The following is a 144,179-nucleotide window of genomic DNA, read 5'->3' on the forward strand; positions in this document are numbered from 1 at the left end:
GGGAGGGTCTCAGAAAACTGTCCCAGAACGTTGACAGTGTTCCCCTGCCTCTGCTGGACTGGAGTTGCGTCTCTCTCGCCTATACGCCTTGGTTAGGCAACGAACTGTGACCTCTGCCGCTAGCGTGTTTAGATGGGAATTTTTTTAACAGTTTTGCAGCAAGGGCCTTCTGGTACTGCCCCATTTTTGTAGACCTCTCCACCTCAGGAATAAGAGAGTGAAAGTTCTCACCAACCAGTAATGACTGTCACCCAACATTTTGACAACGTGAGGTTCACGGTTAAGGCAGCGTAACATAAAGTCAGCCATGCGTGCCAGACTGGTAAAAGACAAGACTTCCTTGTCCTCACCAAGATGATGACTGACCATGCTCTCCTCCTCCTCCCCCCTGTCCTCAGGCCACCCACGCTGAACCGACGGTATGACAGTTGTACAGATACTACCATCTACAGCGCATGATACCAGCTCCTGTTCTTCCTCCTCCTCCCCTCCCTCATTGTCCCTCAATGCACTTTTGGATGAGATGAGGCTGGGCTGTGTGTAAATGCCCATTACGGCTTCTTGATCCATCTCATCATACTCTGGCTGCAATGCCTCCTCTTTAATTCTCTGCAGAGAGCGTTGCAAAAGACAGACAAGTGGGATGCTGACGCTAATGATGGCGTCATCGCCACTCACCATCTTGGTGGACTCCTCAAAGTTTGTCAGGATGGTACATATGTCGGACATCCTTGTCCACTCCTGAGGTCTTATGTGTGGAGTCTGACCTGAATATCGACGGCCTTGTTGCAGCTGGTACTCCACAACTGCTCTCTTCTGCTCACAAATCCTTTGCTACATGTGGAGGGTAGAGTTCCAACGTGTGGGGAAATCACATACCAGTCGGTGTACCGGAAGCTGCAAACGCTGCTGCAACACAGCAAGGGTGGCGGAAGCTGTAGCCGACTTCCGAAAATGAGCTGACAGGCGGCGTAATTTGACGAGTGGATCTGGCAACTCGGGGTACGATTTAAGAAACCGCTGAACCACGAGGTTAAGCACATGAGCCAGGCATGGTACGTGTGTGATCTCGCCTCGCCTTAGAGCCGCCACCAGGTTACGGCCATTGTCACACACGACCATGCCTGGATGTAGGTTCAGCGGCCTCAGCCACAGATCTGCCTGCTCTTTCACAGCTGTCCACAACTCACAAGCAGTGTGAGGTTTATCACCTAAGCTTATGAGTTCAGCACAGCCTGTTGCCGTTTGGCTGAGGTAGTACTGCAGTGCTTCCAGATTGTAACTGATGTGGTGATATCTGAGATGGAGGCTGAACATGAGGAGGATGATTCGCAGGAGCTGTACACTGTGGGGGCAACTCTGACTGACATAGGGCCCGCAATCCTCGGTGTGGGGAGGATTTGTTCCGTCCCAAGGTCCGACTGGGTCCCGGCTTCCACTATGTTTACCCAGTGTGCCGTCAGGGAGATGTACCCTCCCTAGCCACAAGCATTTGTCCACGTGTCCGTTGTCAGGTGGACTCTCCCAGTAACTGCGTTGTTGAGGGCATGGCAGATGTTTTGGGACACGTGCTTGTGTAGTGCGGGGATGGCACACCGGGCAAAATAGTGTCGGCTGGGGACCGAGTACCGAGGGACGGCCACCGCTATAAGGTTGCAGAAGGATTCCGTCTCCACCAGCCTAAAAAGCAGCATTTCCAACGCAAGCAGTCGTGAAATGTGCGAATTTAGGACTGAGGCCTGTGGGGCATTAGCTGCGAATTTGCGCTTTCGTTCAAAGCTCTGGGATATGGAAAATTGAACGCTGCGGTGGGACGTGGATGTGGACGTTGATGCTGTTTCTTGAGAAACTGCATAACAATTGAAGACTGAGAGGAGGGGGCATCTTTGCATACAGTATGGATAGGGGATTGCCTTGCACGCACAACAGGGGGTTCTCTTACACACACAACAGTGGAAGAAGCAGTGGTGACACCCGCTGATACTGGTCGTGGACCCTGGGGTTCGCCCCACAAAGTCGGGTGCTTTGCTGACATGTGCCTGATCAGGCTGGTGGTGGTCAGGCTGGTAGTTTTGTCACCCCTGCTGATGCTGGCCTGGCAGGTGGTACAAATGGCCTTTTTGGGGTTATCAGCAGAGTCTTTAAAAAAATTCCAGACTCTGGAAGACCTACTGGTTGTACTGGCAATGTCCCTCGTGTTGGTGTTCCGGGGAACGGTTGCCCGCCTTCTGTCTGCGGCCACCACACTGCTTCTCCCTGCCTGTTGGGGTACTCTGCCTCCCTCCCCCTGTGTGCTGCTGGCCTCACTATGCGTGTCCTCCTGCCACGTTGGGTCAGTTACTAGATCATCCACCACCTCCTCCTCTTCCACTTCTGCACCACGGTCCTCCTCCTCACTATGTGGCAATTGTGTCTCGTCATCGTCCACCTCTTGTGACAAATTACCAGCGTCGCCTTCCTGTGGCCGTGGCTGTTCAAATATTTGGTCATCGCTACATGGGATCTCCTCTTCCACCACTTTAAGCGGAGCAGGCGAGGGGCCCAAATATGGAAATGGACAGGTGAACACCTCTTCAGAGTGTTCAACTGCCGGATCAGTTGCTGTCTGACGACACTCGGCATGGTGGGAGGAAGGAGCATTAGGGTGAGGAGGAGTATGCGGTCGAGACTCACGGCTACTAACACTTCACAGTGTGGAAGACAGACCGGAGGTGGTGGTGCCCAGGTGAGTGGAAGTATTATCTGCTGTCCAATTAATAACCTGTTCACACTGATCAGTTCGCAATAGTGGTGTTGTTGTGTGCTTCCCTAGTAATTCGGTCAAGAACTGGGAGCGAGAAGATGTGGCTGTTGGTTGTGGAACATTTTCACCTTGGCCACGGCCCGGTCCTCTGCACGCACCATCACCAGAACGTCCAGTTCCACATCACTTGCCACGCGCCTTGCCCATTGTAAAGGAAGTAAAATAGCTTACACTCGCACTATCAATGGAAAAAGGGTAATATAAAGGAGATTAGAACCGTGGAAGAGGAAAAGCACAGTTCTGTTTCTCTGGCCTACACCAGAATCTTTTAAACAGATATATTTGTGTCTGAACAGTCAGCGAGACACTCAAACTGTTTTTTTCATGTAAAAAAGGCAAAAAGGTGGATTACATCCAGATTTGAACCGTGGAAGAGGAAAACCACAGTTCTATTTCTCTGGCCTACACCAGAATCTTTTAAACAGATATATTCGTGTCTGAACAGTCAGCGAGACATTCAAACTTTTTTTTTTTATGGAAAAAAGGCAAAAAATTGGATAATACAGAGATTTGAACCGTGGAACTGCAAAACCTCAGTTCTAGTTATCTGGCCGAATCCAGACCCTTTTAAACAGATATATTTGTGTCTGAACACTCACAGACACACTCATTTTTTTTTTTGGGGGGGGGGGGGGGGGGAATACCAAAAGGTTAATAAGACGGGTATTTGTACAGTCTGACTGAGGAAAAAAAAAAAGAGGATTTAGATGAAAAAAAACGATTTTTCCTGGCCCCTGAGACCTGGGGCTAAGTCTATCAATTTGAGAAGCAGCACACAAGACTGTAATGCAGTGTTTGTTGGTATAACCGCTGCGTCTCCTATACAGCCTGCTTGCCTGCCTGCCTGATATCTGGGATGGATATTAGTCCTCAGTAGGACTGTTTGTTTGATTTTTCAGGCTTTAGAGACCCTACACTACCTATTTCGCAGTATAAATCTCTCCCTAGCTCAGCAGCACTCCCCCTACACTGTCTGATCCAGAGCGACTGTGTCAAAGATGGCAGCGCCCAGTTTTAAATACTCGAGGTGACGCTGTGCGGCCAGCCAATCACTGTAATGCCCACAACATGGCTGCGGCATTACAGTGACTGGCTGGCAATCCCTGCATGTTCATTGGCTCTGTAAAGAGCGCCAAACATGCAGGGCGGAGACCCGAGCTCCCGCCCGAGTAACCCGAAAATGCTCGGTGCTCGCCGAGCATCCCGAGTAGTGAGATGCTCGGGCGAGTACCGAGCAGTGTCGCGCATGCTCGCTCAACACTAGTAGTGATAAATGAACCCATGAATATTTGGGTTTGTTGGGTTCACCCGAACTGTAGTTCAAAGTTTGGTTCAGCATCCAGACTTGACCCCGATCTTGACCCCAAACCCAATAAAAGTCTATAAGGACCCAAACTTTGATGATATAAAATGGCTGTAAAATGGTCGTAGTAAGGGCTAGGGGGCTTAAAAAGGAAGCAAAATGGAGGTTAGAGCAGGACAATTACCCTGCAAACAAACGTGGATAGGAAAATGATATAAAATAACATGTAATAAAAATAAAAATCTTGAACTCGGAGGTGGAGGTCCAAGTGTAGTAGTGGAGCAGTGTCTTGTGTGTGTAGTTTACTGTAAAATGGTCGTAGTAAGGGCTAGGGGGCTGAAAAAGGAAGCAAAATGGGGGTTAAAGCAGGACAATTACCCTGCAAACAAATGTGGATAGGAAAATGGCGTAAAGTAATAAAAATAAATAAATAATCTTGAACCCGGAGACGGAGGTCCAAGTGGAGTAGTGGAGCAGTGTCTTGTGCGTGTAGTTTACTGTACTTGTTAATAAATAACTAAATGAAAAAAATGATGTGAGGTTCCCCATATTTTTAATAACTTGCCAAAGGAAAGTAGACAGCCGTGATATAGTTTTATTACGCTGGGGAGAGGCCAATATTAATGGACCTTCCCAGCCTGCTAATATCAGCCCCCAGCTGTCTGCTTTGTCTTTGCAAAGTATTAAAAATGGGGGGACCCTAACAAAAATGATGTAGGGTCCCCCCATTTTTAATAACTGGCTTAGCCAAAACAGACAGCTGGGGGCTGGAAGTAATTGGCTGGGAAGGGTCTAATAAGACCCGCCCTCAGCCGCCCCAGAAATAATGCATCCATTAGATGCGCCAATTTTGGCCCTGAGCCTCAGCTCTTGCCCTGGTCTGATGGCAATTGGGGTGATAGGATTGTGGGCTTGATGCCAGCTGCTGGTGCTAACATTAAGCCCACGGGTTAGTAATTGAGAGATGTCTGTCAGACACCCTCATTACTAATCCAGAAATCAAAAGAAATACACAAAAGTTCTTTATTTGAAAAAATCACTCCCCGACAATGTTCTTCTTTCACCTATTTATTAAAAAAATAAAATAATCCAAAGTGGTCCACCTTAATCAAAATGGTAGTCCCACGATGATCCCTGACTTCTTTGCCCAGTGTATGGCACCCCATTCAGAGAACGAAGCTCTATAGCCTTGAGCAGCAGCCACTGCCAGATCTCACACTGCACTCCGCAAGACCCAGCAGCTGTGAACTGAGGTAACGTCATTAAGGTTACCTCATCTGTCGATTCTCGTGGAGTACAGTGTGAGACCTGGAATGATGAGCGGTGACATCACAGCTCATCATTTTGGCTCTCGCACTGCCCTCGTGAGACACAGTGACTGAGAACTGAGGTAACCTTAATGATGTACCTAGCGGCCGGGTCTAGCAAAGTGCATTGTGAGATTCGGCAGCATCTGCTGCTCCAGTCTATGGAGCTTTGTTCTCTGAATGGGGCCTGGTACACTGGATGAGAAGACGGGGGTCATCGTGGGAACTCCATTTGGATTACGGCGGACCAGTCTTGATTTTTTTTTTAATAAATGGTTGAAAGAGGGACACTGTTGGGGAGTGACTTTTTCAAAGAAAGGATTTTTGTGTGTGTGTGTTTATTTCTTTTGACCCGTAGGCTGGGAAGGGGACAATATCCATGGTACTTCCCAGCCTATTTATATCAGCCCCCAGCTGTCTACTTTGCCTTAGCATTTTATTAAAAATAGGGGGAATCCCATGTCATTATTATTAGGGTCCCCCCATTTTTAATAACCAGCTAAGGCAAAGCAGACAACTGGGGGCTGATATTAATAGGCTGGGAAGGTCCATGGATATTGGCTACTTCCCAGCATAATAAGACCAGATCACAGCTGTCTGCTTTCCCTTGGCTGGATTTTAACAATATGGGGGACCGCACATCATTTTTTTACAATTATTTATTTTACACTGTCAGGCTGGATCACGTGGTGCGCCATCCAATCACAGCCATGCCATTACTTGGCATGGCTATGATGGGGCCAATAGTGTCCACAGCCTTAAACAAAAGTTCATTTTAATCAATAAATCATGGAATAATAATAAGTTCCACAATTGGATGTGATTAAATAAAATGTTCCTGTGCTGAGATAATCTTATAAATGTGCCCCTGCTGTGTACTGTGTAATGGCTGTGTCTGACCGTGCAGGGACATGGTCTGATCATACCACAGCTCCTGGGGAGGGGGGAGCAAAAGACAATACAGATATTTCAGCAGCGGATTGCAGATGATTCTTTCTTTGAAGTAAAACATTTTTTTAAAAACAGGCAGTGAAATGTTTTTCCTCACAAAAAGAATTAGCTATGATCCCCTGCTGTAGTGTCTGTATATTCTCTTTTGCTTCCTCCCCTACCCAGGAGATGTGGTATGATCAGACCATGTTCCCATGTCAGACACAGCCATTACACAGTACACAGCAGGGGCACATATATAAGATTATCTCAGCACAGAAACATTTCATTTAAACACATCCAATTGTGGAAGTTATTATTATTCCAAGATCTTTTGATTAAAATGAACTTTGGTTCATGCGAAAACCCCTTTAAAGCTTGTTGATTTGCTGCACTGCAGCCTTTCAACAAGCTTTATTAGGCTGCCAAAACCAAACAGTAACATGGACGTACAGTAAGAAGTCTGTTTTACTGTTAGGGTTCGCTCATTCCTATTCTTTAGCTAACTGCAGCGAACTTTCATGTCAATTTTTTTCAACCCTTCTCATCAGAAGATGCTCCTGTTCAGGTGTTAACTTCCATGGTCAGCCTGGATATGTCTGTGAGTTGCAGTTCCCTCTTTGTTAAATACTTGTATCACTTTGCTGTAGTATTCTAACTGATAAGTTTTGCTGATCTTCTTGTAGCCTTCACCATTCTTGTATAAAGAAATCATTTTTAGTGTTGAGCGAGCACTAAAATGCTCGGGTGCTCGAAGCTCGGGCTGAGCTCGCCGTGATACTCGGGTGCTCGACCCGAGCAACGAGCCCAATGTTAGTCTATGGGAGACCCGAACATTTTTGCGGCGGCTCCCCCGGCAGTCTGTAGAAAGCCTAAAAAGTGCCCAAAACGATAGTGACAGTGCTCAAATGACATGGGGACAGCATGGGGATTGCCCCTGGAAGCATTTCTGACCCCCAGGTCACTGCTGTCAACAACGTGGTCAGAGGTATTAAGCCACTTTTATGGGCTCACAATAAAACGTTCAAAAACGATAGTGAAAGTGCTTTCCTGTGAAATATGTTAACCCCTTAACGACCATGGGTCTTTCTGTTTTTGTGTTTTCCTTTTTTGCTCCCCTTCTTCCCAGAGCCAGAACTTTTTTAATTTTCGTTCTATATGGCCATGTGAGGGCTTATTTTTTGCACGACGTGTTGTACTTTTAAACACCATCACTGGTTTTACCATATCGTGTGTTGGAAAATGGGAAAAAAATTCCAAGTGCAGTGAAACTGCAAAAAAAATGCAATTCCACAGTTGTTTTTTGGGTCCTTTTTTTACCACGTTCACAGATTGCTAAAACAGACCTGCCATCATTATTTTCCAGGTCGTTACGAGTTCATAGACACCAATCATGTATAGGTTCTTTTTTATTTAAGTGGTGAAAAAAAAATCCAAAGCTTGCTAAAAAAACAAAAAAAATGACGCCATTTTCCGAGACCCTTAGCTTCTCCATTTTTCGGGATCTGGGGCCAGGTGAGGGTTTATTTTTTGCGTGCCGGGCTGATGTTTTTATTGATACCATTTTGGGGTAGATCCGATGTTTTGATCGCCCGTTATTGCATTTTATTGCAAAGTTATAGCGACCAAAAAAACTTAATTCTGGCGTTTAAAATTTTTTTCTCGTTACGCCGTTTACTGATTGTATTAATTCTTCTTTTATATTGATAGATCGGGCGATTCTGAACGCGGCGATACCAAATATGTGTATGTGGTTTTTTTTTTATATATATATATTTTATTTTGAATGGGGCGAAAGGGGGATGACTTAAACTTTTATATATTTTTTATTTTTTTTATTTTTTTAAAAACTTTTTTTTTACACTTTCTGCTTGCTTCTATAGTCTCCAGAGGAGACTAGAAGCAGCAGTTGTCTGATTGCTTCTACTGCATACAAGCGATGAGCAGATCGCTTGTATGCAGGAGAAATGCTCACTTGCTATGAGCGCTGACCACTAGGTGGCGCTCATAGCAATTGAGACATGACAACCACAGGCGTCTGCTGCAGACCCTGAGTTGTCATGCCCACCCATTGGTGACCCGCGATCACGTGACGGGGTCACTGATGGGCGGGGCTTAGGACTCCCGGAAGCGTGAGTTAAATGCCACTGTCAGAGATTTAACATGTTAACAGCCGCGGGTGGATTGCGATTCCAATAATCAGCTGACATGTGCTCGCTTCAGTACGGGCTCACCGCCGGAGCCCCCGCTGAACCGGCCTTCCCGACCTGGTGCGTACTATTACTGACCAGGTCGGAAAGGGGTTAAGGAACATCCTTTCCAGGGTAAAGACTTGGGTATAAGGTAAAATAAATAACCAAAAACAAAAATACTCCTCCACACCTTGGGCTATGTTCACAAGTAGCATTTTTTATGCGTTTTTGCACGTTTGTATTGCTTTCAACCGTGACAAATGCATTCACCGGGAAATGTCATTTTAACATTTTACAACCTTATCTGGCCATGTGCTGTGTGACACATGCATACAGTGCTGAAAAGACATGGGAACAGCATGGGGAAGACCCCTGGAAGCATCTCTGACACCCAGGTCACTGCCTAAAAGTGTGCCCATCAGAAGTGATCCTTGCCGCATCAGAAGATGCAGACTTGCAACTATCCCCGTGCAAGTCCTTGTCACAGGGCAGTGTTCAATTGTACCTCCCCCATAACTTGCAATACAAGCGCAAGTATGCAGCCTGCCACCCACCCACCCCCAGGCTGCAATACCATACTGCTAGCTTGCTTGCACTTGAAATTGGACCTTTTAGGCATGTGGAGGTGGAATCTGGCCACCACGTCATGGCTGCGTCGGTAGCCTGGTATTCATACTCAGTCCCCAGCCGCCCGGCGGCCGGGGCGGCCGGGTGCCCACACACAGTCCCCAACCGCGTGGGGGTGGCCAGGTGTCCATAAACAGTCCCCAGCCGCCCCTATTTGTCCCGGTGCGCCTTATACACAAGCACGCATACAAAACATTACCTGTGCCCTCCCCAGTGCATTTAGTGGGAAGGACAGCCTAACCACAAACACGTGGACAAGTGAATGTGGCCATGAATGGTCCATCTCACTGACGCCTTCACACTGGGTTAATATTGTGGAAGCCGGGACACAGTTGGACACTGGGATGCAACACGTCCTCCAGACATAGAGGATTGCGGGTCCTGGGTCAATCAGGCTTCAACACAAAGTTCAGAAGGTAGACAGCAGCAGTGGTCAGCCTCCTACACAACGAATAAATTATTCATGATCATGAGGCCATCCACCTCCTTAGCTTTCTGTTCCTTGGAATGCAAGCGCATGTATGTAGTAGCAGCTAGGCCTGAGGTGGTCAGCGTTTTGGCGCATATTCTACCTCCTTCGAGGATTGCTGGATGTTTTCCTGCTACTATCCCAGTTCTATGACTCCCGTTAAAACAAAGCTTCAGGTGATGAATGATGGATGAGGTGGTGGCAAAGGAGAAAGAGCAGAAGGAACAGGGACCATTCACATCAATATCAGGCCAGCCAACCACACATGTCTTGTAGGATATGTTTCTGTCCCATTATTGGGGAGTGGGTGTCCCATGGTATTTGCTTATGGTTTCCCAGGAAAAGCTGCCAAATATTAGGACGGAGGAACTTGCAATGCTGGCAACCTGGTGGTATAGTGGTGGTGGAGGCTGAGGATAAGGAGAAGAAGATTAAACAGCCGAAACGAGGAAGCGTATACCCATATGTGGGTGTGAAGCGGTGCATGTGAATACACCTCCCGAAATAACACAGTGGATTTGACTTTATGTTACTCTGCTGTCATTTGGTGGTGATGAGAAGTCCGGCCCAATCCAGCCCTTGTTCATTTTGATAAGGGTCAGCTTGTCAGCATTGTCAGTTGACAGGCGAGTGCGCTTATCAGTTATAATTCCCCCAGCGACACTAAAAACACGCTCCGATAACACGCTAGCGGCAGGGCAGGCCAGGACCTCCAAGTCATACAGAGCGAGTTCATTCCAAGTGTCCAGCTTGGATACCCAATAATTAAAAGGCACAGAGGAATCACGGAGGACGCTGGTACGATCGGCAAGGTACTCCCTCACCATCTTTTGAAACTTTCCACTCCTTGTGAGAGTACCCCGCGCCTCAGGGCCTGTAAGCTGGGCGGGTATCAGAAAACTGTCCCAGAACGTTGACATTGTTCCCCTGCCTCTGCTGGATTGGAGTTGCATCTCTCTCGCCTGTATGCCTTGGTTGGGCAACGAACTGTGACCTCTGCCGCTAGCGTGTTCTGATGGGAATTTTTTTAAGAGTTCTGCAGCAAGGGCCTTCTGGTATTGCCCCATTTTTGTAGACCTCTCCACTTCAGGAATAAGAGAGTGAAAGTTCTCCTTGTAGCGGGGGTCTACAAGTGTCACCAACCAGTAATGACTGTCACCCAATATTTTGACAACGCGAGGGTCACGGTTAAGGCAGCGTAACATAAAGTCAGCCATGCGTGCCAGACTGGTAACGGGCAAGATTTCCGTGTCCTCACCAAGATGACGACTTACCATGCTCTCCTCCTCCTCTTCCTCCTCCCCCCTGTCCTCAGGCCACCCACGCTGAACCGATGGTATGACACTTGTACAGGTACTACCGTCTACAACGCATGATAGGAGCTCCTGTTCTTCCTCCTCCTCCTCCTCCTCTCCCTTATTGTCCCCCAATGCATGTTGGGATGAGATGAGGCTGGGCTGTGTGTAATCGCCCTCTACGGCTTCTTGATCCATCTCATCATACTCTGGCTGCAATGCCTCCTCTTTAATTCTCAAGCCATTTTCCCCGTCGCCACCATTTTCTCACTGCTGCAGCTGCGTGTTAGACGGCACCGCTGTTGCTGTGTGCGCTATACCTTGTTAATTTCAAGCCAATTTTCGCACAAATATACAGATAGCTTGGGAGTAGGGAATAGTTGTGATTGCAGTCCTTTTAAGGACTAGGTTACAGCATTTCCTACGACTTTTATCAGGCAGGTCTGTGCTCTTAAATAGATAGGTTGTGGGAGTAAAGACTAATTGTAATTGGAGTCCTTTTCAGGACTAGGTTACATCAGTTCCTATCAGTTTTTGCCAGGCAGGTCTGTGCCAGTGCTGTGCAAGTTTTTTTCACAGCATTTGGCTGAATCTAGCAAAGCTAATCCTTTTTGGCCTATTGCAGAGTGTGTTAGTCAGTGGAGTAGCCTATCTGTGTTGCAAGATATACCACCTGTGTATAGAATACCAATTTTTTTACTGCACCTAGTGAAGTAAAATCTTTTGGGCATAGCATCATTCTATTAGTCCATCTATACTGACCTCCATCAGGTTGCAAACTGAATCTAATTTTTTTCTGCATCTAGCTCTGAAAAAATATTGGGCTTCTAGCTGTGTGTGGGTCTTGTTCTATTAATCCATCTATACTGACCTCCATCAGGTTGCAAACTGAATATAATTTTTTTCTGCATCTAGCTCTGAAAAAATATTGGGCTTCTAGCTGTGTGTGGGTCTTGTTCTATTAATCCATCTATACTGACCTCCATCAGGTTGCAAACTGAATATAATTTTTTTCTGCATCTAGCTCTGAAAAAATATTTGGCCTTCTAGCAGTGTGTGGGACTTGTTCTATTAGTCCACCGATAATGACCTCCATCAGGTTGCAAACTGAATATATTTTTTTCTGCATCTACCTCTGAAAAAATATTGGGCTTCTAGCTGTGTGTGGGACTTGTTGTATTAGTCCATCTATACTGACCTCCATCAGGTTGCAAACTGAATATATTTTTTTCTGCATCTACCTCTGAAAAAATATTGGGCTTCTAGCTGTGTGTGGGTCTTGTTCTATTAATCCATCTATACTGACCTCCATCAGGTTGCAAACTGAATATAATTTTTTTCTGCATCTAGCTCTGAAAAAATATTTGGCCTTCTAGTAATGTGTCGGACTTTCTCTATTAGTCCATCTATACTGACCTCCATCCGGTTGCAAATTAAAAATAATTTTTATCTGCATCTACAGTACCTCTGAAAAAATATTTGGGCTTCTAGCTGTGTGTGGGACTTGTTGTATTAGTCCATCTATACTGACCTCCATCAGGTTGCAAACTGAATATATTTTTTTCTGCATCTACCTCTGAAAAAATATTGGGCTTCTAGCTGTGTGTGGGACTTGTTGTATTAGTCCATCTATACTGACCTCCATCAGGTTGCAAACTGAATATATTTTTTTCTGCATCTACCTCTGAAAAAATATTGGGCTTCTAGCTGTGTGTGGGACTTGTTGTATTAGTCCATGTATACTGACCTCCATCAGGTTGCAAACTGAATATATTTTTTTCTGCATCTACCTCTGAAAAAATATTGGGCTTCTAGCTGTGTGTGGGTCTTGTTCTATTAATCCATCTATACTGACCTCCATCAGGTTGCAAACTGAATATAATTTTTTTCTGCATCTAGCTCTGAAAAAATATTGGGCTTCTAGCTGTGTGTGGGTCTTGTTCTATTAATCCATCTATACTGACCTCCATCAGGTTGCAAACTGAATATAATTTTTTTCTGCATCTAGCTCTGGAAAAATATTGGGCTTCTAGCTGTGTGTGGGTCTTGTTCTATTAATCCATCTATACTGACCTCCATCAGGTTGCAAACTGAATATAATTTTTTTCTGCATCTAGCTCTGAAAAAATATTTGGCCTTCTAGCAGTGTGTGGGACTTGTTCTATTAGTCCACCTATACTGACCTCCATCAGGTTGCAAACTGAATATATTTTTTTCTGCATCTACCTCTGAAAAAATATTGGGCTTCTAGCTGTGTGTGGGACTTGTTGTATTAGTCCATCTATACTGACCTCCATCAGGTTGCAAACTGAATATATTTTTTTCTGCATCTACCTCTGAAAAAATATTGGGTTTCTAGCTGTGTGTGGGACTTGTTGTATTAGTCCATCTATACTGACCTCCATCAGGTTGCAAATTGAATATAATTTTTTTCTGCATCTAACCCAGCCAATAGTTTTGGCCTAATACCACAGTTTGGCCACTCAGCTCTGCTCGGTTACCATCCATTGTTTTTTTGTGCAAACAACTCCAGAGTTGTGAATTAGTTTACCACCAAAATGAGTGGAAAAAGGCCTGCTGCTGGTGGAAAGGGGAATAGGCGTGTTGGGAAGGGGAAAAAAGGTTGTGTCCGTGGGGTAGGTGTTAAAGCAACAGTAACATCTGCAGAAGAAAGACCATCTTCCAGCCAAACTAAAATGTCTACTTCTTTTAGCGGACAATGTGATAAGATCCCTTTCTTACGGCCACACCAATCGCTACAAATTCCAGATGAGGCACAAAAACAGCAGGTGCTTCAACGGATATCAAGTGCTCCTTTAAGTGGGCTCTCCTCCACATCAACTTCAACATCACAAATACTCCAGTCCTCAAAGGTGTCACCCAAATCGCACTTGCTTCCTCACAGCTCCCAAATCTCCAGCTGCCCGTCTGAGTATGAGGTAGAACAGATGGTTGAGTCTGCAGAGCTGTTTACTCATACTATAGCCTGGGAATCAGAGGTCGACTCCAGCGCTTCTGTGAATCCAGACGTGGAAATGATCTGCACTGATGCCCAGAATCTTTATGAGTCGGATCCAGGACCAGACGCAGAAGGTTCTGACCATAATGTAGACCCTCATTCCCAAACTGTAACTCCTGTTGGTGGAGACAATGAGGAAGACGATGATAAGACTCAAATACCTGATTGGAGCGACAACTTTAGTTTTTTGTCTGGGCAGGAACAGGTTGGCTCTGAGGACGACGGGTGTGATAACACACAGGGTGATGATGATGAGGTTGGAGATCCCACTTACTGTCAACCCACAGTCAGCCAAGAGATGAGGTCAGCAGAGGAGGTGGAGGAAGATGCTAGTGACGACGAGGTCAGGTTGCGCCTTCCTGGACAGAGACGTAGTACTGGAAGCACGTCAACAACTGCATCCTCAAACACAACTCTGCCTCTCACCACAAGTCGTGGTGGCTCTTCAGGTCGCATGGGTGCTAATCCTTGCATAGCCTGGGCATTTTTTCAGATCGATAAAGATGACCCAACTCGTGTTATCTGTAACGTTTGTCAGCAAAAGCTAAGTAGAGGCCAAAAAATACATAGTTTGAGTACTTCATGCATGAACCGGCACATGGACATGAAGCATAAGTTGCAGTGGGAAGCTCAGTGTGCTACAATGCGGCCTAGCCGGCCGGGCCGACCACCGTCTGCCATATCTTGTGCATCCGCGGCCTCTTCATCCTCTGTGACTGGGGGGACAGCAGTCACACCTGTTTTGGGGCGCAGACCTGCCACCTCTTTACCCGCAACAGCCAGCGTGATTGGCAGGTCATCATTTTCTTTGGAGGTGGGAACACCAGCTGGTGTTGAGCGCTGTCCGACATCGATAGCACCACCTTTGGATCAAGGCAACCTAACATGTCCGCCTGCATCTTCCTCACAGACCGGCAGTTTGCCGGGGACACCCTTATCAACCCCGTCTAAGCACAATAGCCAGCCCTCGGTCCCTCAGATGTGGACAAGTAAAAGACCATTTCCTCCTAGCCATGAGAAAGCTAAGAGGTTGAATTTCACCATCTGCAAGCTCTTGGCTACAGAAATGCTGCCTTTCCGCCTGATGGACACAGAGGATTTTCGAGACCTTATGTCCGTCGCAGTGCCCCAGTACCAGATGCCCAGTCAGCACTACTTCTCAAAGAAAGGTGTGCCTGCGCTCCACCAGCATGTCGCACACAACATCACCGCTTCTTTGAGAAACTCTGTGTGTGACAGGGTGCATTTCACCACAGACACTTGGACGAGTAGGCATGGACAGGGGCGTTACATGTCACTGACTGGGCACTGGGTAACTATGGTGACAGCAGGACAAGGGGCTGCTGTCCAAGTCTTGCCGTCCCCACGAGTTGTGCGTCAATCCTCTTTATGTCAAAGTTCCTCCACTGCTTCTGCCTCCTCAACCTCCTCTCGGTCTTCCACCTGCACCCAAAGCCTGTCTGGTCATGCCACAAGCTTTCTAACTGCGCAGAAGGGATCCTGCACACCTCCTTACTATGCTGGCAGTAGGGCTCAACGTCATCAGGCGGTTTTTACATTGAAATGTCTGGGAAATGTGAGTCACACAGCTGAGAAGTTGTGGTCAGCTCTGGAGAACCAATTTCATGAATGGTTGTCTCCACTGGACCTGAAACCAGGGAAGGCCGTGTGCGACAATGCTGCAAACCTGGTGTCGGCCCTTCGCCGGGGCAATGTCACACACGTGCCTTGTATGGCTCACGTGTTGAACCTGGTTGTCCAGCAATTTTTAGCCCACTATCCCAGACTAGATGGCCTTCTGCAGAGGGCACGGTCGCTGTGTGCTCACTTCCGCCGTTCGCATCCCGCAGCTCAGCGACTTACATCTCTACAGAAGTCGTTGGGCCTGCACTTCACCGGCTAAAATGCGATGTGCCTACCCAGTGGAATTCAACTCTGCACATGTTGCAGCGACTGTGGCAGCACCGACAAGCCCTGGTGCAATACGTTCTGACGTATAGCCTGGGCCAACGAGATTCAGAGGTGGGGCAAATCACGCTGGAGGAGTGGTCTCAGATCAGGGACCTATGCACCCTTCTGCACAGTTTTGAAATGGCGACGAAGATGTTTAGTGCTGACGATGCCATTATCAGCATGACTATTCCGGTGATTTACATGCTGGAGCACATGTTAAACAGAATTCGGAGTCAGGTGGTGGCACAAGAGGAGGTGGAGGAAGTAGAGGAGGAGGAGTTGTATGCGGAAGGGCTAACATCTGCAAGGTCCAGACGGTCGGCAGCACCAAGGCGGCAGGCATGTGAGGGTGGGGGAGATGGTTTTACCAGTGCGCATGGTAGCAGCCAAACTAGTGAGGAAGGTGCAGGAGCCCAGGAAGAAGTGGAGGACGAACTGATGGAAGACTCATCAGATGAGGGAGACCTTGATCACATTTCTGTTGTGCGAGGTTGGGGGGAGAGGACAGAGGAAGGAAGCATGATTGTTACCTCGCCACCAACACAACAGGGACTTGGTGCTCCTGGATGCGCATCACACATGAGTGCCTTCTTGCTGCACTACCTGCAACATGACCCTCGAATTGTGAGAATTAGAAATAATCCTGACTACTGGGTTGCCACACTGTTAGATCCCCGGTACAAAAGTAAATTTGCAGAAATTATTCCTGCCATAGAAAGGGATGCACGCATGCAGGAGTATCAGCAGAGACTGTTTCAGAATCTTACATGTGCTTTTCCACAAAATACCAGTGGTGCACGTAGTGAATCTCACAGTTCCAACTTGCCAACCGTGGGACCGTCAAGTGTTCAGCACTCAAACCGTAACAGAACCACAGTATCTGCTGGTAACATCAATTTTGCGGAATCATTTCACCACTTTTTTAGCCCATCCTTTGCAAGGCCACAGGAGACAAGAAGTCTGACACATAGTCAACGCCTAGAGACGATGGTACAGGAGTATCTCCAAGTAAACATTGAAGCCACGACTGTGTCACTGGACCCTTGCTCTTTTTGGGCTTCCAATCTGGATAAATGGCCGGAGCTAGCCACTTACGCCTTGGAGATCTTGTCATGCCCCGCAGCCAGCGTTCTGTCTGAACGTGTGTTCAGCGCTGCTGGTGGTGTGCTGACAGATAAGCGCACGCGGCTCTCCACTGATAATGTAGACAGACTCACGTTCATAAAGATGAACAAATCATGGATCCGAAACGACTTTTCTACCCCTGTGTCATCCTGGGGAGAGTAAAAGCTTGATGATTGGTTAAAATCACCCTACCAACCATTTTAAGCTTTCAAATTACTAATCATGTTTATCTGTATCTTGACTGGAAAATAATTTGGGCTTTGTAGCAGTGTGCAGCACTGATCCTATTAGGCCATCTATACTAAAGCTTCACCAGATTTAAAATTAAAAATAATTTTTAGCTGCATCTAGCCCGGAAAATAATTTTGGGGCTCCGAGATGCGCAAGACACATAAGTGCCTTCTTGCTGCACTACCTGCAGCATGACCCTCATATTGTCAGAATTCGAAGTAATCATGACTACTGGGTTGCCACACTCTTAGATCCCCCAAACTTTTCGATCAACCTTTTCATTTTAATAAAGACCAAAAAAATGGTAATTTTTGAAATTATAAGCATTAGCAGGTTGTTAGAAACTGAAATCAAACAGTTTTCAACTCAAAACTTTATTCTAGGTGATGTTACATTTTCACATAGGACCCCTTGTTCGAAAGGAGCTTCTGAACTCTCTCGTCCATTGAATTTGTCAGGTTTTGGATGGTTTCTGCTTCAATTGTTTTGCATGAGGACAGAATACCCTCCCAGAGCTGTTGCTTAGATGTGAACTGCCTCCCGACATCATAGACACTCCTTTTAATGATGCTCCAAAGGTTCTGAATGGGGTAGAGGTCAGGGGAGCATGGGGGTCACACCATAAGTTTGTCCCCTTTTATGCCCATATCAGCCAGAGATGCAGATGTTTTATGTGCAGCATGAGATGGTGCATTATCATGCAGAAAAATGATCTTGCTGTGAAATACACGGTTCTTCTTCTTGAACCATGGCAGGAAGTGCTGTTTGAGAAAATCCACATACATTATGGAGTTCATCTTTAGCGCCTTCAGGGATCCTAAAGGGGCCGACAATCTCTCTCCCCATGATTCCAGCCCAAAACATTACTCCACCTCCTCCTTGTTGGCGCTGTAGCCGTGTTTGCGTGGGGTGTCCATCAACCAGCCATCCTCCACTCCATCCATCTGGACCATCGAGCGCTGCACGGCACTCATCCGTGAACAAAACTGTTTTGAAATCAGTCTTCATGTAATGTTTGGCCCACTGGAGCCGTTTCTGCTTGTGTGAAGTGGATAGAGGAGGTCGACAGGATGGCGTATGCACAGCTGCAAACCTCTGAAGGACCCTGCATCTTGTTGTTCGGGGGACGTTGGAGGCACAAGCAGCTTCAAAAACTTGTCTGCTGCTATGACAAGGCTTTTTTGCCGCTGCTCTTTCAACCTGACGTAATTGCCTGTAGGAAAGAGTCCTCAATTTGCCCTTATCAGCACGCACACGTGTGTACTGTGCATCAGCTACATACTTCTTGATTGCCAAGACACTTCATCCTGATCATCGCACAATGTTGATTGTAGTCATGCCTTGACCTAAACACTCCACAATTTGTTGCTTCTCAGCAGCCGACACGTCCTTTTTCTTTCCCATTTTGGCAGAAAATGTAGGCTGCTTAATAATGTGAGAGAGCCTTCTTAAGTAGTCTTGCCTTTCATTGGACACACCTGCCAAACTAATTAGCACAGGTGTCTGCAATTGCTTACAGTGATATAAAGAGCCCTGACACACATCACCATCAATGAGTTTAACTGACAAACAAACAAATTCTTCCCTTATCACTCCTAAACACTTTTTGCATAATAATTTGGAACGCAGTGTACATGTGCTTTTCCACAAAACACCAGCGGTTCACGTAGTGAATCTTACAGTTCTAACTTGCCAACCGTGGTCTGAATGGAGTTGTTCAATAAAGGGCCCAAAATTAAGATAACATAGATGGGAGAGGTCTCTATGAATAGGAATTCCTAAGTATTTGATACCCTGTGAGGGACAGGCATAGGGAAAGTTGGACTGGATGGAATCCTATATGGATTTGGGGAGGGAGACATCGAGGGCCTCAAACTTCGCTGCATTGATTTTAAAATTTGACCATGTAACAAAGTGATCTATTTCAGCCATAACAGCAGGGATGGATATATGTGATTGAGTGATATATACTAGGACATCATCAGCAAATAGAGAGCACTTGTACTCGGTGCCTCCCACCTCAATCCACCTAATATTGGGGTTATGGCGAATTGATGAGAGCAGGTGCTCCGTCACTAGGATGTATAAGAGAGTGGACAGAGGACATCCCTGCCTTGTCCCATTGGTGATTGTGAAAGGTGATGAAAATGTTCTGACGCACCCCCTGGGCCTTGGGACACCCGGAGCCGGTCCCTTTTTGGTGGATGCTGGTGGTTGTAGTCTTCGTGGTGGCGACCCGGTTCCGTGGCTCAGGGCGGTCAAACCAGTGGCGGAACTATTTATGTGGTTTTGATGTTTAAATGTCCGACTACGCCACCGGTGGATTGCGGTCAGAGTGAACCGCCGCTACAGGGCAGACCGCTGAGGCTGGTGTTGTGGGTGCAGCAGAGCGTAGCATAACTCCCCACGGGAGGAGTATAGCCTCAGGGCAGTGTATGCGGAGGATGGGGGTGATGGTGCAGGGCAGCAGCAGTAACGACACGGAGTCAGTGATGCAGTCCAGGGCCTTTACTCACAGTTCTTATTATCCAGACCACGTCTGCAGGTAACGGCTGCCCACGTCGTACTGTGCTCACCAGGTGAGGGGCTCAGACAACTCCCAGATAACTTTGGAGCACTTCACAGGACCCCCTTTGTGTGTCCTTTGTCTGGCCTTTCTTACCAACACTTCTGTCCGGCTGCCTCGGGCCTCCTCTTGGTAAACTTGGCGCCAGTTTCCCTGACCCTATGTGGTGCCTTCCTAGCGGGTGTAGCGAGGGGCTGCGCCACATAAAATGTCAGAGCCTCCGGTTTCTAGCTGAGGGTCGTTTCCTGCCTCCACTAGTTCGGGGACCAGTCTCCCCCTTTGGCCTGACCCCTCCACGCAGGTGGATTCGGGCGTGCGGTGGCGACTCGCCCGTCCGCACCCCTGGGATCCCTTCATTCCTCGTTCCTGGAGCCTTCTCCGCTCCTCTTCCTTCCTTCTCCCTCTTCCAGGCCTGGGCCTCTGTTACTAGGCCCGCCTACGGAGCAGAGCTCATGCAGAGCCCCTGCTCCCTGCCACTTCTGCTCAGACTTCTCTGCACTGAACTAAGATGGTGCCCACCTTTTATACTCCCTTCTCAATGCACCCAGGAACTGCTTCCTCCCTGCTCCTGCACTACAGGGTTCCCCTTCCTCAGTGTTCCCTCCCCCCACTCCAGCCAGGGACAGGGACTGTCGTGCCCATCTCAGGGGCATATTGGTCGCCCTGCCCCACGGCAATGTGGTGTAATGCATGCAGGTGTCGGGTCCTGATCCACACTCCATCCTTACCTGAGAGTGAGATATCACACCTCTGGGTGAGGTGCAATACGTCTGTAGCAACCGAGCCCTCAGGGTGCTACAGTTCCATTTATCTTCAGCCTAGGTGACGTATTGCGATACAGGGCCGTGATTTTGGCTATAAAAGGGTCCCCTAGACCCCTACCCCAAGCTTTTTAAGAGAATCATATATGGCGTGCCAGGAGACTCTATGGAATGCTTTCTCAGCATCCAACGAGAGTATCTAATTACAAATTTTTAACTGCATCTAGCCCAGGAAATACTTTGTGCCTAGTAGCAGTGTCTGCTAGTCAGCGGATTATCCCGGCTGTTAAGCAAGCTACACCACCTGTAGTTTAGACACTTAATTTTTTCAAAGGAAATGATTCGGGACCATGGGATACTTAGTGAAGAGCATTAGGAGGCACCCCAAGGCATAGGGGCTGGGACTGGCAGTAGGATGCCTTGCGGTGGACAGCCGAGCTCGATCCTTATAAAAGCTTTTTAACTGCAGCAGCTTTAGTGGACGCTACTGGAGCTGGAATTACGCGGCTGCTGGCATGAGACTTGCCCTCCAATAGATCCTTGTAAATGGATTTAAAGTGTATTCATTCAAATTAGAGAGACAATTTAAATTAAAAAGCTTAGAGCTGCCTCCACCACAGGGGGGCTCGCTCGACCCACCAGCGGACAGGCACCAGTATTGGGAGAGGGGGGCTGGCCGTCAGGGTTCACCGTGGCTCTGGCACAATCCCGGCGACACGGAGGTGGCACGGGCAGGAGCGGACTGGCCGTGTCGGCTTCTCACTTTTTGGATTTTAGAAGGGCATGACATGCCTATATCTGTGTCTCCCCCTCCTTTTACTCCTCCACCTCTTTTATTTTCGCATGACTATATGTACTTATCACTTTTCCATGTGTTAGTTATGTCTTCTGAGCAGTTTGTCAGCTTTTGGACACCTTGAAGGTGTTTTCTATGTGTTTCTATGTGTTTTTGTTTGCCTGCCATTGGTTTTAACGGTGTTCGAAGGTGTTCGACGAACAGTTCGACGAACAGTTCGGCGAACACACGGGTGTTCGACGAACCGAACCGAACTCGAACACTACGGGGGTGGCTCAACACTACTTCCTGTGGCCGTGGCTGTTCAAATATTTGGGCATCGCAACATGGGATCTCCTCTTCCACCACTTCAAGCATATCAGGCGAGGGGCCCAAATATGGAAATGGACCAGTGAACAGCTCTTCAGAGTGTCCAAGTGTGGGATCACTTGCTGTCTGACGACACTCGGCATGGTGGGAGGAAGGAGCATCAGGGTGAGGAGGAGTATGCGGTCGAGACTCACGGCTACTAAGAGTTGACCGTGTGGAAGACAGACCGGAGGTGGTGGTGCCCAGGTAACTGGAGGTATTGTCTGCTATCCAATTAATAACCTGTTCACACTGATCAGTTCTCAATACTGGTGTTGTTCTGTGCTTCCCTAGTAATTCGGTCAAGAAGTGGGAGCGAGAAGATGTGGCTGTTGGTTGTGGCACATTTTCACCTTGGCCACGGCCCCGTCCTCTGCACGAACCATCACCAGAACGTCCACTTCCACGTCCCTTGCCACGCGCCTTGCCCATTGTAAATGAAGTAAAATAGCTTGCACTTGCACTATTAATGGAAAAAGGGTAATAAAGAGTAGATTAGAACCGTGGAAGAGGAAAACCACAGTTATTGTTTACTGGGGTATACCACACTTTTTTAAAGAGAGATATTTGCGGCTGAACAGTGAGCGACACACTCAAACTTATTTTTTTTTAGATACCAAAGGCCCAAAACTGGATAGTACAGTGACTTGACCCGTGGAACTGCGAAACCACACTGGGATGTCGGGCCTACACAAGACTATTTTCAACAGATATATTTTTGTGTCACAACAGTCAGGAGACACTACTGTTTTTCTTTACGGAAAAAACTACCAAAAGCTGAATAATAGAGATTTTTTACCGTGGGATGGCAAAACCACAGTTATTGTTTACTGGGGTATACCACACTTTTTTAAATAGAGATATTTGCGGCTGAACAGTGAGCGACACACTCAAACTGCTTTTTTTTTAGATACCAAAGGCCCAAAACTGGATAGTACAGCGATTTGACCCGTGGAACTGCGAAACCACACTGGGATGTCGGGCCTACACAAGACTATTTTCAACAGATATATTTTTGTGTCACAACAGTCAGGAGACACTACTGTTTTTCTTTACGGAAAAAACTACCAAAAGCTGAATTATAGAGACTTTTTACCGTGGGATGGCAAAACCACAGTTATTGTTTACTGGGGTATACCACACTTTTTTAAATAGAGATATTTGTGGCTGAACAGTGAGCGACACACTCAAACTGCTTTTTCTTTAGATACCAAAGGCCCAAACCTGGATAGTACAGCGATTTGACCCGTGGAACTGTGAAACCACACTGGGATGTCGGGCATACACAAGACTATTTTCAACAGATATATTTTTGTGTCACAACAGTCAGGAGACACTACTGTTTTTCTTTACGGAAAAAACTACCAAAAGCTGAATAATAGAGATTTTTTACCGTGGGATGGCAAAACCACAGTTATTGTTTACTGGGGTATACCACACTTTTTTAAATAGAGATATTTGCGGCTGAACAGTGAGTGACACACTCAAACTGCTTTTTTTTTAGATAACAAAGGCCCAAAACTGGATAGTACAGCGATTTGACCCGTGGAACTGCGAAACCACACTGGGATGTCGGGCCTACACAAGACTATTTTCAACAGATATATTTTTGTGTCACAACAGTCAGGAGACACTACTGTTTTTCTTTACGGAAAAAACTACCAAAAGCTGAATAATAGAGATTTTTTACCGTGGGATGGCAAAACCACAGTTATTGTTTACTGGGGTATACCACACTTTTTTAAATAGAGATATCTGTGGCTGAACAGTGAGCGACACACTCAAACTGCTTTTTTTTTAGATACCAAAGGCCCAAAACTGGATAGTACAGCGATTTGACCCGTGGAACTGCGAAACCACACTGGGATGTCGGGCCTACACAAGACTATTTTCAACAGATATATTTTTGTGTCACAACAGTCAGGAGACACTACTGTTTTTCTTTACGGAAAAAACTACCAAAAGCTGAATAATAGAGATTTTTTACCGTGGGATGGCAAAACCACAGTTATTGTTTACTGGGGTATACCACACTTTTTTAAATAGAGATATTTGCGGCTGAACAGTGAGCGACACACTCAAACTGCTTTTTTTTTAGATACCAGAGGCCCAAAACTGGATAGTACAGCGATTTGACCTGTGGAACTGCGAAACCACACTGGGATGTCGGGCCTACACAAGACTATTTTCAACAGATATATTTTTGTGTCACAACAGTCAGGAGACACTACTGTTTTTCTTTACGGAAAAAACTACCAAAAGCTGAATAATAGAGATTTTTTACCGTGGGATGGCAAAACCACAGTTATTGTTTACTGGGGTATATCACACTTTTTTAAAGAGAGATATTTGCGGCTGAACAGTGAGCGACACACTCAAACTGCTTTTTTTTTAGATACCAAAGGCCCAAAACTGGATAGTACAGCGATTTGACCCGTGGAACTGCGAAACCACACTGGGATGTCGGGCCTACACAAGACTATTTTCAACAGATATATTTTTGTGTCACAACAGCCAGGAGACACTACTGTTTTTCTTTACGGAAAAAACTACCAAAAGCTGAATAATAGAGATTTTTTACCGTGGGATGGCAAAACCACAGTTATTGTTTACTGGGATATACCACACTTTTTTAAATAGAGATATTTGCGGCTGAACAGTGAGCGACACACTCAAACTGCTTTTTTTTTAGATAATAAAGGCCCAAAACTGGATAGTACAGCGATTTGACCCGTGGAACTGCGAAACCACACTGGGATGTCGGGCCTACACAAGACTATTTTCAACAGATATATTTTTGTGTCACAACAGTCAGGAGACACTACTGTTTTTCTTTACGGAAAAAACTACCAAAAGCTGAATAATAGAGATTTTTTACCGTGGGATGGCAAAACCACAGTTATTGTTTACTGGGATATACCACACTTTTTTAAATAGAGATATCTGTGGCTGAACAGTGAGCGACACACTCAAACTGCTTTTTTTTTAGATACCAAAGGCCCAAAACTGGATAGTACAGCGATTTGACCCGTGGAACTGCGAAACCACACTGGGATGTCGGGCCTACAAAAGACTATTTTCAACAGATATATTTTTGTGTCACAACAGTCAGGAGACACTACTGTTTTTCTTTACGGAAAAAACTACCAAAAGCTGAATAATAGAGATTTTTTACCATGGGATGGCAAAACCACAGTTATTGTTTACTGGGGTATACCACACTTTTTTAAATAGAGATATTTGCGGCTGAACAGTGAGCGACACACTCAAACTGCTTTTTTTTTAGATGCCAGAGGCCCAAAACTGGATAGTACAGCGATTTGACCTGTGGAACTGCGAAACCACACTGGGATGTCGGGCCTACACAAGACTATTTTCAACAGATATATTTTTGTGTCACAACAGTCAGGAGACACTACTGTTTTTCTTTACGGAAAAAACTACCAAAAGCTGAATAATAGAGATTTTTTACCGTGGGATGGCAAAACCACAGTTATTGTTTACTGGGGTATATCACACTTTTTTAAAGAGAGATATTTGCGGCTGAACAGTGAGCGACACACTCAAACTGCTTTTTTTTTAGATACCAAAGGCCCAAAACTGGATAGTACAGCGATTTGACCCGTGGAACTGCGAAACCACACTGGGATGTCGGGCCTACACAAGACTATTTTCAACAGATATATTTTTGTGTCACAACAGTCAGGAGACACTACTATTTTTCTTTACGGAAAAAACTACCAAAAGCTGAATAATAGAGATTTTTTACCGTGGGATGGCAAAACCACAGTTATTGTTTACTGGGATATACCACACTTTTTTAAATAGAGATATTTGCGGCTGAACAGTGAGCGACACACTCAAACTGCTTTTTTTTTAGATAATAAAGGCCCAAAACTGGATAGTACAGCGATTTGACCCGTGGAACTGCGAAACCACACTGGGATGTCGGGCCTACACAAGACTATTTTCAACAGATATATTTTTGTGTCACAACAGCCAGGAGACACTACTGTTTTTCTTTACGGAAATAACTACCAAAACCTGAATAATAGAGATTTTTTACCGTGGGATGGCAAAACCACAGTTATTGTTTACTGGGGTATACCACACTTTTTTAAATAGAGATATTTGCGGCTGAACAGTGAGCGACACACTCAAACTTTTTTTTTTTAGATACAAATGGCCCAAAATGGATAATACAGAGGTTTGAACCGTGGAAGTGCAAAACAACACTTCTGTTTCTCTAGCCTACACCAGACTATTTTCAACAGTTATATTTGTGTCTGAAAAATCAGAGACACGCTTTTTTTTTGGGGGGGGGGGGACGACACCAAAAGGTTAATAAGACGGGTATTTTTACAGTGTGAAGGAGGTAAAAAAAAGGAGGATTTAGATGGAAAAAAAAGGATTTTTCCTGGCCCCCGACACCTGGTGCTAAGTCCAGCAATTTGAGCAACAGGAGCACACAGGACTGTAATGCAGCGTTTGCTGGTATAACCACTGTTTCTCCTATACAGCCTGCCTGCCTGGTATCTGGGATGGATATTAGTCCTGAAAAGGACTGTTTGTTTGTTCTGGCAGCCTTTACAGACCCTACACTAACTATTTCGCAGTTTATATCTCTCCCTAAATCAGCAACGCTGTCCCTACACTGTCTAATCCGGAGCGACTGTGTCCAAGATGGCGGCGCCCGGTTTTAAATACAATCACTGTAATGCCCACAACCAACATGGCTGCAGCATTACAGTGACTGGCTGGCAATCCCTGCATGTTCATTGGCTCTGTAAAGAGCTCCAAACATGCAGGGCAGAGACCCGAGCTCCCGCCCGAGTAACCCGGAAATGCTCGGTGCTCGCCGAACATCCCGAGTAGCGTGATGCTCGGGCGAGTACCGAGCAGTGTCGAGCATGTTCGCTCAACACTAATCATTTTCTTTCTCAGGTCTTGTGACATTTATCTTCAATGTGGTGCCATTGCTGACAGCATTAAATGGGAAGGGGGTTTTCTTTGTTAAGTAATACCCCTTTATAGTCAACTGTCTGCTGGATTAACAATTTGACTTCAAGTGGTTGAATTATTGTTAATTACAATGTTTAACTTTGCCCCTAAGACTTTGATTGGGGTGTACAAATTTTTGAAAAATGATCTTGAATGAATTTCTTATGAAAATTACTTTTTCAGGTGTGGAAAATAACAAATCTTGCTTACAATCAATGGCACACATTTGTGAAAGTATTTTGTAGTATGGATCCCATAGAAATTGCTGATTATAAAAGGAAACTAAAGGTTTTCTGACAAATCTGTTGGGATGTATTCATTTATATTCAGCATTGTATGTATAGATTATCTTTTAAGTTGCAGGGGGGAGGGGGGGACGCATAGGAAGACATATACTTTGGAACTTTGGCTCCAGATCTTTCTGTACATATTTTTTGTGCCAGCCAGAAATATGACTTTCTGGAATGTTACTTATTCTCAAATCAAAGATACTAGTCATACAGAAATTCCAAGATGCACCTTGAAGCCAAACAAAAAGACCCAAACTATAGAACCAAAACAGAAAACCTTTGGCGCGAATTGGTAAAAATTTTCACTTAATATGACTCAAATGTCTCAGGTCAGGTGAAGTGGAGTGCAAGCCAAGTCTGTATTGTGATTCTATAGATACTATTGATTATGTAGCTGACATGCACCAATTGAACAGACGCCATTTCTATCTAACAAATCGTGCAATTTTTCATTCTTTATAAGATAAGTTTGCCTATTGAAAATGACCATCAGCATCATCTACCTGATTCTCCAGTCATATTTTTGTGAACAGGGAATAATTGTTTTTTAAAAATCCAAAGAAAAGTCACTAAAATCAAGACATTAAACTGTGATTGCCTATCTCACAGTGTGTGTGTCGCACACATTTTTTTTTACATATCTATTTTACATGTGTACATGTCACACCAATGCGTAGTCTTCTAGCTACCCAGCATTTCTTATCACATAGTTTTTGATAATCGGGTTTAATTTTGTTTAAAAAAAGACGAGATAACTGTTTAAAAATGTATACGTTTAACTGTACATGTCTGCTTTTTTAAACTTGTTTTACTAATCCAATTTGACAATCACTCATGCCACACCTATACAGCAGCCTGATGCCACATTTTTCTTTCTGTACATGTACTTTACTACCTAGCATTTTCTGCTACATCCTTTGATGTAGGTTGGATAATTGGGGTTGAAAAAAATTGTTAAAATTAATTATAGTGTTGGACAAAATGTATGGTAAAAGAAATATAGCAATGGCAATGGATGGAGCATCAGTCATCTCAGTAACAGCAGGATGATACCTCTGACAGTGACAATGTCAGTAAATGACAAACGGATTATTTTGGATTTTTTTTTTAATTTTTAAAAAAATGAAAAGCCTGTCAGTGAGCTCTGTTATTAAATGGGCTGCTCGTTACTATCAAGCTACTATCTGTTTCTATTGTGAGGTCATTTTGACATTTCTAATGTTGTGTTTGTGTTAAAGAGCTTGAAGTGGGTTAGATACAGTTGTAAGAGACCCCAAAGTGGTATACATTTCTTTTCAAGGCAATTGGAGGCTTTGTTTTATTGCCATTCGCAGTAAATCAATTCACCACAAATGAAGTTTTTGTTAAAAACTCATCGAACCTGGTGAATTTTAATTAAAAAAAAATCATTCATCTAAACTGCATATGCATTTTGCGTAGCTTGTCTTTTTTAGATGTACTTTTTTTTAGCAACACTAAGTTTAAATACTACAAATCCCAGAATGCTGCGGGTGAATGACTTCCTGTCTGTCCTACAGTGACCTTGGCAAATTATAGTCACCACACTGCCCAACATATCTAATCACAAGCTATAAAGTCTTCCTGCCAGGCACGGCTAGGAAACCAAGACCAAAAATATTCCCACAGACACATGCATCCGATTACCATATGAACCAGAGCCAGCCATGACTATCTGATCTCCCCTAAGCCACAGACAGCTTTGGGCAACATCACTGAACTCTGTGTCTATAGAAGGGCATGTGATATATTCCTGAGCTTCACTTTTACTTTTGCTCATTCCTTAGATCCATCGATTCATGTACGTTACCTTTTACATTTTAATAAACTAATTTGTGTCTGCACTGTATGTTTTATTCATATTTGTTCAAGTCTTTTGTGCAGAATGGGCTATAAAAACAGAACTCTTTTTCTTGCTGAAGGAAACAATACTCACTCTTGTGATCAGCTAACTGTGCACAGAACGGCTGGAAGACGTCTATGTACACTGCAGGGTTCACATGTTCATTAAACAAAATTGAACCCTCAATTTTTGTACCCATAGGCACACATCAAACACCAATGTAGTGGGAGAAGCTTGTGCGAGTTTCTGTGCCAGTACGTATTGTTTTTTTTACTTTACCCCTGCTGGAATCATTGCACTTCTATTTCCGGGGGCTTCTCATAATCTTTTCCTCAACAACCACAGGTGACTGAACACTTGCTTGTTTATTTTTTTTCATCAGCTTCGGATCCTGCATTGCACTACAAACCACATTTACTGCTTTTTGCCAGAGTAAGAGAGGTCCAGAAAATGAGCAACAAACTGGTAAAATAATAGCTGAACTATGAGCGGTTACCATGGGAAGAGAGGACAGTTACAACGAATGAGGCCTGATGAGCATAATTCTGTAAACTACATAAGGCTAAAAGGTTCTGTTTTCCGTGACTAACCCTTAATATTATCCCTTTATTTATTATTCAGTTAGGAAAACTAAGTACTAAGTTATAAACTGGAAAACAAAAGCTAAAAGAGTCATAACGGCCATTTTATGCAGGCCCCTTTCGTGATGATGAGGATAATGGTGTCCGCTACAAGATCGTTTGATTCAGTTTCTCAAAATCTGCCCATCTGGAGAAGGTGAGAAGGTGTCTGTTGAAATAATGATTATTATTGTATATATTGCATTAACTACTATTTACTACTGTTTAATAGTGCATAAGTTTCTGTCTCCTGCAGTAGTGTTATATTGCCAGTAAAGTACTGTTAAAAAAAAAAGAACCAGGAAGTTCCTGTTCATTGTGTGTGTAGCTGGAGCACATTTTTCTTTCACTTTGCAAGCTGAAAGACAAGATGCTAAGATCCTAAGCTATAAGAAATACCAGTTGTAAGCTGTGTTATGTTTGTTCCTGAATAAATATATATTCACTGTTGAAAGACTGGACAGTACAGAGATGAATAAGCTGCCAACAGTACCTGTGCTAGATTGCTGCGGGAGATGGAGATAGTCTTTAACCCAGTGGTCCCCAACCTTTCTTACCTTGAGAGACACATTCAGCTCTGAAAGAGGGTCCCAAGCCACATCCAAAGCTCCCCCCTAATGAATTACACCCATGCTCCTGGTCTCTATCCCCATTACTGGTATAGTGACAGCCAATGTTTTCCCATAGAGATCACACCAAGGCAGTATACCTAAATCTAGGGGTTCACACCTCACCTACCTTTTGATATTCTTGCATTAAGCACTCCCACCACACTATCGCATCGAGCTTCAAGCACCACCTCTGGCAGTATCATCCTAAACCTAGGCAGGTGTATGCTCATTCAGATATGCTCTGCTGTACAGAGCTATGCAGGAAAGTCATCATCTGGAAGCTTAATCTTCAAAGCTGTTTGCTAGACCTGGTACTAATGTACCAAGCTGACGGGCAGCTGTGAGCCACACATCAAGGGCCCATGAGCCACATGTAAGTCCCAAGCCACTGGTTGTGGACCCCTGCTCAAGCCCCAGAGAGAAAGGTGATCAGGAGCTTTGATGCAGAGTCAGTTGGTAGTGACAGTGACATGGTATCAGTCAATCAATGCACAGAAGCCATTGAGAGCACAGGGTCAGGGGTGGGGAATCATGCAGATGCTTCAGTTGAGCTTTGTGCTGCCCTGAAGAACACATAGACTAAAAGTGCCTGTTGGGCACCAGTGGGAGTCTTTTGACATGTGCAGTGTGCAGACTTCCAGTAGGAGCCGGGGCTGGTCTGGAGCTTGACAGACTGTTGCACAAATGGCTAGTCAACAGGTCATAATGCAGGTGGCGTAGATACAGGAAAGCTAAATCAGATAGGCAGCTGGGAGAAACTGCCACACATGAGCACTACTCAAAGTGAGAAAGTGCTCTTCACCGATGCAATGCTGGAAGCTGGAGAGAATGTGCTATGTCTGGGATACTTAGAGGCTGCAAAAGTGAGAGAAAGTGAGCCACAGTGACTGTCCACCAGAGAGTCCCAATGAAACCTACAAAGAGGGTGAAATAATAAGCCAGCCAATGATTAAAGAGTAACTGTCGTTTTAATTTTTATTTCATAAATTAATAGTACGCATGAAAGTAAGCAACTTTGTAATATATCTGGTATGCACGTACCACACTCACACACGGGAAAAGGGAGTAAGGAAGACTTACTATGAAGAGAAGCCACACCTACACCCAACTGGTCCTTGTGCAGACTAGTCAATCCCTAGCCGCGCAATTAAAAAAGCTACTTTGGACCTGACTCTCTAAAAGACTATCGAAGTGTTTTTCATGCCTCCTGAGGAACCAGAGGGGAGGCTGCAACACACTGACAATAATAGGACAGGAAAGTGTGCAGGTTTACATGAAGATCCATGGTGAGAAACTTAAAGTACATTCATAAAAGAGAAGAGAGGAAGGAGAAACAAGAAATAAATGAAACTTGAATAACCTCCCAGAAACCTAACAGTGGTAAAAGGAAAAGGTGTTGGGAAGGTAGACAAACAGACACACAGCAAGAATATAAGCAGTGTAAGTCTAGCAGGGTAAATCCCAATCTCTAAAAGGCTGAAATTCCTTACCACAAATCCACCTTCAAGTATAGCCAGCAAGGAAGTGCAGCGAAGGAATAATATATAAAGCCTCAACCAGAACGTGATAGGGCAGACTAAAATGGGAAAATGGAAAACACCTGGAGAGGAGCAAACCAAGAAGGGAGAATAAAGACAATAGGAACAATCAGCATTTTGACAGGGAAGGAAATAAGCAATAGCTGAACATACAGAAGAACTGACCAAAAGAAACAGGTCACCAGATCGAATCCCTAAACTGACCCATGACAATATTTTATCAGAGAAATTAGCTTCTTTCTTTGCCAAAATTGATCAGTCAAAATTCTCAATTCTGAGGTAAAATCAGTATTCAGTGAAGACCGACTTTCCCATTACTGAAATTGGAGATGAGAGCTGCTACTGATAAGATTCTATTAGACGGGAGGAGGGAGGAGCTACAGACAGAGAGCCATCCTTCTCCTATCTAGATAGAATCTCATCAGTAGCAGCTGCCATCTCTTATCTCAGTAATGGGAAAGTCTGTCATCACTGAATACAGATTTTAGAATTGAGAATTTTGATAGCGACTGATCAATTTTGGCAGAGAAAAAAACGAATTTCTCTGAAAAGATATATTACAAAGGTGCTACTTTTCATGTGTATTACTGATTTATAAAATAAAAATTAAATGACAGTTACTCTTTAATCACACTACAGCAGAGACAGGAAAATCTCCACCAGTGAGCTTGATGACTTTGCACCTGTCTTTTCGAACTAGAGGCTGTTTCACCCCTTTCCACCTCAGGCAGTTTTCTTTTTCGTGTTTTAATTTTTTCTTCCCCTTCTTCCAGGAGCCATAACTTTATATTTATTATTAAATGTTGCCATATGAATGCCTATTTTTTACAAGACAACTTGTAGGTTTGAATGGCACCATATATTGCAAGGCAATTTCACTATAGTTTTTATATTTGTTTTATGGCGTTCATTGTGAGGTTAAAAAATCACCTAGCAATATGATTCTTCAGATCAGTATGATTATGGTTAAACAAACTTGTATAGTTTTATACTTGTATAAAATGTTGTCATAAATTTATAAATACATTTTTACAAATTTGACTTGTGTCGCCATTTTTGTAACTTTTCTATTTTTCCATTGATAGAATTGTATGAGAACTTGATCCTTTAGCACTGAAGCCTTGCAGCACTGGGGTCCTGGGTTCAAATCCCACCAAGGATAACATCTGCAAGGAGTTTTTATGTTCTCCCAGTGTTTGCGTGGGTTTCCTCTGGGTTCTCCGGTTTCCTCCCGCACTCAAAAGGCATACTATAATAATAATAATTGTAATTTTTTATAGCACCAACATATTCCGCAGCACTTTACAGTTTTAGGGGGGGCTTGAACAGACAAAAAGACATTGCAAAATAAGCATAACTACGATATTAAAAGGAGTGAGGGCCCTGCTCAGAAGCTTACAGTCTATGAGGAAATAGGGGAGGGGGACAAAAAAGGTAAATTGTACAAATATTGCATAATACCATCATAATATACTAACTAGGGTAAGTACATAGCACTACATGAACTGATCGCCAGCCAGTATGTGCACAGTACAGACAGAGGCTAATCAGTGCATGGATAGAATGAACTTGATTTTGAAGAAAATTTTGATGTAGGCCAAACTGGGACAGTTATATAAGTGTGTTAAGGCGATAGGCCATTCTGAAGAAATTCGTTTTTAGGGCATGCTTAAAGCTGTGGGTATTGGGAATTAATCGAATTGCTCTGGGTAGTGCATTCCAAAGAATTGGCGCAGCACGTGAGAAATCTTGGGAACGGGAGTGGTAGGTTCGGATTAAGGAGGATTTTAGTTCTAAGTCATTAGTAGAGCGGAGGGCACGGGAAGGGTGGTGGACTAAGATGAGGGAGCAGATGTAGAGTGGTGCTGAATCGTTGAGAGCTTTGTGGGTAAGAGTGATAAGTAGTGTTGAGCGATACCTTCCGATATCAGGAAATATCGTATCGGATTGGATCGGACCGATACTCAAAAAGTATCGGATATCGCCGATTCCGATACCGGAAACCAATGCAAGTCAATGGGACACTAATATCGGAATGAAAATAAACCCTTTCTTTCCTTGTAGGTTGATTCTACATGAAGTAAAACAACTAAGAATAATGTAGAATGTATTATGCGAAAAGCCGGCAATTCATCAGCGCATACACCGGTACCCGACAATTTACAACAGAAAGAATAGAGCTTCACACATAGATTAGATAGATAGAAACATGTCAGTCACATATATATGAAGTACAGTGACAGTGTTGCTTACTGTACTTGTCATTTAGTGTAAAGGATTTATTTAAAAAAATAATAGTGTTTTCATGCACCGTCTCTTTAAAAAAGCCGGCCGGCAATTCAGCATCTGTACCCGACAATTTATCATAGAATCATAGAATCATAGAATCATAGAATGGTAGAGTTGGAAGGGACCTCCTGGGTCATCTGGTCCAACCCCCTGCTCAAAGCAGGATTCACTAAATCATCTCAGACAGATGTCTGTCCAGCCTCTGTTTGAAGACGTCCATTGAAGGGGAACTCACCACCTCTCGTGGCAGCCTGTTCCACTCATTAATCACCCTAACTGTCAAAAAGTTTTTTCTAATATCTAATCTGTGTCTCCTCCCATTTAGTTTCATCCCATTGCTTCTAGTCTTTCCTTGTGCAAATGAGAATAAAGATGATCCTTCTACAATGTGACAGCCCTTGACATATTTGTAGACAGCTATTAAGTCTCCTCTCAGTCTTCTTTTTTGCAAGCTAAACATTCCCAAATCCTGCAACCGTTCCTCATAGGACATGGTTTGCAGACCAGTCACCATTCTGGTCGCTCTTCTCTGAACTTGCTCCAGTTTGTCTATGTCTTTTTTAAAATGTGGTGCCCAAAACTGTACACAGTATTCCAGATGAGGTCTGACCAAAGAGGAGTAAAGACCAATAATGACTTCACGTGATCTAGACTGTATGCTTCTGTTAATACATCCCAGAATTGTATTTGCCTTTTTTGCTGCTGCATCACACTGTTGACTCATGTTCAGTCTATGATCTATTAGTATACCTAAGTCTTTTTCACATGTACTGTTGCTTAGCTCTATTCCTCCCATTCTGTATATGCTTTTTTCATTTTTATTGCCCAGATGTAGTACTTTGCATTTTTCCCTGTTAAAAACCATTCTGTTGGTTGCTGCCCACTGCTCCAGTTTATTTAGGTCTTTTTGAATCCTCTCTCTCTCTTCTCTAGTATTAGCTATCCCTCCTAGCTTTGTGTCATCAGCAAATTTAATCAGTTTACCCTCAATTCCTTCATCTAAATCATTGATAAAAATGTTGAACAATACAGGTCCCAGGACGGAGCCCTGTGGTACCCCACTTGAGACATTCATCCAGCTGGATGTGAAGCCATTTACAATCACCCTTTGAGTCCGATCACTAAGCCAGTTATGAATCCACCTAACAGTTGCCTGGTCCATTGCATACTTGGTCATTTTTTCAATAAGGATGGTGTGAGATACTTTGTCAAATGCTTTGCTGAAGTCAAGATATACTATATCTACAGCATTTCCCTGATCCACCCAGTCAGTGATTCTGTCATAGAAGGAAATTAAGTTAGTCTGACATGACTTGTTAGTTATAAACCCATGCTGACTCTGGTTAATCACTTCATTCTTATCCAGGTACTTACATACATGTTGTTTAATAATTTGTTCAAAGATCTTTCCTGGTATAGAAGTCAGACTCACCGGCCTATAGTTCCCTGGGTCCACCTTCTTCCCCTTTTTGAAGATAGGAACAACATTTGCTCTTCTCCAGTCTTCTGGGACTTCTCCTGTTCTCCAAGAATTTTCAAAGATTATGGAGAGTGGTTCTAAAATTTCTTCTACGATCTCCTTCAGTACTCTGGGGTGTAATTCATCTGGACCTGGAGACTTGAACTCATTTATGTTAGCTAAATATTCCCTCACAATCTTTCTGTTTACAGATAACTTGGATTCTTCTATTCCTTTAAAAGGACAGTGAAGATCAGTTGATGTTACATTTTCTTTCTGAGAGAAAACAGATGCAAAATAGGAATTAAAAAGTTTGGCCTTCTCAACATCCTCTCTTACCATTTCTCCATTTTCATCCTGTAAAAATCCTATAGCATCTTTGACTTTTCTTTTACTTTTGACATACCCCCAAAATCCTTTTTTATTGCTTTTGACATCTCTTGAAAGCCTTAATTCATTGTCAGCTTTAGCTAACCTGATACATGCCCTGCAGGATCTGCAGACTGCATTATAATCTTCTTTAGATATGCCTCCCTCTTTCCATTTAATAAACATTTCTTTCTTTCTTTTCAGCATGTGTTTAAGTTCTGTGTTCATCCATCCTGGTTTCCTTAAATGCTTCCCATTCTTCCTACTTTTTGGGATTGTTAACGATTGTGCTTTGAGAATCTCATTTTTAAAAATTTCCCATCCTTCCTGGACATTTTTGTCCTTAAGGACATCCAGCCATTGGATCCCTCCTATTCTCTTTCTGAGTCTCTTAAAATCTGCCTTTCTAAAATCTAACCTTGAAGTTTGAGTCTTCACATGTCTTCCTCCTCTAGTTATCCAAAATTCTATAATAGCATGATCGCTGCCTCCTAGGGTCCCAGCCACTTTTACCTCCTCAACCATTTCCTCCTTGTTTATAAGGATTAGATCCAAAGTAGCAGATCCCCTTGTTTTCTCCCCTACCTTTTGGAAGATAAAGTTGTCAGCAAGAGAGGATAAGAATTTGCTTGACCTGCTAGTTTTACTTGAGAGAGATTCCCAACAAATGTCTGGATAGTTGAAATCTCCCATGACCACTACGTCATATTTTTTTGAGAACTTGGTCATTTGATACATAAAGAGTTCATCCATATCTTCAGCTTGCCCAGGTGGCCTGTAGTAAATGCCTACAATGGTGTCCTTTCCGTTGTTCTCTCCTTGTATTCTTACCCAAACAGTTTCCACAGAACTCCCAGTCTCTGAAGCTTCAATCTCTGTGCAGATATACGCTTTTCTAACATACAATGCGACACCTCCTCCTCGTTTATCAAGTCTGTTTCTTGCAAATAAGTTGTATCCTTTTAGCCTTTTATTCCAATCATGTGTATCGTCCCACCAAGTTTCAGTGATTCCAATGACATCATATTTCTTTTCCTGCGTTAGTAGTTCTAATTCTCCTTGTTTGTTGCCCATGCTTTGTGCATTTGTATAAAAACATTTTATAACAGACAGAATAGAGCTTCACACATAGATTAGATAGATAGAAACATGCCAGTCACACATATAAGAAGCACAGTGACATTTTATAACAGACAGAATAGAGCTTCACACATAGATTAGATAGATAGAAACATGCCAGTCACACATATAAGAAGCACAGTGACAGTGTTGCTTACTGTACTTGTCATTTAGTGTAAAGGATTTATTTAAAAAAATAATAGTGTTTTCATGCACCGTCTCTTTAAGAAAGCCGGCCGGCAATTCAGCAGCGGTACCCGACAATTTAGAATAGAAAGAATAGAGGATCACACATAGATTAGATAGATAGAAACATGTCAGTCACATATATAATAAGTACAGTGACAGTGTTGATTACTGTACTTGTCATTTAGTGTTAAAATAAAGGATTTATTTAAAAAAAAATTGGCGTGGGGTTCCCCTTAATTTTAGTCTCTAGCGGAGGTTAAGCAGACAGCTGGGGAAGATGTTTGAAGCCTGGGAAGGGGGTAATACCCACGGAGCTTCCCAGGCTACTAATATCAGCCCCCAGCTGAATACCTAGCCTTTACTAGCTATTAAAATAGGGGACCCCCCCAAAAAAATGACGTGGGGTCCCCCCTAATTTAATAGCTAGCAAAGGCTAGGCAGACAGCTGGGGGCTGATATTAATAGCCCAGGAAGGGTGGCATGAATATTGGCCCCCTCCCAGGCTAGAAATACCAGCCATCAGCCGCCCCAGAAATGGCGCATCCATAGGATGCGCCAATTCTGGCACTTAGCCTCGCTCTTCCACGCTGCCCTGGTGCGGTGGCAGGGGGTAATAGGGCTGGGGTTCATGTCAGCGCCAGCTGCCATGAAGCCCAGGTTAGTAATGATGGGCGTCTATAAGACACCCCCATTACTAACCTACAAAGTGTTAAAAAGAAAAAACACACTACACCCAGAAAAAAATAATTTATTTGAAATAAAACACAACATTTTATTAAATTCTTAGTTTACTAAAAAAAAATAGTTACCTGTCCACGTTCCTGCGCTGATCTCCCATGCACAGCTGTCACATCTGGAGATGGTGACAGCTGTGCATGGCTACTGTAAGCTCACACTGCCGGGACCACGTCCGCTCCCGGCAGCGGGAGCCACTGACTGAGGTCACCGGAGTGCATTCAGGCAGCGCAGCTCCGGAGACCTCCTTTACGGCACTGCTGTACCGTGGGAATTTCTCACGATACAGCAGGGCCGTAAAGGAGTTGACCGGAGCAGCGCTGCCTGAACTCCGGCGAACCCGCTTATGCAATGACGGGGCTGCTTTACGGCCCCATCATTCTAGCGGCGGCAGCGGTTCAGAGCGGTCACATTCTATGTGGCTGCTCTGAACTGGAGATCTTCGTGGGACACTCGTGGACTACTACAGAGGGGTAAGGATAAGGTTGTGGTTTATTATTTTATATTTTATTACAGGAGATCGATGGCTTCCGGGAATTAGGTGTCTAGGTGAGTAAAGGTGTAGTTTTTTATTTTTTACTTTATTTTAGGTGGCGATCGGCGGGGACAGGTAATGTATAAACTAATTTATTGTAGGTAACCACTGGCCACCAATGACATGTATTTAACATTTATTGGGGACACAGTAGGGCAATTTAAATAGCAGGATCAGGCTGATGGGAACTACTGCTCCCATCAAGCTGATCCTGCTGGCACGAGTGGACGGGGGACAGACATAGGCCGATGGGAGTAGTAGTGTCACATCGGCCTATGTCTGCCTGCACGCACACACCCGCACACATCGCACAGACACCCCGCACACATCGCACAGACACAGCGCACAGACACAGCGCACACCCGCACACACCCCCAGACATCGCACAGACACCGCGCACACACACCCGCAGACATCGCACCGACATCGCGCACACCCGCACACATCGCACAGACACCCACACACATCAATCATGACGGGTCTGGGAGGTGAGGCTGACCTGTGCGACCGTGGGAAAGTTCATGTGAGTTCATGCAGTCAAGCATGAACTCACATGAACCCTCTGAGGGCACCGCGGCGCCTTCAAATGAACAGCTGATCGGCATCACCTGATACCTCAGCTGTTCATTTGAAATAACCGGCGGGAAAGCGCAGCACAGAACGGGAAAGCCGGCGGTGAAGTCTTTTCACAACCGGCTTCCCCGCCCGGGTCCTTCGCTCCCCGCTCCTTGGTGCTGCGCTCCCCGCCCGGTCCTAACTTACGATCGGGATGGGAGGTGGCGAGGGGAGCGGAGGATCGGGGTGGGAGGCTGCGGGGAAGCAGTATGGGGCTGTGTGATTGTTTAAAAGCCGGCGGCTTTTTACTGCCCGCCGGCTTTTAAACAATCAGGAGAATTCTCCCACGCCGGGATGGCATTCTGATGACAGGCTGGATCTCAGCTGAGCACTGCCATCCAGCTTGTCATACTTCAGAGACCCTGCAGAGCGCAGGCATTATGGGAACTTCCGATTCCGGTATTCGATATTGTAAAAGTATCGGAATTAAGTATCGGAATTCAGATACCGCGAATATCGGCCGATACCCGATATTTCAGTATCGGAATGCTCAACACTAGTGATAAGTTCATATTGAACTCTATATTGGATGAGCAACCAGTGCAATGACTGGCACAGGGAAGAGGCATCCGTGTATCGGTTGGAGAGGAATATGATCCTGGCTACTGCATTCAGGATGGATTGGAGAGGGGAAAGTTTAGAAAGATGGAGACTGATTAGCAAAGAGTTGCAATAGTCCAGAGGAGAATGAATAAGAGCTACAGTTAGAGCTTTTGCCGAGTCAAAAGTAAGAAAAGTTCTGATTCTAGAGATGTTTTTGAGGTGTAGATGACACGAGCGAGCGAGTCATTTGATGTGAGGAGTAAAGGAAAGATCTGAATCAAGTATGGGGGAGTAATAGTGTAGCCACAAATGGGAATGGCAATATCGGGCACAGGTAGGTTAGTGGAGGGAGGAAATACGAGTAGTTCAGTTTTTGACAAATTCAATTTTAGATCGAGGGAGGACATAGTGTTAGAGACAGCGGAAACACAATTACTGGTATATTGCAATAATGCAGGGGTGATGTCTGGAGAAGAGGTGTATAATTGGGTGTCATTGTCATAGAGATGGTACTGAAAACCGAATCTGCTGATTGTTTGTCCAATAGGAGCTGTGTATAAGGAGAAAAGAAGGGGGCCTAGGACTGATCCTTGAGGGACTCCGACAATAAGGGGAAGGAGAGAGGAAGAGGAGCCGGCAAAAGATACAGTGAAGGAGCGGTCAAAGAGGTAAGAGGAGAACCAGCATAGAACAGTGTCCTTGAGGCCAATAGAGCAGAGCATAATGAGGAGGAGCTGCTGATCCACAGTGTCAAATACTGCTGAGAGATCTAGGAGAATCAGCAGGGAGTAGTGATCATTAGATTTGGCTGTTAGTAGATCATTAGCGACTTTAGTGAGTGCAGTTTCAGTAGAATGTGAAGAGAGGAAACCAGATTGTAAAGGGTCAAGAAGAGCATTATCAGAAAGATAGCGGATTGGACGGTAGTGGACCAGGCGTTCCAGGAGTTTAGAGATAAAGGAAAGATTGGAAACAAGTCTGCAGTTAGCAGCACAGTTCTGGTGGAGGGATGGTTTTTTAAGTAATGGATGTATGCTGGCATGTTTAAAAGAGGAGAGAAAGATACCAGATGAGAGGGAGAGGTTGAATATTTTAGTTAGGTGAGTGGTGACAGATGGAGAAAGTGACTTAAGGAGATGTGAGGGAATAGGGTCACTGGTGCAGGTGGTAGGGCGAGAGGAAGCAAGGAGCCTGGTCACTTCTTCTTCCGTGACTGGGTCGATGTCAGAAAGTGAGTAAGATGCACTGTGGGAGGGAGGAGCATGCATAACATTTGGGGATTGGGAGAAAAATTTCTGTTGGATATGGTCAATTTTTTCGTTGAAATAATTGGCTAGATCGTCAGCGCTGAGGTCGGTGGTTGGGGCCTGTGCTGTTTGATTAAGGAGAGAGTGAAAAGTGTCGAAGAGGAGTTTAGGATTATTGGACAGTGAGATGATGAGGCTGTTAAAGTAGGTTTGTTTGGAGAGGTGAAGGGCAGAGTTATAGGTTTTAAGCATAAATTTATAATGGAGGAAATCTTCGGACAGATTAGATTTTCTCCACAGCAGTTCAGCACACCTAGAGCACCGCTGGAGAAAACGTGTATGAAGCGTGTGCCAGGGTAGTCGCCATCTGGGCCAAGTTGTTCTCTGTGTAGGAGGTGCAGCTTCATCCAGAGTACTCTGCAATGTTTCATTATAATGCTTCAGTGCAGAGTCAGGACATGAGTGTGAGGAGATCGAGGCCAATGATGATTGCAACGTTATCATAAATTTCTGGGTGTTACTGGCGCGTATATTTCTATAGATGTGGAAAGTGGGGGTGTCTTGAGCAGGGAGACAGTTCTTGACAGAGAATGAAAGAAGGTTGTGGTCAGAGAGTGGAAGAGGAGAGTTAGTCATGTATTGAACAGAGCCGGGTGAAGATCAGGTCAAAAGTATTTCCATCTTCATGTGTAGGAGAGTTAGTAAGCTGTGAAAGGCCGAAGGAGGAATTTAGCGATAAAAGATGAACTGTAGATGGGGAGAGAGGATTGCCAATTGGGATGTTAAAGTCCCCCATGATGAGAGTGGGTATGTCAGAGGATAGAAAGTTTGGAAGCTAAGTGGCAAAGTGATCCAGAAACTGACGGGAGGGGCCCAGAGGGCGATACACAACCGTCACTCACAGGGAGAAGGGCTGGAAGAGTCTGACTGTGTGGGCCTTAAAAGAAGGGAAAATAAGTGAGGGAACTAGGAAAATAACCTGAAAAGTACATTTTGTTGAAAGGAGCAGACCAACACCTCCACCTGATCTGTTGTTATGTCTCAGGGTATGAGAGAAGTGTAGGCCACCATATGAGAGAGCAGCAGCGGCGGTGGTGTCCGACTGCTGAATCCAGGTTTCAGTGAGAGCGAGAAGGTTAAGGGAATTTGAGAGGAAAAAATCATGGATGTAGGAGAGTTTATTACATGCTGACCGCACGTTCCAAAGGGCACAGTTGAATGAGACAGAAGATATGCAGGGAATATTAATGAGATTGGCAGGGTTTCTGAATGTAGCAGGGAAAGAGTTAGTATTATTACAAGAAGGTCCTGGATTCGGTGTAATATCACCTGCTACTAAGAGAAGGAAGATAGAGAGAGTGAGCAGATGGTTGAGTGATTCGTGAGAGTGTTTCTGGTGTTGTATGGTGGGAGTGAATGGGTCTGTGCGGTATAACATTGTGAAGCATGACAGCTGTACATACTGAGAGGAAATGAAGATTGTGAGCCCCAATGGCCACAGTGATGATAATGTATGTAAAGCGCTGCGGAATATGTTGGCGCTATATAAAAATAAAGATTATTAAATAAAGATTAAAGATTCTTTGAATGGAAAGCTGACATTCTCTATGATGAGTACTATACATACGATGTCTTGAACAATTTTTATTGCATTATTTTATGGATGTGCAGTGACTAATATTCTGCCTCTTAAAGGCAGAGTCAATTTTGAACCTAATGACCAATCCCCATTTTTCAACTCGGTCATGTTTTTGGAGGGAATTAAGTGGAAATATCTGAAATTTTATGAAAACTGAGACAAATTATCAATTTTCAAACTTTGAATCCTTATATATTTAAACCAGACAGTCATATCACACAAAATAGTTAATAAGTAACATTTCCCATATGTCTACTTTATGTCTGCATAATTTTTCAAATGTTATTTTATTTTGTTAGGATATTAGAAAGGTTAAAATTTAACCACAGTTTTACATTTTTTTTAAATGAAATGTACAAATCCAATTTTTCACAGACCTATTGAGTTTTGAAGTGACTTGGGACACCCCAAGAAGTGATGTAATTTTAAAATCTGCACCGATACATACAGGTATGGAACGCGTCTGTGGAAAGCTTTGACTTCACTTAGGGGCACCAAATGTCCCGTGGAATGCATCAATGGAGCGTATATCGCAAAAAATGGGTATTGTAGGGGGACAAAAAGAGGTGTGGTCATATAAAGAGCCAATTTACCAAAGCTTTCCCACCCACATTAATAAAATAATGTCTCCATGGGAACGAAAATGAGAATGACACCAAAGAGAAAACCTTGTGCCGGAGATGCAAATACATGAACGAATAAATAATTAAAAGTCAAATCTTTATTAATACATTTAATAAAACAATATGAATAATGAACTCCAAGTACAGGAAAATGGACTAAAAGTTGCTGGGTAAGCTACTTTAATGTACATTTCTACACAATTACACATAATAATAGATACATAAAGGATTATGTACATCGACATGGGTATATATGCACACATGTAGATACAACTGTAAACTAGTGTGGGTTGATTAATTACTACAAATAAGTTCTTATAAGGTAAATTTAACTAATACTGAAGGAATACATATGGATATAAAATTATTTACTCAATAATTATGAATGGTTAATGAATTCCTTAGGATAGATTCATCCAATGAAAATGTAATATTAAACAAGTAAACAGTTGTAAATACAAAAATGTGCCATGTAATCATAAGGTAAATGTTGTCCACACAAAAGATAGATAATATGAATAGAAATGAGTAAAATGTCACAGTATATCAGTACCAATAAATAATACAGTTAGCTCACCCACCAAACACTCAACGCGTGTCACAGGTGTGTCTGATGTGACAGACAGTTGCCCTGCAGTTGGTTACAGAAGATCTCTTCATTTGGCATTACAGATACCATCTTAGATATGTCTCACTCTAGGACCCAGGGGCTACCTCCCTCCTACTAATTGACACCCAGGCCTGGGTGTTTAAATATTTTCTGTTTGCTACAGGGAAGTGCTGTTGATTCACATGTTCCCTAGTGAAGGCTTGGAGCTATTGCTTTCTGCTCACATCTTCTCAGTAGTTAGGAGGATGTGTGGTGTAATCTCTCTGAAGTCGGCTCAAGATAAGTTACTTTCCCCTGTGTTTGTCTCCCTTGTTGTCTTTAGTTGTTAGTGGGGACTGACTAATGCTCATTCCCCCTTCCCTATCCAGGGCCAAGCCCTAGGGAAATACAGGGTTTAGGTTCCTCTAGAGCAGTGTTTCCTAAACTCCAGTCCTCACGGACCCCACATGTCATCTTTTCAGGATTTCCATAGTATTGCACAGGTGAGAGAATTCCTGATGCCTTGATGATACTTCTATCACCTGTGCAATACTATGGAAATCCTGAACACATGACCTGTGGGGTCCATGAGGACTGGAGTTTGGGAAACACTGCTCTAGAGTTAGGAAAACGTGTGGTATAATCTATCTGAAGTCGGCTCAGGCTAAGTTACTTTCCCCCGTGTTTGTCTCCCTTGTTGTCTTTAGTTGTTAGAGGGGACTAACTAGTGCTCATATCCCCCTTCCCTAACCAGGGCCAAGCTCTAGGTAAATGCAGGGTTTAGGTTCCTGTGCGGCGATTGGTGAGGAACCACTATAGGGACGATAGGGGAGATAGGGTGATATCAAGATCAGCCTAGGAGGTCTCCATTTCCCCTTTCCCTAGTGTCTGGGCTCCCTTTCCCTCTTTCCTTCATGTTGCACTTAGTCTTCCCCACACCTTGCGTGACAACGTGCGTTTCACCGATGGTTCATCAGGGGTAATATTAGGGATACAAATGATGGAAAAACCTGTCCCTATAATAGAACTAAAGACACTTATAGACTATCTAATCCTGGGAGTTGGCACACAAAACCTTATGCAGTGGCACCTCCACTGCATGGCAGCTATTACTCATTAACTGCCCCTAAAGAGGGCCTATTGATTCAAACAAAGCAACTGAAAGAAAGCTGTTTGCAATTCAAATTCCTTAGGATCGGCGATTTTTTCCCAAAATTTGAATTTGCAATAAATAAATTTGCCACAAAATACAGGTAGACCAATTGTCCTGAAATTATGCATCTACTGTATCTGAGAAGTGTGACTGATATAGTCATATAATATGTAAAATGGTGTGGTCCATTTTTAAGCAATTTGCACAAATTGAATTGCACATTGTTCGAAATTTGCCATAACATGTGAATTTCATTAAATTTTACTGAAATTCGATAGCCCACAGGTGTCAAATTTGACTACTAAAACAGGTGTGCAAAAAGAAAAAGTCACAATTACAATACTGTATATGTCTAGACTTTTTGTCTTATTTTTGTTATGTAAGCACTTAACATGAAATCCTAGGTATGTAGGTACAAATGCAAAAAAGCCAAAATGATTTAATAGGAAGCCAGTAAATTAGTCTGTATTTTATTTTTTGGAAGGTGGGATCAAACTAGTGGACGATGAAGAAACCCACACAAACAAAGGGGCAATACACAAAATCCATGTAGATTTTGCCACTGGGTAAATTCAATCTCAGGACTAGTGTTGAGCCACCCCCGTAGTGTTCGAGTTCGGTTCGGTTCGTCGAACACCCGTGTGTTCGCCGAACTGTTCGTCGAACTGTTCGTCGAACACCTTCGAACACCGTTAAAACCAATGGCAGGCAAACAAAAACACATAGAAACACATAGAAAACACCTTCAAAGGTGTCCAAAAGCTGACAAACTGCTCAGAAGACACAACTAACACATGGAAAAGTGACAAGTACATATAGTCATGCGAAAAGAAAAAAGGTGGAGGAGTAAAAGGAGGGGGAGACACAGATATAGGCATGTCATGCCCTTCTAAAATCCAAAAAGTGAGAAGCCGACACGTTCAGTCCACTCCTGCCCGTGCCACCTCCGCGTCGCCGGGTTTGTGCCAGAGCCGCGGTGAACCCTGACGGCCAGCCCCTCTCTCCCAATACTGGTGCCTGTCCGCTGGTGGGTCGAGCGAGCCCCCCTGTGGTGGAGGCAGCTCTAAGCTTTTTAATTTAAATTGTCTCTCTAATTTGAATGAATACACTTTAAATCCATTTACAAGGATCTATTGGAGGGCAAGTCTCATGCCAGCAGCCGCGTAATTCCAGCTCCAGTAGCGTCCACTAAAGCTGCTGCAGTTAAAAAGCTTTTATAAGGATCGAGCTCGGCTGTCCACCGCAAGGCATCCTACTGCCAGTCCCAGCCCCTATGCCTTGGGGTGCCTCCTGATGCTCTTCACTGAGTATCCCGTGGTCCCGAAGCATTTCCTTTGAAAAAATTAAGTGTCCAAACTACAGGTGGTGTAGCTTGCTTAACAGCCGGGATAATCCGCTGACTAGCAGACACTGCTACTAGGCACAAAGTATTTCCTGGGCTAGATGCAGTTAAAAATTTGTAATTAGATACTCTCGTTGGATGCTGAGAAAGCATTCCATAGAGTCTCCTGGCACGCCATATATGATTCTCTTAAAAAGCTTGGGGTAGGGGTCTAGGGGACCCTTTTATAGCCAAAATCACGGCCCTGTATCGCAATACGTCACCTAGGCTGAAGATAAATGGAACTGTAGCACCCTGAGGGCTCGGTTGCTACAGAGGTATTGCACCTCACCCAGAGGTGTGATATCTCACTCTCAGGTAAGGATGTAGTATGGATCAGGACCCGACACCTGCATGCATTACACCACATTGCCGTGGGGCACGGCGACCAATATGCCCCTGAGATGGGCACGACAGTCCCTGTCCCTGGCTGGAGTGGGGGGAGGGAACACTGAGGAAGGGCAACCCTGTAGTGCAGGAGCAGGGAGGAAGCAGTTCCTGGGTGCATTGAGAAGGGAGTATAAAAGGTGGGCACCATCTTAGTTCAGTGCAGAGAAGTCTGAGCAGAAGTGGCAAGGAGCAGGGGCTCTGCATGAGCTCTGCTCCGGAGGCGGGCCTAGTAACAGAGGCCCAGGCCTGGAAGAGGGAGAAGGAAGGAAGAGGAGCGGAGAAGGCTCCAGGAACGAGGAACGAAGGGATCCCAGGGGTGCGGACGGGCGAGTCGCCACCGCACGCCCGAATCCACCTGCGTGGAGGGGTCAGGCCAAAGGGGGAGACCGGTCCCCGAAACTAGTGGAGGCAGGAAACGACCCTCAGCTAGAAACAGGAGGCTGTGACATTTTATGTGGCGCAGCCCCTCGCTACACCCGCTAGGAAGGCACCACATAGGGTCAGGGAAACTGGCGCCAAGTTTACCAAGAGGAGGCCCGAGGCAGCCGGACAGAAGGGTTGGTAAGAAAGGCCAGACAAAGGACACACAAAGGGGGTCCTGTGAAGCGCTCCAAAGTTATCTGGGAGTTGTCTGAGCCCCTCACCTGGTGAGCACAGCACGACGTGGGCAGCCGTTACCTGCAGACGTGGTCTGGATAATAAGAACTGTGAGTAAAGGCCCTGGACTGCATCACTGACTCCGTGTCGTTACTGCTGCTGCCCTGCACCATCACCCCCATCCTCCGCATACACTGCCCTGAGGCTATACTCCTCCCGTGGGGAGTTATGCTACGCTCTGCTGCACCCACAACACCAGCCTCAGCGGTCTGCCCTGGAGCGGCGGTTCACTCTGACCGCAATCCACGGGTGGCGTAGTCGGACATTTAAACATCAAAACCACATAAATAGTTCCGCCACTGGTTTGACCGCCCTGAGCCATGGAACCGGGTCGCCGCCACGGAGACTACAACCACCAGCATCCACCAAAAAGGGTCCGGCTCCGGGTGTCCCAAGGCCCAGGGGGCGCGTCAGAACATTTTCATCACCTTTCACAATCACCAATGGGACAAGGCAGGGATGTTCTCTGTCCCCTCTCTTATACATCCTAGTGACGGAGCACCTGCTCTCATCAATTCGCCATAACCCCAATATTAGGTGGATTGAGGTGGGAGGCACCGAGTACAAGTGCTCTCTATTTGCTGATGATGTCCTAGTATATATCACTCAATCACATATATCCATCCATGCTGTTATGGCTGAAATAGATCACTTTGTTACATGGTCAAATTTTAAAATCAATGCAGCGAAGTCTGAGGCCCTCGATGTCTCCCTCCCCAAATCCATATAGGATTCCATCCAGTCCAACTTTCCCTTTGCCTGGCCCTCACAGGGTATCAAATACTTAGGAATTCCTATTCATAGAGACCTCTTCCATCTATGTTATCTTAATTTTGGGCCCTTTATTGAACAACTCCATACAGACCACGGTTGGCAAGTTAGAACTGTAAGATTCACTACGTGAACCACTGGTGTTTTGTGGAAAAGCACATGTACACTGTGTTCCAAATTATTATGCAAAAAGTGTTTAGGAGTGATAAGGGAAGAATTTGTTTGTTTGTCAGTTAAACTCATTGATGGTGATGTGTGTCAGGGCTCTTTATATCACTGTAAGCAATTGCAGACACCTGTGCTAATTAGTTTGGCAGGTGTGTCCAATGAAAGGCAAGACTACTTAAGAAGGCTGTCTCACATTATTAAGCAGCCTACATTTTCTGCCAAAATGGGAAAGAAAAAGGATGTGTCGGCTGCTGAGAAGCAACAAATTGTGGAGTGTTTAGGTCAAGGCATGACTACAATCAACATTGTGCGATGATCAGGATGAAGTGTCTTGGCAATCAAGAAGTATGTAGCTGATTCACAGTACACACTTGTGCGTGCTGATGAGGGCAAATTGAGGACTCTTTCCTACAGGCAATTACGTCAGGTTGAAAGAGCAGCGGCAAAAAAGCCTTGTCATAGCAGCAGACAAGTTTTTGAAGCTGCTGGTGCCTCCAACGTCCCCCGAACAACAAGATGCAGGGTCCTTCAGAGGTTTGCAGCTGTGCATACGCCATCCTGTCGACCTCCTCTATCCAATTCACACAAGCAGAAACGGCTCCAGTGGGCCAAACATTACATGAAGACTGATTTCAAAACTGTTTTGTTCACGGATGAGTGCCGTGCAGCGCTCGATGGTCCAGATGGATGGAGTGGAGGATGGCTGGTGGATGGACACCCCACGCAAACACGGCTACAGCGCCAACAAGGAGGAGGTGGAGTAATGTTTTGGGCTGGAATCATGGGGAGAGAGATTGTCGGCCACTTTAGGATCCCTGAAGGCGCTAAAGATGAACTCCATAATGTATGTGGATTTTCTCAAACAGCACTTCCTGCCATGGTTCAAGAAGAAGAACCGTGTATTTCACAGCAAGATCATTTTTTTGCATGATAATGCACCATCTCATGCTGCACATAAAACATCTGCATCTCTGGCTGATATGGGCATAAAAGGGGACAAACTTATGGTGTGACCCCCATGCTCCCCTGACCTCTACCCCATTCAGAACCTTTGGAGCATCATTAAAAGGAGTGTCTATGATGGCGGGAGGCAGTTCACATCTAAGCAACAGCTCTGGGAGGGTATTCTGTCCTCATGCAAAACAATTGAAGCAGAAACCATCCAAAACCTGACAAATTCAATGGGCGAGAGAGTTCAGAAGCTCCTTTCGAACAAGGGGTCCTATGTGAAAATGTAACATCACCTAGAATAAAGTTTTGAGTTGAAAACTGTTTGATTTCAGTTTCTAACAACCTGCTAATGCTTATAATTTCAAAAATGACCATTTTTTTGGTCTTTATTAAAATGAAAAGGTTGATCGAAAAGTTTGGGGGATCTAAGAGTGTGGCAACCCAGTAGTCATGATTACTTCGAATTCTGACAATATGAGGGTCATGCTGCAGGTAGTGCAGCAAGAAGGCACTTATGTGTCTTGCGCATCTCGGAGCCCCAAAATTATTTTCCGGGCTAGATGCAGCTAAAAATTATTATTAATTTTAAATCTGGTGAAGCTTTAGTATAGATGGCCTAATAGGATCAGTGCTGCACACTGCTACAAAGCCCAAATTATTTTCCAGTCAAGATACAGATAAACATGATTAGTAATTTTAAATCTGGTGGAGCTTATTATAGATGGCCTAATAGAATCAGTGCTGCACACTGCTACAAAGCCCAAATTATTTTCCAGCCAAGATACAGATAAACATGATTAGTAATTTGAAAGCTTAAAATGGTTGGTAGGGTGATTTTAACCAATCATCAAGCTTTTACTCTCCCCAGGATGACACAGGGGTAGAAAAGTCGTTTCGGATCCATGATTTGTTCATCTTTATGAACGTGAGTCTGTCTACATTATCAGTGGAGAGCCGCGTGTGCTTATCTGTCAGCACACCACCAGCAGCGCTGAACACACGTTCAGACAGAACGCTGGCTGCGGGGCATGACAAGATCTCCAATGCGTAAGTGGCTAGCTCCGGCCATTTATCCAGATTGGAAGCCCAAAAAGAGCAAGGGTCCAGTGACACAGTCATGGCTTCAGTGTTTACTTGGAGATACTCCTGTACCATCGTCTCTAGGCGTTGACTATGTGTCAGACTTCTTGTCTCCTGTGGCCTTGCAAAGGATGGGCTAAAAAAGTGGTGAAATGATTCCGCAAAATTGATGTTACCAGCAGATACTGTGGTTCTGTTACGGTTTGAGTGCTGAACACTTGACGGTCCCACGGTTGGCAAGTTGGAACTGTGAGATTCACTACGTGCACCACTGGTATTTTGTGGAAAAGCACATGTAAGATTCTGCAACAGTCTCTGCTGATACTCCTGCATGCGTGCATCCCTTTCTATGGCAGGAATAATTTCTGCAAATTTACTTTTGTACCGGGGATCTAACAGTGTGGCAACCCAGTAGTCAGGATTATTTCTAATTCTCACAATTCGAGGATCATGTTGCAGGTAGTGCAGCAAGAAGGCACTCATGTGTGTTGCGCATCCAGGAGCACCAAGTCCCTGTTGTGTTGGTGGCGAGGTAACAATCATGCTTCCTTCCTCTGTCCTCTCCCCCCAACCTCGCACAACAGAAATGTGATCAAGGTCTCCCTCATCTGATGAGTCTTCCATCAGTTCGTCCTCCACTTCTTCCTGGGCTCCTGCACCTTCCTCACTAGTTTGGCTGCTACCATGCGCCCTGGTAAAACCATCTCCCCCACCCTCACATGCCTGCCGTCTTGGTGCTGCCGACCGTCTGGACCTTGCAGATGTTAGCCCTTCCGCATACAACTCCTCCTCCTCTACTTCCTCCACCTCCTCTTGTGCCACCACCTGACTCCGAATTCTGTTTAACATGTGCTCCAGCATGTAAATCACCGGAATAGTCATGCTGATAATGGCATCGTCAGCACTAAACATCTTCGTCGCCATTTCAAAACTGTGCAGAAGGGTGCATAGGTCCCTGATCTGAGACCACTCCTCCAGCGTGATTTGCCCCACCTCTGGATCTCGTTGGCCCAGGCTATACGTCAGAACGTATTGCACCAGGGCTTGTCGGTGCTGCCACAGTCGCTGCAACATGTGCAGAGTTGAATTACACCGGGTAGGCACATCGCATTTTAGCCGGTGAAGTGGCAGGCCCAACGACTTCTGTAGAGATGTAAGTCGCTGAGCTGCGGGATGCGAACGGCGGAATTGAGCACACAGCGACCGTGCCCTCTGCAGAAGGCCATCTAGTCTGGGATAGTGGGCTAAAAATTGCTGGACAACCAGGTTCAACACGTGAGCCATACAAGGCACGTGTGTGACATTGCCCCGGCGAAGGGCCGCACCCAGGTTTGCAGCATTGTCGCACACGGCCTTCCCTGGTTTCAGGTCCAGTGGAGACAACCATTCATGAAATTGGTTCTCCAGAGCTGACCACAACTCCTCAGCTGTGTGACTCACATTTCCCAGACATTTCAATGTAAAAACCGCCTGATGACGTTGAGACCTACTGCCAGCATAGTAAGGAGGTGTGCAGGATCCCTTCTGCGTAGTTAGAAAGCTTGTGGCATGACCAGACAGGCTTTGGGTGCAGGTGGAAGACCGAGAGGAGGTTGAGGAGGCAGAAGCAGTGGAGGAACTTTGACATAAAGAGGATTGACGCACAACTCGTGGGGACGGCAAGACTTGGACAGCAGCCCCTTGTCCTGCTGTCACCATAGTTACCCAGTGCCCAGTCAGCGACATGTAACGCCCCTGTCCATGCCTACTCGTCCAAGTGTCTGTGGTGAAATGCACCCTGTCACACACAGAGTTTCTCAAAGAAGCGGTGATGTTGTGTGCGACATGCTGGTGGAGCGCAGGCACACCTTTCTTTGAGAAGTAGTGCCGACTGGGCATCTGGTACTAGGGCACTGCGACGGACATAAGGTCTCGAAAATCCTCTGTGTCCACCAGGCGGAAAGGCAGCATTTCTGTAGCCAAGAGCGTGCAGATGGTGAAATTCAACCTCTTAGCTTTCTCATGGCTAGGAGGAAATGGTCTTTTACTTGTCCACATCTGAGGGACCGAGGGCTGGCTATTGTGCTTAGACGGGGTTGATAAGGGTGTCCCCGGCAAACTGCCGGTCTGTGAGGAAGATGCAGGCGGACATGTTAGGTTGCCTTGATTCAAAGGTGGTGCTATCGATGTCGGACAGCGCTCAACACCAGCTGGTGTTACCACCTCCAAAGAAAATGATGACCTGCCAATCACGCTGGCTGTTGCGGGTAAAGAGGTGGCAGGTCTGCGCCCCAAAACAGGTGTGACTGCTGTCCCCCCAGTCACAGAGGATGAAGAGGCCGCGGATGCACAAGATATGGCAGACGGTGGCTGGCCCGGCCGGCTAGGCCGCATTGTAGCACACTGAGCTTCCCACTGCAACTTATGCTTCATGTCCATGTGCCGGTTCATGCATGAAGTACTCAAACTATGTATTTTTTGGCCTCTACTTAGCTTTTGCTGACAAATGTTACAGATAACACGAGTTGGGTCATCTTTATCGATCTGAAAAAATGCCCAGGCTATGCAAGGCTTAGCACCCATGCGACCTGAAGAGCCACCATGACTTGTGGTGAGAGGCAGAGTTGTGTTTGAGGATGCAGTTGTTGCCGTGCTTCCAGTACTACGTCTCTGTCCAGGAAGGCGCAACCTGACCTCGTCGTCACTAGCATCTTCCTCCACCTCCTCTGCTGACCTCATCTCTTGGCTGACTGTGGGTTGACAGTAAGTGGGATCTCCAACCTCATCATCATCACCCTGTGCGTTATCACACCCGTCGTCCTCAGAGCCAACCTGTTCCTGCCCTGACAAAAAACTAAAGTTGTCGCTCCAATCAGGTATTTGAGTCTTATCATCGTCTTCCTCATTGTCTCCACCAACAGGAGTTACAGTTTGGGAATGAGGGTCTACATTATGGTCAGAACCTTCTGCATCTGGTCCTGGATCCGACTCATAAAGATTCTGGGCATCAGTGCAGATCATTTCCTCGTCTGGATTCACAGAAGTGCTGGAGTCGACCTCTGATTCCCAGGCTATAGTATGAGTAAACAGCTCTGCAGACTCAACCATCTGTTCTACCTCATACTCAGACGGGCAGCTGGAGATTTGGGAGCTGTGAGGAAGCAAGTGCGATTGGGGTGACACCTTTGAGGACTGGAGTATTTGTGATGTTGAAGTTGATGTGGAGGAGAGCCCACTTAAAGGAGCACTTGATATCCGTTGAAGCACCTGCTGTTTTTGTGCCTCATCTGGAATTTGTAGCGATTGGCGTGGCCGTAAGAAAGGGATCTTATCACATTGTCCGCTAAAAGAAGTAGACATTTTAGTTTGGCTGAAAGATGGTCTTTCTTCTGCAGATGTTACTGTTGCTTTAACACCTACCCCACGGACACAACCTTTTTTCCCCTTCCCAACACGCCTATTCCCCTTTCCACCAGCAGCAGGCCTTTTTCCACTCATTTTGGTGGTTAACTAATTCACAACTCTGGAGTTGTTTGCACAAAAAAACAATGGATGGGAACCGAGCAGAGCTGAGTGGCCAAACTGTGGTATTAGGCCAAAACTATTGGCTGGGTTAGATGCAGAAAAAAATTATATTCAATTTGCAACCTGATGTAGGTCAGTATAGATGGACTAATAGAACAAGTCCCACACACAGCTAGAAGCCCAAATATTTTTTCAGAGGTAGATGCAGAAAAATTTTTTATTCAGTTTGCAACCTGATGGAGGTCTGTATAGATGGATTAATAGAACAAGTCCCACACACAGCTACAAGCCCAATAATTTTTCAGAGGTAGATGCAGAAAAAAAATATATTCAGTTTGCAACCTGATGGAGGTCAGTATAGATGGACTAATAGAGAAAGTCCCACACACTGTTAGAAGGCCAAATATTTTTTCAGAGCTAGATGCAGACAAAAAATTATTTTGAATTTGCAACCTGATGGAGGTCAGTATAGGTGGACTAATAGAACAAGTCCCACACACTGCTGGAAGGCCAAATATTTTTTCAGAGCTAGATGCAGCAAAAAATTATATTCAGTTTGCAACCTGATGGAGGTCTGTATAGATGGATTAATAGAACAAGTCCCACACACAGCTAGAAGCCCAAATATTTTTTCAGAGGTAGATGCAGATAAAAATTATTTTTAATTTGCAACCTGATGGAGGTCAGTATAGATGGACTAATAGAGAAAGTCCCACACACTGCTAGAAGGCCAAATATTTTTTCAGAGCTAGATGCAGATAAAAATTATATTCAATTTGCAACCTGATGGAGGTCAGTATAGATGGACTAATAGAGAAAGTCCCACACACTGCTAGAAGGCCAAATATTTTTTCAGAGCTAGATGCAGACAAAAAATTATTTTGAATTTGCAACCTGATGGAGGTCAGTATAGGTGGACTAATAGAACAAGTCCCACACACTGCTAGAAGGCCAAATATTTTTTCAGAGCTAGATGTAGAAAAAAATTATATTCAGTTTGCAACCTGATGGAGGTCTGTATAGATGGATTAATAGAACAAGTCCCACACACAGCTAGAAGCCCAAATATTTTTTCAGAGGTAGATGCAGATAAAAATTATTTTTAATTTGCAACCTGATGGAGGTCAGTATAGATGGACTAATAGAGAAAGTCCCACACACTGCTAGAAGGCCAAATATTTTTTCAGAGCTAGATGCAGATAAAAATTATATTCAATTTGCAACCTGATGGAGGTCAGTATAGATGGACTAATAGAACAAGTCCCACACAAAGCTAGAAGCCCAAATATTTTTTCAGAGGTACTGTAGATGCAGATAAAAATTATTTTTAATTTGCAACCTGATGGAGGTCAGTATAGATGGACTAATAGAGAAAGTCCCACACACTGCTAGAAGGCCAAATATTTTTTCAGAGCTAGATGCAGATAAAAATTATTTTTAATTTGCAACCTGATGGAGGTCAGTATAGATGGACTAATAGAGAAAGTCCCACACACTGCTAGAAGGCCAAATATTTTTTCAGAGCTAGATGCAGATAAAAATTATATTCAATTTGCAACCTGATGGAGGTCAGTATAGATGGACTAATAGAACAAGTCCCACACACAGCTAGAAGCCCAAATATTTTTTCAGAGGTACTGTAGATGCAGATAAAAATTATTTTTAATTTGCAACCTGATGGAGGTCAGTATAGATGGACTAATACAACAAGTCCCACACACAGCTAGAAGCCCAATATTTTTTCAGAGGTAGATGCAGAAAAAAATATATTCAGTTTGCAACCTGATGGAGGTCAGTATAGATGGAGTAATAGAACAAGTCCCACTCACAGCTAGAAGCCCAAATATTTTTTCAGAGGTAGATGCAGATAAAATTATTTTTAATTTGCAACCTGATGGAGGTCAGTATAGATGGACTAATAGAGAAAGTCCCACACACTGCTAGAAGGCCAAATATTTTTTCAGAGCTAGATGCAGATAAAAATTATATTCAATTTGCAACCTGATGGAGGTCAGTATAGATGGACTAATAGAGAAAGTCCCACACACTGCTAGAAGGCAAAATATTTTTTCAGAGCTAGATGCAGATAAAAATTATATTCAATTTGCAACCTGATGGAGGTCAGTATAGATGGACTAATAGGACAAGTCCCACACACAGCTAGAAGCCCAAATATTTTTTCAGAGGTACTGTAGATGCAGGTAAAAATTATTTTTAATTTGCAACCTGATGGAGGTCAGTATAGATGGACTAATAGAGAAAGTCTCACACACTGCTAGAAGGCCAAATGTTTTTTCAGAGCTAGATGCAGATAAAAATTATATTCAATTTGCAACCTGATGGAGGTCAGTATAGATGGACTAATAGAGAAAGTCCCACACACTGCTAGAAGGCCAAATATTTTTTCAGAGCTAGATGCAGACAAAAAATTATTTTGAATTTGCAACCTGATGGAGGTCAGTATAGATGGACTAATAGAACAAGTCCCACACACTGCTAGAAGGCCAAATATTTTTTCAGAGCTAGATGTAGAAAAAAATTATATTCAGTTTGCAACCTGATGGAGGTCTGTATAGATGGATTAATAGAACAAGTCCCACACACTGCTAGAAGGCCAAATATTTTTTCAGAGCTAGATGCAGATAAAAATTATATTCAATTTGCAACCTGATGGAGGTCAGTATAGATGGACTAATAGAACAAGTCCCACACACAGCTAGAAGCCCAAATATTTTTTCAGAGGTACTGTAGATGCAGGTAAAAATTATTTTTAATTTGCAACCTGATGGAGGTCAGTATAGATGGACTAATAGAGAAAGTCCCACACACTGCTAGAAGGCCAAATATTTTTTCAGAGCTAGATGCAGCAAAAAATTATATTCAGTTTGCAACCTGATGGAGGTCTGTATAGATGGATTAATAGAACAAGTCCCACACACAGCTAGAAGCCCAAATATTTTTTCAGAGGTAGATGCAGATAAAAATTATTTTTAATTTGCAACCTGATGGAGTTCAGTATAGATGGACTAATAGAGAAAGTCCCACACACAGCTAGAAGCCCAAATATTTTTTCAGAGGTAGATGCAGATAAAAATAATTTTTAATTTGCAACCTGATGGAGGTCAGTATAGATGGACTAATAGAGAAAGTCCCACACACTGCTAGAAGGCCAAATATTTTTTCAGAGCTAGATGCAGATAAAAATTATATTCAATTTGCAACCTGATGGAGGTCAGTATAGATGGACTAATAGAGAAAGTCCCACACACTGCTAGAAGGCCAAATATTTTTTCAGAGCTAGATGCAGACAAAAAATTAGTTTGAATTTGCAACCTGATGGAGGTCAGTATAGGTGGACTAATAGAACAAGTCCCACACACTGCTAGAAGGCCAAATATTTTTTCAGAGCTAGATGTAGAAAAAAATTATATTCAGTTTGCAACCTGATGGAGGTCTGTATAGATGGATTAATAGAACAAGTCCCACACACAGCTAGAAGCCCAAATATTTTTTCAGAGGTAGATGCAGATAAAAATTATTTTTAATTTGCAACCTGATGGAGGTCAGTATAGATGGACTAATAGAGAAAGTCCCACACACTGCTAGAAGGCCAAATATTTTTTCAGAGCTAGATGCAGATAAAAATTATATTCAATTTGCAACCTGATGGAGGTCAGTATAGATGGACTAATAGAACAAGTCCCACACAAAGCTAGAAGCCCAAATATTTTTTCAGAGGTACTGTAGATGCAGATAAAAATTATTTTTAATTTGCAACCTGATGGAGGTCAGTATAGATGGACTAATAGAGAAAGTCCCACACACTGCTAGAAGGCCAAATATTTTTTCAGAGCTAGATGCAGATAAAAATTATTTTTAATTTGCAACCTGATGGAGGTCAGTATAGATGGACTAATAGAGAAAGTCCCACACACTGCTAGAAGGCCAAATATTTTTTCAGAGCTAGATGCAGATAAAAATTATATTCAATTTGCAACCTGATGGAGGTCAGTATAGATGGACTAATAGAACAAGTCCCACACACAGCTAGAAGCCCAAATATTTTTTCAGAGGTACTGTAGATGCAGATAAAAATTATTTTTAATTTGCAACCTGATGGAGGTCAGTATAGATGGACTAATACAACAAGTCCCACACACAGCTAGAAGCCCAATATTTTTTCAGAGGTAGATGCAGAAAAAAATATATTCAGTTTGCAACCTGATGGAGGTCAGTATAGATGGAGTAATAGAACAAGTCCCACACACAGCTAGAAGCCCAAATATTTTTTCAGAGGTAGATGCAGATAAAATTATTTTTAATTTGCAACCTGATGGAGGTCAGTATAGATGGACTAATAGAGAAAGTCCCACACACTGCTAGAAGGCCAAATATTTTTTCAGAGCTAGATGCAGATAAAAATTATATTCAATTTGCAACCTGATGGAGGTCAGTATAGATGGACTAATAGAGAAAGTCCCACACACTGCTAGAAGGCCAAATATTTTTTCAGAGCTAGATGCAGATAAAAATTATATTCAATTTGCAACCTGATGGAGGTCAGTATAGATGGACTAATAGAACAAGTCCCACACACAGCTAGAAGCCCAAATATTTTTTCAGAGGTACTGTAGATGCAGGTAAAAATTATTTTTAATTTGCAACCTGATGGAGGTCAGTATAGATGGACTAATAGAGAAAGTCCCACACACTGCTAGAAGGCCAAATATTTTTTCAGAGGTAGATGCAGAAAAAAATTATATTCAGTTTGCAACCTGATGGAGGTCAGTATAGATGGACTAATAGAGAAAGTCCCACACACTGCTAGAAGGCCACATATTTTTTCAGAGGTAGATGCAGAAAAAAATATATTCAGTTTGCAACCTGATGGAGGTCAGTATAGATGGACTAATACAACAAGTCCCACACACAGCTAGAAGCCCAATATTTTTTCAGAGGTAGATGCAGAAAAAAATATATTCAGTTTACAACCTGATGGAGGTCTGTATAGATGGATTAATAGAACAAGTCCCACACACAGCTAGAAGCCCAATATTTTTTCAGAGGTAGATGCAGAAAAAAATATATTCAGTTTGCAACCTGATGGAGGTCAGTATAGATGGACTAATACAACAAGTCCCACACACAGCTAGAAGCCCAATATTTTTTCAGAGGTAGATGCAGAAAAAAATATATTCAGTTTGCAACCTGATGGAGGTCTGTATAGATGGATTAATAGAACAAGTCCCACACACAGCTAGAAGCCCAATGTTTTTTCAGAGGTAGATGCAAAAAAAAATATATTCAGTTTGCAACCTGATGGAGGTCAGTATAGATGGACTAATACAACAAGTCCCACACACAGCTAGAAGCCCAATATTTTTTCAGAGCTAGATGCAGAAAAAAATTATATTCAATTTGCAACCTGATGGAGGTCAGTATAGATGGACTAATAGAATGATGCTATGCCCAAAAGATTTTACTTCACTAGGTGCAGTAAAAAAATTGGTATTCTATACACAGGTGGTATATCTTGCAACACAGATAGGCTACTCCACTGACTAACACACTCTGCAATAGGCCAAAAAGGATTAGCTTTGCTAGATTCAGCCAAATGCTGTGAAAAAAACTTGCACAGCACTGGCACAGACCTGCCTGGCAAAAACTGATAGGAACTGATGTAACCTAGTCCTGAAAAGGACTCCAATTACAATTAGTCTTTACTCCCACAATCTATCTATTTAAGAGCACAGACCTGCCTGATAAAAGTCGTAGGAAATGCTGTAACCTAGTCCTTAAAAGGACTGCAATCACAACTATTCCCTACTCCCAAGCTATCTGTAGATTTGTGCGAAAATTGGCTTGAAATTAACAAGGTATAGCGCACACAGCAACAGCGGTGCCGTCTAACACGCAGCTGCAGCAGTGAGAAAATGGTGGCGACGGGGAAAATGGCTTGGTCTTATAGGGCAAGGACATGTGACATACACTGCCAATGACACATGCCCTTGCTTGTGTGAAAAAAAGCACTTCGCTCCGTGTGTGCACTGCTGATAGGCTGACAGATTGCACCTCCCCACTGTAAATGCGGGAAAGAGAAAAAAAAAATGGAGATCTTCATTGTTCCTGCAGAGATCCATCCCCTGCCCCTCCCCCCACCCCGCTGTACACTCAAACTGCGTATTAACATTAATTTTCATCATTACTGAGAAAAAATCCAGTTATGATTTTGGTGCACGAACAGTTATCGAACATAACCTCGAACAGCCGAATTTTTCTCAAATTGTTCGTGTTCGCCGAACGGCTCGAACACCGCCCAAAACAGCTCGAATTTGAGATTGGCGAACAGTTCGAGTAGAACAACTCTCATCTCTACTCAGGACTCCAATCCTGCAAAGCAACTTGTGCTAGCTATTCTCCGTAAAACATAGAAAAATCAGAGTTCAAACATATCTGGCAAAGAAAATCTTAGCAAATACAGCTGATTACACTCAGCAATCAATATCAAGTTTAATTTATTATTTAGTTTTGAAATGAGTATTAAATCAAACTAGTGTTTTCCTTTTTAAAGAAGAGGAAAATTCCCTGGCATTGAGTCAAAAGTCAAAAGGAGAATTATGATACTGTTGTAAGATGCATGAAGTGAAATGCTGAAGGAAGTGGATCAAGACACTCCAATTTTATCCAAGTGGACAAGACAACTTTAAGTTCAGTTCTCTAAGGGCTGGTGCACGCAAGCGTATAAATCGGAAAACTGCAATTCATTTTTTTTATCCGGTAGCACACCGGCCCTTGTTATTCAATGGTGCAGTGCAGATGGCAGATTTTTTTCACTGACAGAATCTGAAAATTGCAGCGTGGAAGGATGAGACTCACCCATTCAAGTCTATGGGTCCAAGAAAAAAATCGGATGCCACAGTATTTTTAAGGATACATTGCAATACTGTGACAGGAAACTGTAAATGGTTCTGTAAATGATTAATAGCTGCTGCTGTAAAAGAATGGATTGCACACGGATGACAAGTGAGAAAAAAATTGTTCCACTTTTCTGGATGAAACTCGGAATGAATTTTTATACAGTGGTGTGACGCTAGCCTAAGGCCAACTCATTACTGGCATCATGGTTGGATTGGAACTGACATTCAGCCCTGGCATTTGAAATTACAGAGGACAGTGCTGCTCTACCACACCAAGCTACCAAGATTAAGTTCTCCATTACAAATATGACTTAGGGTGACATTTGCTGGCAAATCCATATTAACAATATTACCGCTTACTATAGTTAATAATACTGCCAGGCTATAACCACATAATACCATCACATAGTGAAGGAATAATCCCATCAACATGATTGTACCAAGTCCAATATAACCATCAATGGTGCAATACAGCAGACAAATAATCCCACTAGACCATAACCACATATTACCAACATTTACATTAGTGATAATACCACCATATTAATCAATAAAGCGCACCCGTCAGCAGGATTGTGCTCAGTAAACTACATACACTGTCAGGTGGGCAACATTACACTGATTAAAATGATACTTTGGTTGATGAAATCCGTCCTGTGGTTCTTGTGTAATCTTTACTTTCAGTTTGGAGATAATGATATGCTCATGCTCCGGGGCGGCCTGTGGGGGGGCGCTCTATCTGGTGCTCTGCTTACATATTCATCTGTATGCTCTTATGACAGGTCACTGATCCTTCACTGACCTGCCTTCTATTTTACATAATGCATCTAGTAGTGTGGGGCTAGGTAAAATAGGAGGCAGGTCATTGAAGGCACAGTGAGCTGTCATAGGAGCATACAGATGAATATGTAAGCAGAGCACCAGATAGAGCGCCACCCACAGGCCGCCCTGGAGTATGAGCATATCATTATCTTCAAATTGAAGGTAAAGATTACACAATAACCACAGGACGAATTTCATCAACCAAGGTATCATTTCAATCAGTGTAATGTCGCCCACCTGACACTGTTTGTAGTTTACTGAGCACAATCCTGCTGACAGGTGCACTTTAACCAAATGCTCTCTACAACACAGCAAAGCCAGGTGCAGACATACCATTGAATGCAGTAAGTTGGTGTCCAAAACTTGTAAATATAAGTGGGGTTTAAGATGGAAAATATTCAGTACAATAGGGATCTGGTAGTTTAGCAAGCCCTGAAACTATATTAGGGATAGAACTTGATACAGAGCATATTTTTTCCTTTAGAATTAATAATTGCTTGAATTTGTTTGAGCTCTACTGCCCGTATAATGTGGATTGGTTAAGTACTGTAAAAATGCTTAGAATGAAAGTATGCAAATGGTTGTGTTTGAAATACAATAGATAAGGTAACTACCAGGAAAAAATGGAAACATTGTGAAAACTACGTTTTTAATAGATTTGGACTTGAGTTAGAACAACCACCATATAACTCAATAAAAGTTAAAATTGCATTCTTTCATTTTATTTTTTGGTTTGTTTTTCTTTGACACTCTGCATGTGGGTAGGTAGTGGATAATGATTAACATACTTTAAATGTGCATTGCATTTCTATTATATATAGAGACTTTTCAAAAGAAAGAGAGAAAACATCTTATTGCCCTAAATAATCATCTGGCTTTTAAAGTTCTGAAATGGTTAAAAAAAATCTTCCATTTGGCTTCAATTTTTTGTAGTACTTTCCTTTCCCAGCAGTTATTTGGTCACATTGATTGTGATCTTGATTTAAAGTGACCAGGTTACCATTTTAATTAGTTTCATAGAAAATTCTACAGAATGACTTATGTTTCTTTAATATATAGCGGATTACGATTGTGATTGCATCACTTCCATAATAAACACCCATATATTTTGTTAGACAGCAGTTGAGTGCAGGGATCTTGGCACAGGATGGGTTATTTCTAGGTTTCTTCTTTAGCCTGGGAATTTTACTAGCTTTATTTATTATTTGTTTGTTATGATATTTTTTCCTGTTTAATTTTGACCACTATGTCTGCAATTAGCTAACGGGAGCACTCTAAATATTTCATAATTTATCACAGCTGCTTCTAAATGTTTCATGATCTCAAATTCAGGCATGAATGTTTTAACAAGATGTTATCACTGAGGCATGGGTCTGAACCCTCCTTCCATCTAGCTTCCTCTGCATGTGGGGTCTGAGTCGGCTTTCCTTTATTTTCAGAGGTTACCCCAATAAGTAACAGAGAAGTACATTGCTTTAATGAATTATAGGTCCTCATGGTATTAGATTAACTACTGTTTTCCCACAAGGCTGTGAGAACACATTAGCTTAACATACAGAGTCTGGCACAGTGGGACTGTTCAACAGGAAAGGAAGCTCAGATCTCATGAGTTGGCTGACCAGGAGCTTGGTGAACTTATCTCTACATTGGTGGCCAGGATAGAGCTTAGATGAAAAGTCATTGAGTCATTGTACACAATTTTGTTCTTAGTTAATTGTCAGTTAGCCATCTGAAAACCAAGTCCAAGCAACATTAGTACAATCTTCTGATATTTGAAGCCTTTCAGGATGCACACAGACATGTAATGTAAACAGTGTCCTACAAAGTTCCAATATGTATCAAGACATATGTTTGCCTGTTCTTAAGCGACACTTCATTTTTACCTATCTTTGTACAGCTTACGTATGTTCTAGAATCGCATACTCTTTATTCTGCTCACCACTGTGGCAGGCTACTTTTTCACCATCTCTCCTGTATGAATATGATTTCCTTCATCTTTGTATGCACTAGGTTAGGGGTACACTTCCAAGACTCCCATTATTGGGAGAAATACATTTCCATCTCCTCCATCAGCACTCTATAAATAAAGCATGCTTGTGGCTCTTTACTAAAAATTATGAGCATTGTAGCTTCAGCTCAACAAGTCACAATTTCCATAAACTACAATGGACAGAGATGGAGGCACTTATGACTAGGGATGCGCGAACCTTAACTGTAAAGTTTGAGGTCCATACCAAACACCTAGTTTCCGTGCATGAACCCAAAACACGGACTTCTCCAGTTAGTCCGTGCTACTGTTCAAAATAAAGTTTTCTGAAAGGTTGCAGCGCAGCCAACCAATAAGCTTTGCCTGTTTGGGCACTTCCGGCTCAATCACAGCCATGACAAGTATTGGTATGACTGTGATTGGTAGGGACACACTGTATAAAAAAAATGACATAGGGCCCCCTCTATTTTTGCTAACCAGCGCAAGTAAAGCTGACAGCTGCGGGCTGCAGCCCCCAGCTGTCAGATTTAGACTGGTTATGAAAAATAGAGGGGTCCCAAGCCGTTTTTTTTAATTATTTATAAGGAGTTGCTGTTCTTCCTCCATCCCCCTTTTGCATCCTTGTGACTGTTTTTTCCATGATAAATTTGAGGGGGGTGACATTGTTGTTTCTGAAGTTGTCCCTACGGACACATTTAGTAGATTCTTTTCAGTAAGTAGGCAACACATGTCCCTCATCAGCTGCCAATGGTGGATTTCAAAATAACCTAAGCTTCAGTTTGCCTGCTGCATGATATAAGCTAACACAAGTTCATGCTGCTCATAGATATGCTCTAACATATGCATTTTTGAATTTCAGTACATTGCAAATCAGGCGGCGCTCAGGAAAGCCAGTAGGGTCGTCTGTGTCGTGTAAGAATGGTTGAAATGAGCAGCCAGGTCATAGCAGGTATAATTCTTTAAGAAAGTTTGTACAATTCAGTTGTTCAAGATATTGTCAATTATGAAAATGATGAGTTGCAGTGCACTGGGAGCCATCCAGTATGAGATTTGCTGCTTGATTCAGTGGAGCAACACGATTGCTGTATGTTTTTGCCGCTCATGCTTACCAGCTGTAAACCTGCTGAGCAGCACTTTAATTTACATAAACAAAATGAATGAGTGCAGTGGGTGATGCAATGCTGTGCTTTGTTGCTGTTGGTGTCATATCTGTTGCAAAGGTTACACTGGAGGAGTACATGGAGCCAGATAACTACCACCTAGTGCTGAAACCAGACGTAGATCCCAGCCATGGAGATTCTACCACTTGTCCTGGTTGTGCATCATTGCTAATTAAAATATTTATCCAGTGGACGTATAAAGACATGTACTGTCTTCCTCCATAGTTACTGTTCCATGTGTCCATGGTACAGCGCATTTTGTAATTCAAAGACAGGTTGAGAAAGTGACCCATGTTCTCCAGCACGTGAAAACACACAGTGGGCAAATATTTCTGAGAGAAATATTGGTGGGTGAGTATCTTCAAGTAGAGAGTGCATGTCATAATTTCTCAATAGATGGTGAACTTCACTAAGTAGTACAGCAGCAACTGAACCACAAGCAGCTTGATCAATTTGGAATTGAGTTGACACACAAATGGACTGGTCAGCAGTGTCATTGCAAGCAGTGGCGGTGGTACTTCTAGTGCTAGTGCCTTCCACATTCTTAACAGTGGAATTTATTTTTTTCTTTCATGATACTGTTTGTTGTTAATGCCACTTTTCCTTTTACCATACATTTTATACACAAGTATAACAGTTGGAAAAATGTTCAACCACACTTATCCAACACTTGATAAAAAATAATAAAGAAGAAATGCTATGTAGGGTAAACATAACACCCAAAAAGCTTAAAGCGCACAGTCCTCTTATATTATTGCTGTGTCTTGTACACATCTTCAATTTGATTACTTAAGGAATAACTCCCATGATTTTTTTTTACTAAATCTGTACAGTTTGGTATACGCCCAGAAAGCAAAATTCAGCAAAAGCCCACAGTATTGTTGTGGCATGTATGGTTGTCAAGTTGGAGTAGTAAAACAGGTATGCCAACAGTTAAATATGTATTTTTCTTTCTATTTTATTAACACTATTCTTCCCCTTAACAAAAAGACTGTAACCAAAAATGCGATGTTGGTAGCTAGGTACAAGCCTAGAAAGTAAAATTTAGTAATCTTGCAATTTATTCATTGGCCAATGGGGTTATGCAGGTTCATGCTTTCTGTTCTTTAAGAAAGGGTATTCAGCAAGGTACTATTATTTTTACAGGTAACACGTCTATACACAGCTAATAATAAAGAATCCACCATTCACAATAGATAATGTCACACCTGACTTTGTTCTCTTTCCTTTCACAATGATATTTTCACAGGCTCATTAAATACATGTCATAGCTTTGTTTGGTGGTTCGATCCAGTGAACTGTTGCTGTGTGGTTAGTTTCTCTGTCCGCTGAGTTATTGCCCTTTCTTCCCTGTCCAAGAGCTGATGGTGTCTATTGTCTTTGTTTTCCTTTCTTGATTTGCTTCTCTCCAGATGTTTCTCATTTTCCCATTTTGGTTTGCCCTTTCACATTCTGAGTTGTGTTTTATATGTTCACCCTTCATTGCACTTCTTTGCTGGCTATACCTCTTGGTGGATTTGTGCTCATTAGTTCCAGCCCTTCAGCTAAGGGGTTTACCTTGCTTGGTAAACTTCAGTTGTATTCTTGTAGTGAGTCTATTTGCTTTCCCTCCCAGCACCTACAACTGCTAGGTTTCTGGGAGGTTATACCTGTCCTTTTATTTTTGGTTCTTAGCTTTCCCTCTCTACCCTATATTAATGCGTTTTAGTTTCTCACTCTTGATTTTTGTATCTTACGTCACACTTTCCTTTTCCTTGGTTGGTAGTGCATTGCGGCCTCTCCTCTTTTTCCTCAGAAGGTACGAGAAGGTACGAGAAACCCCTCAATGGCCTTTTAGGGAGTTAGGTCCGAGGTGGTGCTTTTAGTTGTGTGGCTAGGGCCTTTGTAGACTGTACAGGGACCAGTTGAGTGTAGGTGCGGCATGTACATGTTCATTGCAATATTTCAATACAAAAGAGAGTATCAGGGTCTGATCATTGTAGCTACATATTGTACATGTGTTGTTTCCTGAAACAACAGGAAGTTAGTGTCTAAGAAAGTCCTAGTGGCCAGTATAAATTTTTTAAATTTTGAATACAGACTGTGATATGTAAAAAAGGCCAAAAGGCATTTAACATGAAAAAAAATATTTAAACAATAGGTAATTTTCTGATGATAGCTTCCTTTTAAACGTGTACATTTAAAAAATAAAATAAAATTTTTTTAAACACTATTCCCTCAACCACTTGATAAAAAGTCAGTAACTAAAAATGCTCCATTGGTACGTACACACCCAGAAAGCAAAATGCGGGAAGGGAACAGACTGCAGTATTGTCATGGCACATACAATTTTCAAGCTAGACTGGTAAAATTGTGTGCAAAAAGTAAAATGTGTAATTTTGGTTTTTACGTTTTGTAGCAAAATTCACCTCCAGATTTCCCATAAAGATATACCTAGATTGTAAGGTATGTATGTGGCTCCCCTGAGAGTTCGGTCGCCACAGAGGTACTGCATCTCACCCAGAGGTGTGGTATCTCACTCTCAGGTAAGGAAGGAGTACAGCTCGGGACCCTAACACCTGCATCCAACACATACCAACAGTGGGGGCCGGGCGAGATTGCTCCTAAGGGAGAGCACAGTCCCGGGTCCCTAGCTGATGGGAGGAGCTATGTAGTGGGTGTGGGTGGAGGAAGTAGCTTAGGGGAGCACATGAAAGGAGAGTATAAATAGAGAAGCCATCTTGTTCAGAGAGAGTAGTGAGAAGTGAGAAGAGTCTACAGTGAGAGCAGTTGGGAGCAGGAGCTCTGTAGGAGCTCTGCTCAGGCAGAGGGCCTAGTGAGAGGCCCAGGACTGAAGGAGAAGGAGAGAGGAGCAGGAAGGGCTCCAGGAACGAGGAAGGGACCCCAGGGGTACGGGCAGTGCTGGAGTCCACCCGTACGCCCGAATCCACCAGGAGGTGGAGGGGTCAGGCCACACAAAGGGGACCGGTCCCTCAACTAGCGGAAGACAGTATGTCTCAACTAGAAACCGGAGGCTGCAGTATTTCAAGTCCTGCAGCCAACAGTCCATACCAGTCTCACCGAGAAGGTAGCTATAGAGGACCCAGGGGACGGAACAGACGTCGCCCGACAAGGCCCGCGGGTACCGGATTGGGACACTAGGTATGAGGTGCAGGGAGACGGCCAGAGAGAGAACACACAGAAGGGAGTCCCGCTAAGTACTCCGGAGATATCTGAGGGTTGACTGAACCCCTCCTTTGAGTAAGCGCAGCACGACAAGAGAAAATACACTGGTACCTGTAACTTGGACTGCAACAACCGTGAGTAAAGACCCTGAGGACTGCACCCCACTGTCTCTGTGAATATTATCTGCGCCATCAACCCCTGCACTACAACGCCCAGCATCACCTATAACATCTACACTGCCCTGGGGCTAAGCTCTACCTGTGGAGAGCCACACCTGCTTTGCTACACTAACATCAGCTCCAGAGGACCTGCTCCGCAGTGACGGCTCCCTTTAGCCACATACCACAGGTGGCGTCACGAACTTTGTACATAAAAACTATAAAATCCCCTTTTTACTGACCGCCCTGGGTCACGGACCGGGTCACCGCCACTGTGACATCACCCCTAGCAACGACCAGCCCGGCACCGAGTACCCCACGGCCCAGGGGGCGCGTCATGTACATGTGCCAAGAGACATTGCATGCAAAAGGGCACTGTATTGGTGCATCATGTGTGGATGTAAAATTTGACTAATAAAACAGGTGTGCATAAAAAAAAGTTTGTGACACACATGCTTTGGGATGCAGACAGTTGAAGTCAAATGTCTCGATTTTGAGGCATTTTCTTTTGTTTCTTTAAAAAACAATTATTGACCCCCTTCTCAAAAATGATTGTGTAAGAAATGCAAAAACTCACTACAGTCTCTCGCGATAAGCAGCACACTGACACAGCTTTCTGCCTTTTTTCTCTGTAAAAAATATATACCTAAGTGGTTTCCTGCTTTCAGTTCTTTCTAGGGCTTCCTGCTCTACAATGATAAAGAAATGTGTAAATCAAATGCTGCAAGACAGATACCAGCTACATTATATCAATGATCATTGGCATTGCTGCTGCTGTCAACTTTACTATCTCTCCTGCTATCAATTGAACCTTTGTATTATTCATAGACTGACTACTAAACTCATCATCTTCAATGCTGTAGTTGCACAACAGAATCTGTCTGGAGTATTGATCCAATGCTTTAGAGCTTTCTATTCCCATTTCTAATGCTAAGCTATGTGATCCGAGGTCCTTTCTCTAGGCTGAAAAACCCTAAAAATGACAGCTACATTCCCTGCTTCAGCTTTTAAATTGGCTCTAATGGTACCTCCTGATTGGCTGCATTATACCATGTGATTTGATATCTGCGAGGCATTCTAAGGAAACCTATGTAGCTGCGTCATGCTGAGGTCATGTGAGCCTTCTCTGGATGATACAATCTCCTGCACTGTGTGAAATGGTGCTGGGAAGCTTTTTGTTGATTTATGTGAACTGTGTCACAAATTGTTTGAATTTGCTGGGACAAGTAAATCTCATTAAATTCAACACAATATATTGATATGCATTGAATTAATTTGATCATCTCTAGTCTCTGCCTTTGAAGAGAGCAGTAGCTGATAGCAAACTCATCTCAACTTCCGGGCTCTACAGCAACCAAAATGACAGACGATGAGCATAAATAAAGACAGTATTGAATATGTGCAATGCATTGGATTACTATAAGGTTAGGTTTAGGGTTTAGGTTAGGCTTAGGGTTAGGTTAGGTTGAGGAATAGACTTAGAGCAAGGGTTAAAGATATGTCTGAGGTAAAAAAAAGTAAAAAAATGTAATAAAAATAAACAAAGGGTAGGGTTAGTAATATGGCTAGGGTAATAAAGTTGTTACTTAAAAAAAGTAATAATAAAATAAATATAGCAAGCTATAACATTATTTTTACAATGTTAGCAAACAGCAGAAAAAATAAGAGGTAAAAACAGTAATTCCATCAGTGTTTTCCTTAAATTGCAATACAAGTGCTCCGGGGATAAAGGGTTCAATCTGGAGTGGTACAAATGGTTCAAGAGCTATCAGATGCAAAATTCTTGCCTTGCCGCAGGCGCTTGCAACCTACGCTACGCCACTTCTCCTTTTGTTAGACAACTCCCAGCATCCAGGATGACTACAAACACCTTGTAATGTTTGATTTTCCCACTGGTTAAAGCAAGAATAGTCTTTGGTTTAGGAGATATATAGATAGATATATAGATATATATCCCCATCTATAAAACAGTCTTTATTCAACATAAATAAACATTTTAAACAAATAAGAATAAAAATGCAAAGTCCAGGTTGGCATGTGTGAAAAATTACATCGATAAGTTCGATTTTGTAATTTTGCCATTACTTAGTCTTTCAGTCATTTTGGTCAGCATCGCAGTGCACTGCAGATTCTCCGATAGGATTGTCTGCTTTATGTCATTAAGTTGCTAAGCAACATATTTATCTAAGCCAATCTATTGTACTTTTCCCTGCAGAATGAGAAGTTATATGTCTATGAAGACTATATTAAAGTATGCATATGATTTATATTCCCTGTTCGGATTTTACAAAATAGAAAAAAAAAGTAAGGGCACGGCACCATTTGCTCATTCAGTTGCATGTATTCTCCATAGTAAACTTGAATACAAGACGAGTTTGTATACCAAACTATAAAGCATACATACTTTGAACCCATCTCCAGGCAATCTGGATTAGTGAAGTGCTTCTCTGAAGGTAATGTCACGGAGACCCTAGCTGAGGCACAGGTGTGCCCGGTGTGAGGTCACACTCACAATATTTTAGACCTATTCATTTGGTGTTGGTGTTGTGGATGGCCCTTGCGGCTGTGATGCTTTCCCTATGGAGTGGGGTGGCCTGGAGCCATGGGGGCTTTGCCTTGCAGTATGGGTACCATGGGGCACCAGGTCGCTCTACCTGCTGGTGTGTTGTCGTCACGGCTGTGGTCAGCGCATGGTGCCACACCTTTTAGGCTAGGGACCTTTTGAAAGGTTCACCATGACGTGGCAATGGGCTTCATACAGTCTGATCAGAATGTTAAACTAAGAACCTCATGTTCAGTTTTGTAAATTTTTGTATGATTTTTGGATGTGCGATCCACATCTTTTTTCTACAGTTCTTTTCTCTACAGTTATGGCATATATGAAGCTTTTATTGTGAAATCGAGAGACAGAAACCCTTTAAGGAGACAAGGCTTTCATGGACTACGATGTTCAATGCATATATCATCGTTTTTAAGTCAACTTCAGTCAGTGATGACTAGTGTTGAGCATTCCGATACTGAAATATCGGGTATCGGCCGATATTCGCGGTATCGGAATTCCGATACTTAATTCCGATACTTTTAGAATATCGAATACCGGAATCGGAAGTTCCCATAATGCCTGCGCTCTGCAGTGTCTCTGAAGGATGACAAGCTGGATGGCAGCGCTCAGCTGCGATCCAGCCTGTCATCAGAATGCCATCCCAGCGTGAGAGAATTCTCCTGATTGTTTAAAAGCCGGAGGGCGGTAAAAAGCCGCCGGCTTTTAAACAATCACACAGCCCCATACTGCTTCCCCGCAGCCTACCACCCCGATCCTCCGCTCCCCCCATCCTGATCGTAAGTTAGGACCGGGCGGGGAGCGCAGCACCAAGGAGCGGGGAGCGAAGGACCCGGGCGGGGAATCTGGCAGTGAAAAGACTTCACCGCCGGCTTTTCCGTTCTGTGCTGCGCTTTCCCGCCGGTTATTTCAAATGAACAGCTGAGGTATCAGGTGATGCTGATCAGCTGTTCATTTGAAGTAGCCGCGGTGCCCTCAGAGGGTGCATGTGAGTTCATGCTTGACTGCATGAACTCACATGAACTTTCCCACGGCCGCACAGGTCAGCCTCACCTTCCAGACCATCAGACCCATCATGATTAGTGTGTGCGCGGTGTCTGTGCGATGTCTGCGGGGTGTCTGTGCGATGTCTGAGGGTGTGTGCGGTGTCTGTGCGATGTCTGCGGGTGTGTGCGGTGTCTGTGCGATGTCTGCGTGTGTGCGCGCTGTCTGTGCGATGTCTGCGGGTGTCTGCATGCAGGCAGACATAGGCCGATGTGACACTACTACTCCCATCGGCCTATGTCTGTCCCCCGTCCACTCGTGCCAGCAGGATCAGCTCGATGGGAGCAGTAGTTCCCATCAGCCTGATCCTGCTATTTAAACTGCCCCATATGTTATTTTTGCCCCTATACATCTTTTATTCTTTTAGGCCCCCATATATATTTGTTTTTGGTCCCCAATAAATTTTAAATACATGTCATTGGTGGCCAGTTGTTACCTAAAATAAATTAGTTTATACATTACCTGTCTCCGCCGATCGCCACCTAAAATAAAGTAAAAATAAAAAACTACACCTAAACTCACCTAGACACCTAATTCCCCGAAGCCATCGATCTCCTGTAATAAAATGTAAAATAATAAACCACAACCTTATCCTTACCCCTCCATAGTAGTCCACGAGTGTCCCACGATGATCTCCAGTTCAGAGCAGCCACATAGAATGTGACCGCTCTGAACCGCTGCCACCGGTAGAATGATGGGGCCGTAAAGCAGCCCCGTCATTGCATAAGCGGGTTCGCCGGAGTTCAGGCAGCACTGCTCCGGTTAGCTCCTTTACGGCCCTGCTGTACTGTGAGAAATTCCCACGGTACAGCAGTGCCGTAAAGGAGGTCTCCGGAGCTGCGCTGACTGAATGCACTCCGGTGACCTCAGTCAGTGGCTCCCGCTGCCGGGAGCGGACGTGTTCCCGGCAGCGTGAGCTTACAGCAGCCATGCACAGCTGTCACCATCTCCAGATGTGACAGCTGTGCATGGGAGATCAGCGCAGGAACGTGGACAGGTAACTATTTTTTTTTAGTAAACTAAGAATTAAATAAAATGGTGTGTTTTATTTCAAATAAATTATTTTTTTCTCGGTGTAGTGTGTTTTTTCTTTTTAACACTTTGTAGGTTAGTAATGGGGGTGTCTTATAGACGCCCATCATTACTAACCTGGGCTTCATGGCAGCTGGCGCTGACATGAACCCCACCACTATTACCCCCTGCCACCGCACCAGGGCAGCGTGGAAGAGCGAGGCTAAGTGCCAGAATTGACCATCCTATGGATGCGCCATTTCTGGGGCGGCTGACGGCTGGTGTTTCTAGCCTGGGAGGGGGCCAATATTCATGGCACCCTTCCTGGGCTATTAATATCAGCCCACAGCTGTCTGCCTAGCCTTTGCAAGCTATTAAAATAGGGGGGACTCCCTTTTTAATAGCTAGTAAAGGCTAGGTATTCAGCTGGGGGCTGATATTAGTAGCCTGGGAAGCTCCGTGGGTATTACCCCCTTCCCAGGCTTCAAACATCTGCCCCAGCCGTCTGCTTAACCTCCGCTAGAGACTAAAATTACGGGGAACCCCACGCCAATTTTTTTTTTAAATAGATCCTTTATTTTAGCACTAAATGACAAGTACAGTAATCAAAACTATCACTGAACTTCTTATATATGTGACTGACATGTTTCTATCTATCTAATCTATGTGTGATACTCTATTCTTTCTGTTATAAATTGTCGGGTACCGCTGCTGAATTGCCGGCCGGCTTTTTTAAAGAGACGGTGCATGAAAACACTAATATTTTTTTAAATAAATCTTTTACACTTAATGACAAGTACAGTAAGCAACACTGTCACTGTGCTTATTATATATGTGACTGACATGTTTCTATCTATCTAATCTATGTGTGATTCTCTATTCTTTCTATTCTAAATTGTCGGGCACCGCTGCTGAATTGCCGACAGGCTTTTTTAAAGAGACGGTGCATGAAAACACTGTTATTTTTTTTAATAAATCCTTTACACTTAATGACAAGTACAGTAAGCAACACTGTCACTGTACTTCATATATATGTGACTGACATGTTTCTATCTATCTAATCTATGTGTGATGCTCTATTCTTTCTGTTCTAAATTGTCGGGTACCGGTGTATGCCGCTGCTGAATTGCCGGCTTTTCATGTTTCACTGTGAGCACTGTTCCCATCAATTTGGGCAATCACCTCCCCCAATACATTCTACATTATTGTTAGTTGTTTTCCTTCATGTAGAATTAACCTACAAGGAAAGAAAGGGTTTATTTTCATACCGATATTTGTGTCCCATTGACTTGCATTGGTTTCCGGTATCGGAATCGGCTATGTTGTTAAATAGTCCAATCTGACTTGTTTTGTCAGTAGTGGATGCATAGAAAAACAGTGTTTCTGTGAATGGAAGTTACACTCTCGACTACCCCTAGGCATTGTTTATCCATGCAATTATGTGTGATGCCTTAAACTAAGCTTTCAAATGAAAGTCTATCAGGGCTATGCACAATATTACCAACATCTACTGATGTAGTAGGCAGCTGTCGCTGGACTAAATTAAGTTTTGTTTAGAATTAGAACATTTCCACAGGTTTGCCACAAGCCAACCTGCCAAAAACTTCATAGAGAATCATGTGATGAAACTTGGACTAATGCCACGGATTGGCCATTGGGTCGACATATGGATTATGTTTTTTTATTTTACTCACTTATATAGCGCCATTAATTCCACAATACTGTATTTATAATTCTACATGTATTTTTTTGAGAATGTAAATGACGTATAAAATAATTTAATCACAAGTACTGCCAGAAAAATGTCAGAGGATAGAATCAGGATTAGATACAGAACCCGGATAGAAACTTCAAACTGTAAATTTGACATTCCAGAAGACCACTAATTTGGGTCATGTATGAACTCCCTAACTGGGTAATTTAACCAAAAATCAATGATCACTTTTCCACTGGACAGGTGACAAATATTACATTGGTGGTGTTAAGGGGACAGTTGCAAACAACTTTATTAAATAATGGAAAGCAACCGAACCCGGGGTCCTGGAGGACTGCGGCCGAACACCTTCCGCGTAAGAAGGTAAAACAACCAACTGAAATAACAATCCCTTCCGTGTTACTGCACACTGGAACGGGAATAGGGATTCGCACTATCTCCGTTAACTGCACGAGAGATGTGCGATAAATAATGTATCTGTAGCCATGTTTACAGCACAGGGACTACACAGCAGGCACTAGGATGTGTGTGTGATACACGCTGGCGTATAAGTGCCACCAGCCGGCGTGCTACCGGACTGAGGAGTATCTCTCCACGTGGCTTACAGGCGGTGCTGGGAATACGGCGTCTGCAGAATGCTCGGGGTGTATGGCGACCCCTTTGTCGGAGCCAGACTGTCAGACGAAGCTACCTACCTCCATCTAAGGCTGCCTATCCCCCGCTAAACCTGCCTGACAGAAGCTAAAGCACACGTGGAGCCCAAACGACCAAGCATCCACACAACAACACCATCACAGCTCAATGATCAGAGCGCGCCGCCATGTTTGTGGGCGGGCTATTTAAAGATTAAGCCCTACCCACCGTCACACTATTGGTGACATCAGCCGCGACCAATCAGGCAGTGCCAGGTCACCGGATCAGCTGACTCCCAAACCACCAATCACGGTCCGCCATGTCATGGGCATGCTCAGTGCAGTGAATCCTGGACTTAGGCTGCAGCAGCCCTGTTTCCCTCCGCAACCTATGCTTCATGTTGCTAGGAACAAAGACCTGAGCGACAACTTGTACATCTCGTGCACCAGCTAGGCGTTGGGACTGATGATGATACTGAGCTGCATCAGCCCTGGCAGGACTGGAATGGTAGGCCACAGAATCCACTGATGGTTCTGAACCCATTTCAAATCCAGCAAATGTCTGACACCTAACAGGTAACCATCCAAATCTAGGAGTGGAGAGTGTATCATGTGACCTCAAGCTCCAAAGTTCTCTACGTAAAAAAAAGTTTTCTTCTGTTGAATACACACATATTATGACAAACAACTCAATATGAGATCAGAATTGTAAGCCCCATACTGTGCATGTACTATTACAGCTCTGTACAAAGAAAAGTCATAACTTAGGCATGTTAATAAGTGACGAGCAAGCACTAAAATGCTCGGGTACTCGTTACTCGGGTCGAGCAAATTGGAAATCGGTCCGAGTAACAAGCCCAAGGTAAGTCTATGGGAAGCTTGAGCATTTTTCCATCGCTCCTGCCGGTCTGCAGAGGGCCTAAAAATTGCCCAAATCGATGGGAACAGTGCTCAAATGACATGGGATCAGCATGGGGAAGACCCCTGGAAGCATTTCTGACTCTCAGGTCACTGCTGTCAACAACGTTGTCAGAAGTATTACACCACTTATACGGACTCACAAATAAACATACTAAAACGAAACCAAAATGGATTTTCCAGGGAAAAATGTTAAGGAACATCCTTTCCAGGGCAATGACTTGTATATAAGGCAAAATAAATATAGAAAAACAAAAATGCTCCTCCACACCTTGGGCTGTGTTCACACGTAGCGTTTTTGATGCGTTTTTGCACTTTTGCATTGCTTTCAACGGTGAAAAATACATTCACCAGGAAATGTCATTTTAACATTTTACTACCTTATCTTGCCATGTGGTGTGTGAGATATGATCAGACATCCTGTTTCATTTATGAAGGAGGGACTCTAAAAGTCACAAAGACTATTTATATAGGGCCATCAGGCGTCCCTTACTATTCTTAAAGGGCCAGCAGTCAGCTATGCTTTGTTGTTCCCATAATTAAAGAGTGGGTCTCCTATACTGTTATTGAGTATGCAGTCACTGCAAGGGCTGTCAAAAATTAGGACGCACCCCAATACTCCTTTGAAAAGAACATAGAATAGGGCCTCAGTAAAAAAATGTTCTCATTAAAAGAGAGTGGGTCTCCTATAGTGATAATGCCCATGCAGTTACAGCAAGGGCTGCCAAAATTTGGGAAAACACCAATAACTATTTAAAGACACAAAGCTAGGCCTCAGTACTGATATGTTCCCATTAGAAAGGAGCGGGTCTGCTATACAGTTATTGGGTATGCAGTGAGTCCAACGGCTGCCAAAATTTAGGAAATACCCCAATAACAATTTAAAGACACATAGAGTTGGGCCACAGTAACTACATGCTTCCATTATTAGGAAGTGGGATTCCCATACTGTTTGCCTATGCAGTGAATGCAACGACTGCCAAAAATTTGGAGGAACTCCAATGCCCCTTGCAAGAGATGCAAAACCTACAAAAGACAAAAAAAATATCTCATACCCTACCATCATTATATATAAATGTAAAGCAAAGTTGCATATGAAATATAGGGTACTTAGTGAACTATTTTTGATCAAAAAAAGTATACAAGCCGTCCCACCAGCGACAAGGTGACCCTAAATTGGGACGGTCCTACACTGTCTATATTAAAAACCTTACTGTATATCAAAGTTGAAGTAATGCATATAAAAGGGTAGACAAATAGAACCGGGTCCCAATATCAGACCACCTAAGCCCGTGGTAAGCTACATATATACTAACCAGCTCAACAAGGGGCATGCCACACCCCTAATTTGCACAGAATGCAAACAAGACAAAAAACCAAGCAATGAGAACTGAGGTCTAAGATGGTACACATGCAAGAAATAGGAGCATGTTCACACTAGCAAAAAGATGCAAAACCTACAAAAGACAAAAAATATATCTCATACCCTACCATCATTATATATAAATGTAAAGCAAAGTTGCATATGAAATATAGGGTACTTAGTGAACTATTTTTGATCAAAAAAAGTATACAAGCCGTCCCACCAGCGACAAGGTGACCCTAAATTGGGACGGTCCTACGCTGTCTATATTAAAAACCTTACTGTATATCAAAGTTGAAGTAATGCATATAAAAGGGTAGACAAATAGAACTGGGTCCCCTTGCAAGAGATGTAGAGGTTGAACGACCTCCTGAAAACAATGTTCCCATTATTAGAAAGTGGGTCTCCCATACTGTTTGCCTATGCAGTGAATGCAATGGCTGCCAAAAATTTGAAGGGACTTCAAAGCCCCTTGCAAGAGACGTAGAGGTCGGAGGTCCTCCTGAAAACAATGTTCCCATTATTAGGAAGTGGGTCTCCCATACTGTTTTCCTATGCAGTCAATGCCACAGCTGCCAAGAATGTTTAGGAACGCCAATGCCCCTTGCAAGAGACATAGAGGTTGGAGAGCCTCCTGAAAACAATGTTCCCATTATTAGGAAGTGGGTCTCCCATACTGTTTGCCTATGCAGTGAATGCAATGGCTGCCAATAATTTAGAGGAAATCCAATGCCCCTTGCAAGAGACGTAGAGGTTTGAGAGCCTCCTGAAAACTATGTTCCAATTATTAGGAAGTGGGTCTCCCATACTGTTTGCCTATGCAGTGAATGCCACGGATGACAAAAATTTGGAGGAACTCCAATGCCCCTTGCAAGAGACGTAGATATGGTGATATGGTAGATATTGTGGTGATACGGTGGTGGAGGATGAGGAGGAGGAGGACAAGAGCAAATAGACAAAATCAGGAAGCATATACCTATGTCTGGGTGTGAAGACAGAGGTGCATGGGAATAGAGTTAAACCTCCCCCAAAAAAGACACTATATTTGAGTTTATGTTACGCTGCTATCATTCGGTGGTGTTGAGAAGTCTGGCCCAATCCAGCCTTTGTTCATTTTTATAAGAGTCAGCCTGTCAGCATTTTCAGTTGACAGGCGGATGCGCCTATCAGTTATAATTCCACCAGCCGCTCTGACAAAACTCTAGCGGCAGGTCAGGCCAGGACACACAAGGCACAGAGAGCCAGTTCATGCTATGTGTCCAGCTTGGTAACCAATAATTATAAGGCACAGAGGAATCATGGAGGATGTTGGTATGGTCAGAAAGGTACTCCCTCAGTATCTTCCGAAACTTTTCCCTCCTTGTAAAAGTACCCTGTGCCTCAAGGCCTGTGCGATGGGAGGGTCTGAGAAAACTGTCCCAGAACTTTGACAGTGTTCAACTGCCTCTGCTGGATTGCATTTGTGTCTCTCTCGTCTGTACTTCTTGGTTGTCCAACGAACTGTGACCTCTGCTGCCAGCGTTTTCAGATGGCAATTTTTTTAATAATTCCGCAACAAGAGCATTCTGATACTGCCCATTTTATTAGGCCTGTCCAGTGTGGTAATAAGAGACGGGAATTTCTCCTTGTAGTGTGGGTCCAGAAGTGTCACCAACCAGTATAGACGATCACCCAAAATTTGGACAACGCGAGGGTCACGGGAAAAGCAGCGTAACATAAACTCAGCCATGTGTTCAGATTGCTAAAAGGCAAGACTTCCGTGTGCTCACCAAGAGGACGACTGACCATGCTCTCCTCCTCCTCCCTGTCCTCAGGCCATCCACTCTGAACAGACGGTATGACAGTTGTGCAGGTAGTACCATCTATATTGCAGGAAACTAGCTCCTGTTCTTCCTCCTCCTCCTCTTCCTCATTGTCACCCAATTCATGTTGGGATGAGATGAGGCTGGGCTGTATGGAATCACCCTGTATAGTTCCTTGCTTCACCTCATTGTGCTCCGCCTACAATGCATCTTCTTTAATTGTGAGCAGAGAGCGTTTCAGAAGACAGAGAAGCGGGATGTTGATGCTAATTATGGCGTCATCGCCGCTCACCATCTTGGTGGAGTCCTCAAAGTTTTGGAGAATGGTACAGATGTCTGACATCCATGTCCACTCCTGAGGTTTTATGTGTGGAGTCTGACCTGAATTCCCCTGGCCTTGTTGATGCTGGTAGTCAACAACTGCCCTCTTCTGCTCACAAATCCTTCCCAACATCTGCAATGTAGAGTTCCAATGCGTGGGGACACCACACACCAGTCAGTGAAATGGAAGCTGCAAACGCTGCTGAAGCAAGGCAAGGGCGGCGTAAGCTGCAGCTGACTTTCTAAAATGGGCACACATCCGGCTTACTTTGACAAGCTGATCCGGCAGATCCAGGTAGGTTTTGAGAAATTGCTGAACCACGAGGTTAAGCACATGGGCTAGGCATGGTACGTGTGTGAGCTTGCCTCGCCTCAGAGCCGCCACCAGGTTACGGCCATTGTCACACACAACCATGCATAGCTATAGGGTCAGAAGTGTCAACCATAGATCTGCCTGCTCTTTCAGAGCTGTCCACAACTCTTGACTGACACTCTGCCACAAAATGGAAATGTAAGGCAGAAATGGGTGATTTTGGAATTCTGTTATATGTGATACGTCTGACGGAGAACCTCGGTTTTAAATAGCAGGCATGTAGTTTACTAATACCATTCTTCATAGAGACCTAGTGTCAATAGCTTGACCGACACACTTCAAGGAAATGGAAATGGAAGGCAGAAATGGCTGTTTTCTCTGTTATATGTGATACGTCTGACAGAGAGCCACGGTTTTAAATAGCAGGCCTGTAATTTACTGATACTATTCTTCACAGAGAAAAACCAAAGACAAGCAAAATACTCAAATAACTGGAAGTAAATGGATAAATCGCACAGTGCATAAAAATAATGATAAATAATAAAGGGTATTTAGTTAACATAATTTTGATCAAAATAATGTAAAAGCCATCCCGCACGTCACGGCAACCCTTATGGGACAGTCTTAACTCTAATATTAAAACCTTACAATTTGTCAAGTGACATACATATGGATAAGGGCAGAGAGACTGAACCCCTAGTAGAAGCATAGACCTGAGAGGCAGAATGAATCTTTCAGCTCAGACAAAGGGCGGCCACACCTTTATATGCACTAAAGCACACTAAACTACAAAGAAAAAACCTGGGAGTCTGAACTGAAACGTAAATTGATGTGCATGCAAAATGTAAATGCATGTTCACATAAGGCCACTAGACAGAGAAAAACCAAAGACAAGCAAAATACCTAAATAACTGGAAGTAAATGGATAAATCGCACAGTGCATAAAAATAATGATAAATAATAAAGGGTATTTAGTTAACATAATTTTGATCAAAATAATGTAAAAGCCATCCCGCAACGTCACAATAACCCTTATGCGACAGTGCTAACTCTAATATTAAAACCTTACCATTTGTCAAGTGACATACAGTGGTGGCCAAAAGTATTGGCACTAGTGTTGAGCGAGCACTAAAATGCTCGGGTGCTCGAAGCTCGGGCCGAGCTCACTGTGATACTCGGGTGCTCGACCCGAGCAACGAGCCCAATGTTAGTCTATGGGAGACCCGAACATTTTTGCGGCGGCTCCCCCGGCAGTCTGTAGAAAGCCTAAAAAGTGCCCAAAATGATAGTGAGAGTGCTCAAATGATATGGGGACAGCATGGGGATCGCCCCTGGAAGCATTTCTGACCCCAGGTCACTGCTGTCAACAACGTGGTCAGAGGTATTAAGCCACTTTTACAGGCTCACAATAAAACGTTCAAAAATGAAAGTGAAAGTGCTTTCCTGTGAAATATGTTAACCCCTTAACGACCATGGGTCTTTCTGTTTTTGTGTTTTCCTTTTTTGCTCCCCTTCTTCCCAGAGCCAGAAATTTTTTAATTTTCGTTCAATATGGCCATGTGAGGGCTTATTTTTTGTGGGACGAGTTGTACTTTTAAACACCATCACTGGTTTTACCATATCGTGTGCTGGAAAATGGGAAAAAAATTCCAAGTGCAGTGAAACTGCAAAAAAAATGCAATTCAACAGTTGTTTTTTGGGTCCTTTTTTTACCACGTTCACAGATTGCTAAAACTGACCTGCCATCATTATTTTCCAGGTCGTTAGGAGTTCATAGACACCAAACATGTATAGGTTCTTTTTTATTTAAGTGGTGAAAAAAAAATCCAAAGCTTGCTAAAAAAAACAAAACAAATGACGCCATTTTCCGAGACCCTTAGCTTCTCCATTTTTCGGATCTGGGGCCAGGTGAGGGCTTATTTTTTGCGTGCCCGGCTGACGTTTTTATTGATACCATTTTGGGGTAGATCCGATGTTTTGATCGCCCGTTATTGCATTTTATTGCAAAGTTGTAGCGACCAAAAAAACTTAATTCTGGCGTTTAAATTTTTTTTCTCGTTACGCCGTTTACTGATTGTATTAATTCTTCTTTTATATTGATAGATCGGGCGATTCTGAACGCGGCGATACCAAATATGTGTATGTGGTTTTTTTTTTTTTGAATTTTATTTTGAATGGGGCGAAAGGGGGGTGACTTAAACTTTTATATATTTTTTATTTTTTTTATTTTTTTAAAAACTTTTTTTTTACACTTTCTGCTTGCTTCTATAGTCTCCAGAGGAGACTAGAAGCAGCAGTTGTCTGATTACTTCTACTGCATACAAGCGATGAGCAGATCGCTTGTATGCAGGAGAAATGCTCACTTGCTATGAGCGCTGACCACTAGGTGGCGCTCATAGCAATTGAGACATGACAACCACAGGAGTCTGCTGCAGACCCTGAGTTGTCATGCCCACCCATTGGTGACCCGCGATCATGTGACGGGGTCACTGATGGGCGGGGCTTAGGACTCCCGGAAGCGCGAGTTAAATGCCACTGTCAGAGATTTAACATGTTAACAGCCGCGGGTGGATTGCGATTCCAATAATCAGCTGACATGTGCTCGCTTCAGTGCGGGCTCACCGCCGGAGCCCCCGCTGAACCGGCCTTCCCGACCTGGTGCGTACTATTACTGACCAGGTCGGAAAGGGGTTAAGGAACATCCTTTCCAGGGTAAAGACTTGTGTATAAGGTAAAATAAATAACCAAAAACAAAAATACTCCTCCACACCTTGGGCTATGTTCACAAGTAGCATTTTTTATGCGTTTTTGCACGTTTGTATTGCTTTCAACCGTGACAAATGCATTCACTGGGAAATGTCATTTTAACATTTTACAACCTTATCTGGCCATGTGCTGTGTGACACATGCATACAGTGCTAAAAAGACATGGGAACAGCATGGGGAAGACCCCTGGAAGCATCTCTGACACCCAGGTCACTGCCTAAAAGTGTGCCCATCAGAAGTGATCATTGCTGCATCAGAAGATGCAGACTTGCAACTATCCCTGTGCAAGTCCTTGTCCAAGGACTGTATTCAATTGTACCTCCCCCATAACTTGCAGTACAAGCGCAAGTATGCAGCCTGCCACCCGCCCACCCCCAGGCTGCAATACCATACTGCTAGCTTGCTTGCACTTGAAATTGGGCCTTTTAGGCATGTGGAGGTGGAATCTGGCCACCACGTCATGGCTGCGTCGGTAGCCTGGTATTCATACTCAGTCCCCAGCCGCCCGGCGGCCGGGTGCCCACACACAGTCCCCAGCCGCGTGGGGGTGACCGGGTGTCCATAAACGGTCCCCAGCCGCCCCTATTTGTCCCGGTGCGCCTTATACACAAGTGCGCATACCAAAACATTACCTGTGCCCTCCCCAGTGCATTTAGTGGGATGGACAGCCTAACCACAAACACGTGGACAAGTGAATGTGGCCAGGAATGGTCCATCTCACTGACGCCTTCACACTGGGTTAATATTGTGGAAGCCGGGACACAGTTGGACACTGGGATGCAAAACGTCCTCCAGACATAGAGGATTGCGGGTCCTGGGTCAATCAGGCTTCAACACAAAGTTCAGAAGGTAGACAGCAGCAGTGGTCGGCCTCCTACACAACGAGTAAATTATTCATGATCATGAGGCCATCCACCTCCTTAGCTTTCTGTTCCTTGGAATGCAAGCGCATGTATGTAGTAGCAGCTAGGCCTGAGATGGTCAGCGTTTTGGCGCATATTCTACCTCCTTCGAGGATTGCTGGATGTTTTCCTGCTACTATCCCAGTTCTATGACTCCCGTTAAAACAAAGCTTCAGGTGATGAATGATGGATGAGGTGGTGGCAAAGGAGAAAGAGCAGGAGGAACAGGGACCATTCACATCAATATCAGGCCAGCCAACCACACATGTCTTGTAGGATATGTTTCTGTACCAAAAGGAGCGGTTCAGCTACACAGTTATAAGGCATACAGTGAATGCAATGCCTACCAAAAATTTCGAGGCACTCCTATGCCCCTTGGAAGTGACATGGAGGTCAGAGGGCCTTAACTAAACCGTTTTTTCCATTAATAGCAACTGGCTCTCCTGTACACTGTTGGCCTAAGCAGTGAATGGAAGGTTTTCCAAAAATTATTAGGCACTGCAATGCGCCTTGAAACAGACGTGGATTACAGCGTATTAAAAACCTTCTACCCATTATTGGGGAGTGGGTCTCCCTTAGTATTCGCCTATGCATTGAAAGGCAAAAGCTGACAAAAATTAGGAGGAAATGTAATGCCCGTTGCAAGAGTCGTGGAGGTAATTAAAAACAACATGTCAATGCCCCTTGGAAGAGCTGTGGAGTTCAGAGTGGTTTAACAAGACGGTTTTAATGCCCCTTAGAAGAGACGTGGAGTTCAGAGTGGTTTAACAAGACAGTTTTAACGCCCCTTGGAGGAGATGTGGAGGTCACAGTAACTTAACAAGATGGTTTTAATGCCCCTTGGAAGAGACGTGGAGTTCAGAGTGGTTTAGCAAGACAGTTTTAATGCCCCTTGGAAGAGTGGTGGAGGTTACAGTGGAATAAAAAGACAATATCAATGCCCAGTGGAAGAGACGTGGAGGTCACAGTAGCTTAACAAGACGGTTTTAATGCCCCTTGGAAGAGTGGTGGAGGTCGCAGTGGAATAAAAAGACAATATTAACGACCCTTGGAAGAGACGTGGAGGTCACAGTAGCTTAACAAGACGATTTTAATGCCCCTTACAAGAGCCATGCAGTACAGCATATTAAAAACATTATTCCCATTATTGGGGAGTTGGTCTCCCATAGTCTTTGCCTATGCCTTCCAAGCAAAAGCTGCCAAAAATTAGGAAGGGGGAACTTGCAATGTCCCTTACAAGAGCCATGCAGTACAGCATATTAAAAACATTATTCCCATTATTGGGGAGTGGGTCTCCCATAGTCTTTGCCTATGCCTTCCAAGCAAAAGCTGCCAAAAATTAGGACAGAGGAACTTGCAATGCTGGCAACATGGACCACGGTCACCCTGGTGGTATAGTGGTCGTGGAGGCTGAGGATAAGGAGAAGAGCAAAAATCAGCCGAAATGAGGAAGCGTATACCCATGTGTGGGTGTGAAGCGATGCATGGGAATACACCTCCCGAAATAACACAGTGGATTTAACTTTATGTTACTCTGCTATCATTTGGTGGTGATGAGAAGTCTGGCCCAATCCAGCCCTTGTTCATTTTGATAAGGGTCAGCTTGTCAGCATTGTCAGTTGACAGGCGAGTGCGCTTATCAGTTATAATTCCCCCAGCGGCACTAAAAACACGCTCCGATAACACGCTAGCAGCAGGGCAGGCCAGGACCTCCAAGGCATACAGAGTGAGTTCATTCCAAGTGTCCAGCTTGGATACCCAATAATTAAAAGGCACAGAGGAATCACGGAGGACGCTGTTACTCCCTCACCATCTTTTGAAACTTTCCACTCCTTGTGAGAGTACCCTGCGCCTCAGGGCCTGTAAGCTGGGCAGGTCTCAGAAAACTGTCCTAGAACATTGACAGTGTTCCCCTGCCTCTGCTGGATTGGAGTTGCGTCTCTCTCGCCTGTATGCCTTAGTTGGGCAGCGAACTGTGACCTCTGCCGCTACCGTGTTCAGATGGGAATTTTTTTAATAGTTCTGCAGCAAGGGCCTTCTGGTACTGCCCCATTTTTGTAGACCTCTCCAACTCAGGAATAAGAGAGTGAAAGTTCTCCTTGTAGAGGGGGTCTAAAAGTGTCATAAGCCAGTAATGACTGTCACCCAACATTTTGACAATGCGAGGGTCACGGTTAAGGCAGCGTAACATAAAGTCAGCCATGGGTGCCAGACTGGTAACGGGCAAGACTTCCATGTCCTCACCAAGATGACGACTGATAGTGTTGAGCGATCACTAAAATGCTCGCGTGCTCGAAGCTCGGGCCGAGCTTACTGTGATACTCGGGTGCTCGACCCGAGCAACGAGCCCAATGTTAGTCTATGAGAGACCCAAGCATTTTTGCGGCAGCACCCCCGGCAGTCTGTAGAAAGCTTAAAAAGTGCCCAAGACGATAGTCACAGTGCTCAAAAGACATGGGGGCAGCATGGGGATCGGCCCTGGAAGCATTTATGACTATAGATGAGCGTTGTTCTACTCGAACTGTTCGCCAATCTCAAATTCGAGCTGTTTTGGGCGGTGTTCGAGCCGGTCGGCGAACACGAACAATTTGAGAAAAATTCGGCTGTTCGAGGTTATGTTCGATAACTGTTCGTGCACCAAAATCATAACTGGATTTTTTCTCAGTAATGATGAAAATTAATGTTAATACGCAGTTTGAGTGTACAGCGGGGCGGGGGAAGGGGCAGGGGATGGATCTCTGAAGGAACAATGAAGATCTCCATTTTTTTTTCTCTTTCCCACATTTGCAGTGGGGAGGTGCAATCTGTCAGCCTATCAGCAGCGCACACACGGAGCGAAGTGCTTTTTTTCACACAAGCAAGGGCATGTGTGATTGGCAGTGTATGTCACATGTCCTTGCCCTATAAGACCAAGCCATTTTCCTCGTCGCCACCATTTTCTCACTGCTGCAGCTGCGTGTTAGACGGCACCGCTGTTGCTGTGTGCGCTATGCCTTGTTAATTTCAAGCCAATTTTCGCACAAATATACAGATAGCTTGGGAGTAGGGAATAGTTGTGATTGCAGTCCTTTTAAGGACTAGGTTACAGCATTTCCTACGACTTTTATCAGGCAGGTCTGTGCTCTTAAATAGATAGATTGTGGGAGTAAAGACTAATTGTAATTGGAGTCCTTTTCAGGACTAGGTTACATCAGTTCCTATCAGTTTTTGCCAGGCAGGTCTGTGCCAGTGCTGTGCAAGTTTTTTTCACAGCATTTGGCTGAATCTAGCAAAGCTAATCCTTTTTGGCCTATTGCAGAGTGTGTTAGTCAGTGGAGTAGCCTATCTGTGTTGCAAGATATACCACCTGTGTATAGAATACCAATTTTTTTACTGCACCTAGTGAAGTAAAATCTTTTGGGCATAGCATCATTCTATTAGTCCATCTATACTGACCTCCATCAGGTTGCAAACTGAATATAATTTTTTTCTGCATCTAGCTCTGAAAAAATATTTGGGCTTCTAGCAGTGTGTGGGACTTGGTCTATTAGTCCATCTATACTGACCTCCATCAGGTTGCAAATTAAAAATAATTTTTTTCTTCATTTAGCTCTGAAAAAATATTTGGGCTTCTAGCAGTGTGTGGGACTTGTTCTATTAGTCCTTCTATACTGACCTCCATCAGGTTGCAAATTGAATATAATTTTTTTCTGCATCTAGCTCTGAAAAAATATTTGGGCTTCTAGCGGTGTGTGGGACTTGGTCTATTAGTCCATCTATACTGACCTCCATCAGGTTGCAAATTAAAAATATTTTTTTTCTGCATCTAGCTCTGAAAAAATATTTGGGCTTCTAGCAGTGTGTGGGACTTGGTCTATTAGTCCATCTATACTGACCTCCATCAGGTTGCAAATTAAAAATAATTTTTTTCTTCATTTATCTCTGAAAAAATATTTGGGCTTCTAGCAGCGTGTGGGACTTGTTCTATTAGTCCATCTATACTGACCTCCATCAGGTTGCAAATTAAAAATATTTTTTTTCTGCATCTAGCTCTGAAAAAATATTTGGGCTTCTAGCAGTGTGTGGGACTTGGTCTATTAGTCCATCTATACTGACCTCCATCAGGTTGCAAATTAAAAATAATTTTTTTCTGCATCTAGCTCTGAAAAAATATTTGGGCTTCTAGCAGTGTGTGGGACTTGGTCTATTAGTCCATCTATACTGACCTCCATCAGGTTGCAAATTGAATAAAAAAAATTTCTGCATCTAGCTCTGAAAAAATATTTGGGCTTCTAGCGGTGTGTGGGACTTGGTCTATTAGTCCATCTATACTGACCTCCATCAGGTTGCAAATTAAAAATAATTTTTTTCTGCATCTAACCCAGCCAATAGTTTTGGCCTAATACCACAGTTTGGCCACTCAGCTCTGCTCGGTTACCATCCATTGTTTTTTTGTGCAAACAACTCCAGAGTTGTGAATTAGTTAACCACCAAAATGAGTGGAAAAAGGCCTGCTGCTGGTGGAAAGGGGAATAGGCGTGTTGGGAAGGGGAAAAAAGGTTGTGTCCGTGGGGTAGGTGCAGAAGAAAGACCATCTTCCAGCCAAACTAAAATGTCTACTTCTTTTAGCGGACAATGTGATAAGATCCCTTTCTTACGGCCACGCCAATCGCTACAAATTCCAGATGAGGCACAAAAACAGCAGGTGCTTCAACGGATATCAAGTGCTCCTTTAAGTGGGCTCTCCTCCACATCAACTTCAACATCACAAATACTCCAGTCCTCAAAGGTGTCACCCAAATCGCACTTGCTTCCTCACAGCTCCCAAATCTCCAGCTGCCCGTCTGAGTATGAGGTAGAACAGATGGTTGAGTCTGCAGAGCTGTTTACTCATACTATAGCCTGGGAATCAGAGGTCGACTCCAGCGCTTCTGTGAATCCAGACGAGGAAATGATCTGCACTGATGCCCAGAATCTTTATGAGTCGGATCCAGGACCAGACGCAGAAGGTTCTGACCATAATGTAGACCCTCATTCCCAAACTGTAACTCCTGTTGGTGGAGACAATGAGGAAGACGATGATAAGACTCAAATACCTGATTGGAGCGACAACTTTAGTTTTTTGTCAGGGCAGGAACAGGTTGGCTCTGAGGACGACGGGTGTGATAACGCACAGGGTGATGATGATGAGGTCGGAGATCCCACTTACTGTCAACCCACAGTCAGCCAAGAGATGAGGTCAGCAGAGGAGGTGGAGGAAGATGCTAGTGACGACGAGGTCAGGTTGCGCCTTCCTGGACAGAGACGTAGTACTGGAAGCACGTCAACAACTGCATCCTCAAACACAACTCTGCCTCTCACCACAAGTCGTGGTGGCTCTTCAGGTCGCATGGGTGCTAAGCCTTGCATAGCCTGGGCATTTTTTCAGATCGATAAAGATGACCCAACTCGTGTTATCTGTAACATTTGTCAGCAAAAGCTAAGTAGAGGCCAAAAAATACATAGTTTGAGTACTTCATGCATGAACCGGCACATGGACATGAAGCATAAGTTGCAGTGGGAAGCTCAGTGTGCTACAATGCGGTCTAGCCGGCCGGGCCAACCACCGTCTGCCATATCTTGTGCATCCGCGGCCTCTTCATCCTCTGTGACTGGGGGGACAGCAGTCACACCTGTTTTGGGGCGCAGACCTGCCACCTCTTTACCCGCAACAGCCAGCGTGATTGGCAGGTCATCATTTTCTTTGGAGGTGGTAACACCAGCTGGTCTTGAGCGCTGTCCGACATCGATAGCACCACCTTTGGATCAAGGCAACCTAACATGTCCGCCTGCATCTTCCTCACAGACCGGCAGTTTGCCGGGGACACCCTTATCAACCCCGTCTAAGCACAATAGCCAGCCCTCGGTCCCTCAGATGTGGACAAGTAAAAGACCATTTCCTCCTAGCCATGAGAAAGCTAAGAGGTTGAATTTCACCATCTGCAAGCTCTTGGCTACAGAAATGCTGCCTTTCCGCCTGGTGGACACAGAGGATTTTCGAGACCTTATGTCCGTCGCAGTGCCCCAGTACCAGATGCCCAGTCGGCACTACTTCTCAAAGAAAGGTGTGCCTGCGCTCCACCAGCATGTCGCACACAACATCACCGCTTCTTTGAGAAACTCTGTGTGTGACAGGGTGCATTTCACCACAGACACTTGGACGAGTAGGCATGGACAGGGGCGTTACATGTCGCTGACTGGGCACTGGGTAACTATGGTGACAGCAGGACAAGGGGCTGCTGTCCAAGTCTTGCCGTCCCCACGAGTTGTGCGTCAATCCTCTTTATGTCATTTTTCCTCCACTGCTTCTGCCTCCTCAACCTCCTCTCGGTCTTCCACCTGCACCCAAAGCCTGTCTGGTCATGCCACAAGCTTTCTAACTGCGCAGAAGGGATCCTGCACACCTCCTTACTATGCTGGCAGTAGGGCTCAACGTCATCAGGCGGTTTTTACATTGAAATGTCTGGGAAATGTGAGTCACACAGCTGAGGAGTTGTGGTCAGCTCTGGAGAACCAATTTCATGAATGGTTGTCTCCACTGGACCTGAAACCAGGGAAGGCCGTGTGCGACAATGCTGCAAACCTGGGTGCGGCCCTTCGCCGGGGCAATGTCACACACGTGCCTTGTATGGCTCACGTGTTGAACCTGGTTGTCCAGCAATTTTTAGCCCACTATCCCAGACTAGATGGCCTTCTGCAGAGGGCACGGTCGCTGTGTGCTCACTTCCGCCGTTCGCATCCCGCAGCTCAGCGACTTACATCTCTACAGAAGTCGTTGGGCCTGCCACTTCACCGGCTAAAATGCAATGTGCCTACCCGGTGGAATTCAACTCTGCACATGTTGCAGCGACTGTGGCAGCACCGACAAGCCCTGGTGCAATACGTTGTGACGTATAGCCTGGGCCAACGAGATTCAGAGGTGGGGCAAATCACGCTGGAGGAGTGGTCTCAGATCAGGGACCTATGCACCCTTCTGCACAGTTTTGAAATGGCGACGAAGATGTTTAGTGCTGACGATGCCATTATCAGCATGACTATTCCGGTGATTTACATGCTGGAGCACATGTTAAACAGAATTCGGAGTCAGGTGGTGGCACAAGAGGAGGTGGAGGAAGTAGAGGAGGAGGAGTTGTATGCGGAAGGGCTAACATCTGCAAGGTCCAGACGGTCGGCAGCACCAGGGCGGCAGGCATGTGAGGGTGGGGGAGATGATTTTACCAGGGCGCATGGTAGCAGCCAAACTAGTGAGGAAGGTGCAGGAGCCCAGGAAGAAGTGGAGGACGAACTGATGGAAGACTCATCAGATGAGGGAGACCTTGATCACATTTCTGTTGTGCGAGGTTGGGGGGAGAGGACAGAGGAAGGAAGCATGATTGTTACCTCGCCACCAACACAACAGGGACTTGGTGCTCCTGGATGCGCAACACACATGAGTGCCTTCTTGCTGCACTACCTGCAACATGACCCTCGAATTGTGAGAATTAGAAATAATCCTGACTACTGGGTTGCCACACTGTTAGATCCCCGGTACAAAAGTAAATTTGCAGAAATTATTCCTGCCATAGAAAGGGATGCACGCATGCAGGAGTATCAGCAGAGACTGTTGCAGAATCTTACATGTGCTTTTCCACAAAATACCAGTGGTGCACGTAGTGAATCTCACAGTTCCAACTTGCCAACCGTGGTCTGTATGGAATTGTTCAATAAAGGGCCCAAAATTAAGATAACATAGATGGGAGAGGTCTCTATGAATAGGAATTCCTAAGTATTTGATACCCTGTGAGGGCCAGGCAAAGGGAAAGTTGGACTGGATGGAATCCTATATGGATTTAGGGAGGGAGACATCGAGGGCCTCAGACTTTGCTGCATTGATTTTAAAATTTTACCATGTAACAAAGTGATCTATTTCAGCCATAACAGCAGGGATGGATATATGTGATTGAGTGATATATACTAGGACATCATCAGCAAATAGAGAGCACTTGTACTCGGTGCCTCCCACCTCAATCCACCTAATATTGGGGTTATGGCGAATTGATGAGAGCAGGTGCTCCGTCACTAGGATGTATAAGAGAGGGGACAGAGGACATCCCTGCCTTGTCCCATTGGTGATTGTGAAAGGTGATGAAAATGTTCTGACGCACCCCCTGGGCCTTGGGACACCCGGAGCCGGACCCTTTTTGGTGGATGCTGGTGGTTGTAGTCTTCGTGGCGGCGATCCGGTTCCGTGGCTCAGGGCGGTCAAACCAGTGGCGGAACTATTTATGTGGTTTTGATGTTTAAATGTCCGACTACGCCACCCGTGGATTGCGGTCAGAGTGAACTGCCGCTACAGGGCAGACCGCTAAGGCTGGTGTTGTGGGTGCAGCAGAGCGTAGCATAACTCCCCACGGGAGGAGTATAGCCTCAGGGCAGTGTATGCGGAGGATGGGGGTGATGGTGCAGGGCAGCAGCAGTAACGACACGGAGTCAGTGATGCAGTTCAGGGCCTTTACTCACAGTTCTTATTATCCAGACCACGTCTGCAGGTAACGGCTGCCCACGTCGTACTGTGCTCACCAGGTGAGGGGCTCAGACAACTCCCAGATAACTTTGGAGCGCTTCACAGGACCCCCTTTGTGTGTCCTTTGTCTGGCCTTTCTTACCAACACTTCTGTCCGGCTGCCTCGGGCCTCCTCTTGGTAAACTTGGCGCCAGTTTCCCTGACCCTATGTGGTGCCTTCCTAGCGGGTGGAGCAAGGGGCTGCGCCACATAAAATGTCAGAGCCTCCGGTTTCTAGCTGAGGGTCGTTTCCTGCCTCCACTAGTTCGGGGACCGGTCTCCCCCTTTGGCCTGACCCCTCCACGCAGGTGGATTCAGGCGTGCGGTGGCGACTCGCCCGTCCGCACCCCTGGGATCCCTTCATTCCTCGTTCCTGGAGCCTTCTCCGCTCCTCTTCCTTCCTTCTCCCTCTTGCAGGCCTGGGCCTCTGTTACTAGGCCCGCCTCCGGAGCAGAGCTCATGCAGAGCCCCTGCTCCCTGCCACTTCTGCTCAGACTTCTCTGCACTGAACTAAGATGGTGCCCACCTTTTATACTCCCTTCTCAATGCACCCAGGAACTGCTTCCTCCCTGCTCCTGCACTGCAGGGTTCCCCTTCCTCAGTGTTCCCTCCCCCCACTCCAGCCAGGGACAGGGACTGTCGTGTCCATCTCAGGGGCATATTGGTCGCCCTGCCCCACGGCAATGTGGTGTAATGCATGCAGGTGTCGGGTCCTGATCCACACTCCATCCTTATCTGAGAGTGAGATATCACACCTCTGGGTGAGGTGCAATACGTCTGTAGCAACCGAGCCCTCGGTGCTACAGTTCCATTTATCTTCAGCCTAGGTGACGTATTGTGATACAGGGCCGTGATTTTGGCTATAAAAGGGTCCCCTAGACCCCTACCCCAAGCTTTTTAAGAGAATCATATATGGCGTGCCAGGAGACTCTATGGAATGCTTTCTCAGCATCCAACGAGAGTATCTACTTACAAATTTTTAACTGCATCTAGCCCAGGAAATACTTTGTGCCTAGTAGCAGTGTCTGCTAGTCAGCGGATTATCCCGGCTGTTAAGCAAGCTACACCACCTGTAGTTTGGACACTTAATTTTTTCAAAGGAAATGCTTCGGGACCACGGGATACTTAGTGAAGAGCATCAGGAGGCACCCCAAGGCATAGGGGCTGGGACTGGCACTAGGATGCCTTGCGGTGGACAGCCGAGCTCGATCCTTATAAAAGCTTTTTAACTGCAGCAGCTTTAGTGGACGCTACTGGAGCTGGAATTACGCGGCTGCTGGCATGAGACTTGCCCTCCAATAGATCCTTGTAAATGGATTTAAAGTGTATTCATTCAAATTAGAGGGACAATTTAAATTAAAAAGCTTAGAGCTGCCTCCACCACAGGGGGGCTCTCTCGACCCACCAGCGGACAGGCACCAGTATTGGGAGAGGGGGGCTGGCCGTCAGGGTTCACCGCGGCTCTGGCACAAACCCGGCGACACGGAGGTGGCACGGGCAGGAGCGGACTGGCCGTCTCGGCTTCTCACTTTTTGGATTTTAGAAGGGCATGACATGCCTATATCTGTGTCTCCCCCTCCTTTTACTCCTCCACCTCTTTTCTTTTCGCATGACTATATGTACTTGCCACTTTTCTATGTGTTAGTTGTGTCTTCTGAGCAGTTTGTCAGCTTTTGGACACCTTTGAAGGTGTTTTCTATGTGTTTCTATGTGTTTTTGTTTGCCTGCCATTGCTTTTAACGGTGTTCGAAGGTGTTCGACGAACAGTTCGACGAACAGTTCGGCGAACACACGGGTGTTCGACGAACCGAACCGAACTCGAACACTACGGGGGTGGCTCAACACTATTTATGACCCTCAGGTCACTGCTGTCAACAACGTGGTCAGAGGTATTAAGCCACTTTTGCGGGCTCACAATAAAACGTTCAAAAACTAAACTGAAACGGTTTTCCTGTGAAATATGTTAAGGAATTTCCATTCCAGGGTAAAGACTTGTGTATAAGGTAAAATAAATAATCAAAAACAAAAATACTCCTTCACACCTTGGGCTATGTTCACAAGTAGCATTTTTCATGCGTTTTTGCACTTTTGTATTGCTTTCAACCGTGACAAATGCGTTCACCGGGAAATGTCATTTTAACATTTTACAACCTTATCTGGCCATGTGCTGTGTGACACATGCATACAGTGCTGAAAAGACAAGGGATCAGCATGGGGAAGACCCCTGGAAGCATCTCTGACCCCAAGGTCACTGTCTAAAAGTGTGCCCATCAGAAGTGATCCTTGCCGCATCAGAAGATGCAGACTTGCAACTATCCCCGTGCAAGTCCTTGTCCCAGGGCAGTGTTCAATTGTACCTCCCCCATTCCTTGCAATGCAAGCGAAAATATGCAGCCAACCACCCACCTACCCGCAGGCTGCAATACCATACTGCTAGCTTTCACTTGAAATGGAGCCTTTTAGTTTGGAGGAGGCCGAAGCTGGCCACTACCTCATGGCCGCTTCGGCAGCGAGGTATCCATACTCTGTCCCCAGCCGCCCGGCGGCCTGGTGTCCACGCTCGGTCCCCAGCCGCCAGGTGTCGACCAGGTGTCCATACTCGGTCCCCAGCCGCCCTGATTTCTCCTGTCACCTTCCCCCACACTTTTCTTAGCCTGGCCTGCTTTAGGGCAGCATTGGACGAGGCCACCAGAGAACCAGACTCCTCCGGTGGGCCCTGGCTTCTCCATCAGGGGAGTTGAGAGTGCCTAGGTGAGGAGCATGATGATGATGATAGAAGTTAGCATCTGCTTTGTTTTCTTGGAATGCAAGCGCATGTATGTAGTAGTGTTATGCACACGCCCGGACTGACTGGCGTGTGCGGGAGAAGTGGTTCCACTGGACCATGAACTGGAGAGTGCCTGGAAGGGCGTGACTAAGTATCTGGCCGATCCGACCAAGATGGCACGACGGCATACGACGCCAGTGCACCAGGGAGAAACCGGGCAGAGGGACCAGGTGCTACTCCAGGTCAAACTCCGGACACGGGGGTTGACCCACACAGGGATTACTGGAACAGGCAGGTTAGGCTGGCACAGACTGGTGGATATAAGCGAACACGGCAGGTATGCAGACGGGTGGATACAGGCGAATATGTAGGCAGGGAGGTACTGGCCGAAAGGACGGGCTGGAGCACAGAGAGGACAAGACCCAGTACAGACTGGGTCACAGAAACAGAACCGCAGATGCGGTAGCCAAACACAGCAGAGAGGGAACGCCCGAAGCGGTGGGCAAGAGCAGAGCAGGACGGGACTGCCGGAGCAGCGAGCACAAGCAGAGCAGGACAGGACTGCCGGAGCAGCGAGCACAAGCAGAGCAGGACAGGACTGCCGGAGCAGCGAGCAGATGCAGAGCAGGACGGGGCTGCCGGAGCAGCGAGCAGAAGCAGAGCAGGACAGGACTGCCGGAGCAGCGAGCAGATGCAGAGCAGAAACCGCAGGAGCGGCAAGCAAGGCAAGAGCAGAGTGGAAACCGCAAGAGCGGTAAACAAGGCAGGAGCAGAGCGGAAACCGCAGAGCAGCTAAGAAGGCCGCAGCAGAGCGGAAACCGCAGAGCGGCAAACAAGGCAGGAGCAGAGCGGAAACCGCAGAGCGTTAAACAAGGCCGGAGCAGAGCGGAAACCGCAGAGCGGCTAAGAAGGCCGCAGCAGAGCGGAAACCGCAGAGCGGCAAACAAGGCAGGAGCAGAGCAGAAACCGCAGAGCGGTAAACAAGGCAGGAGCAGAGCGGAAACCACAGAGCGGTAAACAAGGCAGGAGCAGAGCGGAAACCGCAGAGCGGTAAACAAGGCAGGAGCAGAGCGGAAACCGCAGAGCGGTAAACAAGGCAGGAGCAGAGCGGAAACCGCAGAGCGGTAAACAAGGCAGGAGCAGAGCGGAAACCGCAGAGCGGTAAACAAGGCAGGAGCAGAGCGGAAACCGCAGAGCGGTAAACAAGGTAGGAGCAGAGCGGAAACCGCAGAGCGGTAAACAAGGCAGGAGCAGAGCGGAAACCGCAGAGCGGTAAACAAGGCAGGAGCAGAGCGGAAACCGCAGGAGCGGCAAGCAAGGCAAGAGCAGAGCAGAAACCGCAAGAGCGGCAAGCTAAGCAGGAGCAGAGCGGAAACCGCAGAGCGGCTAAGAAGGCAGGAGCAGAGCGGAAACCGCAGAGCGGCAAACAAGGCAGGAGCAGAGCGGAAACCGCAGAGCAGCAGACAAGGCAGGAGCAGAGCGGAAACCGCAGAGCGGCAGACAAGGCAGGGGGATAGGACTCTGTTCACAAAGAACAGACGGAGAAGGAAAGGCAGAACCAGAAGCACACACAGTACTTACAAAGAAGTAGCGAGCGTACACTAAATTCACAACAGAGGTACAAAGACGACGAGAAGGAATTTAGGAGCAAGTTCAGACTCTGCAGAAGACGCAGAAAACAGACAAAGAGGGAAAAGGGAGAAAAGGCAAAAGTAGAAACGAGGCACAGACAACTAGGAACCGAGGAACGGGAACAAATACAGCAAGGCTGGGACACAAACAGGACTCTGTTCAGACGGGAACAGATACCGCAAGGCACAGATAGGCAGATCTAGGAATACAGCCCCTAGAAGGCGAAAGAACAGGCTAGAAGCGTGTTCACAAGAACAGACCACAGTTCAGACACAGAACTGGAGAACAGGCAGGAAAACAGGATAGGACCTGGCACGTCAGAGACAAAAAGCCGACTGACAGGACACAATGCTCAGGCGCCATCTTGAGGAAGAAAGTGGTATAAATACCCAAAGATGGACAGCAATAGGCTGAAGGTGCAACAGGGGCATGTCCGCAGCAGGTACAAGAAACAGGAAGTTCAGCGGGCGTCGCCCTATGCAGCCAAAACAGACAAACAGACAGCAAGGAGGGAAGCCAGAGAGACATTCTGGACTGGAGATCAAGTGCGCGCTCTTGCACAGTGGGAGATGGACCACCATGCAAGGACGCCGCCAGGTATGTTACAGTACCCCCCCCCTTACGCCCCCTCTTCTTCAGGCCTGCCAGAATCTTCTGCAGGGAATTCGAGGACCAGTCGTTCACTTCAAGGAGATCACTTCCACTGTCCACAGGAAAAATTGATCTCATCTGGTTAGCTAGGATGCTACCTCCTATCCAGCCATCCTTAGCAACAGACGAAACGGGTGGAGTACCAGGAACAGCACACAAGGAAGTCTCTCTCCACATATTTTCAGGTGGCACCCCAGAGGGTACAGGAGACAACTGGAAGTCCTTCACCGGGTTGGAGGGGGACAGAGACTTGGGGGTAATCTCTGCTTCAAGGTACATCTTGTCAAGCTCACAGGAAGAAATAGACGGGTTATCAGGTACATAATGAGGAAAAGTCACTGTCTCTTTGTTATCTGGTGGTACCCCGGAAAATTCAGGAAACAACTGGAGGTCCTCCGCCGGGTCAGAAGAGTGCAGAGGCTCAGAGAAAACATCTGCTTCAGAGTACACTAGGTTGGACTCACTGGAGGAAGCAGGCGAGGTATCGGGTACCGAGTATAGGAAAGTCTCTGCCCATTCACCACCAGGTGGCACCCCGAAGGGTTCTGGAGACAACTGGAGGTCCTCCGCCTGGTCAGAGGGGTGTAGAGACTCAAGGGTAACCTCTGCTTCAGAGTACACAAGGTCGGACTCACTGGACGAAGCAAGCGAGGTATCAGATCCAGGATATAGGAAAGTCTCTGTCCATTCACCACCAGGTGGCACCCCGAAGGGTTCTGGAGACAACTGGAGGTCCTACGCCTGGTCGGAGGGGTGTAGAGACTCGGGAGTAACCTCTGCTTCGGAGTACACTAGGTTGGACTCACTGGACGAAGCGAGCGAGGTATCAGGTACAGAGTATAGGAGAGTCTCTGTCCTTTCGCTACCAGGTAGCACCCCGTAGGGTTCTGGAGACAACTGGAGGTCCTCCGCCTGGTCGGAGGGGTGTAGAGACTCGGGAGTAACCTCTGCTTCGGAGTACACTAGGTTGGACTCACTGGACGAAGCGAGCGAGGTATCAGGTACAGAGTATAGGAGAGTCTCTGTCCTTTCGCTACCAGGTAGCACCCCGAAGGGTTCTGGAGACAACTGGAGGTCCTCCGCCTGGTCGGAGGGGTGTAGAGACTCGGGAGTAACTACCACTTTGGGGTACCCATTGTCAGGCTCACAGGATGAAGCAGACAAAGTATCGAGTACCGAGTGTAGAGAAGTCTCTCTCCATTTGACATCGAGTGGTATCCCGGAGGATTCAGGAGGCAACAGGGGGTCCTCCACCAGGTAGTAGAGGTGCACAGACTCAGAGGTAACCACAGCTTTGGAGCATCCTTGGACATGCACACCGGTTAAAGTGGGTGAAGCATCTGATGCCGGGTGCAGGAAGTTCTCCTGTGTGGAGTCTGGATGGGCAGAAGTCTCTTCGGGCAGGAGAACCGGATCACTACCCACGCACATTACCCGTTGGGGCTTCTCCGGGATACAGGGAGATGAAGCTTCAGTAGGGACTTCAAGGTTGGGGTCAGGAGGTCTCAGGGAGGACAGACCCTGGCGTGACGGCTTGCCTCTACGTCTAGCACGTCTGGACTGCCTCTTGAGGTTGGGAGAAGTATTCCGGAAAGCGTAGTCACCCTGTGAGGATTCTGGGTGGGCAGTAGTCTCATTGGGCTGGAGGACTATTGCGCTACCCACACACATTACCCATCGCGGCTGCTCCGGGATATTGGGAGGTGAAGCTTCAGCAGGAGCCTCCGGGTTAGGATCATCGAAGACCATTAGAAAGGCCACCAGGAAGGCCATTAGGTCCAGGAGAATCGGATCCTGTGTTTCATATAGGGGGTTGATCCATTCCAAGGCATCACCCGCCAGGTAAGACATAATGAATGCCACCTTAACCCGATCGGTGGGAAAACATAGAGGGTAGAACTTGAAGTGTAGCATGCATTGCTCCACAAATGCACGACTTTGTCTTGGATCCCCATAGTAACGTGGCGGATCCGCAGGAACGAGAGCAGATAGATCCATCTGGACGGGTGCGTAATTCGCCTGGAACTCAGCTGAGAAAAAAAAAAATTATTTATTTATTTTTAATGCATGTATTCGCTGGAAAACTTCTCAGAGAGCGAAGGCCGTGGGGCTCAACGGGAACCATGGCCTGAGCATGCTGTTATGCACACGCCCGGACTGACTGGCGTGTGCGGGAGAAGTGATTCCACTGGACCATGAACCGGAGAGTGCCTGGAGGGGCGTGACTAAGTATCTGGCCGATCCGACCAAGATGGCACGACGGCATACGACGCCAGTGCACCAGGGAGAAACCGGGCAGAGGGACCAGGTGCTACTCCAGGTCAAACTCCGGACACGGTGGTTGACCCACACAGGGATTACTGGAACAGGCAGGTTAGGCTGGCACAGACTGGTGGATATAAGCGAACACGGCAGGTATGCAGACGGGTGGATACAGGCGAATATGCAGGCAGGGAGGTACTGGCCGAAAGGACGGGCTGGAGCACAGAGAGGACAAGACCCAGTACAGACTGGGTCACAGAAACAGAACCGCAGATGCGGTAGCCAAACACAGCAGAGAGGGAACGCCCGAAGCGGTGGGCAAGAGCAGAGCAGGACGGGACTGCCGGAGCAGCGAGCACAAGCAGAGCAGGACAGGACTGCCGGAGCAGCGAGCAGATGCAGAGCAGGACGGGGCTACCGGAGCAGCGAGCAGAAGCAGAGCGGAAACCGCAGAGCGGCTAAGAAGGCCGCAGCAGAGCGGAAACCGCAGAGCGGCAAACAAGGCAGGAGCAGAGCGGAAACCGCAGAGCGGTAAACAAGGCCGGAGCAGAGCGGAAACCGCAGAGCGGCTAAGAAGGCCGCAGCAGAGCGGAAACCGCAGAGCGGCAAACAAGGCAGGAGCAGAGCGGAAACCGCAGAGCGGTAAACAAGGCAGGAGCAGAGCGGAAACCGCAGAGCGGTAAACAAGGCAGGAGCAGAGCGGAAACCGCAGAGCGGTAAACAAGGCAGGAGCAGAGCGGAAACCGCAGAGCGGTAAACAAGGCAGGAGCAGAGCGGAAACCGCAGAGCGGTAAACAAGGCAGGAGCAGAGCGGAAACCGCAGAGCGGTAAACAAGGCAGGAGCAGAGCGGAAACCGCAGAGCGGCAGACAAGGCAGGGGGATAGGACTCTGTTCACAAAGAACAGACGGAGAAGGAAAGGCAGAACCAGAAGCACACACAGTACTTACAAAGAAGTAGCGAGCGTACACTAAATTCACAACAGAGGTACAGAGACGACGAGAAGGAATTTAGGAGCAAGTTCAGACTCTGCAGAAGACGCAGAAAACAGACAAAGAGGGAAAAGGGAGAAAAGGCAAAAGTAGAAACGAGGCACAGACAACTAGGAACCGAGGAACGGGAACAAATACAGCAAGGCTGGGACACAAACAGGACTCTGTTCAGACGGGAACAGATACCGCAAGGCACAGACAGGCAGATCTAGGAATACAGCCCCTAGAAGGCAAAAGAACAGGCTAGAAGCGTGTTCACAAGAACAGACCACAGTTCAGACACAGAACTGGAGAACAGGCAGGAAAACAGGATAGGACCTGGCACGTCAGAGACAAAAAGCCGACTGACAGGACACAATGCTCAGGCGCCATCTTGAGGAAGAAGGTGGTATAAATACCCAAAGATGGACAGCAATAGGCTGAAGGTGCAACAGGGGCGTGTCCGCAGCAGGTACAAGAAACAGGAAGTTCAGCGGGCGTCGCCCTATGCAGCCAAAACAGACAAACAGACAGCAAGGAGGGAAGCCAGAGAGACATTCTGGACTGGAGATCAAGTGCGTGCTCTTGCACAGTGGGAGATGGACCACCATGCAAGGACGCCGCCAGGTATGTTACAAGTAGCGGCTAGGCCTGAGGTGATCCGCGTTTTGGCGCATATCCTACCTCCTCCGAGGATTGCTGGATGTTTTCCTGCTACTATCCCAGTTCTATGACTCCCGTAAAGACAAAGCTTCAGGTGATAAATGATGGATGAGGTGGTGGCAAAGGAGAAAGAGCAGGAGGAACAGGAACCATTCACATCAATATCAGGCCAGTCAACCAGATATGTCTTGTAGGATATGTTTCTGTAACAAAAGGAGCTGTTCGGCTACACAGTTATAGGGCATACAGTGAGTGCAATGCCTACCAAAAATTTCGAGCCTCTCCAATGCCCCTTGGAAATGACATGGAGGTCAGAGGGCGTTAACTAAACCTTTTTTTCGATTTATAGCAACTGGGTCTCCCGTGCACTGTTGGCCTAAGCAGTGAATGGAAGGCTTTCCAAAAATTATGAGGAACTGCAATGCCCCTTGCAAGAGCCATGTGTGGCACCCCAGGGGTCTGGTCACCACAGTAATAGAGATATTACGTCGGAGAGCAAGTGGGAGGTTTCCTGGTCAGGATCCCTTAAACATGCAACATCCTCCTGCCCCAGTCCTGGGAGGGGAGAATTCTGCCCTTATAAACTGGATCTGGGGCGGGGTTGAGTGAGTCAGAGAACAGTCAGAGTCAGAGTGAGAGCAAGGGAAAGTAACAGCAAGGAGCTCTGTAGGAGCTAGGAGCTAAAGACCAGGGGCTGGAATCTGAGCAGAGCTCTCCCTGGCAGAAGACAATAGGAACCGGACACAGGAGTCCGAAGCTGTGAGGACTTATATATCCAGCAGCAGAAACCAGCCGGCAGGGGATTTCAGGTCATCTGGCCATAGAAGCCCGGAGGCTCAGTCACAAGCAAGGGACCAGCACCACCGTCATGGAGCGGAGGCTAACAGAAGGCCCCAAGTCACCAGCCATACGGGTGAGCACTACACGGTACACTCAGGGACGTGGGCTACTTCTACCCGCTTACAGCAAGGTAGCCAGGAAGAGTGCAGACAGACGGGGAGGCCTACAACTCCACCTGGCCAGGGGAACTCCTGCTTGCTCACAGACTGACCAGGCCTCTTATGCTAGCCAGTACTCCCGGGAGGGTCTACCTTATAATCATCAGTAAATACCCTGAACTGCACTGCAAAGACTCTGAGTCGTTCCTGCTGCGCTCGTGCACCATCACCCCCATCATCCACACTCACTGCCCTGAGGCTATACTCCTCCCGAGGGGAGTTATCCCATTCTGTGCTGCGCACACAACACCAGCCTCAGCTGTCTACCTCGCAGCGGTGGAACTCCCTGACCGCAATCCACGGGTGGCGCAGTCGGACAATAAACCTCAAAATCTAAGAAAGACTGCCACTGGTTTGACCAGCCTGAGCCACGGGACCGGGTCACCGCCACGGAGACTACAGACCCCAGAGACCCGGCACCTGGTTTCACACACGCGTTTACACACGGCCCAGGGGGCGCGTCACATGCATTACAGCATATTACAAATATAAGTCCCATTATTGGGGAGTGGGTGTCCCATAGTATTTGCTTATGCCTTGCAAGCAAAAGCTGCCAAAAATTAGGACGGAGCAACTTGCAATGCCCCTTACAAGAGCCATGCAGTACAGCATATTACAAACATAAGTCCCATTATTGGGGAGTGGGTGTCCCATGGTATTTGCTTATGCTTTCCCAGCAAACGCTGCCAAAAATTAGGACGGAGGAACTAGCAATGCTGGCACCCTGGTGGTATAGTGGTGGTGGAGGCTGAGGATAAGGAGAAGAAGATTAAACAGCCGAAACGAGGAAGCGTATACCCATGTGTGGGTGTGAAGCGGTGCATGTGAATACACCTCCCGAAATAATACAGTGGATTTGACTTTATGTTACTCTGCTGTCATTTGGTGGTGATGAGAATTCTGGCGCAATCCAGCCCTTGTTCATTTTGATAAGAGTCAGCTTGTCAGCATTGTCAGTTGACAGGCGAGTGCGCTTATCAGTTATAATTCCCCCAGCGGCACTAAAAACACGCTCCGATAACACCCTAGCGGCAGGGCAGGCCAGGACCTCCAAGGCGTACAGAGCGAGTTCATTCCAAGTGTCCAGCTTGGATACCCAATAATTAAAAGGCACAGAGGAATCACGGAGGATGCTGGTACGATCGGCAAGGTACTCCCTCACCATCTTTTGAAACTTTCCACTCCTTGTGAGAGTACCCCGCGCCTCAGGGCCTGTAAGCTGGGCGGGTGTCAGAAAACTGTCCCAGAACGTTAACAGTGTTCCCCTGCCTCTGTTGGATTGGAGTTTCATCTCTCTCGCCTGTACGCCTTGGTTGGGCAACGAACTGTGACCTCTGCCGCTAGCGTGTTCAGATGGTAATTTTTTTAAGAGTTCTGCAGCAAGGGCCTTCTGGTATTGCCCCATTTTTGTAGACCTCTCCACCTCAGGAATAAGAGAGTGAAAGTTCTCCTTGTAGCGGGGGTCTACAAGTGTCACCAACCAGTAATGACTGTCACCCAACATTTTGACAACGCGAGGGTCACGGTTAAGGCAGCGTAACATAAAGTCAGCCATGCGTGCCAGACTGGTAACGGGCAAGATTTCCGTGTCCTCACCAAGATGACGACTGACCATGCTCTCCTCCTCCTCCTCCTCCTCTTCCTCCTCCCCCCTGTCCTCAGGCCACCCACGCTGAACCGACGGTATGACACTTGTACAGGTACTACCGTCTACAACGCATGATAGCAGCTCCTGTTCTTCCTCCTCCTCCTCCTCCTCTCCCTCATTGTCAACCAATGCACGTTGGGATGAGATGAGGCTGGGCTGTGTGTAATCGCCCGCTACGGCTTCTTGATCCATCTCATCATACTCTGGCTGCAATGCCTCCTCTTTAATTCTCTGCAGAGAGCGTTGCAAAAGACAGATAAGTGGGATGCTGACACTAATGATGGCGTCATCGCCACTCACCATCTTGGTGGCCTCCTCAAAGTTTGTCAGAATGGTACATATGTCAGACATCCAGGTCCACTCCTGAGGTCTTATGTGTGGAGTAGAGATGAGCGTTGTTCTACTCGAACTGTTCGCCAATCTCAAATTCGAGCTGTTTTGGGCGGTGTTCGAGCCGGTCGGCGAACACGAACAATTTGAGAAAAATTCGGCTGTTCGAGGTTATGTTCGATAACTGTTCGTGCACCAAAATCATAACTGGATTTTTTCTCAGTAATGATGAAAATTAATGTTAATACGCAGTTTGAGTGTACAGCGGGGCGGGGGGAGGGGCAGGGGATGGATCTCTGCAGGAACAATGAAGATCTCCATTTTTTTTTCTCTTTCCCGCATTTGCAGTGGGGAGGTGCAATCTGTCAGCCTATCAGCAGCGCACACACGGAGCGAAGTGCTTTTTTTCACACAAGCAAGGGCATGTGTGATTGGCAGTGTATGTCACATGTCCTTGCCCTATAAGACCAAGCCATTTTCCCCGTCGCCACCATTTTCTCACTGCTGCAGCTGCGTGTTAGACGGCACCGCTGTTGCTGTGTGTGCTATACCTTGTTAATTTCAAGCCAAATTTCACACAAATCTACAGATAGCTTGGGAGTAGGGAAGAGTTGTGATTGCAGTCCTTTTAAGGACTAGGTTACAGCATTTCCTACGACTTTTATCAGGCAGGTCTGTGCTCTTAAATAGATAGATTGTGGGAGTAAAGACTAATTGTAATTGAAGTCCTTTTCAGGACTAGGTTACATGAGTTCCTATCAGTTTTTGCCAGGCAGGTCTGTGCCAGTGCTGTGCAAGTTTTTTTCACAGCATTTGGCTGAATCTAGCAAAGCTATTCCTTTTTGGCCTATTGCAGAGTGTGTTAGTCAGTGGAGTAGCCTATCTGTGTTGCAAGATATACCACCTGTGTATAGAATACCAATTTTTTTACTGCACCTAGTGAAGTAAAATCTTTTGGGCATAGCATCATTCTATTAGTCCATCTATACTGACCTCCATCAGGTTGCAAACTGAATATAATTTTTTTCTGCATCTAGCTCTGAAAAAATATTTGGGCTTCTAGCAGTGTGTGGGACTTGGTCTATTAGTCCATCTATACTGACCTCCATCAGGTTGCAAATTAAAAATAATTTTTTTCATTTAGCTTTGAAAAAATATTTGGGCTTCTAGCAGTGTGTGGGACTTGTTCTATTAGTCCTTCTATACTGACCTCCAGCAGGTTGCAAATTGAATATAATTTTTTTCTGCATCTAGCTCTGAAAAAATATTTGGGCTTCTAGCGGTGTGTGGGACTTGGTCTATTAGTCCATCTATACTGACCTCCATCAGGTTGCAAATTAAAAATAATTTTTTTCTGCATCTAGCTCTGAAAAAATATTTGGGCTTCTAGCAGTGTGTGGGACTTGGTCTATTAGTCCATCTATACTGACCTCCATCAGGTTGCAAATTGAATAAAAAAAATTTCTGCATCTAGCTCTGAAAAAATATTTGGGCTTCTAGCGGTGTGTGGGACTTGGTCTATTAGTCCATCTATACTGACCTCCATCAGGTTGCAAATTGAATAAAAAAAATTTCTGCATCTAGCTCTGAAAAAATATTTGGGCTTCTAGCAGTGTGTGGGACTTGGTCTATTAGTCCATCTATACTGACCTCCATCAGGTTGCAAATTAAAAATAATTTTTTTCTTCATTTAGCTCTGAAAAAATATTTGGGCTTCTAGCAGTGTGTGGGACTTGTTCTATTAGTCCTTCTATACTGACCTCCAGCAGGTTGCAAATTGAATATAATTTTTTTCTGCATCTAGTTCTGAAAAAATATTTGGGCTTCTAGCGGTGTGTGGGACTTGGTCTATTAGTCCATCTATACTGAACTCCATCAGGTTGCAAATTAAAAATAATTTTTTTCTGCATCTAGCTCTGAAAAAATATTTGGGCTTCTAGCGGTGTGTGGGACTTGGTCTAGTAGTCCATCTATACTGACCTCAATCAGGTTGCAAATTAAAAATATTTTTTTCTGCATCTAGCTCTGAAAAAATATTTGGGCTTCTAGCAGTGTGTGGGACTTGGTCTATTAGTCCATCTATACTGACCTCCATCAGGTTGCAAATTGAATAAAAAAATTTTCTGCATCTAGCTCTGAAAAAATATTTGGGCTTCTAGCGGTGTGTGGGACTTGGTCTATTAGTCCATCTATACTGACCTCCATCAGGTTGCAAATTAAAAATAATTTTTTTCTGCATCTAACCCAGCCAATAGTTTTGGCCTAATACCACAGTTTGGCCACTCAGCTCTGCTCGGTTACCATCCATTGTTTTTTGTGCAAACAACTCCAGAGTTGTGAATTAGTTAACCACCAAAATGAGTGGAAAAAGGCCTGCTGCTGGTGGAAAGGGGAATAGGCGTGTTGGGAAGGGGAAAAAAGGTTGTGTCCGTGGGGTAGGTGCAGAAGAAAGACCATCTTCCAGCCAAACTAAAATGTCTACTTCTTTTAGCGGACAATGTGATAAGATCCCTTTCTTACGGCCACGCCAATCGCTACAAATTCCAGATGAGGCACAAAAACAGCAGGTGCTTCAACGGATATCAAGTGCTCCTTTAAGTGGGCTCTCCTCCACATCAACTTCAACATCACAAATACTCCAGTCCTCAAAGGTGTCACCCAAATCGCACTTGCTTCCTCACAGCTCCCAAATCTCCAGCTGCCCGTCTGAGTATGAGGTAGAACAGATGGTTGAGTCTGCAGAGCTGTTTACTCATACTATAGCCTGGGAATCAGAGGTCGACTCCAGCGCTTCTGTGAATCCAGACGAGGAAATGATCTGCACTGATGCCCAGAATCTTTATGAGTCGGATCCAGGACCAGACGCAGAAGGTTCTGACCATAATGTAGACCCTCATTCCCAAACTGTAACTCCTGTTGGTGGAGACAATGAGGAAGACGATGATAAGACTCAAATACCTGATTGGAGCGACAACTTTAGTTTTTTGTCAGGGCAGGAACAGGTTGGCTCTGAGGACGACGGGTGTGATAACGCACAGGGTGATGATGATGAGGTCGGAGATCCCACTTACTGTCAACCCACAGTCAGCCAAGAGATGAGGTCAGCAGAGGAGGTGGAGGAAGATGCTAGTGACGACGAGGTCAGGTTGCGCCTTCCTGGACAGAGACGTAGTACTGGAAGCACGTCAACAACTGCATCCTCAAACACAACTCTGCCTCTCACCACAAGTCGTGGTGGCTATTCAGGTCGCATGGGTGCTAAGCCTTGCATAGCCTGGGCATTTTTTCAGATCGATAAAGATGACCCAACTCGTGTTATCTGTAACATTTGTCAGCAAAAGCTAAGTAGAGGCCAAAAAATACATAGTTTGAGTACTTCATGCATGAACCGGCACATGGACATGAAGCATAAGTTGCAGTGGGAAGCTCAGTGTGCTACAATGCGGTCTAGCCGGCCGGGCCAACCACCGTCTGCCATATCTTGTGCATCCGCGGCCTCTTCATCCTCTGTGACTGGGGGGACAGCAGTCACACCTGTTTTGGGGCGCAGACCTGCCACCTCATTACCCGCAACAGCCAGCGTGATTGGCAGGTCATCATTTTCTTTGGAGGTGGTAACACCAGCTGGTCTTGAGCGCTGTCCGACATCGATAGCACCCCCTTTGGATCAAGGCAACCTAACATGTCCGCCTGAATCTTCCTCACAGACCGGCAGTTTGCCGGGGACACCCTTATCAACCCCGTCTAAGCACAATAGCCAGCCCTCGGTCCCTCAGATGTGGACAAGTAAAAGACCATTTCCTCCTAGCCATGAGAAAGCTAAGAGGTTGAATTTCACCATCTGCAAGCTCTTGGCTACAGAAATGCTGCCTTTCCGCCTGGTGGACACAGAGGATTTTCGAGACCTTATGTCCGTCGCAGTGCCCCAGTACCAGATGCCCAGTCGGCACTACTTCTCAAAGAAAGGTGTGCCTGCGCTCCACCAGCATGTCGCACACAACATCACCGCTTCTTTGAGAAACTCTGTGTGTGACAGGGTGCATTTCACCACAGACACTTGGACGAGTAGGCATGGACAGGGGCGTTACATGTCGTTGACTGGGCACTGGGTAACTATGGTGACAGCAGGACAAGGGGCTGCTGTCCAAGTCTTGCCGTCCCCACGAGTTGTGCGTCAATCCTCTTTATGTCATTTTTCCTCCACTGCTTCTGCCTCCTCAACCTCCTCTCGGTCTTCCACCTGCACCCAAAGCCTGTCTGGTCATGCCACAAGCTTTCTAACTGCGCAGAAGGGATCCTGCACACCTCCTTACTATGCTGGCAGTAGGGCTCAACGTCATCAGGCGGTTTTTACATTGAAATGTCTGGGAAATGTGAGTCACACAGCTGAGGAGTTGTGGTCAGCTCTGGAGAACCAATTTCATGAATGGTTGTCTCCACTGGACCTGAAACCAGGGAAGGCCGTGTGCGACAATGCTGCAAACCTGGGTGCGGCCCTTCGCCGGGGCAATGTCACACACGTGCCTTGTATGGCTCACGTGTTGAACCTGGTTGTCCAGCAATTTTTAGCCCACTATCCCAGACTAGATGGCCTTCTGCAGAGGGCACGGTCGCTGTGTGCTCACTTCCGCCGTTCGCATCCCGCAGCTCAGCGACTTACATCTCTACAGAAGTCGTTGGGCCTGCCACTTCACCGGCTAAAATGCGATGTGCCTACCCGGTGGAATTCAACTCTGCACATGTTGCAGCAACTGTGGCAGCACCGACAAGCCCTGGTGCAATACGTTCTGACGTATAGCCTGGGCCAACGAGATTCAGAGGTGGGGCAAATCACGCTGGAGGAGTGGTCTCAGATCAGGGACCTATGCACCCTTCTGCACAGTTTTGAAATGGCGACGAAGATGTTTAGTGCTGACGATGCCATTATCAGCATGACTATTCCGGTGATTTACATGCTGGAGCACATGTTAAACAGAATTCGGAGTCAGGTGGTGGCACAAGAGGAGGTGGAGGAAGTAGAGGAGGAGGAGTTGTATGCGGAAGGGCTAACATCTGCAAGGTCCAGACGGTCGGCAGCACCAGGGCGGCAGGCATGTGAGGGTGGGGGAGATGATTTTACCAGGGCGCATGGTAGCAGCCAAACTAGTGAGGAAGGTGCAGGAGCCCAGGAAGAAGTGGAGGACGAACTGATGGAAGACTCATCAGATGAGGGAGACCTTGATCACATTTCTGTTGTGCGAGGTTGGGGGGAGAGGACAGAGGAAGGAAGCATGATTGTTACCTCGCCACCAACACAACAGGGACTTGGTGCTCCTGGATGCGCAACACACATGAGTGCCTTCTTGCTGCACTACCTGCAACATGACCCTCGAATTGTGAGAATTAGAAATAATCCTGACTACTGGGTTGCCACACTGTTAGATCCCCGGTACAAAAGTAAATTTGCAGAAATTATTCCTGCCATAGAAAGGGATGAACGCATGCAGGAGTATCAGCAGAGACTGTTGCAGAATCTTACATGTGCTTTTCCACAAAATACCAGTGGTGCACGTAGTGAATCTCACAGTTCCAACTTGCCAACCGTGGTCTGTATGGAATTGTTCAATAAAGGGCCCAAAATTAAGATAACATAGATGGGAGAGGTCTCTATGAATAGGAATTCCTAAGTATTTGATACCCTGTGAGGGCCAGGCAAAGGGAAAGTTGGACTGGATGGAATCCTATATGGATTTAGGGAGGGAGACATCGAGGGCCTCAGACTTCGCTGCATTGATTTTAAAATTTTACCATGTAACAAAGTGATCTATTTCAGCCATAACAGCAGGGATGGATATATGTGATTGAGTGATATATACTAGGACATCATCAGCAAATAGAGAGCACTTGTACTCGGTGCCTCCCACCTCAATCCACCTAATATTGGGGTTATGGCGAATTGATGAGAGCAGGTGCTCCGTCACTAGGATGTATAAGAGTGGGGACAGAGGACATCCCTGCCTTGTCCCATTGGTGATTGTGAAAGGTGATGAAAATGTTCTGACGCACCCCCTGGGCCTTGGGACACCCGGAGCCGGACCCTTTTTGGTGGATGCTGGTGGTTGTAGTCTTCGTGGCGGCGATCCGGTTCCGTGGCTCAGGGCGGTCAAACCAGTGGCGGAACTATTTATGTGGTTTTGATGTTTAAATGTCCGACTACGCCACCCGTGGATTGCGGTCAGAGTGAAAAGCCGCTACAGGGCAGACCGCTAAGGCTGGTGTTGTGGGTGCAGCAGAGCGTAGCATAACTCCCCACGGGAGGAGTATAGCCTCAGGTCAGTGTATGCGGAGGATGGGGGTGATGGTGCAGGGCAGCAGCAGTAACGACACGGAGTCAGTGATGCAGTTCAGGGCCTTTACTCACAGTTCTTATTATCCAGACCACGTCTGCAGGTAACGGCTGCCCACGTCGTACTGTGCTCACCAGGTGAGGGGCTCAGACAACTCCCAGATAACTTTGGAGCGCTTCACAGGACCCCCTTTGTGTGTCCTTTGTCTGGCCTTTCTTACCAACACTTCTGTCCGGCTGCCTCGGGCCTCCTCTTGGTAAACTTGGCGCCAGTTTCCCTGACCCTATGTGGTGCCTTCCTAGCGGGTGGAGCAAGGGGCTGCGCCACATAAAATGTCAGAGCCTCCGGTTTCTAGCTGAGGGTCGTTTCCTGCCTCCACTAGTTCGGGGACCGGTCTCCCCCTTTGGCCTGACCCCTCCACGCAGGTGGATTCGGGCGTGCGGTGGCGACTCGCCCGTCCGCACCCCTGGGATCCCTTCATTCCTCGTTACTGGAGCCTTCTCCGCTCCTCTTCCTTCCTTCTCCCTCTTGCAGGCCTGGGCCTCTGTTACTAGGCCCGCCTCCGGAGCAGAGCTCATGCAGAGCCCCTGCTCCCTGCCACTTCTGCTCAGACTTCTCTGCACTGAACTAAGATGGTGCCCACCTTTTATACTCCCTTCTCAATGCACCCAGGAACTGCTTCCTCCCTGCTCCTGCACTGCAGGGTTCCCCTTCCTCAGTGTTCCCTCCCCCCACTCCAGCCAGGGACAGGGACTGTCGTGCCCATCTCAGGGGCATATTGGTCGCCCTGCCCCACGGCAATGTGGTGTAATGCATGCAGGTGTCGGGTCCTGATCCACACTCCATCCTTATCTGAGAGTGAGATATCACACCTCTGGGTGAGGTGCAATACGTCTGTAGCAACCGAGCCCTCGGTGCTACAGTTCCATTTATCTTCAGCCTAGGTGACGTATTGTGATACAGGGCCGTGATTTTGGCTATAAAAGGGTCCCCTAGACCCCTACCCCAAGCTTTTTAAGAGAATCATATATGGCGTGCCAGGAGACCTTATGGAATGCTTTCTCAGCATCCAACGAGAGTATCTACTTACAAATTTTTAACTGCATCTAGCCCAGGAAATACTTTGTGCCTAGTAGCAGTGTCTGCTAGTCAGCGGATTATCCCGGCTGTTAAGCAAGCTACACCACCTGTAGTTTGGACACTTAATTTTTTCAAAGGAAATGCTTCGGGACCACGGGATACTCAGTGAAGAGCATCAGGAGGCACCCCAAGGCATAGGGGCTGGGACTGGCACTAGGATGCCTTGCGGTGGACAGCCGAGCTCGATCCTTATAAAAGCTTTTTAACTGCAGCAGCTTTAGTGGACGCTACTGGAGCTGGAATTACGCGGCTGCTGGCATGAGACTTGCCCTCCAATAGATCCTTGTAAATGGATTTAAAGTGTATTCATTCAAATTAGAGGGACAATTTAAATTAAAAAGCTTAGAGCTGCCTCCACCACAGGGGGGCTCTCTCGACCCACCAGCGGACAGGCACCAGTATTGGGAGAGGGGGGCTGGCCGTCAGGGTTCACCGCGGCTCTGGCACAAACCCGGCGACACGGAGGTGGCACGGGCAGGAGCGGACTGGCCGTCTCGGCTTCTCACTTTTTGGATTTTAGAAGGGCATGACATGCCTATATCTGTGTCTCCCCCTCCTTTTACTCCTCCACCTCTTTTCTTTTCGCATGACTATATGTACTTGTCACTTTTCCATGTGTTAGTTGTGTCTTCTGAGCAGTTTGTCAGCTTTTGGACACCTTTGAAGGTGTTTTCTATGTGTTTCTATGTGTTTTTGTTTGCCTGCCATTGGTTTTAACGGTGTTCGAAGGTGTTCGACGAACAGTTCGACGAACAGTTCGGCGAACACACGGGTGTTCGACGAACCGAACTCGAACACTACGGGGGTGGCTCAACACTAGTGTGGAGTCTGACCTGCATATCGACGGCCTTGTTGCAGCTGGTACTCCACAACTGCTCTCTTCTGCTCACAAATCCTTTGCAACATGTGGAGGGTAGAGTTCCAACGTGTGGGGACATCACACACCAGTCGGTGTGCCGGAAGCTGCAAACGCTGCTGCAACACAGCAAGGGCGGCGGAAGCTGTAGCCGACTTGCGAAAATGAGCTGACAGGCGGCGTACTTTCACGAGCAGATCTGGCAACTCGCGGTACGATTTAAGAGACCGCTGAACCACGAGGTTAAGTACATGAGCCAGGCATGGTACGTGTGTGATCTCACCTCGCCTCAGAGCCGCCACCAGGTTACGACCATTGTCACACACGACCATGCCGGGATGTAGGTTCAGCAGTCTTAGCCACAGATCTGCCTGCTCTTTCACAGCTGTCCACAACTCACCAGCAGTGTGAGGTTTATCACCTAAGCTTATGAGTGTCAGCACAGCCTGTTGCCGCTTGGCGGAGGCAGTACTGCAATGCTTCCAGCTTGTAACTGATGTGGTGATATCTGAGATGGAGGCTGAACATGAGGAGGAGGAGGAGGAGGAGGATGCGCAGGAGCTGTACACTGTGGGGGCAACTCTGACTGACATAGGGCCCGCAATCCTCGGTGTGGGGAGGATGTGTTCCGTCCCAAGGTCCGACTGGGTCCCGGCTTCCACTATGTTTACCCAGTGTGCCGTCAGAGAGATGTACCGTCCCTGGCCACAAGCACTTGTCCACGTGGCCGTTGTCAGGTGGACTCTCCCAGTAACTGCGCTGTTGAGGGCACGGCAGATGCTTTGGGACACGTGCTTGTGTAGCGCGGGGATGGCACACCGGGCAAAATAGTGTCGGCTGGGGACCGAGTACCGAGGGACGGCCACCGCCATAAGATTGCGGAAGGATTCCGTCTCCACCAGCCTAAAAGGCAGCATTTCCAATGCAAGCAGTCGTGAAATGTGCGAATTTAGGACTGTGGCCTGTGGGGCGTTAGCTGCGAATTTCCGCTTTCGTTCAAAGGTCTGGGATATGGACAATTGAACGCTGCGGTGGGACGTGGACGTGGACTTTGATGCTGTTTCTTGAGAAACTGCCATAACAAGTGAAGACTGAGAGGAGGGGGCATCTTTACATGCAGTATGGACAGGGGATTGCCTTGCACACACAACAGGGGGTTCTATTGCATGCACAACAGTCGAAGAAGCAGTGGTGACACCCGCTGACACTGGTCGTGGACCCTAGGTTTCGAACCACAAAGTCGGGTGCTTTGCTGCCATGTGCCTGATCATGCCGGTGGTGGTCAGGCTGGTAGTTTTGTCATCCCTGCTGATGCTGGCATGGCAGGTGGAACATATGGCCTTTTTGGGGTTATCAGCAGAGTCTTTAAAAAAATTCCTGACTCTGGAAGACCTACCGCTTGTACTGGCAACGTCCCTCGTGTTGGTGTTACGGGGAACGGTTGCCTGCCTTCTGTCTGCGGCCACCTCACTGCTTCTTCCTGCCTGTTGGGGTACTCTGCCTCCCTCCCCCTGTGTGCTGCTGGCCTCACTCTGCATGTCCTCCTTCCACGTTGGGTCAGTTACTAGATCATCCACCACCTCCTCCTCTTCCACTTGCACACCACGATCCTCCTCCTCACTTCCTGGCAGTTGTGTCTCGTCATCGTCCACCTCTTGTGACAGATTGCCAACGTCGACTTCCTGTGGCCGTGGCTGTTCAAATATTTGGGCATCGCAACATGGGATCTCCTCTTCCACCACTTCAAGCGTATCAGGCGAGGGGCCCAAATATGGAAATGGACCAGTGAACAGCTCTTCAGAGTGTCCACGTGTGGGATCACTTGCTGTCTGACGACACTCGGCATGGTGGGAGGAAGGAGCATCAGGGTGAGGAGGAGTATGCGGTCGAGACTCACGGCTACTCAGAGTTGACCGTGTGGAAGACAGACCGGAGGTGGTGGTGCCCAGGTAACTGGAAGTATTGTCTGCTATCCAATTAATAACCTGTTCACACTGATCAGTTCTCAATACTGGTGTTGTTCTGTGCTTCCCTAGTAATTCGGTCAAGAAGTGGGCGCGAGAAGATGTGGCTGTTGGTTGTGGCACATTTTCACCTTGGCCACGGCCCCGTCCTCTGCACGAACCATCACCAGAACGTCCACTTCCACGTCCCTTGCCACGCGCCTTGCCCATTGTAAATGAAGTAAAATAGCTTACACTTGCACTATCAATGGAAAAAGGGTAATATAGAGTAGATTAGAACCGTGGAAGAGGAAAACCACAGTTATTGTTTACTGGGGTATACCACACTTTTTTAAATAGAGGTATTTGCGGCTGAACAGTGAGCGACACACTCAAACTGCTTTTTTTTTTAGATACCAAAGGCCCAAAACTGGATAGTACAGCGATTTGACCCGTGGAACTGCGAAACCACACTGGGATGTCGGGCCTACACAAGACTATTTTCAACAGATATATTTTTGTGTCACAACAGTCAGGAGACACTACTGTTTTTCTTTACGGAAAAAACGACCAAAACCTGAATAATAGAGATTTTTTACCGTGGGATGGCAAAACCACAGTTATTGTTTACTGGGGTATACCACACTTTTTTAAATAGAGATATTTGCGGCTGAACAGTGAGCGACACACTCAAACTGCTTTTTTTTTTAGATACCAAAGGCCCAAAACTGGATAGTACAGCGATTTGACCCGTGGAACTGTGAAACCACACTGGGATGTCGGACATATACAAGACTATTTTCAACAGATATATTTTTGTGTCACAACAGTCAGGAGACACTACTGTTTTTCTTTACGGAAAAAACTACCAAAACCTGAATAATAGAGATTTTTTACCGTGGGATGGCAAAACCACAGTTATTGTTTACTGGGGTATACCACACTTTTTTAAATAGAGATATTTGCGGCTGAACAGTGAGCGACACACTCAAACTGTTTTTTTTAGATACAAATGGCCCAAAAGTGGATAATACAGAGGTTTGAACCGTGAAACTGCAAAGCCACACTTGTATTTCTCGGGCCTACACCAGACTATTTTCAACATATATATTTGTGTCTGAACAATCAGGAGACACTATTTATTTTTTACGGCAAAAAATGCCAAAAGCAGGATAATAGAGATGTTTTACCGTGGAATAGCAAGACCACAGTTATAATTTACTGGTGTAAACCAGACTTTTTCGAATATATATATATTTGCGGCTGAACAGTGAGCGACACACTCAAACTGTTTTTTTTAGATACAAATGGCCCAAAAGTGGATAATACAGAGGTTTGAACCGTGGACTGCAAAACCACACTTGTATTTCTCGGGCCTACACCAGACTATTTTCAACAGATATATTTGTGTCTGAACAATCAGGAGACACTATTTATTTTTTACGGCAAAAAATGCCGAAAGCAGGATAATAAAGATTTTTTACTGTGGAACAGCAAAACCACAGTTATAATTTACTGGTGTATACCAGGCTTTTTAAAATATATATATATTTGCGGCTGAACAGTGAGCGACACACTCAAACTGTTTTTTTTAGATACAAATGGCCCAAAAGTGGATAATACAGAGGTTTGTACCGTGGAACTGCAAAACCACACTTGTATTTCTCGGGCCTACACCAGACTATTTTCAACAGATATATTTGTGTCTGAAAAATCAGGGAGACACTATTATTTTTTTTTTTACAGCAAAAAATGCAAAAAGCAGGATAATAGAGATTTTTTACCGTGGAACAGCAAAAGCACACTTCTGTCTCTCTGGCCTACACCAGACTATTTTCAACAGATATATTTGTGTCTGAAAAATCAGGGAGACACTATTATTATTTTTCTACAGCAAAAAATGCCAAAAACAGGATAATAGAGATGTTTTACCGTGGAACATCAAAACCACAGTAATAATTTACTGGTGTATACCAGACTTTTTTAAATATATATATTTGCGGCTGAACAGTGAGCGACACACTCAAACTGTTTTTTTTAGATACAAATGGCCCATAGAACTGCAAAACCACACTTCTATTTCTCTGGCCTACACCAGACTATTTTCAATAGATATATTTGTGTCTGAAAAATCAGAGGCACACTTTTTTTTTGGGGGGGGGGTGGGACACCGAAAGGTTAATAAGATGGGTATTTGTACATTGTGAAGGAGGAAAAAAAAAAGAGGATTTAGATTAAAAAAAAAGGATTTTTCCTGGCCCCCGGGACCTGGAGCTAAATCCAGCAATTTCAGCAACAGGAGCAGCACGCAGGACTGTAATGCCGCGTTTGCTGGTATAACCACTGCGTCTCCTATACTGCCTGTCTGCCTGCCTGATATACCTGGGATGGATATTAGTCCTGAGAAGGACTGTTTGTTTGATCTGGCAGCCTTTACAGACCCTACACTAACTATTTTGCAGGATATATCTCTCCCTAAATCAGCAGCGCTGTCCCTACACTGTCTGATCCAGAGCGACTGTGTCCAAGATGGCGGCGCCCGGTTTTAAATACTCGAGGTGACGCTGTGCGGCCAGCTAATCACTGTAATACCCACAAACAACATGGCTGCGGCATTACAGTGACTGGCTGGCAATCCCTGCATGTTCATTGGCTCTGTAAAGAGCGCCAAACATGCAGGGCGGAGACCCGAGCTCCCGCCCGAGTAACCCGGAAATGCTCGGTGCTCGCCGAACATCCCGAGTAGCGTGATGCTCGGGCGAGTACCGAGCAGTGTCGAGCATGTTCGCTCAACACTAATTGGCACCCTTGCAATTCTGTCAGATAATACTCAGTTTCTTCCTGAAAATGATTGCAATCACAAATTCTTTGGTCTTATTATCTTCATTTAATTTGCTTTCAAGGAAAAAACACAAAAGAGAATGAAGCAAAAATCAAATCATTGATCATTTCACACAAAACTCCAAAAATGAGCCAGACAAAAGTATTGGCACCCTCAGCCTAATACTTGGTTGCACAACCTTTAGCCAAAATAACTGTGAATAACCGCTTCCGGTAACCATCAATGAGTTTCTTACAATGCTCTGCTGGAATTGTAGACCATTCTTCTTTGGCAAACTGCTCCAGGTCCCTGATATTTGAAGGGTGCCTTCTCCAAACTGCCATTTTGAGATCTCTCCACAGGTGTTCTATGGGATTCAGGTCTGGACTCATTGCTGGCCACCTTAGAAGTCTCCAGTGCTTTCTCTCAAACCATTTTATAGTGCTTTTGGAAGTGTGTTTTGGGTCATTGTCCTGCTGGAAGACCCATGACCTCTGAGGGAGACCCAGCTTTCTCACACTGGGCCATACATTATGCTGCAAAATTTGTTAGTAGTCTTCAGACTTCATAATGCCATGCACACGGTCAAGCAGTCCAGTGCCAGAGGCAGCAAAGCAACCCCAAAACATCAGGGAACCTCCGCCATGTTTGACTGTAGGGACCATGTTCTTTTCTTTGAATGCCTCTTTTTTTTCCTGTACACTCTATGTTGATGATTTTTCCCAAAAAGCTCTACTTTTGTTTCATCTGACCAGAGAACATTCTTCCAAAACGTTTTAGGCTTTCTCAGGTAAGTTTTGGCAAACTCCAGCCTGGCTTTTTTATGTCTCAGGGTAAGAAGTGGGGTCTTCCTGGGTATCCTACCATACAGTCCCTTTTCATTCAGACGCCGACGGATAGTACGGGTTGACACTGTTGTACCCTCGAACTGCAGGGCAGCTTGAACTTGTTTGGATGTTAGTCGAGGTTCTTTATCCACCATCCGCACAATCTTGCGTTGAAATCTCTCATCAATTTTTCTTTTCTGTCCACATCTAGGGAGGTTAGCCACAGTGCCATGGGCTTTAAACTTCTTGATGACACTGCGCATGGAAGACACAGGAACATTCAGGTCTTTGGAGATGGACTTGTAGCCTTGAGATTGCTCATGCTTCCTCACAATTTGGTTTCTCAAGTCCTCAGACAGTTCTTTGGTCTTCTTTCTTTTCTCCATGCCCAATGTGGTACACACAAGGACACAGGACAGAGGTTGAGTCAACTTTAATCCATGTTAACTGGCTGCAAGTGTGATTTAGTTATTGCCAACACCTGTTAGGTGCCACAGGTAAGTTACAGGTGCTGTTAATCACACGAATTAGAGAAGCATCACATGATTTTTCAAACAGTGCCAATACTTTTGTCCACCCCCTTTTTTAGGTTTCATGTGGAATTATATCCAATTTGGCTTTAGGACAATTCTTTTTGTGTTTTTTCATTGAAGACAAATTAAATGAAGATAATAATACCAAAGAATTTGTGATTGCAATCATTTTCAGGAAGAAACTGAGTATTATCTGACAGAATTGCAGGGGTGCCAATACTTTTGGCCACCACTGTACATATGGATAAGGGCAGAGAGACTGAACCCCTAGTAGAAGCATAGACCTGAGAGGCAGAATGAACCTTTCAGCTCAGACAAAGGGCGGCCACACCCTTATATGCACTAAAGCACACTAAACTACAAAGAAAAAACCTGGGAGTCTGAACTGAAACGTAAATTGATGTGCATGCAAAATGTAAATGCATGTTCACATAAGGCCACTAGACAGAGAAAAACCAAAGACAAGCAAAATACCCAAATAACTGGAAGTAAATGGATAAACCGCACAGTGCATAAAAATAATGATAAATAATAAAGGGTATTTAGTTAACATAATTTTGATCAAAATAATGTAAAAGCCATCCCGTCACGTCACGGCAACCCTTATGGGACAGTCCTAACTCTAATATTAAAACCTTACCATTTGTCAAGTGACATATATATGGATAAGGGCAGAGAAACTGAACCCCTAGTAGAAGCATAGACCTGAGAGGTAGAATGAACCTTTCAGCTCAGACAAAGGGCAGCCACACCCTTATATGCACTAAAGCACACTAAACTACAAAGAAAAAAACGGGGAGTCTGAACTGAAAAGTAAATTGATGTGCATGCAAAATGTAAATGCATGTTCACATAAGGCCACTAGACAAAGAAAAACCAAAGACAAGCAAAATACCCAAATAACTGGAAGTAAATGGATAAATCGCACAGTGCATAAAAATAATGATAAATAATAAAGGGTATTTAGTTAACATAATTTTGATCACAGAGACCTAGTGTAAATAGATTGAAGACACACTGCAAAAAATGGAAATGGAAGACAGAAATGGCTGATTTTGGAACACTGTTATATGGATACGTCTGACAGAGAACCATGGTTTAAAATAACAGGCCTATAGTTTACTAATATTATTCTTCACAGCGTATCTTCTTCAGCGTATCTGCCTCCTGCCCGGCAGAGACGCCGATCCCCTCACCACCGCGGTCCCGGTCTGGCGTCCTTCGGCTCCCCTGTTGCGTCTGCTCAGGGGGCGCGCACCGTGTGCAGTTCCCCGGGCACTGTACTTAGGGCTTTCACGCATGCACTCCCTTCCTCTTAAAGGGGCCACGCGCGCTATCCTAAAGAGTCTCCGGCCAATGGCCAGAGGACTGCCCTTATATAAGGCACCTCCTCCAAAATGGAGGTGTCTGTGCAAGGTTGTTGTTTGTGTGCTAACACTCTCCTTAGCCCTCAGGTTCCAATGCCCGCGAGCTTGTCTATCAGTCATGCCCGCCAGCCTGTCTTTCAGCAGTGCCCACCTGCCTATTAGCCGTGCCCGCCTGCCTGTCTATCAGCCGTGCCCGCCTGTCTATCAGCCGTGCCCACCTGCCTGTCTATCAGCCGTGCCCTCTTGCCTGCCTATAAGCCGTGACCACCTGCCTGCCTTTCAGCTGTGCCCACCTGCCTGTCTATCTGCCGTGCCCGACTACTTGTCTACCCGCATCACCTGCCTGTCTACCAGCTGTGCTCATCTGCTGTGCCTGTCGGCCTTGGCCATCAGTCCCGTGGGAGTCGCCTGCTCTCACACAAGGTCGGTCCCAGAGTGGCACCTGGTTCACCTTTCCGGTCCCTCCTTGGTTCACGGAGTCGACTAAGCCGCTATGTGGCCAGGGTCGGTCCGGGTAGGCACTTAGTTACGCCCCTCTGGTCCCTCCTTGTATCACAGCACAGAGGTTCCACCACCCGGATCCGTAATAAATAACTTGACTGTCACTCTGCAACGAAATAAAAATGGAAGGCAGTAATGGCTGATTTTGGAATGCTGTTATATGTGATACGTCTGACAGAGAACCACGGTTTTAAATAGCTTACTAGTTTACTAATACTGTTCTTCACAGAGACCTAGTGTGAATAGATTGACCGACACACTGCAACAAAATGGAAATGGAAGGCAGAAATGGCGGATTTCGCTGTTATATGTGATACGTCTGACAGAGAACCACGGGTTTAAATAGCAGGCCTGTAGTTTACTCCTACTATTCTTCACAGAGACCTAGTGTGAATAGCTTTACCGACACACTGCAAAAAATGGAAATGGAAGACAGAAATGGCTGATTTTGGAATGCTGTTATATGTGATACGTCTGACAGAGAACCACAGTTTTAAATAGTAGGCCTGTAGTTTACTGATACTATTCTTCACAGAGACCTAGTGTAAATAGATTGACCGACACACTGCAAAAAATGGAAATGGAAGCCAGAAATGGCTGATTTTGGAACACTTTTATATGTGATATGTCTGACAGAGAACCACGGTTTTAAATAGCTTACTAGTTTACTAATACTATTCTTCACAGAGACCTTGTGTGAATAGCTTGACCGACAAGCTGCAACAAAATAGAAAAGGAGGCCAATATTTTCCATGTTCAGTTCAAATTTCTGAATTTTTATCGCTGTAATATAGAAAAGATCTGGCTGTATTCTGCAGTGCTAACAAGCAAATGGAGCACAAAAATGGTGTACTCTGGATTGTTTTTTAAGCAAATAACCAGGATTAAGATAAAAAAAAATTGCCCTGGCCCAATACCTGGAGCTATGTCTACAAATATCTGTAAGAACAGCAGCAGCAGGAACGTGCTATGGACCCTCTTGCACTATATGCACTGCAGTCTGCCACATACACTGCCTGCCTGCCTGCCTAACTCCTGCTATCACCACTGAATATATGCAGCTGGATTAGTCCTCAGAAGGACTGTTAGTTCAGTTGGATATATATATATATATATGTTGTGGAATACCTATACTAACTATAAACAAGCAAATCTTTCCCTGACTCAGCAGCACCTCTCCCTACTCTGCCTGTTTCCGGGGTAGACTGTGATGAACATGGCGGCCCCCGGTCTTATATAGGCCTGATGACGCTGTGTGGCCAGCCAATCACTGTAATGGCCACAACCAATATCGCTACGGCATTACAGTGCGTGGCAAGCAATCCTTGCATGTTCATTGGCTCTCTAAAGAGCACCAAACATGCAGGGAGGGGACCCAAGTTCCTGCCCGAGCAACCCAAAAGAGTTGCCGAGCTTGTCGAGCACCATGATGCTCGGGTGAGTACCGAGCAGTGGCGAGCACGTTAGCTCATCACTAATGTTAATGAGTCCAAAGAGTGTTCTTTTATTTTACTCACTTACATAGTGCCATTAATTCCATAGCCCCAGTGGGGCTCACAGTCTAAATTTTCTATCAGTATGTCTTTGGAATGTGGGAGGAAAGTAGAAAACCCAGAGGAAACCCACACAAACACATGGAGATCATACAAACTCCTTGCAGATGTTGTCCTTGGTGGGATTTGAACCCAAGACCCCAGCGCTGCAAAGCAACAGTGCTAACCATTGAGCAGCCCATGAATGTTATTTCCAATCTTCTGTTTTATCTGACATGGTTGAGGATAATTATTATCCGTAAAGAATTGTTATTAAACTTGAGGACCCAGGACAATAGAATCTATCCAAATATGTGCTACTGTCTGCTCAAAGAGAACTTAATTTCACAAGATGTTCTATCATTCACACTGTGTCATTGTACCTATCCCCTGCTGAATCTGTACAAACCATGTAATTATTCCATCTGGCCATTAATCCAGGTGTTTGTCTGCTTATCAAGGTGGCCATCTGTGCAAGGTTACCCTTCTACCATTGTGTGACCATTGGACGTGTGACCACCTGTGATGTCCCCTTATGGATGAAACTTTATTTTCCATTGATAAACATAATTCTGATGGTAAAATATGAGGCACATGATGATCCTGTAAATGAAATGACAAGTGGTAATTCTTGCATCTTCTCGCTCATCATTATAATATTGTGATACACCAATTGATTTCCCTGTGATAGTTTTGATTAAAGGATTATAAACCATTTTTGACAGGAAAGTTGGAATATTTAGTCAATCCAATCTCATAAGGATTTTGTTACAGAATAACTATAGAATGAATCATTTCAGCTTTAGTCTATAATCCGAACCAGTATAAAGCATACAGTATAAATACTCTAAATTAAAGTTGACAAACTAACATTTCAATATAATTTGTGTGGACATTTGGATGCAAAGCTAAAGCTCATAGTCCTATGCATCATATTGCTTTCAAATAACCAATAACATATTCCCCATTCATATTACCCCTAAAGACCCAGATCATTTGCATTTCAGGATCCAAAGATTTTTTTATTTTATTTATGCCATCCCACATTTTAGTCGCCATAACTTTTTAGTTTTTACTCTGATATTGCTTGCCTTCTATGAGAGAATATTTATCATCACCATCATTTTATATAATGTTATAAATGTATTATGCAGATTGTTGCAGTTAATCGGTGTCTTCCAAAATATATTTACTAGATATTTTCTTTTCTGTTCTACATTTTTTACATTCCATAACATTACATTAGTAGAAGCAAGTTTTAAAGAAAGTTAGCTCACCCGTAGTAACAATCACAATAGTCAGGCACGACATGTGCACGAAAAAATTGTAGTAAAAGATTAGTATGTGAGAAAATTGAGAACCAGCAGTCAGAACCATGCCTTGATAAAATGCATCTTCTTTATTCTAAATCCATAAAACAATTCAGAAAAAGCCTATAGTAGTCAAAAATCACAAACGTGTTTCAGAACTCCATCGCTAATCATTGCAGTAAGTAAGGACGGAGTACTGGAACGCGTTTGCGATTTTTAACTTTTGTATGATTTTCCTGAATTGTTTTATGGATTTACAATAAAGAAGATTCATTTTATCACGGAATGGTTTCGACTGCTGGATCCCATCTTTCTCACAATTATAGAAATATGATTTTTTTCTCTTCCCTGTACTGCAGTCAGCTTTCACTATGGAATAGAGGTGGTTACAAACTTCTGAGCAAAAGTGTCACCGATTCCCACAATTAGAACAGAAGTCTTCTATGATTGGCAGCGTCTGCTTCTGACCACATGAGCAAAGTTCAGGTTTTCTATTATAGCAGTCATAACAGATGATTTGCAGTTCTGCAGTTGTGGACAGGTAAGTGAGACTCCTAAAGCAAGCTTTCTTTGTGGCTATTACCTGTTGTTACTTTAGTAGAAAGCAGAGAGGAAAGAAACTACTATACCGAAAATGGCTGAAAAGATCTCTTATCAACTTTTCAGTCAAATACCTATATCTTAAGTTAGATGGAAATTATATGGTTCAAAATGAGAAGATGCATTTATCGAAAAGTTTCATTTTCGCAATGACAGGTGGCAAGGAAGAATAGGTGTTGTAGAGCTTTTCTAGCATGTAATATTCTCGTCTAGTAATTATTGCACATTCATCTGCTTTCTCGGTCAACCACTAATTTTTATTATTTACATAGATTGGGTGATGCAATTAATAGGTAAGTGTAATTATGTAATTTGTGATTTATCCAAGTACTGTGAATCACTAGTCCATTAGGGTACAGTTAACAATGTTACCACTCGACCAACTGTGTTATGTCAGCTCATTGCTATGTCGCAGCAGTGAGCTGACATGACACTAGACAACTAGAAGTGAGCGACCCTGACTTTGAAAGTTCGGCATTCGTGCCAGTGTCCGGTGCTAAACGTCGTATACGAACTTCTCCCAGAAGTCTGTTTAAATGTTCGGAGTTCCAGGAGAAAAGAGAGAGAGATTTTTTTCCAGCAGAAAAGTTTGGGTCCTCGTGGTTTTCAATGGGGTTCAGGTTCTGGTTCAGGTTCTGGTTGAAGTTCGGGTACAGTTCTGGTACCCGAATCGAGCTTTGAAATAAAGTTTGGGTCATGTACCAGAGCCCGAACTTCCACAGGTCCGCTCATCCCTACTTACAACACACTGATGTATCTGGTGTCCACTCTTTTTGACAGTCAAAAACAGAAGAAAAAAAAACAGCATCGCATGGAGACCCCATAAAACAATATTATTTTAGTTAAGCCATATTAAGAAGTTCATATGATGAATAGACAGCCTTATCGGCTACCGGTAGAGAAAGTTTGTCAAAGCCTGAAAGAATCAGAAACTATTTTATGTGAACATGGCATCTTATAAACCCAGTTGTACCCGCATAGTTTTTGAAGAAGGCACTTTAAGAAAAGAGCAGGCTTGTTTTGGCTGAAACATGTGTTGTCTTTTTAGTAGATTTTGCAGCAGGTTTGCCGCTGGAGTCTTTTTTATAATTTAACAGATAAAGTATTGGCAGCTTCCAAGCAGAAGTCTCCAGTAGAATGGTCAGGCCACTTCTTTTAGCTGCTTCACGGCTTTCGAAGCCTCCGGCAGTTAAAAGAAGTGCCAAAAACTGAACATATCCATAGCAAGTCATTAGGCCATTGTAGTGCTTATGCTACTCCTTTTTTTAAAAAATTAGCGCTTATGGCACCCAGAACCCATCTGAAAAAAACACTATGTGCACATACTCTTTACTACCTAACAAAAAAGGACTAGGAGGGTTTTTTTACCAATGAACTTCCAGATTCTAAGAAAAGACAATTTTCCTATTGGTGTTGCTTATCAGTAGAGATGAGTGGATCAGGCAAAATTCGAATCACACTGTTTGTGCGAATTTTCCTGGGAAATTTGATTCACAGAGAAGTTATTATGCATCAACTCAATCAACACCCTTATTAACCTCTAGTTGTCTCTCCAGACCCCATAGCATAATAAACATAAGATGTAAAAAATAAAAAAATCTTCATACTAATCTTACCGTTCACCTCTCCAGCCCACCAGCGACTCATCGTCATCTGTCTGGTCCTTGTCACATCTTCTTGTCATTTCCGCGAGCACTAAATTCATGATGTGTGCCAAGTGCTTGTGCACATATGCTCAGAACCCTCCCAGGCCTGATCAGAGCCGGAAGTCCAAACCTAGCATGAGAGATCGGGGGATTTCAGCACTCGCACCAGTGATCAGGAGATGTGCCAAGTAGTGTTGAGCCACCCCCGTAGTGTTCGAGTTCGGTTCGGTTCGTCGAACACCCGTGTGTTCGCCGAACTGTTCGTCGAACTGTTCGTCGAACACCTTCGAACACCGTTAAAACCAATGGCAGGCAAACAAAAACACATAGAAACACATAGAAAACACCTTCAAAGGTGTCCAAAAGCTGACAAACTGCTCAGAAGACACAACTAACACATGGAAAAGTGACAAGTACATATAGTCATGCGAAAAGAAAAGAGGTGGAGGAGTAAAAGGAGGGGGAGACACAGATATAGGCATGTCATGCCCTTCTAAAATCCAAAAAGTGAGAAGCCGACACGTTCAGTCCGCTCCTGCCCGTGCCACCTCCGTGTCGCCAGGTTTGTGCCAGAGCCGCGGTGAACCCTGACGGCCAGCCCCCCTCTCCCAATATGGGGCCTGTCCGCTGGTGGGTCGAGCGAGCCCCCCTGTGGTGGAGGCAGCTCTAAGCTTTTTAATTTAAATTGTCTCTCTAATTTGAATGAATACACTTTAAATCCATTTACAAGGATCTATTGGAGGGCAAGTCTCATGCCAGCAGCCGCGTAATTCCAGCTCCAGTAGTGTCCACTAAAGCTGCTGCAGTTAAAAAGCTTTTATAAGGATCGAGCTCGGCTGTCCACCGCAAGGCATCCTACTGCCAGTCCCAGCCCCTATGCCTTGGGGTGCCTCCTGATGCTCTTCACTGAGTATCCTGTGGTCCAGAAGCATTTCCTTTGAAAAAATTAAGTGTCCAAACTACAGGTGGTGTAGCTTGCTTAACAGCCGGGATAATCCGCTGACTAGCAGACACTGCTACTAGGCACAAAGTATTTCCTGGGCTAGATGCAGTTAAAAATTTGTAATTAGATACTCTCGTTGGATGCTGAGAAAGCATTCCATAGAGGCTCCTGGCACGCCATATGTGATTCTCTTAAAAAGCTTGGGGTAGGGGTCTAGGGGACCCTTTTATAGCCAAAATCACGGCCCTGTATCACAATACGTCACCTAGGCTGAAGATAAATGGAACTGTAGCACCCTGAGTGCTCGGTTGCTACAGAGGTATTACACCTCACCCACAGGTGTGATATCTCACTCTCAGTTAAGGATGGAGTGTGGATCAGGACCCGACACCTGCATGCATTACACCACATTGCCGTGGGGCAGGGCGACCAATATGCCTCTGAGATGGGCACGACAGTACACTGTCCCTGGCTGGAGTGGGGGGAGGGAACACTGAGGAAGGGGAACCCTGTAGTGCAGGAGCAGGGAGGAAGCAGTTCCTGGGTGCATTGAGAAGGGAGTATAAAAGGTGGGCACCATCTTAGTTCAGTGCAGAGAAGTCTGAGCAGAAGTGGCAGGGAGCAGGGGCTCTGCATGAGCTCTGCTCCGGAGGCGGGCCTAGTAACAGAGGCCCAGGCCTGGAAGAGGGAGAAGGAAGGAAGAGGAGCGGAGAAGGCTCCAGAAACGAGGAATGAAGGGATCCCAGGGGTGCGGACGGGCGAGTCGCCACCGCACGCCCGAATCCACCTGCGTGGAGGGGTCAGGGGGGGAGACCGGTCCCCGAAACTAGTGGAGGCAGGAAACGACCCTCAGCTAGAAACCGGAGGCTGTGACATTTTATGTGGCGCAGCCCCTCGCTACACCCGCTAGGAAGGCACCACATAGGGTCAGGGAAACTGGCGCCAAGATTACCAAGAGGAGGCCCGGGGCAGCCGGAGAGAAGGGTTGGTAAGAAAGGCCAGACAAAGGACACACAAAGGGGGTCCTGTGAAGCGCTCCAAAGTTATCTGGGAGTTGTCTGAGCCCCTCACCTGGTGAGCACAGTACGACGTGGGCAGCCGTTACCTGCAGACGTGGTCTGGATAATAAGAACTGTGAGTAAAGGCCCTGGACTGCATCACTGACTCCGTGTCGTTACTGCTGCTGCCCTGCACCATCACCCCCATCCTCCGCATACACTGCCCTGAGGCTATACTCCTCCCGTGGGGAGTTATGCTACGCTCTGCTGCACCCACAACACCAGCCTCAGCAGTCTGCCCTGCAGCGGCGGTTCACTCTGACCGCAATCCACGGGTGGCGTAGTCGGACATTTAAACATCAAAACCACATAAATAGTTCCGCCACTGGTTTGACCACCCTGAGCCACGGAACCGGGTCGCCGCCACGAAGACTACAACCACCAGCATCCACCTAAAAGGGTCCGGCTCCGGGTGTCCCAAGGCCCAGGGGGTGCATCAGAACATTTTCATCACCTTTCACAATCACCAATGGGACAAGGCAGGGATGTCCTCTGTCCCCTCTCTTATACATCCTAGTGACGGAGCACCTGCTCTCATCAATTCGCCATAACCCCAATATTAGGTGGATTGAGGTGGGAGGCACCGAGTACAAGTGCTCTCTATTTGCTGACGATGTCCTAGTGTATATCACTCAATCACATATATCCATCCATGCTGTTATGGCTGAAATAGATCACTTTCTTACATGGTCAAATTTTAAAATCAATGCAGCGAAGTCTGAGGCCCTCGAAGTCTCCCTCCCCAAATCCATATAGGATTCCATCCAGTCCAACTTTCCCTTTGCCTGGCCCTCACAGGGTATCAAATACTTAGGAATTCCTATTCATAGAGACCTCTCCCATCTATGTTATCTTAATTTTGGGCCCTTTATTGAACAACTCCATACAGACCACGGTTGGCAAGTTAGAACTGTAAGATTCACTACGTGAACCACTGGTGTTTTGTGGAAAAGCACATGTACACTGTGTTCCAAATTATTATGCAAAAAGTGTTTAGGAGTGATAAGGGAAGAATTTGTTTGTCAGTTAAACTCATTGATGGTGATGTGTGTCAGGGCTCTTTATATCACTGTAAGCAATTGCAGACACCTGTGCTAATTAGTTTGGCAGGTGTGTCCAATGAAAGGCAAGACTACTTAAGAAGGCTGTCTCACATTATTAAGCAGCCTACATTTTCTGCCAAAATGGGAAAGAAAAAGGATGTGTCGGCTGCTGAGAAGCAACAAATTGTGGAGTGTTTAGGTCAAGGCATGACTACAATCAACATTGTGCGATGATCAGGATGAAGTGTCTTGGCAATCAAGAAGTATGTAGCTGATTCACAGTACACACGTGTGCGTGCTGATAAGGGCAAATTGAGGACTCTTTCCTACAGGCAATTACGTCAGGTTAAAAGAGCAGCGGCAAAAAAGCCTTGTCATAGCAGCAGACAAGTTTTTGAAGCTGCTGGTGCCTCCAACGTCCCCCGAACAACAAGATGCAGGGTCCTTCAGAGGTTTGCAGCTGTGCATACGCCATCCTGTCGACCTCCTCTATCCACTTCACACAAGCAGAAACGGCTCCAGTGGGCCAAACATTACATGAAGACTGATTTCAAAACTGTTTTGTTCACGGATGAGTGCCGTGCAGCGCTCGATGGTCCAGATGGATGGAGTGGAGGATGGCTGGTTGATGGACACCCCACGCAAACACGGCTACAGCGCCAACAAGGAGGAGGTGGAGTAATGTTTTGGGCTGGAATCATGGGGAGAGAGATTGTCGGCCCCTTTAGGATCCCTGAAGGCGCTAAAGATGAACTCCATAATGTATGTGGATTTTCTCAAACAGCACTTCCTGCCATGGTTCAAGAAGAAGAACACAGCAAGATCATTTTTTTGCATGATAATGCACCATCTCATGCTGCACATAAAACATCTGCATCTCTGGCTGATATGGGCATAAAAGGGGACAAACTTATGGTGTGACCCCCATGCTCCCCTGACCTCTACCCCATTCAGAACCTCTGGAGCATCATCAAAAGGAGTGTCTATGATGGCGGGAGGCAGTTCACATCTAAGCAACAGCTCTGGGAGCGTATTCTGTCCTCATGCAAAACAATTGAAGCAGAAACCATCCAAAACCTGACAAATTCAATGGACGAGAGAGTTCAGAAGCTCCTTTCGAACAAGGGGTCCTATGTGAAAATGTAACATCACCTAGAATAAAGTTTTGAGTTGAAAACTGTTTGATTTCAGTTTCTAATAACCTGCTAATGCTTATAATTTCAAAAATGACCATTTTTTTGGTCTTTATTAAAATGTAAAGGTTGATCGAAAAGTTTGGGGGATCTAAGAGTGTGGCAACCCAGTAGTCATGATTACTTCGAATTCTGACAATATGAGGGTCATGTTGCAGGTAGTGCAGCAAGAAGACACTTATGTGTCTTGCGCATCTCGGAGCCCCAAAATTATTTTCCGGGCTAGATGCAGCTAAAAATTATTTTTAATTTTAAATCTGGTGGAGCTTATTATAGATGGCCTAATAGAATCAGTGCTGCACACTGCTACAAAGCCCAAATAATTTTCCAGCCATGATACAGATAAACATGATTAGTAATTTGAAAGCTTAAAACGGTTGGTAGGGTGATTTTAACCAATCATCAAGCTTTTACTCTCCCCAGGATGACACAGGGGTAGAAAAGTCGTTTCGGATCCATGATTTGTTCATCTTTATGAACGTGAGTCTGTCTACATTATCAGTGGAGAGTCGCGTGCGCTTATCTGTCAGCACACCACCAGCAGCGCTGAACACACGTTCAGACAGAACGCTGGCTGCGGGGCATGACAAGATCTCCAAGGCGTAAGTGGCTAGCTCCGGCCATTTATCCAGATTGGAAGCCCAAAAAGAGCAAGAGTCCAGTGACACAGTCATGGCTTCAATGTTTACTTGGAGATACTCCTGTACCATCGTCTCTAGGCATTGACTATGTGTCAGACTTCTTGTCTCCTGTGGCCTTGCAAAGGATGGGCTAAAAAAGTGGTGAAATGATTCCCCAAAATTGATGTTACCAGCAGATACTGTGGTTCTGTTACGGTTTGAGTGCTGAACACTTGACGGTCCCACGGTTGGCAAGTTGGAACTGTGAGATTCACTACGTGCACCACTGGTGTTTTGTGGAAAAGCACATGTAAGATTCTGCAACAGTCTCTGCTGATACTCCTGCATGCGTGCATCCCTTTCTATGGCAGGAATAATTTCTGCAAATTTACTTTTGTACCGGGGATCTAACAGTGTGGCAACCCAGTAGTCAGGATTATTTCTAATTCTCACAATTCGAGGGTCATGTTGCAGGTAGTGCAGCAAGAAGGCACTCATGTGTGTTGCGCATCCAGGAGCACCAAGTCCCTGTTGTGTTGGTGGCGAGGTAACAATCATGCTTCCTTCCTCTGTCCTCTCCCCCCAACCTCGCACAACAGAAATGTGATCAAGGTCTCCCTCATCTGATGAGTCTTCCATCAGTTCATCCTCCACTTCTTCCTGGGCTCCTGCACCTTCCTCACTAGTTTGGCTGCTACCATGCGCCCTGGTAAAACCATCTCCCCCACCCTCACATGCCTGCCGCCTTGGTGCTGCCGACCGTCTGGACCTTGCAGATGTTAGCCCTTCCGCATACAACTCATCCTCCTCTACTTCCTCCACCTCCTCTTGTGCCACCACCTGACTCCGAATTCTGTTTAACATGTGCTCCAGCATGTAAATCACCGGAATAGTCATGCTGATAATGGCATCGTCAGCACTAAACATCTTCGTCGCCATTTCAAAACTGTGCAGAAGGGTGCATAGGTCCATGATCTGAGACCACTCCTCCAGCGTGATTTTCCCCACCTCTGGATCTCGTTGGCCCAGGCTATACGTAAGAACGTATTGCACCAGGGCTTGTTGGTGCTGCCACAGTCGCTGCAACAGGTGCAGAGTTGAATTCAACCGGGTAGGCACATCACATTTTAGCCGGTGAAGTGGCAGGCCCAACGACTTCTGTAGAGATGTAAGTCGCTGAGCTGCGGGATGCGAACGGCGGAAGTGAGCACACAGCGACCGTGCCCTCTGCAGAAGGCCATCTAGTCTGGGATAGTGGGCTAAAAATTGCTGGACAACCAGGTTCAACACGTGAGCCATACAAGGCACGTGTGTGACATTGCCCCGGCGAAGGGACGCACCCAGGTTTGCAGCATTGTCGCACACGGCCTTCCCTGGTTTCAGGTCCAGTGGAGACAACCATTCATGAAATTGGTTCTCCAGAGCTGACCACAACTCCTCAGCTGTGTGACTCACATTTCCCAGACATTTCAAAGTAAAAACCGCCTGATGACGTTGAGCCCTACTGCCAGCATAGTAAGGAGGTGTGCAGGATCCCTTCTGCGCAGTTAGAAAGCTTGTGGCATGACCAGACAGGCTTTGGGTGCAGGTGGAAGACCGAGAGGAGGTTGAGGAGGCAGAAGCAGTGGAGGAACTTTGACATAAAGAGGATTGACGCACAACTCGTGGGGACGGCAAGACTTGGACAGCAGCCCCTTGTCCTGCTGACACCATAGTTACCCAGTGCCCAGTCAGCGACATGTAACGCCCCTGTCCATGCCTACTCGTCCAAGTGTCTGTGGTGAAATGCACCCTGTCACACACAGAGTTTCTCAAAGAAGCGATGATATTGTGTGCGACATGCTGGTGGAGCGCAGGCACACCTTTCTTTGAGAAGTAGTGCCGACTGGGCATCTGGTACTGGGGCACTGCGACGGACATAAGGTCTCGAAAATCCTCTGTGTCTACCAGGCGGAAAGGCAGCATTTCTGTAGCCAAGAGCTTGCAGATGGTGAAATTGAACCTCTTAGCTTTCTCATGGCTAGGAGGAAATGGTCTTTTACTTGTCCACATCTGAGGGACCGAGGGCTGGCTATTGATAAGGGTGTCCCCGGCAAACTGCCGGTCTGTGAGGAAGATGCAGGCGGACATGTTAGGTTGCCATGATCCAAAGGTGGTGCTATCGATGTCGGACAGCGCTCAACACCAGCTGGTGTTACCACCTCCAAAGAAAATGATGACCTGCCAATCACGCTGGCTGTTGCGGGTAAAGAGGTGGCAGGTCTGCGCCCCAAAACAGGTGTGACTGCTGTCCCCCCAGTCACAGAGGATGAAGAGGCCGCGGATGCACAAGATATGGCAGACGGTGGTTGGCCCGGCCGGCTAGGCTGCATTGTAGCACACTGAGCTTCCCACTGCAACTTATGCTTCATGTCCATGTGCCGGTTCATGCATGAAGTACTCAAACTATGTATTTTTTGGCCTCTTCTTAGCTTTTGCTGACAAATGTTACAGATAACACGAGTTGGGTCATCTTTATCGATCTGAAAAAATGCCCAGGCTATGCAAGGCTTAGCACCCATGCGACCTGAAGAGCCACCACGACTTGTGGTCAGAGGCAGAGTTGTGTTTGAGGATGCAGTTGTTGACGTGCTTCCAGTACTACGTCTCTGTCCAGGAAGGCGCAACCTGACCTCGTCGTCACTAGCATCTTCCTCCACCTCCTCTGCTGACCTCATCTCTTGGCTGACTGTGGGTTGACAGTAAGTGGGATCTCCAACCTCATCATCATCACCCTGTGCGTTATCACACCCGTCGTCCTCAGAGCCAACCTGTTCCTGCCCTGACAAAAAACTAAAGTTGTCGCTCCAATCAGGTATTTGAGTCTCATCATCGTCTTCCTCATTGTTTCCACCAACAGGAGTTACAGTTTGGGAATGAGGGTCTACATTATGGTCAGAACCTTCTGCGTCTGGTCCTGGATCCGACTCATAAAGTTTCTGGGCATCAGTGCAGATCATTTCCTCGTCTGGATTCACAGAAGCGCTGGAGTCGACCTCTGATTCCCAGGCTATAGTATGAGTAAACAGCTCTGCAGACTCAACCATCTGTTCTACCTCATACTCAGACGGGCAGCTGGAGATTTGGGAGCTGTGAGGAAGCAAGTGCGATTGGGGTGACACCTTTGAGGACTGGAGTATTTGTGATGTTGAAGTTGATGTGGAGGAGAGCCCACTTAAAGGAGCACTTGATATCCGTTGAAGCACCTGCTGTTTTTGTGCCTCATCTGGAATTTGTAGTGATTGGCGTGGCCGTAAGAAAGGGATCTTATCACATTGTCCGCTAAAAGAAGTAGACATTTTAGTTTGGCTGGAAGATGGTCTTTCTTCTGCAGATGTTACTGTTGCTTTAACACCTACCCCACGGACGCAACCTTTTTTCCCCTTCCCAACACGCCTATTACCCTTTCCACCAGCAGCAGGCCTTTTTCCACTCATTTTGGTGGTTAACTAATTCACAACTCTGGAGTTGTTTGCACAAAAAAACAATGGATGGGAACCGAGCAGAGCTGAGTGGCCAAACTGTGGTATTAGGCCAAAACTATTGGCTGGGTTAGATGCAGAAAAAAATTATATTCAGTTTGCAACCTGATGGAGGTCAGTATAGATGGACTAATAGAACAAGTCCTACACACAGCTAGAAGCCCAAATATTTTTTCAGAGGTAGATGCAGAAAAAAAATATATTCAGTTTGCAACCTGATGGAGGTCAGTATAGATGGACTAATAGAACAAGTCCCACACACAGCTAGAAGCCCAAATATTTTTTCAGAGGTAGATGCAGAAAAAAATTATATTCAGTTTGCAACCTGATGGAGGTCTGTATAGATGGATTAATAGAACAAGTCCCACACACAGCTAGAAGCCCAAATATTTTTTCAGAGGTAGATGCAGAAAAAAATTATATTCAGTTTGCAACCTGATGGAGGTCTGTATAGATGGATTAGTAGAACAAGTCCCACACACAGCTAGAAGCCCAATATTTTTTCAAAGGTAGATGCAGAAAAAAAATATATTCAGTTTGCAACCTGATGGAGGTCAGTATAGATGGACTAATAGAGAAAGTCCCACACACTGCTAGAAGGCCAAATATTTTTTCAGAGCTAAATGCAGACAAAAAATTATTTTTAATTTGCAACCTGATGGAGGTCAGTATAGATGGACTAATAGAGAAAGTCCCACACACTGCTAGAAGGCCAAATATTTTTTCAGAGCTAGATGCAGATATAAATTATTTTTAATTTGCAACCTGATGGAGGTCAGTATAGATGGACTAATAGAGAAAGTCCCACACACTGCTAGAAGGCCAAATATTTTTTCAGAGCTAGATGCAGAAAAAAATTATATTCAGTTTGCAACCTGATGGAGGTCAGTATAGATGGACTAATAGAACAAGTCCCACACACAGCTAGAAGCCCAAATATTTTTTCAGAGGTAGATGCAGAAAAAAATTATATTCAGTTTGCAACCTGATGGAGGTCTGTATAGATGGATTAATAGAACAAGTCCCACACACCGCTAGAAGCACAATATTTTTTCAGAGGTAGATGCAGAAAAAAAATATATTCAGTTTGCAACCTGATGGAGGTCTGTATAGATGGATTAATAGAACAAGTCCCACACACAGCTAGAAGCCCAAATATTTTTTCAGAGGTAGATGCAGAAAAAAATTATATTCAGTTTGCAACCTGATGGAGGTCTGTATAGATGGATTAGTAGAACAAGTCCCACACACAGCTAGAAGCCCAATATTTTTTCAGAGGTAGATGCAGAAAAAAAATATATTCAGTTTGCAACCTGATGGAGGTCAGTATAGATGGACTAATAGAGAAAGTCCCACACACTGCTAGAAGGCCAAATATTTTTTCAGAGCTAAATGCAGACAAAAAATTATTTTTAATTTGCAACCTGATGGAGGTCAGTATAGATGGACTAATAGAGAAAGTCCCACACACTGCTAGAAGGCCAAATATTTTTTCAGAGCTAGATGCAGATATAAATTATTTTTAATTTGCAACCTGATGGAGGTCAGTATAAATGGACTAATAGAGAAAGTCCCACACACTGCTAGAAGGCCAAATATTTTTTAAGAGCTAGATGCAGAAAAAAATTATATTCAGTTTGCAACCTGATGGAGGTCAGTATAGATGGACTAATAGAACAAGTCCCACACACAGCTAGAAGCCCAAATATTTTTTCAGAGGTAGATGCAGAAAAAAATTATATTCAGTTTGCAACCTGATGGAGGTCTGTATAGATGGATTAATAGAACAAGTCCCACACACCGCTAGAAGCACAATATTTTTTCAGAGGTAGATGCAGAAAAAATATATATTCAGTTTGCAACCTGATGGAGGTCAGTATAGATGGACTAATAGAGAAAGTCCCACACACTGCTAGAAGGCCAAATATTTTTTTAGAGGTAGATGCAGACAAAAAATTATTTTTAATTTGCAGCCTGATGGAGGTCAGTATAGATGGACTAATAGAGAAAGTCCCACACACTGCTAGAAGGCCAAATATTTTTTCAGAGCTAGATGCAGACAAAAAATTATTTTGAATTTGCAACCTGATGGAGGTCAGTATAGATGGACTAATAGAGAAAGTCCCACACACTGCTAGAAGGCCAAATATTTTTTCAGAGCTAGATGCAGACAAAAAATTATTTTTAATTTGCAACCTGATGGAGGTCAGTATAGATGGACTAATAGAGAAAGTCCCACACACTGCTAGAAGGCCAAATATTTTTTCAGAGCTAGATGCAGATAAATATTATTTTTAATTTGCAACCTGATGGAGGTCAGTATAGATGGACTAATAGAGAAAGTCCCACACACTGCTAGAAGGCCAAATATTTTTTCAGAGCTAGATGCAGAAAAACATTATATTCAGTTTGCAACCTGATGGAGGTCAGTATAGATGGACTAATAGAACAAGTCCCACACACAGCTAGAAGCCCAAATATTTTTTCAGAGGTAGATGCAGATAAAAATTATTTTTAATTTGCAACCTGATGGAGATCAGTATAGATGGACTAATACAGAAAGTCCCACACACTGCTAGAAGGCCAAATATTTTTTCAGAGCTAGATGCAGACAAAAAATTATGTTGAATTTGCAGCGTGATGGAGGTCAGTATAGATGAACTAATAGAACAAGTCCCACACACTGCTAGAAGGCCAAATATTTTTTCAGAGCTAGATGCAGAAAAAAATTATATTCAGTTTGCAACCTGATGGAGGTCAGTATAGATGGACTAATAGAACAAGTCCCACACACTGCTAGAAGCCCAAATATTTTTTCAGAGCTAGATGCAGAAAAAAATTATATTCAATTTGCAACCTGATGGAGGTCAGTATAGATGGACTAATAGAATGATGCTATGCCCAAAAGATTTTACTTCACTGGGTGCAGTAAAAAAATTGGTATTCTATACACAGGTGGTATATCTTGCAACACAGATTGGCTACTCCACTGACTAACACACTCTGCAATAGGCCAAAAAGGATTAGCTTTGCTAGATTCAGCCAAATGCTGTGAAAAAAAATTGCACAGCACTGGCACAGACCTGCCTGGCAAAAACTGATAGGAACTGATGTAACCTAGTCCTGAAAAGGACTGCAATTACAATTAGTCTTTACTCCCACAACCTATCTATTTAAAAACACAGACCTGCCTGATAAAAGTCGTAGGAAATGCTGTAACCTAGTCCTTAAAAGGACTGCAATCACAACTATTCCCTACTCCCAAGCTATCTGTAGATTTGTACGAAAATTGGCTTGAAATTAACAAGGTATAGCGCACACAGCAACAGCGGTGCCGTCTAACACGCAGCTGCAGCAGTGAGAAAATGGTGGCGACGGGGAAAATGGCTTGGTCTTATAGGGCAAGGACATGTGACATACACTGCCAATGACACATGCCCTTGCTTGTGTGAAAAAAAGCACTTCGCTCCGTGTGTGCGCTGCTGATAGGCTGACAGATTGCACCTCCCCACTGCAAATGCGGGAAAGAGAAAAAAAAATGGAGATCTTCATTATTCCTGCAGAGATCCATCCCCTGCCCCTCCCCCCACCCCGCTGTACACTCAAACTGCGTATTAACATTAATTTTCATCATTACTGAGAAAAAATCCAGTTATGATTTTGGTGCACGAACAGTTATCGAACATAACCTCGAACAGCCGAATTTTTCTCAAATCGTTCGTGTTCGCCGAACGGCTCGAACACCACCCAAAACAGCTCGAATTTGAGATTGGCGAACAGTTCGAGTCGAACAACGCTCATCTCTAGTGCCAAGGACCGGACAGCTGATGGTGAGGAACACAGGGGCCGGAGAGGTGGATGGATAAGTGAGTATAATGATTTTTTTATCTTTTGATGGCCCTTTACAGTTCAAAAAAATGGCGGCCTATGACGTGGAAGCGAATTACAAAAAAACAGCATTTTGGAGAAAGCGGATTATTGTAATATTCCAGTATTATTTCATTACACTCAAATATATCATCTCTACTTTGAGGCATTGTTGTGTAGTTTGGAATGTATAACAGTTGGCGGCCGGAGTCATTTATACTAGTTTATACAGAATCAGGGAATGCTTTTATTACTGTATCACCAGGGATCAAATATTTTTTTTTGCTTGTCACCAATAAATTAGGCCACATTCACATGTTCAGTATTTGGTCAGTAATTTTCCTCAGTATTTGTAATCCAAAACCAGGAGTGGGTGATAAATACAGAAGTGGTGACGAGTTTCTATTATACTTTTCCTCTGATTGTTCCACTCCTGGTTTTGGATTACAAATACTGAGGAAAAATACTGACCAAATATTGGATACGTGAACGTGGTCTAAGGCACTGTGCATGCCACTGAACACCACAAATCAGGCACTGCTTTTAACACATAATTTCCAGAAAATATAGAAAGATTATTTTAGTCTGTTTTCATATATAGCATAGATGCAGTGTTTTCTTTCTGCTGTTTTTATCCACGTTTTCTGCAGAGGTCCATATAAAAATGCACAATATTTCTCTCTGATTGTCTTTGTTGCTGCCTTTATTGCCCTTTTTCTCTTGTGTTTTTGGTCCAGATTTGAAGCAGCAATTTTTAACTGGGTTCTTTCAGAAAAGTTTTGATTCTGCGCTTAAAATTGCAAGGGTGTTTTTTTCATGCATTTTTTCAGGCTCACCATACAGAAAACACCAGCATATTCAGACGAACAGTGAGCATGAGTTTTCATGAAATCATATCCATTTTGATTGGAGGGTTAGAGGGGTTGTCTGGTTCAAAATAATAAGTCTGCAGTCACTCTGTGGGGATTCGCCAGTTTCTGACACAGTCCAGCGGGGACATATGCATTATACATACTCCCAGCCAGTGCCCAACTAGTGAGTGCAGCTTTGCTCCATACACTTGTATAGAATGAGGCCGCGCCCACTGGTCGGGTTCTGGCCGGGAGTATGTATAACGCATACATACCCAATGGTCCTGGCTCAGAAACCGGCAAATCCCCGTAGTCCACAGTGCGTGTGCTGGGGGGATTCATAAGTCTGCAGTCCCACAGAGTGACTGCAGACTTATCGATTTGACCGGACAACCCCTTTAACTCAGCCAATTTCTTCACAGAAAGACAAAGCAGAAAAACTCAGTAAATGCAACATGTGAACAAAGCCTTAATGAGCTTTCTCGTGAAGAACCTAAGTAACCACGAATCGAATATCAGTCAGAATATAAAAAAAATCTCAGTTATCTATCAACAAATCTCCTTTTTGCATTTGTTATGCATTTACATACACAAAAACAATTCTGTTAAGTATTTCTTTGAACCGTAGTGAAAATTCTGTCCTCCATTGATGCCGGCTATAAAACCTTATTAGATAATGCCGGTGCCTCTTTCTACTTCAGAATTAAGGAGACCCTTGTGTAATCGGTTCAATTATAAATGTAATTAGAGCGGTTACATTCAAGCTGCCAAATTGCTCTATTTTCCATGCAAAACTCTGTGAAGGTGTTGCCCACCAGCGACCATAACGTCTCTATGTCCATTTTTTTAGGTTGAGCCTCAGCATTTCTCTCACATTTCTGGATAATAAGTGGTCCTGCTGCTGGAACTGTGGGAAAATCTGTTTACTTCCCTGTGTTACTAGGAGTTGTAAACTGCTCCAATAATGAGGCTTTGTACTTGTTGTGCCGAGTGCAAGGCTGGGAGCAGTAGCTGTGATTTCTATGAGGTAATTATTGTTACCATCATGAGCGGAATTTACACCGATTACTCTACAGACCCTGGAGCCCTCCATAAGTTTCCAAGGCAAATGACCGGTAGGGGGACAGAGATCTATATCCAATTGTTATGGGGCTGAAGTAGAAGCACAATTTATCCCATCAAGTATGCAATTATCTTTCAATTGGAAGCAACACTTTAAGGATCAGTTTCGGCCTTTGTTCTTTAACGCAGAATTATAGTGCCTCGTTAATTCCTGATTAGTTCACATATCGTCAGTTACTCTGGACCTGCTCCCGCTCCAAGTGCTAACAACCCGCTCTCTCAAGTCCCGTAATATTCAGAACAGCACTTAATATGCAGATGAAAGAGCCTAGGGGGAGAAAGAAACATTCGCCCTTAAAGTGACAGTACAACAAAGCAGACAAAGGCATTAGTTGTTAGTTAAAAAGCTTACAAAGAGACCCTCAAGACTTACTTTATAAAGAAGTCTAGTCTGCCATGACTTGGGGACTTGAGTAATGGTGTTCTGTGGTTATTCTGTAAAAGATCATTTTCTTAAGTCACTTACGTAAAGTATTAGTCCACTGGTATTCTGCACCTTCGTATATGAGTGCGGTGTGGGAAAAGAATAAAAGTGGCAAAAGATGCCAAAAGATCCAAATTTCTATATGTAGACTAGCAGAGTATTTTCCTAAGATGGATTTCATTCAAACCATTAACCCCTTCACCACCTTGGGTTTTTCTGTTTTTGCGTTTTCGCTTTTTGCTTCCCCTTCTTCCTAGACCAATAACTTTTTTATTTTTCTGTCAATATGGCCACGTGAGGGCTTAATTTTTTGCGGGATGAGTTGTACTTTTCAATGACACCATTGGTTTTACCATATCGTGTACTGGAAAACGGGAAAAAATTCCAAGTGCGGTGAAATTGCAAAAAATGTTCAATTCCACAATTGCTTTTTGGTTTATTTTTTACCATGTTCACTAAATGCTAAAATTGACTAGCTATTATGATTCTCCAGCTCATTACGAGGTCGTAGATACCAAACATGTATAGGTCATTTTTTATTTAAGTGATGGAAAAAAATCCAAAGTTTGTAAAAAAAAAAAAAAAACATTCTCTCTCTCTCATTATTCTGGCATTTGGCAAATATTAAAAATTGGTGATCCTAATTGACCTAAAACGGGAAAGGTTTATTCTGATTTCATGTCAGATACTGAGAAAAACATGCAGATGTGTCTTTTTATATAGTGTATGTAAACTTCAGGTTTCAACTGTATAGTTTTGTTAGAAAAGATTCAATATAACATGGGTTTTAATCATTTTAACCTCTGCTGTTTCCGGAATTTTCGGTCCAGTGGGCGGTCCTTGTCAGTGACTGACAGCTAGAACTGTATGCACACTTATACAAATAAAGCTGTCAGTCACTGATATTACCGCCCACTGGACCAAGAATCCCAAAAACAGCAGAGGTTCAAAGGAGTAAAACACAGGTTATACTGAATATTTTCTCATAAAACTATATATTAATCTGCTCACCTTCCTCTGCTCTGTAACATGATGGCCACTGACAGGACGGCATTTCCTTGGAACCAGGTTCCATTTAATATTGACCAAGAGAGAAAATTCTTCTTGGATTATTATAAAAGAAATGTGATGAGTAGTGATCGAGCATTTTTATAAATCTTCTAAACATTTAAAATGAGTGTTCCTTATTGCCTGCGTTGGCTTTTCCATCAGATTCTGTAAGTTGATCTAGAGATGTGAGCCCATAAAGGAAATGTGGCAACTTACTTGCAATTTGCTTTTTCAGTTCTCGCTACTAGTTTGTTCTTTCGCTCAGGTTCACCACAGAACTGTCATGATCTGTGACTACAACATAGGCTCAGTAGCTTATGGATGAGATTTAAAAGAATATCCCCTTTAAAAAAAAACACAAATTTTTAGATTTTTAAACACTTTTTGTAACTATTACCCATGGTAGTGTTAGGGGTAGAGGCAATGTTAGTGTTAGGGCTAGGGTTAGGCTTGACACATAGTTTAGGAGCACAAAATACTTGCCTTGCCTCGGGTGCTGGCATACCATGCTTATTCCTGATTGCTTATGAATTTATATGTACATATTTTCTTTAATTTTCTTTGAATATATCTAGTTTATATTGTTTTCTTGTACTATTAATTGGATGCTTCAGTTTTCCTCTAATAACAGCTAATAACAGTAACTTCTTGCTTTGTAAAGTAGCACCATAAAATAATCATATAGGTTTATTAGATATCATGTATTCTCTGTTACATTGTGAGGTCACGTGCGAACAAACATCTTCAATATTGCAAGACCTTTCCAACAGCAAGTGGTGAGGTGTCCAGGAATCAACCTCGTAAGAAATACTGGCCTCCTGGTGTTCCTCTAATGACTGAATCATTGTGGTAAGGGAGAGATTGATATTAGAATTGAGTTTGGGTGCATATCCTCTAATAGCATTTGGATATGAATTAAAAACAGTAATAATCATAATAAATTCATGGAGGCTTCAAGACATTTTGGTGCCAGAAGAACTGTGATAACATTTTAAAATAGACTCACTATAAATATTTAAGATGTTGTACCTCCACATTGCAGAATCCTGACTTCATTGCACTCTTCTGGGAAAATGAGATTAAAACAGAACACTTCTGGACTTCAAGTCTCGTTCTCTTATCGGCAAATGATATGGTGTCTGTGGCCCATACATGAATTTCTGTCTAATATCACAGTTATCGCAGTCAGGGTTCGCTTTCCGACATGCAATATTTTTGGAGCTGCGCTCCTGATTGCCGAGAGGTTAATGGATACACTTAAAGGCAATATTAATCTGTGACCTGTCATCATTGGGCACCATAACATGGCTTTCCCTAACTGCTGGATGTAATAGGACAGGTCTGGACTTAAATAAACAGACAGGGGTATTGCTGTACTCATTACAGTTCTGGCAACCTAATACATCACAGATGTTAAGATACCCAGAGCCCATATTCACACACTACAAAGTGAACATTGGTTTTCTATTCATGTTGACTCTTTCCCGCTGTCTTATAATTTCTGTTTCAAAAACAGCCATCTCAGATACCATGGAGGAAACATGTTTCCCAGTGCATGGGCAAAGCTTTTATACTAATCTAATATTTCATCAGGGGTTGAATGACTTCTCCATTTATTTGCTATTTCTTGAGAGTAACACTAGGTAGCGGCTTCTAAATTCTGTTTGTATACCCACTGACTACATGGTGCCAAATATATCTGGGAATGTAGGTCCGAGAAGAAGAAAATGTAGCAGGGCTTTGCCATTACGGACTGTAGATTTCGCTGCAAGTGACTTAGTCTATTTTGAATGAATGTGCTTTTTTTAGTCATTTTGCACCTGATGTTTCCTAGAATATCTGTCAAATATATTATACTCCAAAAGTAAAAAACTGTATAGACCCAAATCTAGGGCAGAAGGACAGAGAAAAGATTATTATCAAATTTTGTCCAGAGATAGGAGCACAATTCCATAAGAAAAATTCTTACCTACCTAGTGCCCATGGTGCACTAGTTGCTCGGAGTTCTTCCCCTGCAACATCACGCCTTGATAATGCCATGATTCATCTGATCATCTGAACATCAGAGAGTCCAAAAAAAAAATCAAACTTGATCCTCCATTATCCCTTTTTCTTCTCTTTTGCACCAAATTTGCCCAAGCTCATGTTCTTCTTATGCTTTGTTATTTTTGAATTGCTTGGCATAAAGCAAAGGAAGTAAAGAATAAAGACAGATAGCTTCCTGTGTTAATCAATTTAATATTAAATTCAGTATAAAGGGGTTGTCCAACAATAAAATATCTTTTTTTTAGGCATGGATTGATTAAAAATAATGAACATCCGATGAAGCGCTCTTTGAGTCACCTGACCTGACTTGAGTATACTAATAGATCACAGACTGCACATGAGTCAACAATGTGATGCAGCAGCAAAAAAAGGCAAACACAGTTCTAGGATGTATAAAGAGAAGCATAGAGTCTAGATAATGTGAAGTAAATATCTCCCTCTACTCCTCCTTCATCAGACCTCATCTGGATTACTGTGTACAGTTCTGGGCACCACATTTTAAAAAAGAAAAACTAGAGCAAGTTCAGAGAAGAGCTACCAGAATCGTGAGTGGACTGCATACTATGTCCTATGACAGAATGGTTAAAGGATCTGAGAATGTTTAGCTTGCAAAAAATAAGACTAAGAGGAGACTTAATAACTGTCCACAAATACAATCAGAAGGGATGTCAGTGTAGAGGGATCATCCTTATTCTCATTTGCACAGGGAAACACACAAAGCAATGGGATGAAACTAAAAGGGAGAAGATACAGATTAGATATTAGAAAAAACGTTTTGACAGCGAGGGTGATCAATGAGTGGAACAGACGGCCACAAGAGGTGGTGAGTTCTCCTTCAATGGAAGTCTTCAAACAGAGGCTGGACAGACATCTATCTGAGATGGTTTAGTGAATCCTGCATTGAATAGGGGGTTGGACACGATGACCCCGGAGTTCCATTCCAACTCTAACATTCTATGATTCTATGACCTGACCAGTCAATTTCAGGCTACAGCAGTGCTGTGGCTTCTAGACAGGCAAGACATTGAAATGGCTTGTGCTAGATATGTGTGGGGTTGGGGCGCTGGAAGGTATACCTCCTTTTCTTATATTTACTCAATCCATGCCTGAAAAAATATTTTATCATTGGAAAACCCCTTTAAAATAGTTTTCCAGGATTACCAAGGTCTATCCTCAGGAATATCTTGTCAACATGAGGCTAACTTGTATTGTGGCACCCCAGGGGTCCGGTTGCCACAGTGGCATTGCCTCCCTCACAAGGGGTGATGCCATGCCTAGAAGCAAGCAGGGGTCCCCTGGTCAGGTATACTAGCATGCAACACTTTCCTGGCTCCAGACCAGCAAGGGGAGC

Source organism: Phyllobates terribilis, unplaced genomic scaffold (genome assembly GCF_046119375.1).
Source record: "Phyllobates terribilis strain yellow unplaced genomic scaffold, ASM4611937v1 Scaffold_7__3_contigs__length_470593459, whole genome shotgun sequence".
Lineage (NCBI taxonomy): Eukaryota > Metazoa > Chordata > Amphibia > Anura > Dendrobatidae > Phyllobates > Phyllobates terribilis.